This window comes from Vidua chalybeata, chromosome 12 (genome assembly GCF_026979565.1).
Source record: "Vidua chalybeata isolate OUT-0048 chromosome 12, bVidCha1 merged haplotype, whole genome shotgun sequence".
Classification (NCBI taxonomy): domain Eukaryota; kingdom Metazoa; phylum Chordata; class Aves; order Passeriformes; family Viduidae; genus Vidua; species Vidua chalybeata.
Genome location: NC_071541.1, coordinates 19747818 through 19890597, shown reverse-complemented (window position 1 = coordinate 19890597; position 142780 = coordinate 19747818). Strand labels below are relative to the sequence as shown.

At 44.6% G+C, this 142780-nt stretch overlaps 3 protein-coding genes across 11 annotated transcripts in view; 2 read left to right on the top strand and 1 right to left on the bottom strand.

Moving 5' to 3' along the window:
* LOC128793906 (uncharacterized) overlaps positions 1–16978 on the top strand; it is a 61858-nt gene extending 44880 nt beyond the window's left edge. For 6 of the 7 annotated variants that reach the window (XM_053953359.1, XM_053953360.1, XM_053953361.1 and 3 more), the window contains 9 exons: positions 9393–9464; positions 9551–9652; positions 11871–11942; positions 12145–12216; positions 12303–12404; positions 14628–14699; positions 15008–15121; positions 15761–15926; positions 16456–16978. In XM_053953359.1, coding sequence (XP_053809334.1) covers positions 9393–9464; positions 9551–9652; positions 11871–11942; positions 12145–12216; positions 12303–12404; positions 14628–14699; positions 15008–15121; positions 15761–15926; positions 16456–16687 — 1004 coding nt within the window. In that variant the 3' untranslated portion in view covers positions 16688–16978. The remainder of the gene's footprint in view (positions 1–9392; positions 9465–9550; positions 9653–11870; positions 11943–12144; positions 12217–12302; positions 12405–14627; positions 14700–15007; positions 15122–15760; positions 15927–16455) is intronic. The other variant, XM_053953363.1, reaches the window with a different exon arrangement.
* Positions 16979–27863: 10885 nt separating this feature from the next.
* HDAC11 (histone deacetylase 11) lies at positions 27864–49829 on the bottom strand. Of its 3 annotated transcripts, none has more exons than XM_053954157.1 (11): positions 49750–49829; positions 48244–48392; positions 46059–46159; positions 42152–42268; positions 41996–42049; positions 40112–40154; positions 39888–39964; positions 38617–38679; positions 36650–36746; positions 33752–33930; positions 27864–29760 (listed from the first exon to the last, which is right to left on the bottom strand). In XM_053954157.1, coding segments are annotated over exons 1-11 (1125 nt in total). In that variant the 5' UTR covers positions 49752–49829; the 3' UTR covers positions 27864–29517. The 3 variants fall into 3 exon arrangements, with proteins under 3 accessions (XP_053810132.1, XP_053810131.1, XP_053810133.1); XM_053954156.1 differs by lacking the exon at positions 49750–49829 and adding an exon at positions 49470–49597; XM_053954158.1 differs by lacking the exons at positions 41996–42049; positions 49750–49829 and adding an exon at positions 49470–49596.
* Positions 49830–73269: 23440 nt separating this feature from the next.
* NUP210 (nucleoporin 210) lies at positions 73270–122203 on the top strand. The gene is made up of 40 exons (XM_053953999.1): positions 73270–73454; positions 80773–80909; positions 81664–81795; positions 82598–82694; positions 84203–84353; positions 84674–84806; positions 85518–85676; positions 86134–86202; positions 86498–86604; positions 87597–87737; positions 88898–89035; positions 92136–92291; positions 93603–93801; positions 94354–94499; positions 95406–95627; positions 96848–97021; positions 97997–98189; positions 98461–98567; positions 100747–100851; positions 100979–101080; positions 103768–103896; positions 104554–104681; positions 105238–105373; positions 105674–105736; positions 106664–106843; positions 108171–108251; positions 108478–108609; positions 108795–108953; positions 109479–109570; positions 110212–110386; positions 112998–113173; positions 114136–114353; positions 114884–115017; positions 115729–115852; positions 116742–116888; positions 118837–119087; positions 119767–119986; positions 120122–120217; positions 120344–120427; positions 120860–122203. Exons 1-40 carry the CDS (start codon positions 73303–73305, stop codon positions 120958–120960), a joined length of 5646 nt encoding a protein of 1881 aa, XP_053809974.1. The 5' UTR covers positions 73270–73302; the 3' UTR covers positions 120961–122203.
* The last annotated feature ends 20577 nt before the right edge of the window (positions 122204–142780 follow it).

Genomic DNA, 142780 nt, shown 5'->3' with positions numbered 1-142780 from the left:
AATCCTCGTTATCATCGGCCGGGAAACGGGAGGCGGAGCGCGCTGAGGGGCCGCGCTACGACAACAAATGGCCCGTCCCAACGCCCTGCGCTGCCATCGCTCCCGGAGAACCACTGTCCCAACGGCACATTTCTCCGGACATCCGCAGCCAGGAGGACGGGCTCCGGCTCCTCAGACGGACTCAACAACTGAACAGTGCCCGCCGCCAAGTCCTCCGGAGTTCCATCCACATCATGTTTCCAGACAAGGACTTGGTCCGTGTCCCGGTAGGATTCCTGCCGCCACCATACTGCGACCACCCAGTCACAGTGCTGTTCATCAGGGACTCCATCAGCACGCCGGACGACCTCACCATCATCCCGGAGGGTCGTCTACTTCGAGCCAGGGGCAGAGCTCAACGTCTCCGTGGTGTGCCATCATCCTCCGTTCTCTCTGCCGAGAAGGTCTCCTTTAGCTCTGTGCTACATCTTACATATGCACTTCAGGGACACTGGTTGCAACATTCTATCGGACTTTCCTACCGATCATATGCACTTCAATGACACTGGCTGCAACATTCTATCAGACTTTCCTACGGATCAAGACCCTTCTGCTTTCTTCATTCAGAACGTTAGCAGACAAAGACCAATCATTAAAACTACTTTTATCTTTCAGGGGAAAAACATTTCGTTGGACCTGATGGCAGACACCGGTGCGGACGTTACCATCGTCCCTCAGGCAGAGTGGCCGTGTGACTGGGAGTTAGTGTCCCCTTGTGGCACAATCTCCGGCGTGGGAGGAGTCGTCAATTCCCGACGCAGTAAGCACCTCGTGTGTGTAGAGGGGCCGGAGGGCCAGATTGCCACAATTCGGCCTTTTGTAGTTGCATCCAACATCAAATTATTAGGCAGGGACGTATTGTCCCAATGGGGTGCCCATCTCGACATCCCTAGCCCTGCGTGGGATTTTTAGTCTGGGCCACTGCGGAGCGCACCTCCCCACCGCTTAATTGGAAAACTGATACACCGGTGTGGGTGGACCAGTGGCCCTTGCCAATCGAAAAACTTAATGCGCTCAACGAACTAGTAGAGGAGCAGGTGCGCCTGGGGCATTTAATACCTTCCACCAGCCCCTGGAACACACCTGTCTTTGTTATTAAAAAACCCGGCAAAGACAGGTGGCGCCTGCTCCAAGACCTACGCAGGGTTAATGATGTTATTGAAGATATGGGACCTTTGCAACCGGGCCTTCCCTCTCCCTCTATGCTGCCCCGGGATTGGCAGCTCGCAATCCTTGATATCAAGGATTGTTTCTTCAACATCCCATTATACCCCGGAGATGCTCCCAGGTTCGCGTTTTCGGTTCCGTCTATCAACCGAGGTGAGCCGTACAAACGGTATCAATGGACCACTCTGCCACAGGGAATGAAGAATTCTCCGGTGCTCTGCCAAACCTTTGTGGCACAGGTCCTTTCCCCAATTCGTCGCCTTTTTCCAGAGGCCATCATCCTTCACTATATGGATGATATTTTGATTTGTGCTGCTAGCTCAACATATCTACAAGCAGCCTTAGACAGGACAGTTAAAACCATTAAAGACGCGGGGTTTCAAATCGCAGAAGACAAGATCCAGCTGTCGTCCCCCTGGAAATACCTGGGCTTCCTGATTACGGGAAGGACCGTCGCGCCCCAGTCTCTTGTCATCAAGGACGACCCACGGACCCTGCGGGATTTGCAGCAGCTTTGCGGTACCATCACCTGGATTCGACCTCTCCTGGGACTCACCACAGAAGAGCTGTCGCCACTTTTCCACCTGCTGAAAGGCGACGGCGACCTGGCATCCCCACGACATCTCACACCGGATGCCCGTGAGGCCTTGGAGAGAGTCGCAGCTGCTATCAAGTCCCGCCAGGCGCATCGGGTCGCGCGCGGTCCCTCCCAATCCAGTGTGCCATCCTGGGTAAGTCTCCCAACTTACACGCCCTGCTATTCCAGTGGGACGACAGCCAGAGAGACCCACTCCTTATCATCGAGTGGCTGTTCCTCCCCCACCAACCCACCAAAACAGTAACAACATATCCTGAACTCATGGCTAAACTAATCATTAAGGCCCGCCAGCGCCTCTGGACCCTCGCAGGGTGTGACCCAGCATGCATCTATTTACCATTAAATTTGGACCAATTGGATTTCCTCTTACAAACAAATGAAAATTTGCAGGTTTCAGTAGATAGCTATCCTGGTCAAATTCGGATACACTATCCCAAGCACAAATTATTTAAAGACACTTTATATCTGGCCCCAAAATTTTTTAAAAGCAAAATACCATTAAAAAATGGGTCAGGAAGATCCCACAAATCAGTGATCACTTGGAAGGACCCGGACAGTCAGAAGTGGGAATCTGACGTCCAAATAGTTCAGGGATCCCCCCAAATCGCTGAACTTGCAGCGGTTGTGAGAGCCTTCAGAAAATTCCAACAACCTTTCAATTTGGTCACTGATTCGGCATATGTAGCCGGGATAGCAGAGCGGGCCGAACATGCCCTGCTCAAAGAAATTCAAAACAAAACGCTCTATAGCTTGCTCTCAGAACTAATTTGGCTGATCTCCCACCGAGAGCAACCTTATCATATTCTGCATGTTAGGTCACACACAGACCTGCCAGGAGACATCACCGAGGGCAACCGGAGAGTGGACACTCTGGCTATGTTAGTGAACACTGCAAACTCAGCAGCTTTGGCACCCACCCTGCCAGATGTTCATATGCAGGCTAAGATGAGCCACGCCTTTTACCATCAGAATGCTCCAGCTCTATGCCGCCAATTTAAGATCTCTAAGGAGCAGGCGCGAGCCATCTTAGCCACCTGCCCCAACTGCCAGTCCCACGCATTACCATCAGTAGCGACGGGGGTTAACCCCCGGGGACTGGGGGCATTAGACATCTGGCAGACAGACATTACTCATTTTCCTTCCTTTGGGCGGCTCAAATATCTCCACGTGTCGGTGGACACATTCTCGGGGGCAGTGTTCGCCTCCACACATACGGGGGAAAAAACCAAAGACATTATAAAACATCTATATATGGCTTTCTCCACTCTGGGTGTCCAAAAAACTATAAAGACTGATAACGGACCAGGGTTTGTGTCCAAACAGTTCATGGAATTTGTGCAACTATGGGGCATTGACCATGTTACTGGAATTCCACACAACCCTACAGGGCAGTCAATCGTGGAACGGAAACACCAAGAGATTAAGAAATTATTAGAACAACAAAACGATTCGGCCATCACCACGAGCCCTGTAGAGAGGTTGTGCAAGGCCCTGTACGTTCTCAATTTCATGAACTGTTCAGACCGCGAGCCAAACCCCCCGATCCTGCGCCATTTCCATAATAACACCAGGGCGCAGTTGAAGGAGAGGCCTCCTGTGCTCGTAAAAGACCCTGAGTCCAAAGTTATCAAAGGTCCATACCCTCTAATAACGTGGGGGAGAGGGTATGGATGTGTTTCAACAGAACAGGGCCCCAGGTGGATCCCCGGAAAATTCATCAAACCATACCGGGAAGACATCTCTACAGAAAGCCAACCCCCGGAACACTCCCCCGAGACGCCAGCTCCATCAGAAACCGCCGTCGCGTGGAGTCGAAGGAAAAGGAAGAAGACTAGACCAGCCAGTATTGCCGTCAGGACTTTAATAACTAACCGGCATTTCCCGCCCGCTTGGACTGTTTACCCTCTGACCCCATCCCCTACCATCCCTCACCCTTTTCCGTCCTACCACTTTCCTCACCCTTTCTTCCCTCATACCTGACCTGATTTTGTTTTCTGTTTTGTTACTATTTCGATTTACACGGGGGAGGATGGGGATTCAAAGGGGTCACTATTCTTATTTCCGTTATATGTCTATTTATTAGACTTTGGTCCACCCAGAATGGCAGTCGCAGCAGCCAGAACACCCTGCAGTGACCGGCTTCCTGCAGCAGTCACCTAGCAGGAAGCTGGATCGTACCACAGCCCAAAGAGAACGTCTGGGTCACGCTGGCAAAGTCCATCGGACAGGAACAACTCTGCATGGCCATGGGAGGTGTAGACACAAAATAGAGCGGCCATCGACTTTCTGCTGCTCGCCCATGGCCACAGTTGCGAGGACTTTGAGGGGATGTGCTGCTTCAATTTGTCATCAAAGAGCACATCCATCCAAGCCAGCATCCAGCGGATCCAGGCGTTGGTAAAGGACTTAAAGACTGAAACTGGGGCTGTGGACGCTGTGAACAAGATCTTTTCTCAATGGGGTGTTCCTGGGTGGGCCATTCCAATTGTTAAAGGTTTAGTTTGGGTTTTAATCATAATTTTATTAATTTCTGTTGCTTTAACTATCTTTAAGAAATTGTTAACCAGAACAATGGGGAATGTTTTTTTTTAATAAACCAAAAAGGGGGAGTTGTGGGAGGGGTCCCCGCCCTCCCTTGGGAGGCAACTTCAATATAGCAAAAAGTTGTCAATCACATGCTGTTTCCCTCCCCAGTTGAGGCTGTCTGTCAAAGCTTAACACACTCCCCGGTTCTAGAAAGTTCTTCTGTTCTGTTAATCCCATTGGACCCTGTTAGAATGCCACTCCTCTCCTGTATCCCGATTGGTTCATTACATGTCACCCCATCCCGTCTCCTCCCCTCTACCCTTTACCCATTGGTTGGTTTGTGCCCTAGCCACTCCTATCCCTCTGCCCTTATATTCTCGGTCCCGCGCTTGTACTGGGCTCCTGGAGTCAGCCTTTCCTTCGAGAGGTTGCTGTTCCTTGCAATAAACCTCTCGGATCCTGCTGCACGGGAGACGTCTCGTCTTTATTTGGTGGAGCTTTCCGGGTTACATCTACCCCTCCCTGCGGACCGGTCAGCCGAGGATCACTCCCCGGACTGGCTGGGAACCCAGGGAACCCCCGGAGGACCTAATTTTATACAAGAGCCAGCCCTGGCTCCTGACTGGGCAGGGGCTGCACTGGCTCCTGACAGGGCCTGACTCTGTCCCCTGGGGCTGGGGGAGCTGTCCCAGGGCAGCGAGGCCCAGGGCTGCCAGGGGCTGCTCAGGGAAGGGTTTGGCCCGTGTCCCTCAAAGCAGCGACTGCCCAAGCAGCTGCGCTGGCCCCGGGCTCTCCTCCCGGCCTGCTGGGCTTTGTTGGGTGGCACAGCCTGTGCCAAGGGGCGGCAAGGTGCCTGCAGGCCCCAGCTCTGGGGGAAACAGAGAACGTCCTGGCCGTATGCACCCTGCTGCCAGCTCAGCAGTGCAGCACAGCGCGGGCTCACGCTCCCCGTTGCTCCCACAGATGCAGCCAGCACCACAGCACCTGTTCCAGATTCCCAGAAGGGCATCGGAAGGGGTTGCCGTTGGGAAGCACGCTGTTTGCTGCAGTTAATGGCAGATGTGCTTTTTTTTAATACTTTCTTCATATTGTGCTGAGTTGGAATCTGGTGCTTCTGGAAGATAATACAGTGAGTGTTTTTATCCTCTTTCCCTCAAACAGCTTCTTTTACAAGTCTAATATAGATGGGAAACATTCCCCGAGAGGCTGCAGTGGAGTTGTGGCCAGTCTGTGGTTGCCCCAAGAACTCTGCTGAGGGTTCTGCTGCTGCCCAGTGCTTTCATTGGCCTCTTAATTGCTGGGCCTTGTCCTGGGGGGCCCGCTGGGGCTGCAGCCAGTGCTGGCTCCCACTGAGGCTGCCTGGCCAAGAGCAGCCCTGGGGGCACAGGGCAGAAGCCAGGCAAGGTGGAGAGGAGAAAGAGCAGGGACGAGATTGCCCTTGAAAGGCACTCGTGCTCTGGGGCCCGCTCCTGGCCAGGGAGCCTGCCCAGAGCCGTCCCCTGCTCGCCGGGGCCTTGAGGGGCAGCTGTCCAGCTGGGCCAAGGTGTGCCAGCAGCTCCAGCCGGGCTGGGGAGCCTTGCCAGCTCTGGGCCCTGCTGTGCAGGAGGGTCCCAGTGTGCCACTGGCAGCTGGGGCCTCAGCCACTCCTCTCTCCACAGGAACGCCTCTGCAGCTTCACAAGACCGGCCAAACAGCTCAGTCAGGGAGAACAGGACCTGTCATCTTGCATGTCCGTGCCAGTGTCCATTGTCCCTTCCACAGCTGCATTACCCACTGATTGGGGGGGACATGCTGCCACCACCCAGAACAGGACCCTCTGTCTCCGAGAGTGCTGACCCTGATGTCTGGCCAGGACTGAAGGTGGGCCCCTCCTGCCAGGGAAGGGCTTGAGCAACACCTTGGTGCTTCAGCTCTGGTCCCTGGCTGCTACCACCAGCACTGGCAAAGCTGCTTGTCTGGGCACAGCCAGTGCTGGGCAGGCAGCAGCTGGGCATCAGGCTGCTGAGACCAGCAGCCACTATGTTTATTTTTCATTTTTGCAAAATTTAGAATATTTTTCATAGAAAATTCTCCAAATATTTCGTCCCTTTCCCACAACAGTTCTATATTTTCAAAGTAGTTTTAGAATTCAGAAAAACTTAGAACATTTTTACACTTCTAGAATAAAAAATAAATTGCATTTCATTGGTAATCTCTACTCTACTAAGAACTAAGACACACCCTAAGACTCACAGCCTGCTTCAGAGGCTCTTTTCCCACTGGAGACTTGTGCCTAATCACAACTACTAACATAAAACCTTTTCCCTGATGTGTTCTGGGATTTCTGACAAGCTCGCCTCTCAGTCTTCAGAGGCAAACTTTGAGCACAGTGGGAATCTCTGCTGTGCAGGTAGGTCTCCTGTTTTTTTTCTTGGTTTAGGGTAAATTGGGAGATCACCTCCAAAGGGGGTTCCCTAGAAAACAGATTCAAGCGGGCCCCTCCCCCAGCTAGTTTGAGAAAAAGATTTTTTTGGAGAAAAGTGAAAAAACCTCTTTATTTAACAGGCAAAGCATTCACCATCACAAAAAAAAACATGAACAATATTAAACAATAAAACCTCTCGCCGCTTAGAAGAAATGGCAAACTCAGAAAGTCCCCTTTGTGGGCTGTGGCTCTGCTCAGTCATTCTTTTGTCAGTCCCTCTGGGCCTGGAAATGCCGCAGCCCAGGCCCAGCCTGCTGGGCCACAGGTGTGAGCTGCTGGTGCTCTTCTGGGTGTTCAGTCCAGAGCAGGTTTAAACAGTTCCATGAAAAAAGAAAAACCACAGTCCAGCAAAATTTCTGCCTCAGCTAGCTAAATACTAACTAAAAAGCAAAGGAGAGCTCTATCCCGCTGTCTGTCCCTGCTGCAGACAACACAGTCCAGGAGAAGGATGCAGGGGAGCAAGTGCAGTTTCTGATAACAAATTCCTTCTCGTCCCCCTCCTTCACTCTTGAACCAGTCAGTCCTAAAGGTGCAAAACTTATTTCTGGGCTAAACTGACAATTGGGGATACAAGCATCAGAAAGTCACCCAGGACAGTGTCCCAGCTGCAACTGGGGCCTCAGCTACCTCCTCTCTCAACAGCTTCCTCTCTGAATGGGCCAAAGAACTCAAAGAACGGCCAAACTACTCAGTCTGGGACACATCTGCCTGACATTTCCCATCTCCATGCCCATGCCAGATGTCCCTGTCACAGCTGCATGACCAGCTTGTTGCTCTACAGATGCTGCCACCAGCGAAACAAGACCCTGTGTCCCTGAAGGTTTTGCTGAGCAATGGCCCTTGAATAAAGCAAACATTTCCAATCAGGGCAGTCCATTTGTACAGATGGGGGTACACTCTGGGGCACAGCCAAGGCAATGAGGTCACAGCAGGCTCTGGGGTCACAGCAGGCTCTGGGGTCAGAGCAGGCTGAGGTCACATCAGGCTCTGAGGTCACAGAGGTGCCAGAGCCCGTGGCTGCACAGCACACAAAGGACCGAGCAGTCAGTCCTTGAGCACAACTGTTGCGGCAGCAGCGGCGGCGGTGGCAGCAGTGGTGCTGACATTGGGACAGTCGGTGTCAGGACAGCGGGTGGCAGCAAGAGCTGCGGGACTGGCAGAGGGCAAGGCACCATGGCCCTTGCTCTACGCCTCTTCCTCCTGCTCCTCCTGGCCGTGGCCCTGCCTGCCAGGGCTGCCCAGGCTGCTCCGTTGCAAGTGCAGGGGAGCAGGTGACCGGCAGCCTGGCTCCCCTTTCCCGGGAAGCGTCCCAGGAGGGAAGGAATGGTTCTGGCATTCGTGCTGCAGTTTTCCCTAGGGCTTTAGGGACGTTTCCCTCTGTGGGAGGGAGAGGGCCCCAGGGCCCTTGGGCTACTCCAGCCACCCCTCCAGGGATGTTGCACAGGGCCTGCAAAAAGGATGGAGAGTGAGCAGGAGCCAGCCCTGAGCTGCCCAGGCCCCTGTGCATCTTTGGCCATGCCCATTGACATCAGGCTCCCACGGCCTTAGCCGACCCCCTTGCTGTGCCCAGTTCCCTGAGGCAAAAGGGGATCCCAGCACACCATGGAAGCAGTTCTGTTTTATGCTCCCTTCTAGACTGGGATCATGACATGGATTCCCTGCTCGTCCTTCTGGGTCACAGTTTGAAGACCTTGGCACAAGCTGTAGCCAAGTTCTCAAAGTCCATTTTTACTTAGAGTATAATCAGTCAATGTGGCACGAGCTCACACTTGTGCCACTTTGCTTAAGAACAGGCAGGTTGTTGAATTCCGGAAGCCTTGCCCTGGAGCCCTGAGCGATCCCACAGAATCACTGTCAGTGGGAGGAAGGAGCATTTGGCTGTCCATCTTCCTCCCATGTGCAATGCCAGTGTGTCCTGCCATGTGCTCTGTGCAGCCACGGAGAAGAGCAGAGAGGGAAGGGGCCGGGCCCAGGGCTGTGCCCCGGGGCTGAGCCTTTCACAGCTCCTTTGCCGGCCCGGGAGCCTGAGCTGCTCCTGCTGCTGCTGCTGCTGCCAAGGCCTGGCCCTGGCTGGGGCTGGGTTTAGAGCTGCTGGCAGCTCCAGGGAGTCCCTTCTGCCCCGACTGCCCAGCAAGGGGCTCCTTCCATCCCAGTGTGGGGCCGCCGCAGGCACGTGCTCCCCCTGCCCCTGCTCCTGAGTGGGAGGCAGAGCTGAGCGAGTGCCTTGGAGGCCACCAATCACCCAGGGGCACTCACTGCCACTCTGGCCTGAAGGAGAATCTTCAGCAGAGACACAGGAGCTGTTCTGTGCTGCCTTTCTTTGCAGATAATCCTGTTGCTGAAAGTGATCTGGCTTCCCAGCCCATTCAGGATTGAGCCTCTGGGAGATGCTGAGGGTAGGTCAAGGCCTTTCCCCCTGGGAGAGCTGCCAGCTCAGAGCCCAAAGCTCGGCCAGGGGGGCATCGCTGCAGGTGCCAGGGCAGAACCACGTATGTGTGTGCCCTCGCCCTGCACCATCCCCTCAGCGCTCCTGCGGCTCAGTGCTGCCCGTGCAGAACTGCAGAGATGACAGAAGCTTCTGTGGCTGTTGGGTTACAGGTGTGTCTGCAGGGAGGACTTTTCCTGCTCCTTTGGTGGATGTTGCACGCAAGCCCAGCTCCCATCGCAGGGGTGAGTAGTGTGTCCTGCTGAGCCCACAGGCTGAGCCCTGGTTTTGTGGGATCCATTCCTGGGAAATGGAACTCTGTTGCTCTAAGGTCCTCCAGCGGGAAAGAACAAAGCTAAAGGACACAAGAAAGCCCAGGAACCATCCAAACGCATGGGGCAGCTGTTGAGGGAAATGGAACAGGCAGGACAAGGTGGGTGCATTTCCCCAGGCTTCCCCTGGGACTCAGCAGCCGGGGGCGTTCCCTGCACATCTGGACACACCGTGCCCGGCACAGCGGGAAGGGATCCATGGCAGCCTGGCTGCCCCGCTGCTGCTTTCACGGCCTGCAGGGCTGTTTCCCAGCCTGGCCTAGCTGCAGCTTCTCCCCAGCCACTGCAGGAAGGCATTTGGCAGCAGCTGACAGGGAGCCCAAACTGCACCATGGGCCATGCACACCCTGAGATCCCCTGCAATTTCCTGGTCCCCAGGCGGCTAAGGAGGGGTGGTGGTTTGGAGAAGGGAGGGCCCTGGCCTGCCCAAAAAGTTCATACGAGTTCCTTGCAGCTTTGGTCCGCTACGGCCTCAGGCAGCCAAGATGCCCAGCTAGCACTGCCTTTTGGTGAGGCCGTAGCCGCCGTGTGCACGGGCGCTCCAGGGCTATGGCGTTCGCCTCCCTACTAGTGCTGAGCGCTCCGGCGTGGGTACGCAGCTTTAGTAGCTTCACGCTGAGAGGAAGCAAAGGGACGAGAGAGGCACACTTTGCTTGCGAGCCTGAGAATGTTTTATTTCCCGCGTGGTCACAGCGATGGGCAGGGCGACCGTCCCCAGGTCGGTGCCAGGCAAAATGGCGACAGGACAATAGAGGGCATTAGGTTAAATAGGGGGCGGGAGAACAGGGGTGGGAAACCCCCTCGCCCGATAGGGACAGACAACAGGGGAGTGACATAGAGCATAACAACTTAGGGGAACATAACAGAGGTGGGTACGGTGTTCTGGGACAAATAGCATTGCAAAGGTGGGGTGACTGATACAGAACTTTCAAGAAGAATCAGGGAGTGGCTACGAGATTGACATGTAAGAGCTCCTGTGGTAGCCAACTTGGATTGCTAAGCCTCTGGGCCTGAGCCCTGCTGAGGTTTGAGCTGCCATCTCTGCTCCTTCGCATTGCGGGCACAGCCCAGACAAGATCGGCACAGCCCAGAGGAATTATCCCGAGCAGGCTCAGGGCACTCGGGTACTGAGCAGTCCTGCTGGGGTCCCTCTGTGGGAGACACATCCCGAAACCTGGGAGAGACTGCACAGGGAGCCCATGGTGGGGAAAGGGCAGAGGGCAGGAGCAAGGCTCCAGTGTGTCCTGAGAGGGACTGGCTATGTCCCCTTGGGCTGAGGAAGCTGTCCCAAGAGAGGGAGCGCAGGAGGGAAGGAATGGTTCTGGCATTCGTGCTGCAGTTATTCCTAGGGCTTTAGGGACGTTTCCCTCTGTGGGAGGGAGAGGGCCGCAGGGCCCTTGGGCTACTCCAGCCACCCCTCCAGGGATGTTGCACAGGGCCTGCAAAAAGGATGGAGAGTGAGCAGGAGCCAGCCCTGAGCTGCCCAGGCCCCTGTGCATCTTTGGCCATGCCCATTGACATCAGGCTCCCACGGCCTTAGCCGACCCCCTTGCAGTGCCCAGTTCCCTGAGGCAAAAGGGGATCCCAGCACACCATGGAAGCAGTTCTGTTTTATGCTCCCTTCTAGACTGGGATCATGACATGGATTCCCTGCTCGTCCTTCTGGGTCACAGTTTGAAGACCTTGGCACAAGCTGTAGCCAAGTTCTCAAAGTCCATTTTTACTTAGAGTATAATCAGTCAATGTGGCACGAGCTCACACTTGTGCCACTTTGCTTAAGAACAGGCAGGTTGTTGAATTCCGGAAGCCTTGCCCTGGAGCCCTGAGCGATCCCACAGAATCACTGTCAGTGGGAGGAAGGAGCATTTGGCTGTCCATCTTCCTCCCATGTGCAATGCCAGTGTGTCCTGCCATGTGCTCTGTGCAGCCAGGGAGAAGAGCGGAGAGGGAAGGGGCCGGGCCCAGGGCTGTGCCCCGGGGCTGAGCCTTTCACAGCTCCTTTGCCGGCCCGGGGAGCCTGAGCTGCTCCTGCTGCTGCTGCTGCTGCCAAGGCCTGGCCCTGGCTGGGGCTGGGTTTAGAGCTGCTGGCAGCTCCAGGGAGTCCCTTCTGCCCCGACTGCCCAGCAAGGGGCTCCTTCCATCCCAGTGTGGGGCCGCCGCAGGCACGTGCTCCCCCTGCCCCTGCTCCTGAGTGGGAGGCAGAGCTGAGCGAGTGCCTTGGAGGCCACCAATCACCCAGGGGCACTCACTGCCACTCTGGCCTGAAGGAGAATCTTCAGCAGAGACACAGGAGCTGTTCTGTGCTGCCTTTCTTTGCAGATAACCCTGTTGCTGAAAGTGATCTGGCTTCCCAGCCCACGTTCAGGATTGAGCCTCTGGGAGATGCTGAGGGTAGGTCAAGGCCTTTCCCCCTGGGAGAGCTGCCAGCTCAGAGCCCAAAGCTCGGCCAGGGGGGCATCGCTGCAGGTGCCAGGACAGAACCATGCACGTGTGTGCCCTCGCCCTGCACCATCCCCTCAGCGCTCCTGCGGCTCAGTGCTGCCCGTGCAGAACTGCAGAGATGACAGAAGCTTCTGTGGCTGTTGGGTTACAGGTGTGTCTGCAGGGAGGACTTTTCCTGCTCCTTTGGTGGATGTTGCACGCAAGCCCAGCTCCCATCGCAGGGGTGAGTAGTGTGTCCTGCTGAGCCCACAGGCTGAGCCCTGGTTTTGTGGGATCCATTCCTGGGAAATGGAACTCTGTTGCTCTAAGGTCCTCCAGCGGGAAAGAACAAAGCTAAAGGACACAAGAAAGCCCAGGAACCATCCAAACGCATGGGGCAGCTGTTGAGGGAAATGGAACAGGCAGGACAAGGTGGGTGCATTTCCCCCAGGCTTCCCCTGGGACTCAGCAGCCGGGGGCGTTCCCTGCACATCTGGACGCACCGTGCCCGGCACAGCGGGAAGGGATCCATGGCAGCCTGGCTGCCCCGCTGCTGCTTTCACGGCCTGCAGGGCTGTTTCCCAGCCTGGCCTGGCTGCAGCTTCTCCCCAGCCACTGCAGGAAGGCATTTGGCAGCAGCTGACAGGGAGCCCAAACTGCACCATGGGCCATGCACACCCTGAGATCCCCTGCAATTTCCTGGTCCCCAGGCGGCTAAGGAGGGGTGGTGGTTTGGAGAAGGGAGGGCCCTGGCCTGCCCAAAAAGTTCATACGAGTTCCTTGCAGCTTTGGTCCGCTACGGCCTCAGGCAGCCAAGATGCCCAGCTAGCACTGCCTTTTGGTGAGGCCGTAGCCGCCGTGTGCACGGGCGCTCCAGGGCTATGGCGTTCGCCTCCCTACTAGTGCTGAGCGCTCCGGCGTGGGTACGCAGCTTTAGTAGCTTCACGCTGAGAGGAAGCAAAGGGACGAGAGAGGCACACTTTGCTTGCGAGCCTGAGAATGTTTTATTTCCCGCGTGGTCACAGCGATGGGCAGGGCGACCGTCCCCAGGTCGGTGCCAGGCAAAATGGCGACAGGACAATAGAGGGCATTAGGTTAAATAGGGGGCGGGAGAACAGGGGTGGGAAACCCCCTCGCCCGATAGGGACAGACAACAGGGGAGTGACATAGAGCATAACAACTTAGGGGAACATAACAGAGGTGGGTACGGTGTTCTGGGACAAATAGCATTGCAAAGGTGGGGTGACTGATACAGAACTTTCAAGAAGAATCAGGGAGTGGCTACGAGATTGACATGTAAGAGCTCCTGTGGTAGCCAACTTGGATTGCTAAGCCTCTGGGCCTGAGCCCTGCTGAGATTTGAGCTGCCATCTCTGCTCCTTCGCATTGCGGGCACAGCCCAGACAAGATCGGCACAGCCCAGAGGAATTATCCCGAGCAGGCTCAGGGCACTCGGGTACTGAGCAGTCCTGCTGGGGTCCCTCTGTGGGAGACACATCCCGAAACCTGGGAGAGACTGCACAGGGAGCCCATGGTGGGGAAAGGGCAGAGGGCAGGAGCAAGGCTCCAGTGTGTCCTGAGAGGGACTGGCTATGTCCCCTTGGGCTGAGGAAGCTGTCCCAAGAGAGGGAGCGCAGGAGGGAAGGAATGGTTCTGGCATTCGTGCTGCAGTTATTCCTAGGGCTTTAGGGACGTTTCCCTCTGTGGGAGGGAGAGGGCCCCAGGGCCCTTGGGCTACTCCAGCCACCCCTCCAGGGATGTTGCACAGGGCCTGCAAAAAGGATGGAGAGTGAGCAGGAGCCAGCCCTGAGCTGCCCAGGCCCCTGTGCATCTTTGGCCATGCCCATTGACATCAGGCTCCCACGGCCTTAGCCGACCCCCTTGCAGTGCCCAGTTCCCTGAGGCAAAAGGGGATCCCAGCACACCATGGAAGCAGTTCTGTTTTATGCTCCCTTCTAGACTGGGATCATGACATGGATTCCCTGCTCGTCCTTCTGGGTCACAGTTTGAAGACCTTGGCACAAGCTGTAGCCAAGTTCTCAAAGTCCATTTTTACTGAGAGTATAATCAGTCAATGTGGCACGAGCTCACACTTGTGCCACTTTGCTTAAGAACAGGCAGGTTGTTGAATTCCGGAAGCCTTGCCCTGGAGCCCTGAGCGATCCCACAGGATCACTGTCAGTGGGAGGAAGGAGCATTTGGCTTTCCATCTTCCTCCCATGTGCAATGCCAGTGTGTCCTTCCATGCGCTCTGTGCAGCCAGGGAGAAGAGCAGAGAGGGAAGGGGCCGGGCCCAGGGCTGTGCCCCGGGGCTGAGCCTTTCACAGCTCCTTTGCCGGCCCCAGGGAGCCTGAGCTGCTCCTGCTGCTGCTGCTGCTGCTGCCAAGGCCTGGCCCTGGCTGGGGCTGGGTTTAGAGCTGCTGGCAGCTCCAGGGAGTCCTTTCTGCCCCGACTGCCCAGCAAGGGGCTCCTTCCATCCCAGTGTGGGGCCGCCGCAGGCACGTGCTCCCCCTGCCCCTGCTCCTGAGTGGGAGGCAGAGCTGAGCGAGTGCCTTGGAGGCCACCAATCACCCAGGGGCACTCACTGCCACTCTGGCCTGAAGGAGAATCTTCAGCAGAGACACAGGAGCTGTTCTGTGCTGCCTTTCTTTGCAGATAACCCTGTTGCTGAAAGTGATCTGGCTTCCCAACCCACATTCAGGATTGAGCCTCTGGGAGATGCTGAGGGTAGGTCAAGGCCTTTCCCCCTGGGAGAGCTGCCAGCTCAGGGCCCAAAGCTCGGCCAGGGGGGCATGGCTGCAGGTGCCAGGGCAGAACCATGCACATGTGTGCCCTCGCCCTGCGCCATCCCCTCACGACTTCTGCACAGGCCTGGCAGCTGTTTGGAGGTGGGAGGGCACTGGGCCAGTCCCAAAAACCCATATGTTTTTCTGATCCTTAACCAAGACTTTGAAAAGCATTGTCTCTTGAAAATGCCACCTCCCTGAATGGTAGATAGTTCCATCTGATCCAGCTGTCCCTCTTCCTTTGTCAAGTGATGGACGAAACATCTCAGCAGAAGGAGGCACATCCCGGAGGAAGCAGTGGCTCAGTGCCAACATCTGCTGCAGGGAGGAAGGCGATGCCAGGCACGGGCACAGGCACAGGAGGTAACTGCTGTGCCGGGCTCAGCCGGGCTCAGCCCTCGGCGGGGCTGTGTGGCAGCAGCTCTTCCCCCAGGCCCTGCCCTTGCACGGCCCGGCAGCAGCCAAAGCTGGAGGCGCCTCGGCTTCCAGGCCTCTGGAGCTCGTTCAGAGCCCCGGGGAATCGGGACTCGCGCACCAACGCCCCTCCCGCTGCAGCTGCTCCCGGAGCTGGCCCTGAGTGCCCAGAGGCCCAAGGCACGGGAGCAGCCCCGAGAGGGAGCCCTGCTGCGAGCCCAGGGCCAGAGCCAGCCCTGGCTCCTGACTGGGCAGGGGCTGCACTGGCTCCTGACAGGGCCTGACTCTGTCCCCTGGGGCTGGGGGAGCTGTCCCAGGGCAGCGAGGCCCAGGGCTGCCAGGGGCTGCTCAGGGAAGGGTTTGGCCCGTGTCCCTCAAAGCAGCGACTGCCCAAGCAGCTGCGCTGGCCCCGGGCTCTCCTCCCGGCCTGCTGGGCTTTGTTGGGTGGCACAGCCTGTGCCAAGGGGCGGCAAGGTGCCTGCAGGCCCCAGCTCTGGGGGAAACAGAGAACGTCCTGGCCGTATGCACCCTGCTGCCAGCTCAGCAGTGCAGCACAGCGCGGGCTCACGCTCCCCGTTGCTCCCACAGATGCAGCCAGCACCACAGCACCTGTTCCAGATTCCCAGAAGGGCATCGGAAGGGGTTGCCGTTGGGAAGCACGCTGTTTGCTGCAGTTAATGGCAGATGTGCTTTTTTTTAATATTTTCTTCATGTTGTTCTGTGTTGGAATCTGGTGCTTCTGGAAGATAATACAGTGAGTGTTTTTATCCTCTTTCCCTCAAACAGCTTCTTTTACAAGTCTAATATAGATGGGAAACATTCCCCGAGAGGCTGCAGTGGAGTTGTGGCCAGTCTGTGGTTGCCCCAAGAACTCTGCTGAGGGTTCTGCTGCTGCCCAGTGCTTTCATTGGCCTCTTAATTGCTGGGCCTTGTCCTGGGGGGCCCGCTGGGGCTGCAGCCAGTGCTGGCTCCCACTGAGGCTGCCTGGCCAAGAGCAGCCCTGGGGGCACAGGGCAGAGGCCAGGCAAGGTGGGGAGGAGAAAGAGCAGGGACGAGATTGCCCTTGAAAGGCACTCGTGCTCTGGGGCCCGCTCCTGGCCAGGGAGCCTGCCCAGAGCCGTCCCCTGCTCGCCGGGGCCTTGAGGGGCAGCTGTCCAGCTGGGCCAAGGTGTGCCAGCAGCTCCAGCCGGGCTGGGGAGCCTTGCCAGCTCTGGGCCCTGCTGTGCAGGAGGGTCCCAGTGTGCCACTGGCAGCTGGGGCCTCAGCCACTCCTCTCTCCACAGGAACGCCTCTGCAGCTTCACAAGACCGGCCAAACAGCTCAGTCAGGGAGAACAGGACCTGTCATCTTGCATGTCCGTGCCAGTGTCCATTGTCCCTTCCACAGCTGCATTACCCACTGATTGGGGGGGACATGCTGCCACCACCCAGAACAGGACCCTCTGTCTCCGAGAGTGCTGACCCTGATGTCTGGCCAGGACTGAAGGTGGGCCCCTCCTGCCAGGGAAGGGCTTGAGCAAAACCTTGGTGCTTCAGCTCTGGTCCCTGGCTGCTACCACCAGCACTGGCAAAGCTGCTTGTCTGGGCACAGCCAGTGCTAGGCAGGCAGCAGCTGGGCATCAGGCTGCTGAGACCAGCAGCCACTATGTTTATTTTTCATTTTGCAAGATTTAGGAATATTTTTCATAGAAAATTCTCCAAATATTTCGTCCCTTTCCCACAACAGTTCTATATTTTTCAAAGTAGTTTTAGAATTCAGAAAAACTTAGAACATTTTTACACTTCTAGAATAAAAAATAAAATTGCATTTCATTGGTAATCTCTACTCTACTAAGAACTAAGACACACCCTAAGACTCACAGCCTGCTTCAGAGGCTCTTTTCCCACTGGAGACTTGTGCCTAATCACAACTACTAACATAAAACCTTTTCCCTGATGTGTTCTGGGATTTCTGACAAGCTCACCTCTCAGTCTTCAGAGGCAAACTTTGAGCACAGTGGGAATCTCTTCAAGTCACCATCTTGGTTTTCCTCTGCACAAACTGCCTCAGTTCTAGAGCAGGGGCTTCTCTCAGCTTCCTGCCGCCCCGCTCCCCCCAAGCCTGTCCTGAGCCCTCTCCTGTGGCTGCTGCGCTGCCATGGAGCTGCTGCAGAGCACAACAGCTCTGCCACAGCCGCTCAGCAGGCCTGGAGAAGCTTTCTGGCCTTGCTTACTGGAGGCTGGTGGCTTCCCTAAGCACAAGTTGAGCTTTGGAATGCTGTGTCTCACCTTGCACAGGAACTGATGCTGCCTTTCTCATGGAGGCTAAACTCCCATGGGCTCTAAAAGCTTTCTTGCCAGCATAAGGCCTGGAAAACCATTTAATGCAGCCATTTAGTATTGAAAATGGCCCAGTCCCTGTATCAAAGTAGCTTGTTTAAATGCTGGAGCCCACCAGAGCATCCCTCCAGGGCATACCTTTCTCTCCCCCACCTCTGCCTCCATGACTGTCAAAACAGCACCTTTGACAGTTCTTTTCTCCAGAAGCTGAATGGCACCATTTGTCGTGGGGACAGGACATTTTCATGCTCATTATCCCAATCGTGGTTTCTGTTCCCTGTCCTCAGTTTGTTTTGTCTTCCTTCCCCCCCCCACCCCGGCTGGCTGCTGGCTTGCTGCTTAGCTTGCTTGCTGCTTTTGCTTGCTGCTGGCTGCATGCTTTGCTGGCTCTGCTTTCCTCTCTTTTTTCTCTGCTTTTCGCTGGCTTGCTTTTTTGCAAATTTTTTCCCTTTTTCCCCGTTTCCGTTGTTCCCCCCCCCCCCCCCCCGAAGACATCGGACCTACTCCGGGCAGGAGCTCCCCGGGGTCTGCGAAAGAAGCTGCGTACCCTCTGCGGCGAAGAGAGATACAGCTTGGACTGGTGAAAACATCTGTGGTCATCTTGGGCTATTTCTCTTGTGCTGGGGAGTGTTTTTTGTTGTGCCTTAATAAACAAGTTTTTTCCACTTCCCCTCTGAAGGAATTCCTCCCGAATCCAGTGGTGGGGGGGAGGTTGCGGAGGGTTTGGTTTCCTATAAGGGGCTCCTTTGGAGGTGTTTTCCCCTAATTTGTCCTAAACCAGGACACCATTTTACTTGGGGGAGGAAAAAAAAGGGAAATGTTCTATGATACCAGCAGCAGCAGCAGCAGCAGCAGCAGCAGAATGAGCCGCAAATTAGTGAAATGACATCAACAACTCAGACTGTGGACTTATTTCTCTCTGAGAGCGCAGCACTGGCTTTACTATGCCTTGAAAGTGCAGATGTGCTACGGTCTTCAAAATCAGTTTGATGCAGACCTAATTTGGAGTCAAGCATAACAAAAATCAAAAATAGGTGTGTGGATCATTTTCCCTGGTGTGTAAATACAGATGGTGTTGCAAGAATTACGTGAGAGTCAGAGCAGGACTGGTTCCCACTGCCCTTACAACACTGCCCCTTTACAGCATCCTGCTCCCAGAAAGGTGCCCCAGCCCTGTGCTGCTGTTCCAGAAACACAAATACAGGGAACACAGTCTGGCATGAAAGGGGAAACAGACGTCATCTTTTTGGTGCTCCATCACTCTGCCTTAACATCCTTACATATTACTTTTGATTTAAAACCCTACAACGTTTACTTTTTTTTTTTTTTTTTTTGACTTGGATGTAAAAGAAGAAAACTCCGTGTGATCCCTGGGATGGGAAAGTGAAAAGCAGCGATGTTGTCCCTACAAAGAAAAAACAAGATCCTTCTGCTGATGATGTTGGGATGTGAGCAGTTGTGAGGTTCAGATTTCCTCCCAGAGTTTTATGTCCTTGATTCAGAAAGAGTCACACTATTTCTTTAATAAAAACCAAACCCTGGCTCTCTGATAAAAACCTGTTTTCACTTGTCACCAAGGTAAATGCAGACATGGAACAGAAAACAGTGTTGGAGTTTGACTCAGCTGTATGGCCAAATCACCTGAAAGCAAAGCCCTCACAGTTACTGTAGGCCCTTGGAAATGTGTCTGTTAACTTAGAAATGAATAATGAAAAACATCTCTTTTCCTAAAAGGACAGTTATATTGTTGTGTAATAAAGAGCAGATGTCAAAAAGGATTTCAAAGACTTGGTAAAAAAAAACCTTAGGAAAACTGCACTGCTCTCCCTGACTTCACCAGAGCTGCTCCAGCCCCCCTAGTAAACATGACATACATGTGTTGTCACTTTGCTTTCATTTGGGAGCACAGTCCCTGGGAGCTCTGGCATGTCCTGAGCAGGGAATCTCTTCCCAGCAGCAGGGAATTTCCTGGAGTGCAACTGGCAGCAAAGGGCCAGCTCTTCTGAGAGGGAATGTCAGGCCAGATGTGAAGGGAAGCTCATCCCAAGGAGTAAAGCATGAGGCACAGCCAAGTACATGGGGCAGCACCAGACATGCGTGGGCTCTGGGCAGCCCCAGCTCTGCTCATCCTCATCCTGCAGGGACACCAGCCAGGACAGTCCCATGGAGAGCCAAGAGTGGGATCCTCAGCAGATGTGGCACAGCAGCCTTGCTTGGGCTTCAAGGAGTGTCCAGTTTACACTGCTGAGCAGCCAGCTCATTTCTTAAAGTGTTTAAACCACAGTACTGAGTTCAAGGTTCACGTGCAATTTTCTTAGACCACAGACTTGCAGCCAACTGTTTATCTGGTGTCTGGCCTAAGTGCTGATAAAGACTTGGCTGAAGTTTATACAATCTGCCATTAATAAATGCAATTTATTACAGTCTCAGGCAGACACGACCACTGCTAGCTCCATTAATGGTGCACTCAGCACAAGCCAGGAATTTGGTCTGAACAGAGACAAGACAAATTCATTTCTTGTCCCTAAATGCCTGGGATTTAGGTCAGGCCCAAGGCAAAAGATGGTGCAAATCTAAAGGCTCCATGTTAGAACTGTCAGGCTTTGCTAATATGAGCTCAGTTACTTTAATACAACCCAAAAGTGCACTTTATAATGCCAGCACTGTGTCTAAAACAAATTGCTTTAGACAGCAACCACACTCCAGCCTAGTCACAAGCCCTGAACCTGACAAGATGTATGTCTGAGCTTCACTCTGCTCACCAGGAGTAGCTCTGAGGTGCAGCGGAACAGAGCACAGCTCATAAACACGTTCTCAGGACTGGAGTCATTGAGATCAGACACACACAAAAACTTTCACACCGGGCAGTCCAGGACCCTGTCTGCTCCCCCCTCACCCTCGTCTTTGTGCTTCCCTTTTGCCCAAAGCCCAGCTCAGGGCCAGCCCCAGCCGGGGGGGGGGGGAGGGTCTGTGGTGAGTACCCCGCTGCGAACTCTGCAAGGACAAACATCTGCCAGGAATAACTTTGGTTTCAATTCATGCCTGATCAGAACAGAATTAATTCGAGGAAATCAGTTTATTTCGCAAATTCTGGCATATTTAAAATCCACATAATATAAAGGTGAGGCCCTGGCATAGGTTGTCCAGAGCAGCTGTGGCTGCCCCTGGATCCCTGGAAGTGTCCAAGCCCGGGTTGGACAGGCTTGGAGCACCCTGGGACAGTGGAAGGTGTCCCTGCCCATGGCAGGGCAGGGGTGGGAGTGGATGGGCTTTAAGGTCCCTTTCCAAACCCAAACCATTCTGAGATTCTGTTATTCTATAATGCATTGCCTGTAATAGATTTTAAATTTACATTTACAATTAATGCAATGTGTACAAACCTGATCCTTATGGAAGCTCTGCATATTTAAAAGAACTTATATTTAAATGTTATAGATCCAGTTCCTCCTTTGAAAAATTCCATGGCCCTATCTGAAAGCCAAGGGACATTTCTTTTCAAGAGCTGTGATGAATGAAATACAGACCTGGGACTGTTTCATAAAGTATCATCCATGCCAAAATCCTCATCCAAATAAAAATTCCAAGAACAATTATGAGGATTCCAAATATAAAACACCTAGTTCTGCTTTATTTAAAGCAAAAGAGAAATTTATAAATGCATGGATAAATCACTTTAAAAGTACACCTCAGAAGATATTAAAAGGCAGACACCTAAAAGAATTTCTAAAATATTACTAAATTAGTGATTTTTGGTTTATCTTTTCAGCATCTAAACAATGCCACTGTGACTTACTGCTAAAGGATCCCAATGCATTTACTCATCTTAACCTGGAATTTAATCATTAGAATTTAAATCCTCTGGAACCTGACCTCCCCTGGCCCAGCTCCAGCTGTTCCCCAGGTGCTGTCCCTGTCTCAGAGAGCAGAGATTGGAGATGCCCCTCCACAGGAGCTGCAGCCCCTGGTCTGACCTCAATCTTCCCTTCTCCAGCTGAGCAAACCAAGTGCCCTCAGCTGTTCCTTGTGTAGTTTCCCATCCAGACTCTCCGCCAGCCGACACTCAGCTCTAAATTTTGCAGGGTCTTCCAGGGTTGCTCTGCTGCCCTCGAGGCACTGAGCAAGGAGCTCAGGTGTTCACTGTCACCTGGGGCAGGGCAGCACAGCTGCCTTTGGGCACCAATTCAGCTCAAAGCAGAACCTGAGCATATGGCAGCACTGTCACAGTGACAGTGCAAAATACAAAAATCCATCTTATCCAAGAAGCAATTCAGGCAACCCCCATCATCTGCATTTCACACTTGCAGTGATTCATTTCCTCAGCAATAATGAAGCACTGTCCTCCAGTGGTTACAGCTCTGGGCATGGAGTGAGGAGCCCCCCAGGCACCTCCTGCACAGCCCTTGGCCACTCAGGCCAGGTGTGCTCCAGGAAGCCACCAAGGTGCTTAACATGCACTAAAATAAACCTAGAGTGCCCAAATATTTTCAGAAATTTGGGTCCCAGCCAGCACATTCTGATGTCCCATTTGCAAGGTTAGGACCTTTTCTTTCTTTAAGAAGCCACGAGGACACAGAGATACCTCCCAGTGTAAACACAGCGCTGCTGTGGGAACAGGACAGGCATGGACAAGTCTTCACCACATGGAGAAGCTGCTGGGAGGCCCACAATATGGAATGTTTATCTAACTCTGGCCCCCAAGAGTGTCTTGAAATAAAAGAATATCAAGCCACTCATTGTGAAGACTGCAGAAATCAGCTCAAATTGAACACATCTAGAATAAGTGGGGTATAGGGGATCCAGCACATCATAAACTTTGCCCTCAGCTTCTTTTGACAGGGGTTGAGAGGGAATTTGTTTCCCTGGTCATCATAAATACTGAGTACAGGGAGACTCCATGGAACATTAGTGCCCTTTTTTAGTATAAAACTACTGTATTATCAATGCCTTTGGGCAGGTAAACAAAGAAAGAGGTTTTTGGCTCCACATGCAAATCACACTGTTCTTTTCTAAAATGAGTCATTAAAGAATTTATTGGACTATCTCTGAAAAATTTAATCAAAAGTGCCAAAGCCAGGAAAGGTGTGGGTGAGACTTCAGCCCTGCTGTCAGCCAGTTTCAGACCAGAGCACAGGGACCCTGCAGGTCTAACTTTGGGTAAAGTGAACCTTTCTGTATTTTCCTCAGGAAAGTGACAGTCCATAGTAAGACCAGCTTGGCACAATTCTCCCGAAGCTGTGCTGAACTGAACTGAGACATCGAGTCCCAGTCAGCATGGTCACCACAACATGACTAGCTCATGGGTTTTTAGGGATCTCCTGTCCTGTCCACAATGTTTTGATTTATGCCAAGTACACTTCTGAAAGTATAGCTCATTTCTGCTTCAGCCCAGATTTAAGTGACTGGATCCTGGACATACTATCCCAGGTTAAGTTGATTAAAAATACTGTAATTAATAGAATTAGACTAAACATTCAATGTAACTAAATTAATCTCACCCAAAGCATGTAACACAGAGTAAAACAGGAGCATCTAACACAAATGCTGTCTGAAACCAGAAGGGATGGAAATTGGTTTAATCAGACCTCTCTACCTAGAGAATGTCATCCAGGACATGTAACAAAAACTCTTCAGTTCATTGCAAAGTTGGTGGCTTTACAAGCAATAAGGCTTGTGATACATGGAGACATGTTACTAGGAAACTTGATTAAATGCTAGAGCTGAGAGAAAATTTTTTGACCTAGTGGGAGTCCTGGAATTTCTCAGAGCATTGCGTATTTGGAGCTGCATTTCAGCCAGAAGCAGCAGGCCAGCCTTCAACATTAAACAGTTCTCCAGAGCACTTACAGCTCTACAGTGGAGACAGAAAACCTAATCACATTTTAATTGAGCCACATCAGACTTCCAAATTCAACACACATTCAGGAGACACGTACTCCAATTACAATATAAACCCACTAGGCCCTTCTGCATAAGCAAGGAACTCAGCAAGGACAGACTGGAGGGTTTAAATGTGACCATGCACACAATGTCAACACTTCATCTGACAGCATTCCCATGGAGAGGCTTGCTGGCATCGCCTTCTCCTCGGGGCACTGCATTTCCCACTCCAAGGTTATGCAACCCCACCAAAGCAGCTGGAATTCCAATCAGCTGCTTGTAAACACTGGTCACCTTTCCCACTGCCATGTTTTTTCACTCTTCCTTACAGGGAGAGCCTGATGATGGTGAGATTGCCACAGCACCAGAGAGGACATTTCCTGGAAACAAGCCTGGCCACACAATTATGTTGCATAATGAAATGGACCAAGAAAGGGCTCAGGATTTACACAGTAGCTCACCACTTGTTAAACTAAGCACTTACGGGTTGTTCATTGCAGAGCACTTAATCTGTTGTAAATGCAATAAAATTTTAAACAACTTCATTTTAATACCACATCTCTTACAACCTTACCGTACCTGTTCAATAAACCTGAAGTCTTATGAGGTGATGCTAATCCAGGACTGCACATTCCTAAGAGGATCATCCATAGAAACTTCTGCCTGCTCCTGCTGTAGCCCACAGAAAGACATTTCTGACTCTCAGCATACAGATCACCCCACAGAGCTGAGGAAGAAGGAACACTTTAGTGGGATCAGGTTTTAAGTGGGTCACTGGAAATTGAACATCTGCTTCAACACAATGTAACTGAGTCTCCCTAATTCAAAATCAAACTGGACTGAAGCATTCCTCATACAAACCAGGAGGAAACCTGTCTGAAACCAGTCCTGCTGACTCCTGGCAGTCACTGTCAGCAGGACTCTTCCCTGTGGGCTCTAGCTGCTTGCAGTGCTGCAGATGGTGATCCTGAGCAGAGCCCAGACTGCTCCACAAGCTCCAACACGGAGCACCTACCTGGCCACAAATTCCCTTTGCATCCCCCTCACACTTTTAACACTCTAAACAGCACCCAAAGATCTTTTTTTTTTGCCCCAGGCTTAAGAGATATAAAGGCAACAGTAATAATTATTGCTTTAGCTGTATTTATTCCAAGCCCTGATTGCACCCAGGGATGATTCTGCACTATTCTCCTTGTCCTATCAAAGGCTCTTCCCAGGTACTTCCCTATTTAGTGCTACACAGAGAGCTCAAGATGCATTTCATGGTCACAGAAGAACCAAAATGGCCTTTTCCTGACACGTTTCTGTATGACATGAGTTTGGAAAGATGTATTTATTACATGTTGAACCTCATGCACTTCAAGGCCAGGCTGGACGTATCTTGGAGCACTATGGGACAGTGGAAGGTGTCCCTGCCCATGGCAGGGGATGGCACTGGATGAGCTTTGAGGTCCTTCCAACCCAAAGTGTTCTGGGATTCTGCAATTTCAAAGAGAGTCAAACAGCTCAAAAGCAGAAACACTGATTGAAATGAACAGGGCTAATGTGTTTATTAATGTTCAGCTCTTTATTAAAAAGATCAGCTGGGCAGGGGGCTCGACGCGGAGCTCACCCCCGCAGTCGTAGCTTTCCCAGGCAGCCAGAAGGAAGGCAGCGTGCAGAGTCGGTCACTGGAGTCCAGAGCAGCAGCTCTCCTTTCTCCTTTCCTTGTGGCACACCAGTGGCCCGAGGATGAGGAAGCGTGGTGTGCAAAGTCTGTTGCTGAAGTCCAGAACAACAGCTGTCCCCGCTCCTTCCGTGGTGGCAGCACCAGGACTTTCCATCCCTCTATTGCCCTGCTTCTCAGAGCCTAATATAGTCTGTTCCTTCTTAGGTGATGGCGACGGTTAAAAGCCAGTCAGGGGATGTGTTTCCCTCTTCCTCAGCTAGGGCATTTGCCTAGACTCCTGTACTGTGTTCAGTTTTTGATTTATATTCCTCTTTATCTCCTAAAAATACTCCCATGATCCTAGGGGGTTTTTATTTGCATGTTAGTCCCAGAGTGGCAGCGTGGAGGGGTGGGAGGCCGGTTGTCCCCAAGTAGTTTAGAGAAAACAAACAGAGCAATTAGCTAATTAGCATTTCAATATGGGTACTTAGCTAGAGTTAGTAGTTTCTGTTAGTGTTGCCATGGGAACTAGGAAGGCCCTGCCCGCATCTCTGGGGAACACCTGGAAACTGCTCATAACACTGATGATACTGCCCCTCACTTCTCTGTTGAAGGAAAAGCTGCATGTTTGTCTAAGACTGAGCCATGCTTACAATTGGTCTGACAGCGCAGCAACCACAAACCCAATCCAGAGTCTGATTATTTTTTATGAATTTGACATTTTATCTCTTATTTTAGGCCTGTTAAAAAAAGCCTTTCTAAAGAAGAAAAGTGCAACCCTCCTCTCAATGAATAATGGAACCATGTCCTGTAGGTAGCAGGTGGCTTTAAGACACCCAACTTTGCCTTCAGCTTCTTTGACAGAGGTTGAGAGGGAATTTGTTTCCCTGATCATCATATGACTAAGTTTAAAGGAAATTTATCATTTGGTTCAAGCAGAGCATTGCTATTTCCTCTATGGAAATAGAAACACTAAATCATACATTTTTCTCACATACCATATTTTAAAGGTCTGCATTCTTTCATGTCTCAGGCTCAAACATTCCCACAGCTAAAGCTGAATATGAAAGTATTCAATCCTTAAAGCACTCCCACCTCCAGCAACCCAAAAGATACCCCAGTTCTACTTGCAGCCTTGTTCATCCAATATAAATAACTCAGGCTGCTCACTGGAGATTTATTAAGATGCTCATTTCACTGTTGGCCTTGGCAGACGTGTCCAGGTTTAGAGTGAAAGACAGCAAAACTTGACAAACCTTAAATCCCAGTGTTGCAGAATTCTATTAGGTAACAGATGGAAAAGATAATTAGCTGACAACTCAACCATCACATGCTTCATTAGGAGCCTCATTCCTCTCAGACACACTCTCTCCCAGATTTTATCTTCAGGACAATGAAGGCTATTGTTTGCCTTGAACTGGCAAAAAACAAGACAAGCTCATGAAACCTGAAGAAGGAACAAGCCTGTATTCCTCTCTAAATTCGGTGCTGTGCTTACACATTAGCGACTTCCAGTTGTAAACTGGCCTGGGAATGCTGGGTTCGGGATATTTGGTGGTAAAAAGCTCCAGAAGTTACCAGCCTCTCTCTGCAAGGAGAAGAAGTTAATCCAATCCTTGGTGGCAGGAGAAACCTGTTAAATCATCACCATGCAGTGCAGAATAAAGAGATTTACACATACACATATCAACAGTACTTTCCTCTTTAACTCCCACACAGTCGAACCCAGACTTTAACTGCCTCTGCTTGTGTCTGTAAAGAAATACTGAGAGATTGTGCATCTTGGTCGTCTGCAGCACAGCTCTGCACTTCATGAGAAAATACTCAAAGCAAATGTAAACAGATGAAATGGCTTTTAACACTAAAATGGTTTGGTGAAATGTAGATCTATCTTTTTTATAAAGGTCAAACCAATTTTCCTCCGGAAACCTCTTGCCAAAAAAAAAAATATTTTCTAGGATTTGCAGCCTCTCCCTCTCCCTCCATGAGTTATTTATTGGTAGTTCAAACACTCTTCAGCTGTCAGACTCCAGCTCCTCAGCCCCTGACATGTCTCTAGCTCCTGTATAATTTTTGTGATAGCCTACATGACCAGCCATATTTACAGTCCATTTATAAACAGCTCATGATTAATAATTGCATCTTTTGAAAGCATTGTGCACCGATTTATTCAGCTACCAGAGATGACGGCAGCAGAGGAACCCAATTAAAGCACAGATTACCATATATATATCTGGTAAGATAAGGAACTTTTAAAGATAAAATTCCACACACAGTGTTCTTCCTTTTCTGTATTAAGGCACCAAATTTTTGAAAATATGAAGGAGTGGTGTGTTTTCCAATTGTAACTTTACAATGAACACTGAAATGCAGTCAATGTGTCTGCTGCTTATCAGAAATTTCACAGGTGAGCCTGAGAGCCAGCAGGCTCTACTGCAAACATTCAGCTCTCTGAAAAGATACTGATTTATAAAAAGCCACTAAAACTACTGCAGCCTTCTCAGAAGCTCAGTTACCAGCTTAACACCTCTAATACTAAAATACTTTGATTAGGACTAACAAGGTAGGTAATGAATTAGAACTTGGGATTTAGAAAGTGACTTTAACCTCTTATAATGACACCTTTAAAAGTATTTGGACACAAAACTTGCAAGCTCTTTTCAAGGAGTCACCACTGAACTCTCAGAGAAGTTGTTGACAAACCTTGTACAACTCATCCTTGAGACTCACTGTAGTTTCAGACACATTTTAAGTATGAAAAATACATCTTCTTGTCTTTTCAATAAACTGCTCCAGTCAAACTTTTTGACAGCTAAGATCCATGTGAAGTGACAAGAAGTCAGTCATAATTTTCCAACATAATTTTAATCTCCACTGAGGGGAAATTATAGAAACATGTTAACACAGACAGCAAATGTTTGGGGAAAGACCATATGGTGCTATGATGGGGGTTTAGTTCATAGAAATGTAATCTAGAATTTTATAAAAATTATATGAAAGAATAACAACATCTTTCAGTAATGTCAAACAGTATAGAAAAAATAAATCTCAACCTTAGTCATACTCTGATGGTCCTTCTAGTAAGAAATTTAAAAGTGCTCTTTAATCCCAGTGTAGCAACTCAAGCTTAGTGCAATAGGTCAGATCTGGCTTAAAGCAGGTATTTACAGCAGTTGTGCAATTCATACAATGGACAAACCCCATGATCTAAACATGAATACTAAATGAGGTAAGTATTAGAAATAGAATTAAACATTCCTTAAACAGTTTACACAACAACTCTACTACAAGGAAAATCCTGGTGCTCCCTCACAGGACAGCACCAACCTAAACACAACATAAAACTTGTAGTACAAATCAGTGAAAGTTATAAAAGCTCTTGCAAAATATACAGTTTAGTACATTTACAACCCACTGCTACAAATAGTACCTAATGCAAAATATACCAACTTGAACAAAGCCAAACTTCCCAGGTAGTGCAACTGAATTTGCTTTGAATACACTATTTTGTTCCAAATTCCTCCTAAAAGCTCCATATAAAGTTAGCACATTATCTTTATGTAGAAATGTCACTGCATTCCTCGATGAACAAGAAAAATGAAGGACTTGCTTACCAACTATGACTGCAACTAGAAGTACCATTGATCTCTGAGCCAGTGAAAAACAGCAGTAGCTGGGGAAAAATAATTTAAATCTACTCCTCACTGTTTAATACATGGCAAGCTGGCAATAATAAGACAGCCTATATTTCTGCATAGTTTTTTCTGCAGGGTTGCTGAGAACTGTAAGATCAGCTTTCACTGGACTGTAGTTTCTCTATCTGTGAGTTACAGTGCACAGGAACTACTGCCTGTCACATGCAGAGCTCATTTGGAACACCAGACTGGTAATGGTGAGCCCTTATGGCTCATTTGCATATGGAGCCAAAGGTGTTTCATATTCTATTTCACAAGGTGTTTATGAGCAACATTTAAGTCACTATCAACAACAGGAATAAACTATGAATTTACTAAACATTCCTTCTCACTGCTTTGGCTTCAAAGCCTAAACAAACTGCCCTGGCTTTTACAGTATTGCACTTCCCTTTAGTGTTAAACTGACAGCTGAAGTCTGCACAGAACTCGTTTTATAACAGTATTTCAATTTAAAAAGCAATAAATAAACTGCAGTATTTTAAAAACCCCACAAAACAGTAGCTTTAGTCCATATTCCTCCCACCTCAGACCATGCTGCACCATCTGAAACAGGTCTGGGATAGTCTTTGGATACCAACTGCATAGTTCTTCCAACATAAGACACCCCCCCACCCCATATCTATACTTCTTTAATCAGAGAAGCAAATTAAGCTTTCTACAGCAATATTAGAAACAAAGACAGTATCCTTCAGTGCATATTTCAATTAGTTTAAAAGGATGTGTTGCCTTAGCTCAAGATAAATTCATGAGACAGACAGAGTTACTCTGTATTGCCTCTGGGTTATGTGACCAACATTCAGTGACCTGTCACTGCAGTGACAAGTTGCTGAAGTCCCTGGCAGAGTCTCTGACCATGTGAGCCAGGCTGGGACTCCCAAGAGCACAGGCTGGGCGCTCCCTGCCCAGGAGCCCCAGGCTGTGCAGGTTGAGGATGGAGTCGGCGATGATCCGCGCCGTCCTCTTCTGGTACCCCCCGGATGTCACCATCAGCACGGGGACCCCGCGGCTCCTGGCAGCCCTGAACACCACCTCGTCCCTCTTCACAATGCCCTGCAAGGTCACCACAGGAAAAAACAAGTGATAGCAACATGATGCTTCAGTTCTAACCTGTGGTTTATGGATTTAGGGTATTGGATGCTTGCTAAGTGTTTAAGCCTTACAGCTTACAGTAGCAATTAAAAATTCATTTAGAAGTCCTTTTAGTTGCTTTGCATGCCTAATCATTAAAAGAAAACCCCAATCACAAAAACCCTCAGCAAATCAAACATCCTTGGCTTGTTTTAGAGGACACAGCAGATAAAAGTCTTTAGTACAAATTCCTACAATTCCAAATCAAAAGCCATGAACTCTAAACTGATTGCAAATTTGACACCTATTTCCCAAGTGAGGAATTAAGACTAGGAAAGACTCTCTGAATTCACAATGCTTTAATTTGTGCTCAACTTGCACAGCACCGTCTGTCAAAAGTTCAGTAACTTGATCAAAATTTCACAATCCTACAGAAAAGCCCAAAATTCAAATGTAGTTTTACACATTCACAATCACTGGCTGAATCTTAAGTCCCAGTTTCTGCAATAAGAGCCTGTGGTTAGTACAACAAGAATCTATAGCTGAAGGGTATATGTAAGCATGTAAGCAATGGCAAATCCATAAAATGTAAGCAATGGCAAACCCATAGAAAGAAAATAGATTCTAAGTAATTTCTAATACTAATAGAAGGGTATGGAATTGAAAAAATAACAAAGACTGCTGACCAAGAGGTGCTGGACTGTCATTGAATCCAGGCAAGAGCAGAGCGTGAGTCTTCTGGGTTGGAAATAAGCACATGAGAGTGAAAAATACTTCAGGAATGAGTGAGAACAGAATTAAACTCTACTTTTGTAGAAGCAGAATTCCAGATACATGCAACTCATTAGAACTCCTCAAAAAAAAAAAAAAAAAAAAAAAAAAAACAAACAAAAAAAAAAAAAAAAACAAAAAAAAAAAAACAAAAACAAAAAACCAAAAAACTTGCAACACAACTTGTTGGGGAAGATGAAACAGGAAAGCCTTATAAATATGATTGCCTGGCAAAAGATTTTGAGAACATGGAAACTATAAGCGAGATTGAAATGAAAGCAAGCTTTGAGATACCAAGCCTTGGTTACTCAACAACTGGAAAACAATGGCATGGCTGGCTGAAGGCAATCCCCTTTTGATGAAACAACACCCTCTTCTTGCAGACAGGTCCAAGGGTCAGTCAGAGCAGACCCTACTAGCTTGGCAGAAGGGGTCCAAAGAGTAGTTTTTAAGGTTTAAAATGTAACACAGTATGGTAATGTAATCATTCTTACAGGCTGTATGTAAATGCTATAGGATTTGTATCTTGTACTAGATTGGTTAGTGAAAATTAGAATACTCAGCACAGAAGAACGTTTATGGTATTGTAACAGGAACTTCCCTCCCTTGCTCTTTCAGCTCTCTTTTGGCCTGCCCCGAGCTGTGGCTGGCAGCTCCCAGCAGGGCCCTGCACCCAACCCCTTTGCAATGAACCCCAAGCCCTGGCTGCAGAGACCTCTCGTCTCCATCCGTCCTGACCGTCCCACCCACCTCTCCTACAGCAACCGACAACAGCTTACAAGGGACAGCTCCACACTTCAGTAACTGCAAAGCTGCTGAAGGGAAAAGGCATCACAATGCAATCAAATACAAAACCAAAAAATTCAATGAGAAGCAGCAGCAGAAGTGTTTCAAAATGAACATGCACTGCTCAGACTGGTTACAGGAAGAGTGGAAGAGCATCAGGAAATAACACCCTGCCATTAATTAGACCACAAACAGATGGTAAAGGGAAAGAATAAAACACAAATGTAGCAGAAAAAAAGTATCACATAAAACCATCCAAGAACATTGTTCACTGCATATAAAACCATCCAAGAACATTGTTCACTGCACAGTCTGACACAGCCCTGGGAAAGCACAAGGAATAACAAATGAACAGTAAGACAAAGGAAACTGAAGAATTCTATTAGAAACAGATCCTTAAAGGAAGCAACAGAATCACAGGATGAGCTGCAGGGCCCTGGGGACCCAGCAGTGGATGCAGCACTATTATCCCACACCAGAACTGGAAGCAACCCCTGCTCTCAGGAGCCTCACTGCTCCAGCAGCTCCAGGGGGAGCCTGCAGGAGCTGAGGGGAAAACATGGGCTTTTTCCCACATTTCTGTGGAAAACAAGAGCCTGGCACAGCTCCCACTTCCAAACAAAGGGAAGAGGGACTCAGCTGATGCACCACAGGCTTTTTTACAGCCTCATGAACCAGGAAACCATCACTCAGAGCACTCTTAGGAGCCCCATTCTGGGAACAACTAACACTGCAGCAGGAGCTTAAAATACAAATGACATCTTCAGGAGCAGAACTAAAGTCTGGACTGAGGACCTTTGAAGGGAGGGACTGTGTAGGCACGATGCCTTTCCAGCACTGGGATTTCAAGCCTGCACACCAGAGACAAGAACCTCTTCAGAGGTGTCTGCCCTCAGAGCAGACACTAAAGGCCTGAGCTCCCTCCAGCTGTGCAGAGAATGCCTTTCACCTCTTCTCGTGGCCAGGGAAGTTGCTTCACCTTTCTTCCCCCATCCTCACATTCTGTGTCTGCACAGAACCCAGCAAACTATAGCAACTCATTTTTCTTGGCAGTTAACACTGCTCCTTATCAAAGTGCAGAAATTTGGAGTTTTTTGGAGGCAAATCCAAGGTATCTCCCTATGACCAAGCTGCCACTTCACCTCCCTTGGTTGCCACTGCTCTCCAGAGAGCTCTGATTCACCAAACACCTCACACCTCAGGCCATTTCCTCTCCAAGGTCCCAACCAAGTCCAGGCCCCTTAGCTCTTTCTTCATGCAAGAGAACTGAAGAGAATTAAAACTGAACAGATCAAGTGGGGGCTCAAAGAGCGGAATCTGAGAGCTCACAGATCAAACAACCACTCTTCTGTACTGATCTGGTGGCCATTAAAGAGACCTAAATGTGAAACAGGAGAGAGATAGCACAGAGGAACTGTCAGAGAAGGAATCACAAAAACCCATGAAGGAAATAAGAGGACTGTAAATTTTTGCTTATTTTAAGAAAAGCAGAAAGGTGAAGACTTCTATGAAACTTTTCAGAATAAACCAAAATTTGAGTCTGGTAGCAAACTGGGGAAAGTAAATGGTATCTAAAGAAAAAGATCAAGAAAAGGAAAATAACTGTTCATTTGTTGAGAATACACAGCCAGGCTGCACAAAATTGTTATAACCATTATAACCATGAGGGTAGTTTAAAACAGCTGGGAGTGCTACAGAAGAAATTAAGTGTAAGATACACATGGGGGGCAGGTGACAAAAGAAATACATTGCAAAATGGGTCATGTGAGGGGGAAAAAAGAACCACAGAAAGAACAAACCAAGCAGGGAAAATAGAAGTCAGGTGAAGTGTGAAAATATATATATCTCTCTGGTTACACTGGTTACTCTCTGGGTGTTGGCAATCAGTGTATTTTAGAGAGAAGATGAATGATACTGAAACAGGCACCAGAAGAACAAAAATATTCAGAGTCAGGAGAGACAAGAAGGAAGAGATGTTGCCGCAAGCCCCCAGCCAAGTAATAATTAGCATTGACTCCATGACTGCAGAAGGCTGATCAATCACTTCATTATACTATACCATCACCCTTACAGCCAGCCTGATACACTCAGACCAGATTGGTCAATCAATCCAAACACCATCCCCAGTGACCAGTCAAGAAATCACCCTTTGGTAAACAAATCTCCATGACACATTCCACATGTGCACAACACCAGGTACAGCAAGTGAAGATAAGAATTGTTTCTCATTCCTTTCTCTGATCTTCTCACAGCCTTCCCCAGGAAAATGCCTGGGAAAGTTGTGTTTTCTCTCTGTGGAGAGAGCTGCTGCCACAAAAAGAAGGGAGAAAAGGCCAGGGAGATGTGTGTCTGTGCCAGGACAGCACTGTGCCCTCCCTGCAGCCCTGGGGAGGCTATGCTGCTGCAGCTCACCTACCTGGGGGGAAATGGCCAGGCCTCCCAGGGGATCCCCGTCCAGAATGTCAGTGCCAGCATTGTAAACAACGATGTCAGGCTTGAATTCATTCAGGGCTCCCTCCACGTGGGTGTGCACCTTCTGCAGGTACTCGGTGTCCTCTGTGCCCCACTCCAGTTCCACTTTGCGTTTTATGGCACCTGAGGGATGACAAAGTAAGCACTGCTCAAACAAAGCATTGCTCTGAAAGAAAATGCACAATTTAGGTAAGCAAGCAAAAAAAAATTACATTTCTGGAAGCTCTCTCAATACACTGCATTTTCACAGAAACATTAATTAAAGGAAACTATTCAACTGCTTGTTTTCTCAGCAAATGTAAAGCACAATGACCTTGAAAAAAATCCATTGAAGAGAAAATTAGATGCAGGACAAAAAAAATAATCTGAGATGCAAATGGAAAAGGTTATTGAAAAACAGCTGATCTGCAAGTCCAGTTACCAATCAGCAGAGAAATCATAAAGAAAATTATTAACTTAAAAGTAACCTAAATAAAGCATAAGGCAAAGAAAACACTGAACTGCTACTGCAGAGAAAACAGCTGGGGGAAAAGCAAGATAAATATTACTGAGGAATTATGAAGATGTTTTATTTTTATCACAACACTCAAAACTTCACAGTAAGGGATCATGAATTTATGTGAACTGTTTTATGAATATATAACAAGATTCAGCTTTGCCCCAAGCATTTTCAATTTAATGTTCTTACCCTGTAATCCTACCAGCAGAGCAAGTATCAATTCTTAATTTAAATCAAATTATTTCTAATGCTTCTAATAAAGCAATAGAAGTAGAAACTGAAGGCTGAGAAGGTAAAGGAAAGAAACCCAAGGTTATGCAGCTGAGATTTGGGTGCTTTTACGGAGGGATGTGTGACTCCACCTCTGAATTAAGCAAAGCCATGCCAGAGCTGTTCCAAGGCATGACTTCTTCCTCACACTAAATGATGTGGAGTCTCACATCTTAAATATGGATCCAGCCCCCACCAAGTGTGCAAGAATACCCTCAATACAGAATGACAATTCCTCTTGTGATTACTGCCTTTTGTTCTGCTTTTCATCTTTGTTCAGCATCAGTGAAGCTTTTCTTTTTCATCGTGTTATTTTATATTGCATTAACATTAGTTTCAAATGTTTTTGCTTCTTTATGGTTTCTCAGGTTTCTCAGTTTCTTTCCTACTTACCCTTTAGTGAACCAGTCCTATTCCTCAGCCCTCCTTTTTCCTCCCGTGTAATTCCACACTGCTTTGCCCAGAGACTCAATATGCTTATGGCTTAGCATTGGCAAGGCGAGCTGCTCCCTTTTCTCCCCTCCCTAATGAAGCCCATGGGGCAAAAAATGTGTTGAAGAGGTTCCTGCAATAAAACCTGGAAAAAATGGGCAGGAAGTCCAAGGAGACAGTGATCAACTGGAGTTTACCCTAAGGATCCAAAATCTCATGTTCAAGCCTCTGCCCCTCTGCAAGGAGATTCCCCCTGTGATCCCATCTCTTCCTGGTCACCTATTGGAAAGGGTTTAAGGGACTTAGCCACAAAAATCCTATTTAGACATTCTTATGCAAAGTGCAAGGAACTACATATTCACATGGCTCTGGCCCAACTCTGTGCACCTCATCCTTCATCTGCAGAAAGGGAATGCTGGAATTCAGTGTGGTACTGCAGCTCAGTGCTTCAGACTTGCTAACAAGGATTGACTCTGTTTTGGTCTTAATCCATCTGTTCAAATGCTGCCATGTGATATATGAATAAAAGGATGCTTTTCTTGGGGGAAATTCCCCCATATTTGCTTGCAATTTCTCTGCTTCCAGACATGGTGTGCTTTAAATGGTCATTTTTTAGCTTAAAACCTTGAAGTACTACAATTCTTAGTATTTTTATTAGTCAAAAGACAGCAGTGAAATGCACTGCACATAACTCTTGTCAAGAATCCAAATGAAGTAGGTTTTTCAGAACAACAGCATCACTGAAGGAATCCAACAGCAGAACCACTCCCCCAGCACCCCCTGCCTCAGTGAACAAATTAAGCGTGTAATAAATGACATTGTAACAGAATCAAAGACCAAATGAACTTGGGGCTTTTGCATTCCAATTTAACCATTATCAAAGTCACACTAATTAATTGTGGCAGGTCACAAGACAAAACAGACACATCACAGCAGGGATAAACAAATCACAACCAAACCAAATCAAGCACCAACTCTTAACGTGGGGATGACAGGGAAGGGGGAAATCCCCATCCCTGCAGGGATTTAACAGTGTGGATGTGGCACTTAGGGACACTGGTCACTGGTGGCAGTGCTGGAGAAATGGTTGGACTCAACCTCAGAGGGACTTCCCAACTTTAAGTTCTATGGTTCTGTTCCAGGACTTGCTCTGCTTCCTACCTTGTGACACATTCAGATGCAGATTGTTTCCTTCATGCTTATCAAACAAGTTCTACTGGCAAGGCAACACCTGAATATGTTATAACTTCACTCTCAAAAGAACATGAAAGCTTTTTACTCAGTATCAGCTAATCCTCTCATAAACGTCATGCAAGCCAAAGATGATAATAACTCTCTTCAAATCAAAGGATTATTCAACTTGCTGCTCCAAGCTCTGAAGTGGACTGCCAACAACATCCACTGACACCTCCCCACACCCTGCACTCCAAAATGTCATTCCTGAAGTGAGGGAAAACACTGCAGCATGAACACTATTATGATATATCACAGTGAGCAGTGAAAATGATGTGAAATTAAAAATCATTAAAAAAAGAAACCTAGGTAACAGTGTTGCAAGGAAGTTTAGTAGTAAATAAAGAAGTTAGGTAACAACACAGTAGGTCTGGTACATTTGGGAAGATGAATTTCAATAATACTCACGTTTAGCAAAACCATCACCAGGGTAAATATATCTATTGTATGCATCCATAATATAAACCCGAGGATCATCCATAAAGTCCCTCTCATGGCCATTTCCCTGAAGGAAATTTACAATTAGCCATTCCTAGCATGCCAAAACAAAATTAAATACATTGCAAATTCTAGAGTCATTAACACTACAGAAGTTCTAATATTCAGAACTCCTGTGTCATTTTCTTATTTATAGTCCTGGAGATTATTTTGAGGTGTGCAGTTTTGAGGGGCTTGACAGGATCAGTCTGAAGACTGCAGGTATTACCACAAATAAAATCCTTGTCTCTCTGAAGGTAATTTGCATGGATCTCATTACACATGTAAGAAAAATAAGCTAAAATCAGAAGCTAATTGTCCTCAAGAGCATCACAAAAACTGTGACCACCAAACAGATCTATCATCTTCCAACTGTGCAAGAAAAAGTCACTTTCAATTGCTGCAGGAATACTGAGTATTCTTATGTAAGAATTAATGAATAAATAAAGCAGATTACAGCTCTCCTGGTAACTCAAGCCTTAGTGAGGCAACTATTCCCTGGAAAAATTACAAACATTAACAACCCAACAGCTTAGCACCAGAAATTCCCCACAAAAAATTGTACTGAGTGTGAAGAGGGATGCTCGAGAGAAAACTCAGGTTTGGAATGGCTCCCCCTCCCCATTTCTGAACTTAAATACTATTCTATTGCCTCTCACTTATTTTCACTAATATAAACATCATTTTACCACAGCAATCACTAAGATAATTTTGTTCAAATCAGTGTATCATAAAGGACCACAGCCCCTCTCCCTTGAATTCCACTTGAGGTACAGAAACAGACATTTCCATAGATACATCTGCTGTAATTCCATTTTTATGATGACAAGTGGCAACTATTTATTTCTTCAGCATCTTTGGTCCACAAAGAAACGATTCATGCACACAAGCCTATGAATATGAAAGCCTCTGGGGGAACCATTTCCTTATGAGAGGTGCAACTCACCATTGCACTAAGAACTGGAACAGTCACAAGATGAGAGTATCTGCATCCTTAAACAGGATCTGCTGAGTTACTTCAGACACCTCTCATCCCCCAAAGAAAGGAAACAACAGGTGTTTTAATGTGCACACTGAGACTACCAGCACATCTGAAAACCAAAATACATTCCAAGAACTTTTCAAAACCAAACTACCCCCATATAGCACAAAACAAATCCACTGCCTGACAGAGAGGCTGAAGAGAACCATGAACACAAAACATCTTTCTACTGCATAATCTGTGTCCTGATATCATGGTGATTTTAGGACACATAAGAGAAATGAGACAAGATTAAAAGCTTGCAGCCATTAGGCTTCCTCAGTGCCTTAGAACTGTGTAAGAATGGTTTCTTTACACATAATAAATCACCTGAAATGCCTCAGGTTGGACATCACTTTGGTGCATTAACTGCCTTGCTAAAAATACCATTTCTGTCCTTTCAGGATTTATTTTGCAAATCCCACCAAAGCTGAGATTTGATCTCAGTACCACGGTAAATCACTCCACCAGGTGAAGAGGGATGGATCCTGTACTTCATTAGCCTGAAGCTAAGCTTAAAATTAAACCAATGAAGGTCAAATCCCTCCCCTGCAGAGGCTGCTGCTGCAGTGACCAAGCATTGGGAATCAGCTGGGATTGTGTCTGGAGAGATCCTTGTTTCTCACAGGAGTGCAGCGCAGCAAGGTTTTTACATGCAGCCACATGATGGAGCTGCAACTCAGGTTAATTTTATTAAACTGGCTTAAGAACCTTTTGGGCCATAAAATCATTGAAGAATCAACTCTTCACAGTTTTTCATCATCTCTGATTAACTTTCTATTCTGTGATTTCATATTTGTATTAAAAAGAGGTGTTTATAATACACTTTTATTCCAAGCAAAACATCTGCAGCACTGAATACAGGTACACTACTCACCTGATGGGCATCCAGATCAATAATTGTGGCTCTAGACACTCCTTGTACTCTCTCAAATAAGAACTGGATATATAAGCAAGGAGAAACATGGAAAAATTTATGAAGTTAGGTGACAGATTGAACTGGAGGCTCGAAGATTGCACAGTGCATGAGTGTTGGAATTTGAATGTAGGGCACATCTATTTGTTTCAGTCACCAAATAAACTGAGACATGATTCTCATACATTTAATATTACATCTCTTTATTTGACATAAAAAGATGATTTTTATTAAAATAAAACCCCTATATCTTTCCACCAGATAAAAGAAAGAGGCCAGGCCCAGCCAGGGATCACACAGCTGATGGTGACAGCATCCAACTGCAACAGCCTAAAATTCAGTGTTTAGGAAAAGCTGCCGTAAGGACTGCATGCCTTAGAGCCACTTTTAGTGACAGAATTAATTTCTTATTCTATCTGGGAAGAAAAGAATGGCTTTTACTTCTTTGAGTCTTAACTTTGCTGCTAAGTTACCATCTTTAATATAGACATAGTAAAACCCAAAGAGTTTGTACGAACTGTCACCCACTATAATTTCTCAATCTGTATTTAATGGTAGGTGAAAAAAGAGCACTGTGGATTACTTTTCTGCAAATTACCATGTACAGAAATTAGGATGTTATGTCACATGGTGTGCTGCAATCATTAGAGCTCTTTAGTGTTTGATTATTACTGATACTTTATAAATACTCTAGTATACAAATATACCATAGCCCATATGATAAAAATAAGCCCTAATTGCAGAAGGCTCTTACTCCAGCCATTCAACAGCTAAGTACTAAATGTATTCATTCCCATTTGGTGACTGTTTTGGAGTCACTCACATTTTCATTCATGAATCTGAACCAGTCTGAGCCCTGTACGCTGCAGTTTGATTCAGAGAGGGGATTTTTATCTCTGCATTTGTCATGAATGTCACCACTGAAATCAATGTGGAATGTCCAGGTTCACCTGCAAGACCACGAGAATTATCTCTGAGGATATCAGAAATCCATCTGGTTTGATTTGGAGTGTTTTTTGCAAGGTAAGATTATCAATGCAATTACACTGATGGCTATTTACCTTGATAATTCTGACCTCTGCAACTCATCAATCCCACTTTACAACTCTCCAAATCCCCACTCCTGTCCATCTGGAAATGGCTTCATTTTTCTCCTATTAGGACGTAAATTAGTGGATTTCTCCTCCATTTGCACAAACAGCAGAAAACAGTGGTTTACGAGCAGTTCTTACCTTGATGGCCAGTGTGATGTCAGCATATGCACAAAATCCTCCCCCTTTGTCACTGGAGCAGTGATGGAAACCACCCCCTGAACAGGAAAATATTGAAGGGGTGAAAAGCTACATACTAAACAAAACCCAGATACTAAAAACATTGATGGGCTTTGCAAAGAGATGTAAATGAAAATCAGATGCTTTTAACATATTATTTAAGGTACCACTGAATTTGTACTCACCCACATTGATGGCCCAGCCTCTATCCACAGCAAGCTTTCCTGCCTTAAAAAAAATTACAGTTGGAATTCCATAAATGAATGAGGCAACACTTAATTTCTGCTCCCACCCCAAATCACTCCTGGCATTCTGACATGCCCGTGCAATTTTCAGATCTTTTGCCACTGAACCAGATCCCTGAGTTCAATCCCTAACTAAACTACCCTCAGCATAAGGAGCTGAAAGAGTATTTGCTATTCATCTGTATTTCCTTCTCTGGCAGCTGGAAAAGGGAAAGAGCAGTGCTGGGAAGTGTAAAAAATAATGAAGAAGCTCCTGATGTCCTTCCTGTTCATGAACTAATAGAGGAATGTAAGCTCAAAATCCTGGAACACAGACATAAAAAAGCATCGTTCCAGCTGGGGATGGGACTAGACAAGTGCTCCATTGTGAAGTGTCCTGGTATTTCTTCTAACTTTTATATGACAGAACATGCAAGGTATAGATTATTATTGATCTTTTCCCCTCCAGTACAGGAAAACCATGCCTGTATCTCTCCTTTGAACTCAACTGACATTCAGGGAACAAAAAGTATTGACAGAAAAGAGACACACAAGGCTTTTAACTGAAAATCCTGATGATTTTGGCCAGGAAGAGTCAAACAAGCATTTAAGTGCAGCATTCCTTAACTGGTCTGTTAAAGTAATATTACTTTAACATATATAATATATTACTCGTTACAAGTGAAAAAAAAAAAGGGGGGAGATAAAACATTTAAAAATTTATTAATTTTTGTCCGTAGTCATGGAAAGAAAAAATTACACATCATATCCAAAAAGAAGTTTGCACAGTTATGAAATCTTTATAACCAATATTTACATTTGAGCAGTTTTAATTCAGTACTAGGACAACTATTGGCATGGTAAACATGATCCTGCTATGACCATGCCAACTTATACAAATTAGATCTTGGGGAAAGATTGCAGTTTCTGAACTATAAAACCCATTAAGTCCCAGGGAGAACACATTATCTGTGATTTATCACACTTCCTAGGGACTCCTCACCAAAACTCAATCTTCCCATATTGCTAAAATATCATTAAAAACTAGAGAAACTCAACAGGAATTTTTGTAATAAACAGGCCCATCAAGAACACCAGAAAATTACACCTCTGACTTGTACTGTATAAATTTTATTGTCTGATGAATCAAAATTGCTTTTAAAGTACATTCCTGTTTCCTCATAATGAAAAAAAAAAAGGTAAAAATAACAGCACATAAGCTCAAGATGAATTCCAAAGTGCAAGATGAATCCCAGGAGTGGCATCTGTGTTTCAGGAGCCGTAAGAAAAACCAGACCATTGGTAGGTGCCTCCTCTACCTCAGCACATTCCTAACTGGGAGTTAAAGGTAACACAAGCACAGCGAAAAATATCACCAACGTTGAGAAAAGTATTGCCTAGCTGGAACCAAGCTGAAAGAGGCTTCACACACACTGAGCTCCTGTCAAGAATATCCAAGGCAGAGCATCAAGAAGCTCAAAACTCTTCCCAAGTTCCTCTCTCAGACCATTGCCTTCATTCCTGTGACAATCTTTCAGTGACAGCATGGCTGTAATGAGAGGAAACTCTACAGGTCCCTGCTCAGCAGGACCTGCTCTGAGTGACAACCAAATACTTTTAAGCACCTTGAACTACATGAAATTCTTTCTCCCTCCTCCTCCCCATCTCTGCTTTTGCCAGTTCATGCCTACTGAAGGAGGCAGCACTTTTGTTACCTGGCCTATCACCACAATCCAATACACATAAAGACTTATCCAGAACCCAGCAGGTTCTTTCAGAATTCAAATCCTTGAACAGTCCTTAAAAAAAGTTGGTTTAATTTTTGTATTTCCCAGCCTAACTCACCTTTGACATCGAGGATCTGCAATAAACCCTGTTCCTGTATCTGGCATGGCAGCACTGTCCAAGGTTGACAATCTCAGTTATATAAACACCACAACAGATTTACAGTGTTTGAGGAGCAAATTTATACATGATAAGAGTGGATCAAGAGCACCTTACCATTATTGTTCCTCCTGTCTGGGTTCGTAGAGGTTTCAGAACTTTTCTCTGAACAATGAAATTGGGAAGAAAGGCAACTGGTGGAATTTCTGTGATTGTAGCCACAACAAATGACCACTGCAAAGGGGAAAAAGAGAATTCCAATTAATTTATTGTGGTTTGATGATGACACTTAGCTCTCTCATTAGTTGTTATTTACTGAAAAGGTGCTCACAGGTCCTTAGGAAGAGTTTTAGTATTTTTAAATGGAAGTGACCACACCAGCTCTTATTAGTGACCTCTAAACAGGTTCATCCTCAAGTTTTTAACTATGAGAATAATCACTTTCCAGATTTTAGTATCAAACTGTATTAAATCAGCAATTTTTTAGGAAGGTAGTATTTCAGAAAATATAATATCCCTCAGATTAGGAGGAAGAATTATAAAATGCCCTTCAGCTACACTTGGTATATTGTTCAAACCTAAAATATCCATTCCTGTGTGGAATCAAAAGGATGTATCAAGGAGAAAGCAAACACAAACAAACAGACAATTGAACTAAGAAGTTCAAACACTTAAGTGAACACACAGTACAAACTTTAGCATAGAGAATTGATTAAAATTCATTTAGCATATTAAACACTTCTGAAAAATGTTTCAAGGAAACATTTTGTTCAAAAGTCTTCCAAGGTTAGAACACAAAATATTTGCAATATGCAAACGCTTTTTTTTGCAAACACATTGATTACTTCAAAGAACTTCCACTAACACTGCTACCAGTGATAACACTGCTGAATATATTTCAAAGCCTCAGTCACAAGCAAGAATATACCTGTCCAACCAGTACTGAAACACTGAGGGACTGAGGAATATGACTTGCCACAATGTACAAAGAGTCTGAACAGATCCTATTTTCTGTAACGTTAGGTACTGTAATGAGACTGAGAGCATTGGCTGCCCCATTCCTCAGCTGTTCACAGCTGGCAGCATGTACAGGTGGGCAATTTGAACCAAAGGCAATCACATCCCCATCTCAGGGTCCTCTGATGCTCAAAATAACTTTCCAGTTAGCAATGCTTCAATTACCAGGCACTACTGGGTGGGTGAAGGGGTGGCATTGTTCATGAAGTGCCTAAGACCTAACTATATTCTCCCAACAGTTAATTTCAAAATCTCTCTTTTATATTTGCAAGACTTTATTCTGTTACCATCTTATCAGCTGTCCATCACAAGGTGCTTTAATTATTTTTTAGTACAGTCAATCTTGATAAAGCCCCTTTGCAAGACATTTTAGCTTTTGAACAAACACATTATTAAAAACTATATTCAATCCTGTTGTTCTAAAATGGAAATGAAAAGGTCACATTTGGATAAAAAATGAATTTGACCTCAAATGTGAACAATAATCACACAAAGTTTTAACAAAGTTTAAAATAAGATTAATGTCAACAGGGAGAAGTGGTAGCAATCATGACTCAAATCACCAATTATGCAGCTGCAGGTTTTTAAGTGAAGGTGAGAAGTCCAGGTGTGGTGGGAATTTTGGCTCCCAGGCTCACTGGTCACAGCTGGGGCCATTCCTATTGCCACCCCCTGTCCACACCTGGGCCTGAACTGGGATTAGTAATTCCCAACAGATGGGGAAGTCACCAACTGGGAGCGAAGTCTGGGGCTTCAAGAAGGCAGCTACAGGTGAAGGGAAATGCTTCTCCACTTAGTAACTGAAAATCTGTGGATTGTTTTATGCTTTTTTTCTTCAGTGTGCTGGTTTTGTTTTCCAGCATTCCCCATAACAGATTCCCAGACCAGCTTTATCCTCAGCATTTGCATTTCAGTGTTTGCTCACATTTGTTACCATAGAACTTCTCATAAATAAAAAGGGAAAAGCACAGTCAGAAACTGGCTCTAACCTCATTGCCTACCTCCTTCCCAAAGGTCAGAATGCTGACACACAAGAAATGCATTATTTTACATAACACTAGAAAAAGACAGCAAGTGGAAAAACACTGCAAGCAAACTACCCACAGTCCAGTCATTACCTTGGAGATCTAAATTCTTCAGAGGAATAACTGAGGGGGAATCACCTCAATTCAAAAGGCCAGACTTTGTTGTGAGGACTGAGCAGGGAAACAGGGAGACCCTTCCTGCCAATACAGACCTAATTTCTAGCAACAGAAGTAGCTTGTGCCCACCTTTTTGTTTCTCTTCTGCCAAGGCTCAGCTGGCCTTTCAGCTGCTGCTAAGACACCAATCACCACCTACTCTTGCAAGTGTAGGCAATTTCCTACCAAATTCATGTTCAGATTTTAAATGAACACTCAAGTGATCCATTATCTTAGGAGACCTGGGCATTCTGAAAAAGGCAAGCAACTTTGTAGTCTTTCCAGCTGATCTAATACAAAACTATACCATTTATACCTATTTGTCTGGATTTAAAAGAAAAATAGCACAGTAGACTTTGGGTAAGGCAATAAAGAGCTTTCACAGGGCTTTTTCATGTCCAGGACATTATTTTGCTTTTGCAACTAAGCACTTTTATCTTTGCTGCTTGGCAGGAATCTGCTGGGGTGACCAACACAACATCTTCCAGTTCCTACACTTGCAGGGAATACTCTCTCAAGAAAAGGGGGAGAGGAGACACCCAGTTAATCCCATCTGGATAGACACAACAGCGCTGGTCTTCACCACAAGACACAAGTTATACAAGTGAAGCCATCCCACAGGTACTAAAAATATTATTATGGCATTCCAATCTGAGCTATGCACATTAAACCCCGCTTCAAAGAAGTGATTCAGTAAGAAGAGGTGGGTGTTCTATGGAATTAAAAGTTCAATATCAAGAATAGCTGCAATAATATCAAATCTAATGATGCACGAAATTGCATGTAACTTCATAGCACAGAATGAAGAAGCATAAGAGAACTCAGAAAAGCAGTTAAGAGTGAAAAAGTTCACAGAAATAACAGATCATTTATACAGAAAAATAAAGCATTCCAGAAATAGCAATCCAAGGACTCTTCCACTGTGGAAGGGCATGGGTGACTCCAAATAACTTCTTTTGAATTATGAAATGGAACATTCTTTTTTCTTACAAATTCATTCTCTGCCCTCCAAGCAGAGTTGCCAAGTAAAAGTAATGTCACCTGCACTCATCTACTACCCAATTCCACCCACAGATGACTGGATAGATTCAGAACCAGAAATCTCACATGTTTATGCTTTACAGCTACACCAAAGTTAAACAAACAGATGTTTCCTTTAGAAATATACAAGGAATGTTCTTCATCCCCCCTGCAGTGCTGTGTGAGCTGGCTCTGGAAACCTTCACGACAGATAATGTGCTTGGTTATGCCCTTACACTGATCTTTCAAATCTCTCCATATTCCACTGATCCAGCCAGTCTGACTATGAAGCCAGTACTTCCCCTCAACAGACTGACCACAGAACCCCTACACACATGCTCTGTCAAGATTACATAACCCCATACAGCAATCTCTGCATTGGAAAACATCCAACAAAGTACCCCCATGTTAGTGGTTTCTATTGTATTTTCAATTGCAGAACTGTATTTTATCAGAGTACAACAAAACTTACACTGCTCAACACTAAAATCCTAGCACTAACAAGAATATCACTGACATCTCAGACATTCTAATTTTGCCTATGTTTAATTTCCCTGAAATATCCTTTCAGGTCACCTATTTAATATGGTTGACCCTCTTTCCCCTCTTTTACCCCTCTGTAGTGTGACATGCCCAATATTTCTGTGGTTTTCTTTCAATAGTCTCAATAACAGTGTAGTCAATGTGATCAACAGATACCATTCTGTATCTGTAAGGCTGATTTAAAACAACTGTACAAGACATCCACTGCCTTTGACACTCACTCTGGACAGTTTGCAGGAAAAACATATGAACAGGTACAGCACCTTTAATTTATTAAGGTAGCGCCTGGTGTGAACAACCAAGAGATCTTCATCAGTCGCCTCCCGTGCCTGCACAATCAAGTCATCTGCAATTAGTTTTTCTTCTGCAACAGGAGAGAAATAAAAATTGGTGTTGTACAGCACTGCTTAGCTCCCCATGTCCCCCCCTCCAAACACTGCTCTGACCTCGGTGTGGTAACTTCCTCTCTCATGTTTATTGCTGGAATGACTTTAGTTTGCTCAGAGTTTGCAAGTTTTCCAAATACACCCCCTGTGTCACAGGCAAGCTGTTCAGGTAGTGTGTATTTGAGAAATACTGTGTACAGAAGTTTTCAGAGTGTGCTAAGATCATGGGAAGTTCTTCTCTGAACTGAAAGGACAGACAGGCAATGACAGAGGATGAACATACACTGGAATTACACAACTCCTCACAGTTTAGGGCTTGGTGTACTGGTGAAATCTTGGTGCTTGTACCATCAAATAGCCACCTTTATTTTATTTATTTTTTTATTTATTATTTATTTATTTATTTTTATTTATTTATTTTATTTTATTTTATTTTGCTTTAAGAAATCCCACAGTTTATACTAGGATTTAATCCACTAAATCATAGAAGAATAAAGTAATAAATCTAAATTCCAAACAAAGTAATGGCTTGGATGTTCACAGAAGCAAGTAAGCTTAATTAGGATATTTCTATTACCTCCTACCTCAGTCTAATGTCAAGAAAAAACAAAGAGCAGCTATTAATTCTTTTCCTTAGAAACTGAAAGATTATTTTAAAACTTAGTTTTATAAGAGCAAGTTCCTCCAAGAATTCAGAATGAGCGCATGTGATCACTACAAACAACAATTACAAGGAATCTTCCCAGGCAAATTTTGATCTTTAATTGCTGCACAGCTGTAGCCTCCTAAGCCTGTACCTCTTCTTTAATTTTATACTTGGAGGAGAAAGAAAACAACTCTGAAAAGTGAGAGATTTTGCTCTGAATTGCTATACAAGAACAGCACCTGCAACAACATTTGTTTTGGCAAGCTTCTGTTTCTCCTGACTGAGGATTGAGGAACAATTCATTCATGCACTGGTGTCAAACAGAGCCAAACTGCTGCCAGCTTCCTTCTCCAGGAGGAAGGGGCTCTGGAAAGATGCTCACTGCTGATCTGCTCAGCGATAAGGCACAGGGGAGGGTCAGCTGTTGCCAGGAATTGCTACACAGCCACACCAAACCAAGTGCTCTGGGGCATCCTGGGGCTTCTTCCTCCTTTCAAAGGACAGTAAAACAATTGGGAAAACTAATTTTCTGTGAAAGCCTGAGACACTTGAGAATAGACATGTCACAGAAAAAGAGCTGGAGGAAAAGGCTTTACACAGACGAAACAGAAAGGCAAAAGTTCTGCTTAATTAAGAAAACTGGAGTGGAACGCAACACTAAATTATTTAAGGTTGGTAGAGGAAAAAGCCAAAACTTGGCTACTAAGTTATTAGAGTGTTAAAATTATTTGACCTCAGTTAGAAGAATACAAGTCAGCTTGCAGTGGGAAGGGCAATCCTGAACTGCAAAGGATCATCAGCTGAACGAGTCATTAGGACCACATAAAAAGAGGCCTGGCTTTGGGACAACCAACAGCCTTTGTCCTGGAAAGAGAAAAAGCCTTTTTTTTTTTTTTTTACCCTTGATGAGCAAGTTCTTGCTTTAATTGAAGAGATGCCAAGATTTCACAGGCCCTGATCCTGCCCCTGGTTCTTACATTTCCATCTCCTTAATGTATTTCCTACAAATGGTTTAAACAGCAATAATTAGAAGCATCATAAAAAGCTCTGCCTATACCAGAAGGGCCTCAAAGCTCTTACCAAACATTATCAGAGCAATAGGATGAGGCTGCTAAAGAAAGGACTGAAGTGCTACAGCTGCACTTCTCCCTCAGCCTGAGGAGCTCTGTGTGCAGTCCAACTTGAGTAAGTAAGTTACACCTGCAGCAAACCATCATTAACACCTGGTGTTTCACCAGCCACAGGAATGCCCCAGCTTCTGCTACACCAGGTATAAAGGCAGGGAAGCACAAGTCTATAGGAAGCCACATACTGCAATTCAGGTCTGGTAAGCCCAACACAAGTCTGTACTAACCATGTAACTTTCTTTAGATTTTGTGCAAATATTGGTTTAAGAGGCTTCTGTTATGTTTTTACCTTTCAAGAAATTGATGACTTTCCCCCATTTCCCTGCATCAAAGGGGTGCAGCTTCTCAAGTCCCATGAAGGTGATGTTGTAGTCTGGGGAATACACAATGGGCCAGCATCCCAACGGGGGGTCCTCGTACAGCTCCGTCCTGTGAGGCCTTAGCAAGCAAACACAAACCAGTCACCACTTCAAACCCATTTACCAGTTTGACACTGAAGGCTCAAGTTACAAATTAGCCCTAATATCGATTTTGTAATTCTTAAAGATGGTATTTCCAACAGAAAAATGGCAACGTTTGGTTCTCCTTGTCTTTCCAGGTGTGTCAATCAGCACCTCTACCTTCAAAGGTGCACCCAGTTTGTAGACAACATAACCTTCATTACCTGCATGACTAGACTCCTATTTTAAATTCTGTACCAAAACACAAACCACAATGCTTCTAACAACAGAAGCTTGGAAAGATTTCTATGCTCCTTTCCTAGAAAGCAACAAACCATTTTGTGACTGCCTGAGCAAACCAGTAAGCCTTAGGTTTTTATTTGCAGAGCACAGAACCGAAGGACATACTCTTAACTCCAGATGTCACACCTGTAACCCTTAACCAATACTTTCCTTAGCCTCCCCCTCCAAATCATTTTATTTTCCCAATACCAGGAAACACAGCAGAGCCAGCTCACAGGCCTCCTTCACAAGCCATTCACAAACCCAGGAATGTTTATTAAATGCTCTGTGTTTACAAACACAAACACCAATTGTCTGTGGACACCTGTGTGCACACGTGAGTCAGCAGGACAAACCAAGGCTCAGATGGGATTCTGTGTTCACACTTAGCCTATTCCACCACCTGCTGGTTGCCTTCTGTGCCCCAAACTCCACGTCACTGGAGAGACGAGATGCCGAGACCTCTCCTGCTCCCCGAAATTTAAAGTATGGAAAAGGCTATGCAACATACTGTGCAAGACACAAGGGTCTTTTATCAGGTGAACAATACAAACAGAAACACCCTTATTTCCAGCCCGAACATGTTCAAAAATGCCCTTTCATAACCCTGTTAGAAGCAACCCAAAGGAAACACGAGGACAATGGAGGTTTCTCACCAGAACCCGCAGCCCAGTGCCTACACACCACCCACACTGCGAGCCAGGGCCCCCCAGACCCTTCCCTCGGCCCTCCCCGCGATACAAGGCGGGCCCTGGGGAAGGTGCCGCGACACCCCTGGCTGTGACAGCGGGACCTGGAGCCTCGGCTGAAAAACAGGGGCATTTCTCCGGAGCCCGGGGTGCCCGCGGCGGGACACCGCCTTCCCAGCGGGACACCCCGTTCCCAGCGGGACTCCTCCCGCCGGGGCGGGGCCGCGCCCGCGGGGGCTTCGGGCGCTGCCGCAGCCCCAGCCCGGCCCTGCGGCCCCGAGGCCGGGCAATGCAGGCCGGGCCCTCCCGCCGCTGTCCCCAGAGCCGCCGCTGTCCCCGGTGCCGCTGCCCGGGTCCCGCTGCCGTCCCCCTGCCCATACTCACATCCCCGCCTCCGCCGGGCCACGCAGGGAAGGGGCGGCCCCGGCGCGGCCTCGGCTCCGGCTCCGCCCGCGCGGGGCGGGCGCACGGCAACACGGGCGGGGCCGGCTGCGGAGCGCGGGCCTGGCCGCGCTGAAGGGGGCGAGCGCCGGCTCGTAGGGGGATCGGCGGGCTGTGCGCCATGGGCCGCGCAAGGCAGCCTCGGACGGCGCTTGTAAAGGGAGCTGGGAGGTTGCAGGACAAGCCGCTGGGCTAATGTTGGGAGGGCTAGAGAAACGCAACGTCAAGGGCCTCATGGCCTTCTGCACTAACGGTATCTTTGGGTAGGAAAAGACCATCCTCGCTGTGAAATAAAAGTAACAGTTCACACCATTTGGTCCTACTAGTCTACAGCAAAATGGGGAAAGCAAAGGTGAAATAGTGATCCTACCTAACAGCAGCGGAACTGTTGGTGATCTTGACAGGTCAGGGGCAACATCACTGAATTCAGGCACACAAGAGTGTCGAGTCAAAACCCCATTTCTAAGCATAGTTAACTAATCCTGCTTGAATATATACAAGTGTTTCTTACACAGTTGTACAGCTAAATGAATAATATGAAAAACAGTCCATCAATAGGAGCAGTATCTATGAATCCCAGGATAAATGCCCAGAAGCACTCTTTTCACTGGAGGAGTAATATCTCTTTATGAGAATCCTTGATAAATGCCTTTTTTCTTAAAATATGCTGGCTTTGGCTTGGCATTCAGTTTTGATGGATGCCTGGGTTTCACCTTGGTATTTATTTAGCAGCAGGAAACTGTTACACCATGAAAACATTCTATTGCTTAGACATTATCTTTTAATTAACGTTTATTTTGTTCTACTCCTTTGTGTGCTCACCTCAGTATTCCTCCAGCATATTTACCTTTTCTTCCTTGTTCCTGACTACTTGGGACTTAATTAGAGTTTGAGTATTTGGTTAACAAGCTACAAACATAGCTCGTTCATGTTTTAAGCCCTTCAGGGGGCTTAATTTCTACTATGTTCTTATTTCGTTCTTATTTACGCTTTTGCTTAAATTAAAAATCCACTGACAGACTAGTTTCCAGGTTTCTTGGATGTCTTAAATTGTTTTGGAGCACTTCCAGGGATGGGGACTCCACCACTGCTCTGGGCAGCCCAGTGCTTGATGATTTTTTCCATGAGGAAATTCTTCCTAATATCCATCCTGGACTTTCCCCTGCACAGCCTGAGGCCGTTCCCTCTCCTCCTGTCCCTGTTCCCTGGAGCACAGCCCGACCCCCCCGGCTGTCCCCTCCTGTCAGGAGCTGTGCAGAGCCACAAGGTCCCTCCTGAGCCTCCTTTTCTTCAGGCTGAGCCCCTTCCCAGCTCCCTCAGCCGCTCCTGGTGCCTCAAAACCCATCCACAGCTCTGTTCCCTTCTCTGGACACACTCCAGCCCCTTGAGGTCTTTCTTGTCCTGAGGGTTCACTGCAAGAAGCTGTGAAGTTCTGTGATGGTTAAATCACTTGAACATGATGAATGGTGAAAGAGGATAAGGGATTTTTCCCTATCAAGAAACAGTGAAATTATGGGCTAAAGTCAGTGCTAGCAAATTGATACCACAAAGAAAGTTGGGACTCTGGATCACTGACATAACCTCTGGGTTACCTCCTACAGATGAAGCAGTGTGATGCCAAACTGAGAGTATTACCTCTCACAGTATTACATCTTTGAAAATTCCCACTTAGTGCCTGGAGCTGGAATCCTGCAGGAGTTGGGATAACCCCGGTGGATTTGATCAGGCCTGACATGTGCAGCTCTCCTCCACTGCACGGAGGCAGCTGAGCTACTTCCAAAGTAGCTCTCATCTCTTGTCACGACAGCCTGTGCTCCCTAGAGGAAAAAGAGCCGTGCGTGAATCAGCTCCCTTCGGTTCGCCTGTGAGACGCTAATTACGTATCATTAAAGGGCAAGGCACCTTCAAGACTGACATAAAAGCCGTGTCACTAATGGTTTGCTTTCAAACCTCTTTGAGTTGAGGCTTTTGAAACAGGTAACATCAAGAAATCTGTCGATAAAATCAGGAATGAAACACTTGTAAAGAAACATAAATAAAAGGGAATTTTTAAATTCACACTGAGACTTGATTTTCCTATAAAAAAAATGAATAGTAACTTATTACATGAATTTCTACAGTAATATAATTGGTGTTTTTCAAACAGGAAATAATATTTTGAGAGACCACGCTACTTTAATCTCTTTGATCCTGGGGCCTTTGATCTGCCATGGGGTGACATGCCTGAGATCAGGCATTTTCTTCGGTGATGTGTTGAAAATGTGAAATTACTGATTCCTGTAATCCAGCAGAGCAGAAAAAGGTCTGTGCTTTTTATAGCTCAGAAACTGATACGGCTTTCTTCCCTTGCTCAGAGCCACTGGAAATGTAAGGCCTGAATATTCCTTAAAGATAAGATTCTTTTCCTTACAGTGTTATCTTCACTCTAATTAGCCTGAGACCATCTCCCTCTCTGAATTGCACCTAACTGAAATCCTCACTTCTTAACGATTTGGTATGATCCACAAACCACTGCTCTGTGCCTTCAGTGCCGTGCAATTTTCAAGATGAGAGATGTGGGCTATTGCAACAGAATTCAGATGACACAAACCCCAGCAAGGGTTTCTCAAAAATAGTCTTTAAATGTCCATTTCAGATTCACTGGAGGGATTCAGCTCAGTGCCTTGAGCTGATGGCCAGTGCAGGAAGCCATAAGACTTGATTTACTCTTATACACTGTAAACATCTGCTCTTTGACATATCTAACCTGTTCTGATCTTTAAGTGCTTTGACAATCTGAGTGATATTTAGTCTGTTTATAATATGCAAGTGGTGAAGTGCAACACACATTTCTACCCCACCTTTTCCAAGTATATTCAAAAGAAACACATTCACTCAGCTGATGGGAAAAGTGTAATAAACACTGGGAAAACGGTTAAAAGTATACTTAGACTACCAAGAAAACATTAAATCTCAGATTTCAGGACAGTTTTTGTTTCTGATGGCCTCCTGCACTTTTCCCATTTACCATTGGTACATAGGTATTGCTCTTGATGGAAGTAGGGCTGGGGAGGGAAAAGCAGTTTTATGTTCTAAAGATGTCACAGAATCCCAGACTGGTTTGGGTTGGAAGGGATCTTAAAGATCACATCATTCCAACCCCCTGCCATGGACTGGGATGTCAGTCACTAGATCAGCTTGCTCAGGGCCTCATGCAGCCTGGTATTGACCACTTATAACCAGGAGCAGGGACTTTCTGCTACCAGCAGCACGATCAGCACTTGCAATGACTTGGAACACCTCTGCTGCCCAAGAGAGGCCCAGGGCACAGGAAATGAAGTGTGGCCCGTGGGAAGAACCAACATGACACATAACATACTCAACATGTTTCCAAATCCTTTACTGCTTTTCACTATTTTCTTATTTCTGTGCTAGTTTCAGATTCATAAATTGCACTCTAACAATGTCCTGGAGGAATTTCAGTCTCGGTGTTCACCTGAGCACAGCTGTGAAAGCAATGTGAACCAGTACTAAAGAACCTGGAGTTATTCCAAGCTTTGGAGTTTCCTAAGCTCAGAACTATTTAGAAACTCCTTCAAAGGCCTTCAGCTAAAATTCCTCACTGGCGCCATGAGGTGTTCACAGGTTTAGATAGGGATGTCTTGTGATAAACAGATGGGACTTTTTACTTATTCTTAACTATCACGGCACAATTCATGCACAAATTATCAGATAACTGGCTTTATTTATTGACTTTATTACTATTGGTCCAGAACTGGATGTAAAAGTCACAGAAATTAGAGGGAAGAGACAAGATTCTGCCACAGTGCTTGCTCTGCTTTGTGCCCAGGACACTCTTTAGGAAGCCAGGGATCTATGAAGCGAAGGTAATCCCCGGCAGCAAGAAAAGGAAGTGCCAAGGAGCCCGCAGCTCTGAGTAGCTACAGCAGGACTCTGGGGTGTTCTGGTGTGTGGCCAAAGGACCTGTCAGAAACCACCCACAATCTGGATGCGACACGTATTTTTGCATCACTCTCCCACATGTGATTTGTGTTTATTTTCCTGAGAACAAGATAACATTTCATAGTTGTATTGCAATAAAAATTCCTACTGGTGAAGAACCATCAGATAGATAGAAATATGCATATATTTATATATAAAATAGTAGAGGTGGTATCAAGAAATACTTGCTTTTTAGAAAGCTTGACAGCCAGGGATCCTTCATAAATTTCAGATAAAGCTGATCCCTTCTGTTTTCCTCACCATCTTCCATATGACTAATAAATGTAATCAAAACAAAAGAAAAACATGTTTTTCAAGCATCTCAGCAAAACTCCTCTTAATGTATAAGGAGCAGCTCATTTGTTGTTTTTATTCCACAGGCAGATATTTTGACGAAGAGGTTGTGATCACACAGCAGTACAAAACCTCTCTCATTTCTCAGGCTAGTAGGCTGCTTATCAGCTGAAGGATGCCAATGACCAGCAATTACCATCCTTCTCATTTAGGAACCCTGATTACACCTTCTAACACCTTCTTGTGTTAGTGCTGCATTAAAGTTAGTTTATAGCATCTTGATTCAGGGTGTGAGGTGATTTAAAGCAGCAGCAGGGAGCAGAGACTTTTCTTACTTCTCTCAGTACCTCTCAGTCACCAAAATAACAGGTGCAAGCAATTCATCTCCCCGCCTGCTCACCTGCTGAGTGTTCCAGGCTTCCATTTTTGCTTTCCCAATCAGTCTTCCATTCTAATCAGTAAAATTTAGGAGAGTATTTTGTTGCATTCTCCAGTTTAATTATTTTTTTTTCTTATGAAGAGATTAATGTCAAAGTGAGTTAAGTTCTGCTGTGATTACCTGGTCTTTCCTACTGCTCCAGTTAAAATTATTCACCTGTATAAAATCCACACTGCAATGCCACAGCCTGCTCCGTGGGTTTAAGGGCAGCTTGTTTAATTCACTCTCTCCTGATGGGTTAGGGAAATAGAAGCAGCTCCATGGAGCTTAATTTCTACCTGGTTTTAAATCACAACGATGATGCATTCAGGGAAAGGGTAATTCTTAACAAAAATAAAAATAATTAAAAGTAAAAATAGAGGAGGTGGCTGAAATATAAAAAGTATGGACTGAAAATTATGAAAGTGAATTCAGATGCTTTGCATTTCCAAAGATGCAAAGTGCCTTTTCGTATGACAGTGTCTGTCATACAATATACCTGGTTAGTTTTTAAAGTGACAGAGAGGCAAAACCAGATGGCCAATTAAATGCTGTGCAGTCACTAACTGAAGGAGTTTATGGGCGTTTATTGTCTGTGGGTAAAAGCCATTAATTTCTCTGGGACAGGAGAGCACTGTAGCAACTCTGCATAAGCACTCCCAGACAACACCTGCACCTGTCAGTGTAGATGGAAATCAGAGTTTCTGCAGATTTATTCTGCAGTTCAGTGAGGAAAGGAACTGTTTTTCTTGCTTTCTGAGCCACCGTTTGACCACGAGTTTCTTCACATAGGTCACGACCAAGTTTCAGTTCCTTCAGTGTCTTGTGTCACTGGCTAAACTTGAGGTGCATCTTGACTAATCATTGTTCTTGATGAGCACATCCAGTGTTGTGCTTTCTTGTGCTCTTTCTGATGTCTCTTCAAGTGACTGGACAAGTGCTTCGCTGTGATGCCATCGTTGATTTAATTCATGGCATCTAAATGATATCCACTGACAAGGAAAGCAGAACAAAACAGCATTTCACTCTGAAAAGGACAGTAGAACAGAACGGCATAGCTTTAGAGAAATAGAGGAAGGTGTAACTGAGTCAAACAGAAGTCATGCAAAACACAAGCAAGGACGCGAGCTCAGCTCTGCAAGGCTGACCAAGCAGAAGTATATGCAAAACCATGATGCTCTGCTTATTCAAAAGTGGGAGTCGAGGAACAGCCCCCTAAAAAGGGTGTTGAAGATGGATCCCAAAGAACCACATGAGAACTTCCAGTAAGGGGTACGACTATGTAAAATACAGTAATACATATACATCAAACAAGCAGGTACTGCTAATGAATATGTGTTCCGTGTGTGGGAGCTGAGGTTGTTCAGCCTGGAGAAAAGGAGACTCAGGGGTGATCTTATCACTCTCTACAATTTCCTGAAAGGTGGCTGTAGTCAGGTGGGGTTGGTCTCTTTCTCCAGGCAGCACTGACAAAATGAGAGGACGCAGTCTCAAGCTGCACCAAGGGAAATACAGGTTGGATGTTAGGAAAAAGGTTTTTCATGGAAAGAGTGATAAAATACTGGCATGGCCTGCCCGGGAAGGTGGTGGATGTGTATAAAAAAATCTGGATGTGGCACTCGATGCCATGGTCTAGTTGAGGTGTTTGGGGCATGGGTTGGACTCAATTATCTTGAAGGTCTCTTCCAACCTTGTGATTCTGTGATTTCTGTGAATTCTGTGTGTGATAAAAACTCTACCCAATGCTCAGGGCAGTTGATTAGAGGGGGAGTCCTCTGAGTGACCAGCACTGCAATAAACAGTGCCTACTTTCCAACACTCAGACTGTGTTGGAAAGGTTCTATGTAAGTCGCCCTGGACCTTGGTCCTGCAGGGAAGCCCACTGCTGGCCAGTCGACAGGAGCCCAGATAGCACAGTGGTCTAATCCACCAAAGGACAGGAGGACACTCAGAGAGCTGTTGTTCTTGAAGGTTTATTGAAGGTTCAGTGAGGGCAGGAGAAGGCAGAAGGAAGCGGGGAAGGTGCCAGGAGACAACCTCACAAGAGGGAAGCTGACTCTGAGAACCCCCTGCAGAGGAGCGGTCGGGGATTCTAACCGGGGAAGGAGAGGCGAGGTCAAGGTACAAAGGGACCAGTAGGGAAGAGGCTCATGGGAGGAGCAGGGATGAGGTAACATTAAACACAACCAATGAGGGAGAAGGGAAGGAGTGGTTTCAGTGAAAGAACCAATAACATTACATAGAACAAGGAACTCTCTAGAACTAGGGAGGGCACAACTAGTTGATGGACATTGACAGGGGAGGGTGCAACTAATGATAGACATGGGGGAAGGTGGGAACTCTAGGGTAATGCTTCCCTTACACCACTGTAGTTTCCCTGGTTGATCCTCCCCAGGACCACCTCCCACAGTTCTATCTGGTCCCTTTCAGTATCACCACAAGGAGAGACCTCTATCATGAGGGTTCATCACTGCATCTCAAGATTCACACTTTGTATTCTGAAGATAAGAGATGTAGTAGTAGAAGATTAAATATGTATTGAAAGTTCTAATTGTCCAATGTGTGTGCACTGGCTTTATTTGCAACACAGTTGATTGTTTGAAGCCAAGTGGAGTCACTCTGCCATTTTGGGGCAGGCCATGGGTCAGTCACTGTCCCCCCTCTAAATCCATGTCCCACAAAAATTGTTTGGGTGGTTTTTAAGGCAGACCTTTGATTTCTGTGCAGCAGTAACAGCAATCCTGTTGACACAACCCGACAAGCCCACAGGTCCTCCACACAGCTGCAGGTTGTGAGCACAGAGTTGTTGGGGCAGGAGGAATGCCCCCAAAGCAGCGGAGGGGGAAAGCAGGTGAACTTCAAGGTCCTTTCAATCCAATCTTTTTGTGATTCTCTGATACTAAATCAGAATTTAAAACAAGTTTACTATCTGTACCAGATTTCTGGAGATTCAAGCCCTACTGAAGCAGCATCCTTCAGTCTGGAGAAGGGTTCTCTCATCTTCTTTGTTTGCAGTGGAGGCTTCCGTCCTTTGTATGCTGACAATCTCTAGCATGTCTGTTCTATCCAGAAAAACAGATATTGCCATTGCTGAAATCTCTCTCTCTAATCATTAAAGTCAGCCCCAGGCCTGCTGTGAGTCTCTGAGGCAGAACTATGGAAGGACAATCTCTGCCCATCTCTGCTTTTTGGTCAAGTGGCACAGATGTCTCTCCTGGTTCCTGTACCTGATCACAGTTACCAGGAGGATGCTCACTGGTGGCAGCAGACAGAGTGCTGAGGAAAATGGGACCAGTTACAAGTGTACATTCCCTCATGGTTGTGAGCTGATGGAGGGGGCAGGGATTTCAGCTCATTGATCCCAGGTGAATGAGTTGCTTTGAAGATTAAAAATAAAAGCATTAAAATCCTTGTGTTGGGTGTTTCTAGAGCATGTACCAAATCAGAAGGAATCACAATTGACTTTTGACAAGTTGGGGGTTGACTTCTGTGCGATGCATCCTTGTAGCATAAGAAGCAGCCAAAAAGTTTTCTTCATAAGAGACCCCCTCCCTTGATCAGACTTAAATTTTAAGTTTAATTCTCTTTGCTGTGGGCAGGTGTTTGGTTTGCATGCTGGCATTACCTAAGCAGGCTGGTTTCTCTCTTTCCAGATGCCAGTTTATGTCATGGGCATCACCAGCACTCAGACTCCTTTCTCCTTCGGCAGTGCTGTGCCAGGCTTAACGTTCCACTGGTCTGTCACCAAGAGGGACACTCTGGATGTCAGGACAAAGCACAGTGAGGTAAAGTGTGTGTGTGTGTGTAGTGCATGTGTGTGCAGCTTGGGAAAAGGAAACGGCCACATCAGGGCAATGCAGGGAATATTGCTGCCTCCACTGCCTCAAAACCCAGGATCAGTTGTCAGCAGCTCGGTGCCAATGTCTGCGCTTTCCACGAGTCAAACTTTAATGCCTTTCTCCTGTCCAAGGCTGCTTTTCAGCTTCCTGCAAACTACAACTTTGCGGTGGATGTTTATGGCAGAGTAAAGGGAAGAACAGGCCTCAAAGTTGTAGTGAAGGTCCTTGATGCTGCAGCCAACCAGTTCTACAACATGGCAAGAGAACTGTCCGACGAAATCCAGATTCAGGTAGGATGATTTTCTACACAGTTGTTCATGTTGAAGTATCTCCTTCAGAACTGGACTGAAGTCTGTATTTGAAATCAGGAATTTGAAATGCAGGAGTAGCTCCAGCTTTGATTTATCTTTGAGCCCTTACTCTTGTTTGTATAATGTTCCTCACTGGGGCTCATTCAGTTCATGGGCTCGTGGGGGCAGGGCTCATGGGAAATTGAATTTTTCTGAGCATGTTTCTGCCAATGTAAAGGTCATTTCCCCCCCCCCCCCCCCTTAATTGATTGAGAAGAGATTTGGGGATTTTGCATTTAATGATGAATTTTCCCCATGTTCACTTACTGCTTGTTCATGACTGTTTTCTCCCCTGAGAGGGAGAAGGGCTGCTGGGAATGTCTGTTCCAAGGTCCAGGTCTTATGTGAGTTGAAATGTTTGAGATTTTCAGGTAACTAAGCAGTGCCAGCTCAGGCCCAAGCCCCGGTCCTTTCTTATCCAGCAGGAGATTTGGCATGTGCCAGCAACAGCAGTTTCGGCACCTCATGCTGGTACAGAGACAAGAGGTTTTTGTTTTACAAAATAAAACAAGGAAACCCAAGCAGTGAGTAGTGAAATCACTGAGCATATGCCCTGGGCTGTCCTCGCAGCCCTGAGCCCCCGGCCTGGAGGGCTCCACGGTAAATCCCATGTTCCTGGAAGTGCCCATGTTGGACACTGCGGGATATGCTCAGGCAGAGACTTCCCCTTCGGAGCTGCAAAGAACAGAGAACGCCCTTGCAAGTTTTTCCCTCAGGAGCTGGAAGCGACCCCAGCCACGAGGCACTGGCTCGGCACAGCCGCTGCTCGGGGTGGGCGCGGAGCTCTTCCCTCAGAGCTGCACTGCTTCGCCTCAGCTCGTGGAACAATCACCGCTGCAGTTCCTTGCAGGAACCCCTGGGCAGGTGCTGTTGGGGTGACCACCTTCCTGAGAGCGATCCCCTCCCAGCCTGGACAGCCAGCTCCCCCAGCCCACCTTACACCCAGGCCCAGATGTAGTAAAGGCGTGCTTGACCAGTGAATGAAGGAGGGCTCGACTCGAGGCATCCAACTGGGTTTTATTGTAGGAACGGCAGAGGGTCTGGGGAAGGCGGGATACAAATGAGGTGGAGGGTGGGACAGGCAGGAAGGTCCACAACCGCAGTTGAAGGGTCTCAGTATCAAGGATCCAGAGAGAGAGAGAGTGGGTGCTGATCTCTCTCACAGAAGCACAAGGCATTCAGGCACCAAGCCCCAAGCAGGCGAGGGCACAAGGTATATAACCGGGGAAGGGTAGGAGAGGTTAAGGTATGAACAAACCAATGGGGTTAGGGGAGAAGGGAGGAGCTGGGATGGGGTGCCACAGCCACAACCAATGGGGAGTGGAGAGGGGAGTGGTTCTAGACAGAGACCAATGGGTAGACAGAGGATACAGAGTTTTCCAGAACAGGAGAGTGAGCACTATTTAAGTGACAAAACCCGATTTACATGAGAGAATGGGGAACCCTGGGAAAATGCTTTGGTTTCTCACCCTGAACTAAAAGGGAGTTTCCTCTTAGGGCATTCCCACTCCAATGTCCGACCCATGGCCTCCCACAGTTTCTATCAAAGTCCAGTCGTTATCTCTGATGTCCTTGGGCACGAGTGTGTGTTCTGTCATGGAACAGTTGTGTGTTGTAAATCGCCGGTGGTCGGGGCAGCACCATCAGAGCCGCCAAGGGGAGGCGGCCGGGGCAGCAGCTTGGCCAGGACCGAACAGTGGGGGCTCTACAGAGCTTTCCCCCACCTCCTTCTTACTTCTCATTTCTCATTAAAATGTTCTAGTGTAGAACGGGGAAACCCAAAAATGTCCTACTGTGTACTTTCGGGATTTTTTAATCTATCAGACTTGGAGCGTGGCAAATGGGAATGAGGAGTCATTTAAAAGGCTCAGCTGTGATCAGCAATTGGTGTCCATGAGAGTTATGAATGAAGAGAAAACTTAATCTCTACATGAAAATGCTTGGAATTCTGGGCAAGTTGTGTTATTCCTGTTGAGGGAGGGGAGTGATTCCTGAGGGGGCAGGAGATGTCACCTCTCAAAAAGGCACTGCCAAGGGAAAAAAAACTCAGAAACTGAGTACTATTTAGAATTGGAGAGTGCTATTGCCATTGCTGAAATGCCTCTCTGTAATCATTAAAGTCAGCCCGAGGTGTGCTGTGAGTCTCTGAGGCAGAACTATGGAAGGATAATCTCTGCCCATCTCTGCCTTTGGGTCTAGGGCCTCAGTTTTCTCTCCTGGTTCCTGTACCTGATCACAGTTACCAGGTGGATGCTCACCGATAACAGCAGACAGAGTGCTGAGGAAAATGGGATAATTAGTTAGAACTAGAACTGTGCATTCCTTCATGTTTTCCCTGTGAGCTGATGCAGGGGGTAAGGGGGGAAAGTGGTGTCCTTCCCTGAGCACCAAACGCAGTTTTGTTGCCAGAGGCTGCAGGCAGAGCTGGGAGTGCATAGTCTTATTATTTTTTCCTCCTACTGTTGAAAGGGTATGGCTTGAATAGCCTTACTTTCCCTCCTCACTGAGTTCTAAAATCAGCACAGGCTTCATTGTCCACTGGTGCATTTAGAAGTATTAACATCATTACTCCTACAACTATGACCGCTACCCAGGGTGAAACCCTGCAGGCAAGAGTTTGGAAAGCTGTGTTTACACTGAACCATCTTACTATTCCTCCCTCGTGTACAATACCTCTTATTCTAACACAATTTTTGTTGTTACAGTCACCAAGTGACAGTACCTGTGGCCCTGCTCCAGTCTGGGTTTGCAATTTGCAAACATGGGATCTTGTTACCTGAGGACGTGGATATTCTTGTGTCTCCACAAATGCGAGGAGTTCAGTGAGTGCCTGCTCGTTGTGCTTGGCCTGTGTTGGATAACACCCCTCGGAGCAACAGACTTTGCTGTGGCTCACCTGGCTCCCTGGAATAGTGAGAATGTTTGGGTGACCTTATTGCACACACTAAACCAAACAAAGTGGCACCAGAAACTGAAATATTACACCTGGCAGTTCGATTTATCAAAATCACACTGCTTGGTGTCATCAGTTAGGTAGAGATCAAAGCAAGCCAGCATATGGCTTGGCAAAATCCAGAGCACTGCATAAAGATCTAGTTTTGCTTTTTAGAGACAGTGCATGGCCAAGCATCCCCCGTAGAACAGCAGGGGGGGCCTTGCACCATTAGTTAGGTGTGGTAATGCCCAATACACCGCTCATTGTAAACTGCACTGCACACCACACATTGCAGAGAGCACTGAACACACCATCAGTAGATTGTTGCCATGACATACATTTATGGAATGTAAGGGAACATGCAGCCACTACCTTCTTTCTGCACTGGCTGCTAATGTAGATAGCATTTGCCACACTGCTTCATGAAACCATGCAGCTATTGATTTTTGTTATTATCCCATGGGCATATGTGCGAAGATTTCAGTGGTTTGTGCTGTATGAATTTAAAAGATGCATCAAAATCAATTTGTAAACGCATTCAGGAATTAATGGAAACTACACAGGAGATGCTTGTACCTTGTTTGCTATCTTGTCTGCAAAGGGCCCTGCAGAAGATGGGAAACGTGCCATTTGTGGTTGAAAAGCAAAAAAAGGGAATTGTAGGAGAATAGGAATGGAGCTGCAGGCAGCCTTGGCCTTGATGATTTACAGCTGTGTCCTTGAACAAGACAGGTAAACAGCTTTGAGGGAGAAGAAGCGTGGAATGCCGATGTGTGTTGACATTTACACCAAGAAACAGAGAAATTTATGACCAATTACAGAAGCATAGAAGGCACACGCACGTAGTTCGTTAGCCAATTATAATGCAAAAACGAGCATGTGTTATGTGTGTGATATAGAGAAAAAGTATAAAAAGTTGTACTGTGGGATAATGAACTGCTGATGCTTGCCACCATCTTCAGTGTCAGTCTTTTGTCCACTTTCACACTACAACTTTTCTGGTTTGCAGAAATGTTGAGATCTGTTCACTAGTGGAGGGTCTTGGATGGGTGGATGTGACAGAAAAAGAAGTTAATTATTCTTCAACAGACCATGGTTTGAATTACATGCAGTAGATAATGTTTCAGGGCACACTCCTGAATAATGAGGAGAAGACAAACTGTGTGTTTCCTAGCAGCCTGTCTTCTAGCAAGCTGTTATTGGTTTATTTGAATATTTGCATGACTGAACAGTGGCATTTGGAAAAAGAAAACAACTTGAATAGTGTTCTGGGTTTTTTTGTTCTGAACAGATTTATAAGGAGATAAAATCCAGTATTTCCCTCTTCACAGAGCCAAATTAACCCAAATTGGAAGCCACCTTCACATAATCCCATCTGAACACTTGCAGTATGCTTCATTTGTTTAAATTGCCAAGACAACCAAGCCTTTGGGGAGGCACCTTCTTCACAGTTTCAAGGGTGTTTCAGCTGAAGGCCAGAGGCACGACATCAGTCATCACAGATTACTTTTATTCCACTGTAAATGCTCCATTCATTTGGTGTGATGCCAGCATCCTCCCAAGAGTTGCACAAAACCTCCCTGCATGCTTTGGATTTGAGATGAACCTGGAGTTACAGATCATTAGGAACAAACTCCCTAGCATATAGGTCGCTCCAGAAATGGAGGACTGTGAGTTACCCTGGCTGGGTTTGAAAGCAGCTGCAGGTAACATTTACAGGGATTGATGCTGTCTCCTGGCAGTGCAATACACTTTGGGTTTCACTGCCCTTGCTCTTTGCCTCTTCCTGGAGCTTTTGGGCAGAGCTGACTGCTGCCAGTGATGCAGGGATAGGGACTCTGTGGCCCTGGCAGCACACACACTGATTTGACCTCTCCAGAGGCAGGATTCATTCAGGACAGTATTTCCAAAATGCCAAGCTTTTACTGTTTAAAATACAAGCTTAGGCAGGCTGATGTGAACTCCATGCCATGCATCTACTTCAGATACACTCATCTTACAAATCTGGATGAATTTACAGCAAAAGATGCAATTTTGCTATGAGGATTTGAAGGGCATGCAGTATCCAAGGATAAGGACATGCATAAATGTGCTGAGGAGCAGAGCACCTGTAATTGGAAAGATGCATTTTGAAAAGAATTTAGAAAGTTAATAAAATTTTTAGATCCTTACAACTGCTCTTTGCACTGGAGGAGTATCTTATGGTCCAAATTGGTTTTTAATTAAAATATGTCCTTTATAAGAAGATCTAGGATTTTAAAAAGTGCATAGTTAAGTGACTGAGATACTGCTTCACGTTTGAATTCCGAATCAAATACAGTTTCTTGCAAATATTGCTCTTGCACACAGTCCTGCAGTATAAGTCATCCGTTTTGTTCACAGCATGAAGAAAATCAGGCGTAAGCTGGAAGGAAAAACCCTTTATGGAGTTTTCAGCATATTTTTTTTTGGTGGAATGGAATGACAGTCCCTAAAGCCAAGCAGGTGCAACATCAGATCTGAAAGAGAACTCCAGAAAGGTCAAACAGAATGTGTTCTGAGCTCACAAAAACCTACTACATCTTATTGCAAATCTCTAGAATGGATAGTGTAGGGTGGGTTTTTTTCCTAGTTTGGTTTCCTTGTTTGTTTGGTTTTTATGTGGTGTTTAAATTTAAAAAATGGGGCTATTCATTATTTATACAGAAAAATCTCATTTGTCTTCTGCTTTTCACGAAGTGCTTTCCAATTTAGAAAGGGTCACTTGATTGTAATTAAACCAAATGTTAGTGAATAATTCAGTACCTTTTTCCTTCGCCCCATCCTATTCATTAGTTAGAACCAAAAGGCTGCAACTTTCAAACAATAACAAATCTTTAGGCAATAATTAGTAATAATTAAAGACTCAAAGTTGTTATAGCAGATAGTTAGGACCAAAGAAGATTCTGTTTGTGAAATGAGAACTAATAAGGAAAAAATTAATTTCTCATCAACTTAAATATTTCTAAAAATGTAAGCTTTCATACGGTGTACTCCTGGGAATCTCTTTGTAATTTCATTTGATAAAGACAGAGCTAAAATTGGCATCCTTGTAATTAATTTACAGTATTACATAAAAATATGGGGAGAATAATTCACAGAGAGAAACTGCATGGTGCAGAGTTGATTTAAAGCTTTTTTCCTCTTTCTATGAATTATATCAGATATGTAGTTACATAAATCAGAATGGCACTTTGGGGGCTCTTACAGTCTGAGGTGTTTAAAAGATTTACAAATTTTAAGTAGAACTCAGTGATTGTAAAATTAGCCAATATTGGGCTTTATGGAGAATCTTCTATTTTTTTCCTGTGTTTCACACAACTTTTCACAAACCTCTAGCATGAGGAAAAAAAAACCCCAACATTCTAAACTAAAAGAGAACTGAAATGAGCAAAACAATTTACAAATTGCATGAAAATCTGTTGACAAACACTGTTCTGCCGTTTTGGGTCTGGGTCACTACCAGAACTGTTTGGCACTTCCACTGGAGGAAAAGTTCAAATTGCAGTTTTCTGCTGGAATAGAGTTCATCTGACAAAAATCTTTAGTCCTGTAGAATTCCTGTGCTTCCAGTGTAACTGAGCCTGGCTCCAGGTGCAGCATAGGAGATGCTCATGAAGTTCTAAGGAGATCCTCCTGTCTCTTCATCACCTCCTTAGCAGTGCTATGCAGAGGAGTGATCTGAGAGAGTGACAACTTACTCAGAAGGACCCACAACCAACGAGAAAGGCCAGTGGGGGAGAAAGGAGAACACAAATATGTTCCCAGGATCCCAAGAGGAAACATTTCTAAATAACATAAAACCCAGTGGGGCCAAGCTGTCGGCTGGTGAGGAGAAATAAAATGGCAGATGGATGTCGATGTGCTCAGGGAGATCACATGGGAGTAAAAGCACCAGTGATGACACCTTGTGGGGAGCAGCTCTTTTCTAGGTGAGAACAGTCACCCCAATTTCATTGTGTGCATTGATCTCCAGAATGGAAAGCAAAGGGAGGCAAACGACCTTCACAGGTTCCACACAAGCCAGCATGAGTTCTGATAATGGGCTTCCAGCTTCCTGCCTCAGCAACAAAATACACTTGAGAATGGATTTAGGAGCTGTTAGAGACGTGGCCCTCTCCTACAATAGATCCCAGGTGAGCAGGAATGACCCCAGCTTATTGTGAACTTCAAAGGAAAACAGGAACAAATGTTTTCCCACTGTACTTTGGGTATTTTCTAGGATATTTATTTTTGTATTTCACCACCTTATTTAGCTTTTGAGTGCTGCTGGGCATTGAGAAGAGTCTATAATTGTGCTGGGTGTTCTTTTTCCCTGAGCAGTTAGTGAGAAGTTAGAACAGGGCCCTGGGTACAGGCAGTTCAGATTTGCCAATCTCCCGTGCTCTCCCCTGCATTTGTCAATGTCTGTGTTTCACCAACTATTACACTGCCAATTTGCCTAGTTCTGTTCCCATGAAGTTCATCACAGCCTTCTCTTAGGAAGATAAATAATTTTGTTATCTACAAATCCTGCTGACCTCATTTTTCTGTTCTATACCTCATTTCTGCCTTTCTGGATAATGAATGAGTGTATTAAATGCTAACTACAGTCCAGATCCTTGGGACATACTAATATTAACCTCCTGCTGAATTGAAAACTGACAGCCTAATGAATTAAAACTCTTTGCATGAAAACAACAGTGTTGACACGGGGAAGATCAGGATGACTTGTGATTTACTCCTAAGCTGAAGAAAAAAACAATCCAAAACCCATCCCAAAACTTTGCAAGTGCAAGTACCTGCGATTTTCACTGAATTTAATTATGGGTCTTGGGAAAAAAACAGGGTATATGAGGAAAAACCAAATCTAATTTAAAAAGGGGGGGGGGGGGAACTACCTCTGTATTCCTGTTCCCTTTGCTGTTTATGGAATCACTGAACTATAAAACAGTACCTTAAGCATTTTCCCCCCATGAAACTGCTAAAAGTGCCTTGGCTAGAATATCCTTGGAACATCAAAGTTTGTTTAGGTATTTGATCCAGAGAGGACAAGGTAAGCATTTATAGCTAATCAAGCCTGAAGTCAAAGATGAACAAGATGAACCAAACTGATGACTACTGTAGCTTTAATCATGCTGGCAGGACATACTGCCTTGTCAAAGTCATTTAGATTTTTCTGGATATCAGAAAAATTCCTGCATTTCTCTGATACTTTGGTATAGTATCTGTAGTGGATATTTCTGAAAGCAAAAAATATATTTGGAACAAACATCACTAAACCACATTAAAAAGGGGCAGTTTCTTAGTGTTCTGTCACTGTTATAAAAACTAATATATTAAAACTTAGATGTGTTATAAATTTCAGCAGAAAGTCTAGAGTTATTCCTGGAACTACAATACTTCAGCATCTAAAAAGTGTGTAATTTATACAGCAGCTTTAAAAACTCTAATTAGTGTCTTCCAAGTACAAATCATCTTGTTTGAACTTTGTCTCAAAGAAGAGGTAGAAGAATACAAAAAAATTTAATGAATATTCATATGCTCTTGAAGTGAACCTCCTTCATGCATGAACATTTTGAGGGACCAAATTTTCTTAGCACAAAAAAGTGTGCTACTTCACAGAAAGTGTGCAGGTGTAATAATGCATTTAATTAAAAATTTACTGAACTAAACCTGTGTTACTAAACTAATAGGCCTTTCCATGGGGAAGTTCTCTGGGAAATCTGCTATGCTTTACTAAAGTTTTCAGTAAGTTCTATCAAAGCAGATTCCTTTACTCAGGTTAGAAGAGCTTACAAAATGCTTGACCTTTAAAATCACTGTCCTGTGCCTCATTATCTACAATGAATTTGTCTCAGGGACATTGTATTTAACCTTTTTATTTGCTACAAATCTGCAGTTGCAAATTCACATCAGACAACTTTTTTGCTCCATAAATTAATCCAATTTTTCAATGTTGAATATTCCATTCCTCACAGTAACTTGATTGGTAGATGGCTTACCTGGAAAAGTGACCCTGAAGGGATTTTAGGAGACAAAACAGAAATCAGGGCACCTGAGTGCAGTGTGTATATGTTATAGTCTGTGGTGTATTGCAGCACCTCCTGCTTTTCCACTGACATTCTACTGCAGGAAGTGATGCCTCCTTTGAAGGACTCACTGTGCATGTAACAGAATTTAGGTTTCTTCAAGGTGGGCAGGAGGAGTTGAATTTTTAGTACTTATGTATATATTAGAATGCAAAGAAATATTTTACATTAAGAAATGCAATTTTACAGTTGAAATGCACACTTTCCAGTGTCTCTGTAGATGGAGAAGTCTGAGATCCTTGTTGTTTAGGTACAGAACCCTCTAGATCACTGCCAGTGCTAAGATAAATCAGATCAGAAGACTTCTACATGAAGAGAAGGGGAAAATATAAAAGATTATGGGATTTTATACGCTGTCCCATGTTGGTGTTTAATGCATAAAAAATATCAAACCAATTCAGAAGAATGTTAATGTTTAAAACAGACTCAAAATTATTGTACTGGAGTGCCTATTTAAGATTTGTGAGGTGTACATAGCGTAATTTGCAACCAAGTAACCTTGAAAAGACCAAATTCACTTTTGTTAGTACTATTAACTGTCATGAAACATATTCACATGCCCGCTCATAAACAGTATTCATTATTTTCAAGATGTAAGATTTCTGTGTTCTGCTAAATTTCCCTGGTGTATTTAAAGCAGAAACAAAGGTTGGGATTTTTGTTTGTTACTTGTCTCATCTTGTGAATTCTCCTCACTCCTGCATTCATTGAGTTGTTGGGTGAATAGCTCATTAATGTGATTTCTATCTGTGTACAAAGGCACAGGGCAGAAGCACTGTTATGTAACAGCTTGAAAAATACCTATAAATAACCTCCTTTAATAACCATAAATTTACATTAGAAAGGTAGATAAACTCTGAAGTGAAAACCATTTATTTTTATCTGATGCAGCTATTTCATAATCTCAATGTTATCAGACTCATCCTGCATAAATTAGTGAGGTCTTGGGGTTTTTTACCATCTGGGAAAGTCTTGCATATCGAATGGATTTATCCGATAGGAACAGGGATCTAAAGAGCTGCATTTCTCTGTGGGGACTCAGTTGTACCTGGTACACATTGGAAAACTCCCGGCAGCATCCCTGGCAGATGAGGCTGTGCAAAGAAAGGCAGGCTTGGCTCCTATTTTACCCATTTTCTAAACACAAGTGCTCTTGTCTCAATAACCTGAACGAACTGAACCTCGATCAATTTTAAACATTCTTTCCTTGACACCAGTAACTGCCTGCCTTAATTTTGGACATTTTCTGAATTTATGCCTTCCTTTGGCCTAACACCTTGGAAGGAAGAAAAATCCTGGCAGGATAACCAAAATGATCAGTTTTATATTGCTGTCAGTCCATCATTACCCCTGTAGAAAGCAGTAGTAAGGCTGAGAGGATGTTCTCATAAAACATTCCATAGGTGTATGAGGATACAAAAGTCTAATACAGTAAATTGAATGTGATTACTGGTGGAGAAAGTGATAAAGAAATAACTGGAAAAGGGCTCTTTTTGTACTCTGGAAGTCTCAAATACCCCTTGGGAGGTAATGCAGTGTAATGCCTCCTCTTAGAGCTCAATTTCTGCAGGCAGCAGGAGCAGCTGAGCAGAGACGTGGCCTGAACGGCTCCGTGTGCACCCGGTGGCAGGAGCGACGCCAGGCTGGACGGGGCTTGGGGCAGCCTGGGGTGTCCCAGCCCGTGGCAGGGGTGCGATGGGGTGGACTTGAAGGTCCCGCCCAACCCAAACCACTCCGGGATTCTCTGAGTGTTTTTGCTGGCGCTACGGGACACCAGCTGAAGTGCTGTTCCTCTGTTGTTGGTTCTTAGGTACCTTTTAATATATTGGATGCTTTACATACTTCTTTGACTGAAGTTCCTTTAGTGGAGATACTTTTCAAGGCTCTGCAGCTATGGGGGTGGAACCAGCAAGCAAATTAAGCAGAAAAAAGCCCAGGAATGAAAGCCAGTGAGCTGGTCAGTCGGGAAATATATGTACTATGAGGTCAGTGATGGGTAAGACAGGCAAGGGGAGCAGCAGCCTGCCAGGGAGGAAAGAAGCTGACCATCTTTCCCAGTGATTTTTGCAGGATACTGTTTCGCTCTACAGCATCAGTCAAAAAAAGAGACCCATCACTGTTACTCTGCTCTAAAGTTACTATTCCCAGACCACCTTCTTTGTCAACTCTATCGACTTGCCCTTTTCATCTCCTCCTCAGCATAGTGTAGGCAACTCCCCATTCTCTTCCCAACCAGAGCTGCATCCCTACAGGACAGGCATTTCATTAAATGTATTACTAGTGCTTGTCAGTCATTCTTCAGCCTTTAAATCAAATATTATTTTATTTGAGAGGTTTGGGAGTGTGATAATGGAGAATGTTTTTCATCATTCTACTGGGTGAGCCCCGATTATTTCAGCTTAATGAAACTGCTCTTACAAGTAAATTGTACCTAATGCATTCAGCTGCTGAGGCTTCACAGAGCTGGCCCTACACTGTTAACACACAAGTACAGACATACCTGCAAGGGTTAGGATTGCAGCTGGTGTGAGTCAGCCTCACCCAGTATACTAAAATAACCCTCCACACCTCATTGCCTTACCATTTTGCTGAAGTTTCACCTTCTAAGTTGCATTTATTCAGAGTTGGTTTTGTTGTTTGGGTTCTCTTGGGGGGGGGTGGTGGTGTGTTCTTTTGCTTTGAAGGTAAGTGTTTAAAATATTTTAAATTACTCAGACATTTAAAAATATGAAATGCCTGAAAATTAAGCCAGGTGTTTCTTGTCCAGATGGTCCTTTATCACTGTGCCATTCAAATACTTCCTTTTCTTGAACAAGGATTTAACAGTATTTCACTGTCAACCGATCACCTAATAATATATTGATATACATTTTTTTCTAGCTTTATGAAAAATATATTTCCCTCAGAAATTGATAGATTTAAAAGATTTGATCAGAGTACATGTCTGTCTGGTTCTTTGGCAGTGTTTTCAGATCTTCAGACCAACCAAGTGAGTTTGTAAAATCTTTCAGCAATTCTCTCCCTTTTAGTTTCATATTCCAGTAGAAACATGATCAGCACCTGGTGTTTTGTTATTTATTGCATGTATTTTGATTGACTCTAAAATCTCTTGAAATTCTTCCACAAAAGGCTCAGCTTCTTAGGGAACAACCATTTATTGTTTGCCTATTTCCCTTCTTAAGCAGCTCATTAAAGCACTCCCTCTTATCGCTCTGTAATCGCATTCTTTGTGACCAAGACATTTCCATTTGTGTTCTTTATCAGACTTACTCGGGTGTACATTGATATGTCTGTAAAATTACCTCAGATTCATGGTGTGTGTATCCTGCTCCCATTCTCCAGCACAGCAGGTAACCCTGGGAGGAGGGGTGTGCTGACTCCTATGGATCTCACAGCAGCCTGGGAAGGGAAAGTGGAGCAGTGCAGCAACGCTGCTAAGTCAGCCCCTGATGTTTTAGTGACTCCTTCTAACCCTGAGTCAGGGACTCCTCACAGAGCCCACACTGCACTGGCTGCCTCCCAGCTCACCCTTCTCTGGCCAAAAGAAATGCTAACATGTTGCTGCAATGCATGACTTACAATTCAAGGGAGCACAAAATTCACTTGGTAATTTTACCATGTAATGGAAACTGCAGACTTGCTCATCAATGTCTCCTGCCTTACTGTGCTCTTAAAATTGCTCGGTGTGCACTGAAAGATGTGTTAGATGTTTACTTGCAGTACTCATGTTTTATCAATAAGCTTTAAGGTCCCAACTGCACCTTGCTGGTCCTTATGAAAATAACTCAAGTCTAAGAAGTATTTGTTACTGGAAAATTATTGTTCTCACATTGAATACTCATCACCACTACTGCTGATGAGAGAAAGGAAATAAATTCTGAGATTGCACACTCTGCTTTTAAAGCTAGGAAGTACTGGGATACAGACATTTCCTCACCTCATTCACAACACAGGATGCAAAATACTCACTATCTACCTCTTATTTACTCAGTTGTAATTGTACTAACTGTAAACACATTGTACTCTTTAGTGATGGGCAATTTTATCACATTCTTCCCTAATATCCGTCTTTACTGAACTTATCTTCCTAACATGCCTACAAAGAAAGCTTCCAACTTCATTGAGAGAAATAGTAAAGAAGATAAACAACCCTCAGTATTTTGGGGAGCAATTTAAAGTGCAAGAGCTTGATTTGCCAACACCTTTAATATCGCATATTTTTTTAGGCCCAGCTCCTATTAACTCAGATTGCAACTGCAAAGTTCAGCTCTTCTCTAAATCAGACCATACAATTTCATGATAGTTAATCAGAAAATGTGTAATCACACACAGAAGCTGCAGGGAGAAGTGAACTGTCCAGCAGCACACATTCCTCTGGGATAGAAAGTGGAACAGCATTGCTGAGGTACTGATAAATAAAACACGAGCTGAATAAATAGTGCAAAAAGTGCTCCTATGTAAAGAGAACATCCTGTATAAGTTTACTTGCTTAGAATAAATGAGAACTGATTAACTTTGGTAATACCACCTAAATTAAAGCTGGGTAAACGCTTAGCTGGTGTCCCTGGACAGCAGGCTGATCTTCTGGGCAGGATTTAAGGATCTTTTAAGCATCTCCAACATGCTTGTGCCCTTCCTGAAATCTATTTTTCTGATGAATACGTGTACTATGCCTCTATCATAGGTAAGGACAAGCAGATCCTCCACACATGGAGCATCACTCATACAAGGAAAGGCTGGGACAATTGGGTTTGTTCAGCCTGGAGAAGCTTTGGGGTGACTTAATTGTGGCCATCCAGTACCTTAAGGAGTTGACAAAAAAGATGGGGAGAGGCTATTTGCAATGGCCTGGGGTGACAAGAAAAGAGAGAATGGCTTCAAACTGAAAGAGAGGGGCTTGAGATAAGATGTTAAGAAGAAATTCCTCCCTGTGAGGGTGGAGAGGCCCTGGCACAGGGTGCCCAGAGCAGCTGTGGCTGCCCCTGGATCCCTGGCAGTGTCCAAAGCCAGGATGGACAGGGCTTGGAGCAGCCTGGGACAGTGGGAGGTGCCCAAGGCAGGGGTAGAGGTAGGTGCTTTAAGGTCCCTTCTAACCGAAACCGTTCTGAGAGGCCATGACAATGAATGAACATAGCATAGCTGTTAGCACCAGTGTGCCCGGGGAACATGAAGGGGGCCAGGAAGGCTAGTGGCACCTGGCTTGTTCCAGCCCTGCTGTGGCAGCAGGACCAGGGCAGTAACCGTCCCTCTGTGCTGGGCTCGGGTGAAGCCACGCTTCGAATCCTCTGTTCAGCTTTGGTACCCCAAGACATACCAGACATTGAGGTGCTGGAGCCTGTGCGGGAAAGGGTCTGGAGCACGACTCCTATGAGATACTTGGGGTTAGGCCCGGAGAAAAGGAGGTTTTTCAAACAACCAGCGCCTCGCCGTTGGCACCGCTGGAGTTCCCCCGAGGGAAGGCGGCGCAGCCCCAGGGGGCGGAGGGCGGAGGGAGGCCCTGCCCCCGGGCCGCCCGGCCCGGCCCGGCCCGGCCCCGCCGCGCCGCTCCCGCCGCACTTTCGCGCCCCGCACGGTCCCGCCGGCGCGCAGCATGGCTCCCCCCGCGCCCGGGGCGCTGCCTCTCCTCCTCCTGCTGCACCTCGCCGCCTCCTCCAAGCTCAACACCCCCAAGGTGCTGCTCCCTTTCACGCGCGGCACCCGCGTCAACTTCACGCTAGAGGCCAGCGAGGGTTGCTACCGATGGTGAGTGCAGGTGCCGCCGCCCTTTGTCCGTTTCTCCCCCCGCCGGCACCTGCGGCGGCTCCTCGGCCCGCGGCGGGGCCTGACGGCTCCCGAGGCAGCCGGGCCCTTTCCCACCGCTTTTACCTCGCTGCGGGTGGGTTTGGGCGGCCCAGCAGTGCGGGAGCAGACATGGAGATTATCCCGAAGGGGAAAGCTTGGTTGTTTTCTGCAGTGGGGGTTCAACCCGCTGCAGGGGGGGCAGTGTCTGCAGGCCGGGCCCTGAGCAGAAACTCCCTGCTTGTAAAGGAAGCTTCCCGCCATGGCTCCGTGCCCGACATGTGCCTCACAGCCCTGTGCCCCCACCCACACACCCCACACACGTTCACCTGCTTCTCCTCGTACCCCACAGCTCCCAGCTGCTTCTCTCACACACACACACTCCACTTGCTTCTCCACGTACCGTGCCCACTCTGCCTCCACACCCCCCCATGTGCTCACCCTGCTGCCCCGCGCTCCCGCAGTGCCACCCCGCACACACATGGCTACTGTCCCACATGTCCAGGGACAGCACCCAGAAGTCGTGCTGCTGGTGTGGAAATACCCCTTCTCTTGCTGTAGTCCCTAATGAAGGTCCTGACAGCTTTGAGGTCAGGTTGTGGACTTAAAGGAGTCGTAGCTAAGTCGGGAGCCTCTCACTGCTGCTCTAAGTGTAAGTAACAGCACCCTTAATACTTCACCTGGGAACAGTGAAGCCGAGTTTTAAAAGTGAAAGCTTTCCCGGTTTTCTCAGTGTTGAGCACATGGGATGTACTCCAGGAACTTCTGCCTTGCACAGAGGGGAGGACTGGGTAGTGTTGAGCACAGAGGCTGAAGGCAAATCCCACAGCATGGGCAAATTTAGAAAGCTCACAGTAGTCTTCATGTTAAACAAATGTTGCCAACTCCTTGTCCTTTCTGTCGAGCTCCAGAATGGTAAGTTAATCAGTAATGAGCAGGAGGCACCCACTTGAAAAAGAAGCAGCAGTTGAGGTATGTTTAGGATAATACTTCCATATGTGCCAGATGGACGCATGTAGCAGTTTTCAGTTGTTTTGTATGTGGCAGTTACTGAAATACATCTTAAAGGGCTATATTTTCATTCTCTTAGTTTCTTTGCTTGGTTGTTGTAGTTTCTCATCTCTGGGCTGGGTACAACCCTTTGGTCTGTTACAATTTATATATTTGAGGATGCTTATGCAGAAGAGCAGTAATTAACTTTATCCAGAAGTCAACTAAATGAAAGTTATTAGATGAGCTGCTTGTGGTCATGTAATTTAATTTTTAGTGGACCACTTTAGTGAAAATTTCATAACTGTGGGTTTTTTCTCTTTTCTTACTTGAATTTTTGAAGGCTGCTGATTCTTTAAAAGGGTTTGGTTTGTGAGGTAAAGTACATTGCATAAAGCTGAACCCCAAAACTCATCAAAGCACTAGTAAAATCTGGAAGTATAGACTCCCTTTCCTGTTTGCCAGTGAGCTGTGAGATGATGCTGGACTGGCTGCAGCCACTCCTGCACATGCCAGGTGCTATCCTGCTGTCAGAAGCATGGAGATCTTTGCTAATCTCACTGAAGTCTGCGTATGAAAAGATGCAAGATTGTTCTCCAGAGAAATGCCATATTTGATCCACATCCATATCTAATAGAGGTGATTTTTGTGCACTTCAGAGCATGTTCTATTGGTGCTGTTTGCCAGTATGCAGTGACTCATCCCTCATGCAGACAGGCCTCAACATCCTTTTCCATCTTCTCCCTCTGCCCTTCAGAGATGAATTTTGGTTGAGAATTAAGGAAATTACACCTAATTCACCTTCTGTGTGCCGTCATCTTCTGTGGCTTGTAAATGGGCATTTATTCACTTGTGCTTTGCAAGGCCTGGCAGGATGTGGGTTGTGAAACTCCACAAAGGTGTCGAGGGTGTGCTCAGCAAACCCTCCTGAGGAAGCAGGAGCCGTGTGTGTGCCTGGGCAGATGCAGCAGTTGCATCTGGGGCTCTCTCCCTCTGCATCCTTGTCCCCGCAGGCCTGGAGCTGTGGGGGGATAGAAGGAAATGCGTCTGGAGGAGCAGCTGCACAGCCACTTGCTGACAGAGTTCTGTGCTTCCTGTCTGAAGGAGCTGTCACTGGAGAGGGGCTGTCGAACTGAACAAGTTAGGAAGTACCAAATGCAATGGCTTGGAATGGAGTGACTCTTTCTCACCTTTGGGAAATGATAGGTGTGTTTGCATGCATGAAAGCAGGGATTTGAATGGAAATGGTCAGATTCAGGCCCTCTGTGTCTGGAGAAGGGACTGGGGGTTTGTAATAGGGGAGATTGTGGGGTTAGAGGTGGTCTATGAGAGCTGTTCTGGTTGTACAGCAGCATCTGATAGCTGCTTGACACCTTTTGAAGGTCTGCGTTACTCATCTCAGGCATTCAGAATTCAAAGGTAAGTGTCCAATTTCCTGAAAGATCAGTGTACAGCATGTTGTGACCTTACTTTTCCCAGTTTCCCTTTCACCCTTCAAGTTTACCTCTGAAAGTAGGATATTTTCAGTGATTGTAGTGGTGTCTGAGAGTTGCACTGATTGAGGGGGAAAGGTTCAAGTTCATCCCAGCAGACTGGGAGTAATGGTAAAGTTACAAGCATGGCTCTAAAGTATTTTCTGATTTTCAAGATGCTCATGCCTTCTAGAGTTTGGGTTGCCTTTATATTAAAATTATTTTTTGGGAAAAGCTTTGTTTTCAAAGCACACGGTGTTTCCATCTGTTAATATTGTACATGGTACTATTTTCAGGCATAAAATACAGTCTGTGCAGATATATTTAGCATTTATATTGCATCTGTATTTGTCTTTTAACTACCTTAATCCATAAATTACACCTGAAAGAATGAAAGCGTTCAGAAGCAGAATTTTCTCCTTGAAACCTGCCATACCATAATAACATTTTCGGGAGGAGGATGGGAAGACACACACACACAAAACCCATTTCCCCTTAAGGTACACTCCATGGCTGGGTATTTGTAGCAGAAATTATCTGCAGTGTACAAATATGTTTACATATTTCATTATTTCATGGAGTGTAGAATTGAGGTACATGGTGAGGGCTGGTGGAAATGAAGAGGAGTTTATTTCCACCTTAATGAGAGGTTTGTGTGTGCTACTGAAGCCCTCACTGAGGGGGTTGTATTGAGGTACTTGCCATGGGAGAGGAGCTGGTGGCACAGTGGTAAAGGGAGAGGTGCAGTGGCCGAGTGGTGTTGGAGCTGTGGGATGCACAGGTACTTCCAGAGAGCCCAAACCCACTGCACAGTGCTGCTGTCACAGTAGTTGGCTGGCAAAGCTCATTTTCCAGCTCCTTACCTTGCCGTGCTTTTGTTGTAGATTGATCTTACTTCTCCATGTGCTGGCTTGTGTGCTTTTAAAAATCTGTATCAGAAGTGTTGTTCATTGAGATCTGTTGCTTTGCTCTAAGACCAATAGTCTCATCCCTGGTAATGTGGGAGTTGTGTTGCTTCCTGGATCATCTGTTTCACCACAGGTCTAAAAAAACCTGTCTGACTGTCACTGAAAAATGTTTTGTGTGAGATACTGTTAACTTCCATATTGTGAAGTGACATCTTAAATAATGTTTGCTATCCCCCTCTCTGCTTCTCACCTGCTCTGCATTTCCCACTTGTAAGGCACTGCAGTGGGCAGCAGGATGTTCTCCCTCTCCCTGAGTCACCTGGCTGTGCTTTCCCAGCAGGGCTTCAAGCTCTTGCAATTGCCAGCAGGAGCTCAGAGTTGGTTTGAAGTGTGCTAGGTGGTAAAGTGAGAGGGGCTGTGCTGCTGTGGCTCAGGTGTGTGTGTTACCTGAGAGTGTTGGCTCAGAACCAGAGCAGGGGGTGCGAGTCTGTAGCAGAAGTGTTCTGACAGAGCCCAGGAGGCATAAGAAATAATGTTGTTTCTCTTAGCTGATGTGTGAATATCAGTGCAAGTTTACTGTTGAAAAAAGCTTCTTCTCAGTCTGAGCATCACCTGCCTGCTAAGGCAGACAGAAGGTTTAGGGACTTGTTGATTTGGGGCAACATTTCATTGCTGAACACCCATGAAATAAATGTTTTAGACTTTTGCTCATTTTTCAGTCCCAAGAGTGACTATATGATGTCCCAGTGTATTGGTCAGTCCAATCTTCCCAAACTCTTGGAGACTTCTACTGCCCAGTTTCCCTCTGACCGCACACCTGCCTAAATGCCTGATAAAATTCTAAAAGATCAGATCAACTGACAGTCGTGGTGCAGCTCCACAGAGGTGGATTTTTGCTGACTCAGTCAGCTGAGTTCAGTCTGAAGAGCTGACAGAACAGTATAAAACACTGGAGCAATAAGAATCAACAGAGAATTGCCAGGGAGAGAAACAGGAATAAGTGCCTGATCTTTGAACCAACTGATAAATAAATGAAGTATAATCCAGTGGGGTATTGACTGACATGTGGTGTTACAGAACAGTCAATGAAGAGCACAGGCCTGGGTTTGGGTAGATGTGTGGATACAGTCTTGGCACATGGCTCTGTGTCTGGGGCCCTAGAGGGGGATGGAAATGGTGAATGAAGCAGAAATTGACAAGAGGACTGGCAGCCTCTTTGCCGGTGCCATTCATTCCTCAACAAGTAGGATTTTTCTCTGAGGGAAATACAAACTGGGAACTTTTGTGAGCTTTTTTCCCCTTCCCTCCTCAGTCTTCTTTCAAGTCCTTCCTCCCTGCCTTGCTGTTTCTTACAGGCGCTGGCTTGGGATCCAGAGCGAGTGCCAGAAATGCTTCCCATTGCTGGCTTCTCAGGATCTAATTTTGCCTTCTGACAAGCCCAGCTCTCAATGTCACGCACACTGACACGCTGCTGAAGAAGTGCTGTAGTTGGCAGAGGATATAAATTGTGGGTTTTGTCACTTAAAGCTGAAGTTTCTTTTTCTTGGCCATCTAGGATCCAGTAGTGATCCCAGCGTAGTGCTGCTGTAATCCCCAGTCTGGCTGATTAATGCCTTTGCCTCTCTGTGCTTGGCCCTGCATCCAGGTAGCTGTAAACAGAATGTACTTCTGATATTGCTGAATGATAGAGGGGTCACCAGATACTTCCTGTGTTCTGCTGGAAAAAACACTACTTGTGCAGATTGTTTTTAAATATAAATCCATATGAAACCAAGCCTCAGGAAGGCCCGCTTGAGTAAAATTTGTATTAAAAAAAAGACATTCAGCTGATATTCTACCTCTTAAACTATTGCTAGAAGCCAAATAGTGTCTAATCTCAGTTTTTCTACTGCAATGACTGGCTTTTAGCTGTAAAAGCTTGAAAGTTCCTTTAAAATTGGGGAGTGTATGTATGTTTACAGTTAAGATTTAATTTTTGTTGATCTTTGTTCCTCCCTTTTCCTAGTCTGAAAAGTATCCTGTAATTAGATTCCATTTTACAAAACTGCTATTAGTGCAAACCACAGTGGTTTTGTATTACAATTCATAGCCAGATATTAAAAGAACAAATACAAACCTCAGTGAAACCCCTGTTGTGTTGTAAACACAATCAATACCAGACTGCAAGAATGCAAAATCCTCAAATTAATAACAAAAAATCTAATGGCAGAGAGTATTAAGCAGTGTAAAGAGCTAAATAAAAGTCAATTTCCTACATATAATACTTATTTAAAAATACCTGCGTGCAGACTAAGTTAAATGCACATGCCCAGCTTCAAAAGCCAACCAGGCAAGTATAGGAAAAGCCTTACTTGTTGTGAATGCTTATATTGTTTAAAGAAACTTGCTAAATGTTGGAAAACCGTTTCATGGTTGCCTGGGAACAACAGAACAGCAGGAAAATAACTGAATTGCTCACTTTTAATCTCTAAAACATTTTAATTTTTTAGAATAAAGCTGTGTGCTATTAATACAGAAAATCATATTATTTTAGAAACAGTGTAATCCCTATAAAAGATATGCACATATTTGTGTACATTGTTTAGGTATATAGACTAGATATAAACAAACAGTTTTCAGGTTTAAGCTTTTAACTGGTGTTTAAATTGCCCATTGCATACTGCTGTGGGCTGTTTTTTCCTTGATCAGATGAAGTACTTTGAAATTCTGGGTCAGCAGTTGATACTGTCGTTTCAAAATCCTCTAAAACTGCTCCTTATGTAAGCAAAATACTGTCGGGAGCTTAAGGTTCGAAACGGGATTTGCAGTTTTATTGCAGTGGCTACAAGCAGAGTCCCCTGCTCACCTGGGCTGCAGCTGTTAACTCTCAGATAATTCAGTGCAGTGTGATGTGTTGTTTTTCAATAGATACAATTTTAGTTAAGGAGAAATTAAATTTTTTTTCTGGTGTGGATTTGTTGGTTGTGCCAGTAAGAGAAGGAGGTGAAACTGAGTCTGGGGACTCAGTCATACATGACATTGTTGTTTGTTTGGAACTCCCAATCTGCTCCTTGCTGGGTTAGAGAATTTTCCCCACACATCCCAGGTAGGCATTTCTGTACATCTTTGAGAAAAAAAGTCCAAACCATCCAGCTTCCCCAAATTACCAGGGGGTAATCCAGTGCCCAGTTTAGATTGCATTTACCAGATAATGCAGCTGTCTGCACTAAGTTTTCATCAGATCTGCTGTTATCATCCGGAGAAGCAATTCCCAAGCAGCTTTGTCACCCATCAGTGCTTGCTTTCATTGTTTTAATCCTTCAAAGGGCCCTTGTGAGCGGATCCCGGGCACACAGCAGGGCTGGGTTCCCGAGCAGCTCCCGGCGCTGCCTCTCTCCCTCCCTGCCCGGCTCCGGGCCATGAACGCAGCTGGGGAGCAGCAGCTGGGACCGGCCCTGGCACAGCCTGGGCATGGGGCTGAAGGTCTGGAGTGACTAGCAAGGGCTTTGGCTGCTGCAACATTTCACTGGCTCTGCAGTTACCCCTCAGATGTGTAGTGCTGCTAGCTCAGATTTACTTTCAAGAGGCTTGGTTTTTAATAACTCTTCAACTTTTGTTGTTTTATCTTGACGGTTTTGGTACACTGGAAGGGAGAGCTGGGCTCCACTAAGTAATGCCCTGGCCTGCTCCATGGGTTTAGGGGAAGGTTGATTGATTCCGTGGTGGGAGAATGCTGAGCTTGCCTGCCCTGCTTCTAGTCTGGGCTTTATCCGTCCTCAGCCCACGTTTGCCTTGGCTGGTGTCCTTGAAGAGCTGCTGCCATCTACTCTTCCCAAAGCCAGCTGCTGACCACGCAGCACGTCCCAGGTGAATTGCTGGGGCGGCTTTGAAGGCAGAGCTGTGATCCGTGTGCTGACAGCTCCCCACCTGCAGGTCATCCACGCGGCCGGAGGTGGCGAGCATCGAGCCGCTGGGGCCCGACGGCTGCCGCTGCTCACAGAGAGCGCTGGTCCAGGCGCGCTCCTCGCAGCCCACGCGCCTCACCACCATCATCTCTGCCGAGGACACACGTGAGTCTGAGCAAACTGCTGCTTCTTGTGGGCGTCCTGCCGTGCTCCGGGAACAAAGCTGAGACCTAGAGGTGCACAGGCACATTTCACTTCCTATGTACAGTCATTTTAGACTTTGCATTGCTGTGGGTTTTAACTTCTGTTTGCCGCAGATAAGTGTTAATGATTTTAATGATACACCCAGGAAAAAGGTAATTCTTAAAACTCCCATCCCCCAAAATCCACAAATAGAGGGAGTGACTGAATCAATAAAAATGACTAGTGCAAATCCAGCTTTTCAAATGCAAATTATCTGAAAGTTGCTTTTGTGTCTGTCATACAATATACCTGGTTAGTTTTTAAAGTGACAGAGAGGCAAAACCAGATGGCCAATTAAATGCTGTGCAGTCACTAACTGAAGGAGTTTATGGGCGTTTATTGTCTGTGGGTAAAAGCCATTAATTTCTCTGGGACAGGAGAGCACTGTAGCAACTCTGCATAAGCACTCCCAGACAACACCTGCACCTGTCAGTGTAGATGGAAGTCAGAGTTTCTGCAGATTTATTCTGCAGTTCAGTGAGGAAGGGAACTGTTTTTCTTGCTTTCTGAGCCACCGTTTGACCACGAGTTTCTTCATGGAAGTCACGACCAAGTTTCAGTTCCTTCAGTGTCTTGTGTCACTGGTTAAATTTGAGGTGCATCTTGACTAATTATTGTTCTTGATGAGCACATCCAGTGTTGTGCTTTCTTGTGCTCTTTCTGATGTCTCTTCAAGTGACTGGACAAGTGCTTCGCTGTGATGCCATCGTTGATTTAATTCATGGCATTCAAGTTGTGTCCACAACGAGAGAGCTCTACCTTGAGGATTCACCACTGGAGCTCAAAATTCATGCTTTGGATTCAGAAGGTAAGAGATCTGCTTGTAGGAAATTAAATATATATTGAAAGTTCTAACTGTCTGATACATGTACTAGCTTTATTTGTCACACTGTTGATTGTTTGAAGCCAAGTGGAGAATTTTAAGGAGTTTCTCTGGATAATACGTTGTGTTCTTTTTTTTCTTTTGAGCTGAGGTAGTCTAAAGAATTTTGCAAAAAGATGTTTTTGTGAACAGTCAGGTATCTGACAGGAGGTTCAGAGGTGATGTTTGAGATCAACCACCTATTGCTCAATTTGTTTAATTACTATACAAACACTCACTTTTGGGACACTATTTAGGCTCATAGGAGTCACTGCCTTTGTGAATGTATTGTTATTTAATAGGAGCAGAAAACTTCTGCTTTTGTAGCATCAGAAAAAGAGCCATGATCTGGTAAGAATTCTATGCTTACAGCAATCAAGTTTTGTGCACACATAGCACTCAAAGCAAGGGATTTTTAGGACAACTACTGAAGGGAAATAATGTGTCAAGCTGCTATAAAAGGTGGAATTAATTGTTTTGATTACTGTGCCCATCCCACCTGTGTTTGTAAACCATGAATGTCAGGTGAAGTATGGTAATATATTAATAATGAAAAGTAAATTTGTTTTTATCCTATGTGTAGTGCTGGATTCGTGGCTTGGTGTTGTGCAAACTCAAGGGTACTTCATGGTTCTTCTTGTAGGGATAAAATAGAGACATTTCCCAGGGAAATAAGTCATGGTTTATGTTCAGGAAGACTCTATGCTCGTTCTCTATTTTTGTTTTAATCTGGTTGTTTGATTTGTAGGAAACACTTTCAGCACTTTGGCAGGGTTGGTGTTTGACTGGACAGTGGTGAAGGACCCAGAGGCCGATGGCTTCTCAGACTCCCACAACGCTCTACGGTAAAGCCATTTCCTTTGGTCTCAAAAGTTTGTTCAGTCTGATGCATGAAAAATACTTCCCCACATCTAGGCAGTTTACTGAACTGGTGCCTAAAACCATAATGTTAAGGGTCAATTGTTTCAGGTTGGGTTTTTTGAACCTACTTGACAGCCTGGGCACTTCATTCTCTGTTTAGTTTAACTGATAGTATTCGTGAGCAGCTCTGGTAGCTCTGATGCAATAATCAGAAATAAACAGATGTAGTTGTTGATCTTGCTGAAACATCTCATGCAAAAGGAAGATTTACCAGTAATATTGTTATCTCAGGATTTCAGCAGAGTTTTATTTTAGGCTTTTTAAGGAAAAAAAAGTCATCTGCCATTTCAGAAAGGAGCTCTCTTAACCTTAAGAGTTTCGGGTGTCAGTGGACACTTAGTTCTGGTGTTGAGATAGGAGGATTCCTTGTGGGGAAACCAGTTCTCCTACAGAGCAGAATGGTTAACAGCCAACTTCCATCCTCAAACTGACACTCCAAATACACTGCAAGTGGAGTGGGGGGAGCCAGCAAGACGTTGCTCCTGGGCAAACACAAACTGAGTTTGCAGCCTTAGAGAAGCAGCGTTGGCTGGGGAAAGCCTGCTAAGCCCATAATACACCTGAAGCTGCAAGTAAGGTACTAGTGAGAGCCAAAATGAATGGCTTAGTGGGACTGGATATCCCAAGTCCTGGTACATATGGAGCTTTTTTTTTCAGTATAACTATTTGCTGATGTGATTTTAACCAAATTAATATTGATATATACTCTACTGTTAGCATAACTATGAAACCATAAAAATGTTCTACAGGTGGTACAGCTTTGCGAAATAAATCATAAATTGTCATGAATATGTTAATATCCATAACTGTTCTCCATATGGCTCTACTGGTTTTTCTCTGAAAGTGCACATGAAGCCAAGCAGGTCATGTGCATACAGAAGGTGACATCCTGTAAAACATGCTCTTCTTTCCAAAATTTCCTGTCATTTGCCCATTCATGGCAAATTCCTTCCCTCTCTTTTGCCACTGTTCACTGAAATTCCTAACAGTTACTACAAGTTTTCTGCTTGTAGATGATTTTCATAGTCATTTGTTAAATACATCCTGGCTTCTTGAGGGAGGTCAGAGTTACGTTCTGGGTTTGTTGAGCTGTTGCTTTTATAAACATAAGCTTTGGGTCTTGCACATTAGTTCTTCTACAATATAGGGAGTTTTTGCAGTCTCACCTACTGAACAAACTGGAGGGGTCATTGTAGACAACATGTGCAGTCTTGTGATAGCTCACAAGCGAGCTTCAGACAGACTTATCTGTCACAGAAATTAGCTGCAGATACCTCAAAGAATGAATAAAATTTGGATATCTGGTCCCAGGCAAATATCTTAAATTGGCTTAAAAATGGAAGTGGCTGAGAGTAGATGCTGGTGGTGTTTCTCTGTGGGTTTACAAAGGTTGGTTAACAATTTTCTGTTCACTTTGTGATTCACCTTTCAGTATACTCAAGTTCTTAGAATCCAGTTACATCCCACCTTCCTATATAGTGGAAATGGAAAAAGTTGCCAAGCAAGGAGATACCATTCTGGTGTCTGGAATGAAAACAGGGAGTTCTAAATTAAAGGCAAGACTTCAGGAAAGCATCTATAAGGTAAGATTTCTGAATGTCAAAGGAGAAGATGGATTTCTGAATGTGTGAATGAGCATCTGTTTTTCTGTAGTCTTCAAAATGATCTTCATATTGACATGAATTTCTTCTTTATTCTTGCACTGTGTGCACAGAGCAGATCTCTGTACCATTCACTGTCCCTTGCATTGCCCTGTTGTGACAAAAGTCAAGATGAAACTAAAGAGCCAATTGCAGCAAATAATGTTTTTCACTTCCAGAGTCTAAGTTCCTGCTGCATGGTCTGTTTCAAACAAATGAGCTGCTTTTAATGTGGTTACTTTTCTTTCCCCCTCTATTAACAGGATGTACACCCTGCAGAAGTCAGATTGCTTATTTTGGAAAACATACTTTTAAATCCAGCATATGACATTTATCTTCTGGTAGGAACATCAGTTCAGTACAGAGTTCAGAAACTGAGGCAAGGGAAGATCACAGGTTTGTTCTATTCTCATTTATTTTTATTTTTTAATGCTTTGTGTGAATTTTTAATTGTGTTTAAACTACTTTGTTAATGTTTAATACTGTTTTCCTAAGGCACACAGTGATACAGCTGTTTAGTTCTTTCCGTCAAAAAAATTGTGACTGTTAAGAATATACTCTTGCAGATTGGTCAAGGATGTAGAGACAAGGGTAACTTAAAGTGGGAGCTAACACTGTCATTTTAGATGTTGACAGTCACTAAGGAATTGGCTGACTTTCTTACTTAAATCAAATTTAGATTAGTAACTTTTCTAACAGAAAATGTTTTATTGGCAAATGGATTTACTCCACAAAATGAAGCCTTTATAAATGTGGGTTAGCTGGCCTTATGCCCATTTCAAAATGCAGTGCCTTGAGTTTTCTCTCCTTTTTTCTTTTTTTCCCTTTTGTCTTTTTTTTCTTTTGAAGCTGGAAATGAGTTGAATGTTAGGTCTAAATACTGAGATGATATTAGTTGGGAATTGCAGTTTCACAGGCATTAAATTTGCCAAGAAGCTCGTTCTGTGTGTGTGCTATGAGGACAGAAGTGCTATTTTTACAAGACACTAGAAATATTGATTTAATATGTGCACTAGGCATCAATAAAAAATAATCAGCAATAATTAGCAGCAGCTAAACGTTGCCACACCTGCTTTTAATGTTTCCTATGTTTTGTTTCATGTCCAGAAATAGCAATGCCATCAGACCAGTATGGGCTGCAGCTCCAGAACAACATCCTCCATCCCAAGGGAGATCCCTCCCGGCCAGTTGCCAAGCTGGACCAGGCAACATCCACTGTGACTGCGTTGCAGCAGGGCCAAACCAACCTCATCCTGGTGCACAAGAGTATCCTTCCTTGGGAATGCTTCTCCAGCCACCACTGTGGCAGAAGACAAGCTTTCCACCCTTGGCAACACAGAAAGATCAAGTTATCCTCATTTGTATCGAGAGTCTGGAAATCAGGAGCTGTGGAAAGCAGCACTGCTGTGAATTCAGTCTCAGCAGAGCTGTCTGATGCCATGGAATGCTTTAACAAATTAGGTTGGCAAAAGATCAGTTAAATCATGTCTGTTCCCCTCAGTCACTGTAGAAATATATGGGGCTTTATTTAATTTTTATATTTCCATCATTATATTCTCTAGTGAGATCTCTCCAAAGTGCTCACTGTCTTGCAGTGAAGTGGGGATAATGTTTATTTGCAGTGTACACTTATCTTTAATATAGCCAAAGAGGCATGAGGAGTCCCAGGAGAATGCTGATCCTGACTTGTGCTGAACCGTGTGTTCCTTGACTGAGCCCTCAGGTATCCACATGCAGGGGGTGTCCAGGCTGCCCAACAGCACTGTCTATGTGGTAGCTCCTGCATACTTGGGTTGGTATTGCTGCAATCTTCCCGATTGCATAATGCAATTTCTGGCCTTGTTTCTGTGATTTTCATGCTGTATCTCCACGCTTCAGTTCAGTGTTAGTTTTCACGGAAAAGCAATTTTATTCATAAAAGTAGCTCAATGTGAAATAGGTTTTATGTACTTTCTTTTATCTCTGTAGTCAGCAGTTTAAAATAATGAATGTTCATCTGCAGAGTGTGGGCACCAGAAGCAAAATGCTTTTCTCCATTAGATAAAGAGGCTGCTGGTTTGTGCTGTTCAATATTTCCTGTTTTGCAGGATTTACAGTTCATCCAGGTGACAGATGGGTCCTGGAAACGGGCAGACTTTATGAAATTACAGTTGACGTGTATGATAAATCAAGCAATAAGGTGTATTTATCTGATGTAAGTTGAAATGTGTAGATACTTTGCAGTGACTGTCTCCTAAATCCTGACTTGCTTGGGAATTATTTGAGTGATTTCTTATTTACATTGAGACAGGACAGTGCAAAGCTAGTTGTTTCTTGCCTCTTCTTTTTTACCATTTGTTTTGTTGTTGTTACTTTTTAAAAATAAAGCACTCTGGGTGATTCATGTGAAATTATTGGAGTCTGAAGTGCTGTAGAAAAAAAAAATGGAAGTTGGACAATGTCTTTTAGGTTGGATGGGGCTTGGAGCAACCTTAAATCATCCAGTGCCACCCCTGCCATGGCAGGGACACCTTCCACTGTCCCAGGCTGCTCCAAGCCCTGTCCAGCCTGGCCTTGGGCACTGCCAGGGATCCAGGGGCAGCCACAGCAGCTCTGGGCACCTGTCCACCCTCCCAGGGAAGAGCTGCTTCCTTAATTCTAGATACTAGGTGGCAAATACACATAGTTCTTAAAAACTGCAAAGAAAATGAAATTTAAATAATTCAGTTGCAACAAGAAAAATTTTATTAAATTATTGCTTTTGATAGTATTGGAGCTAGGGGAATATTATTTGCCCATAATTGCTTTTTGGGATACAGATCTGAGTTTGAGCTAGAGCTCAGTAGTGTGCCTTTGAGACAGTATATTCATGTGTTCTTTGTGTTGAAGAAGGAAAAAAATCAGAAAAATACTGTAAAATATGAATTATTTAGTGGTATAAATATGGGTACTTTCATGTTAAATTACATGTTGCTGATAATTTAAAAAGAAACTTTCTGTGGAGTTAATGTTGTCTCTAAATGTAAAATCTTACTGAAAGACTGAAACTTCCATAGGGAGAGTTCTAATCATTTTCAGCAGCAGGTCTTTGAACTCTGTTATTAAACAGTGGTTTGATCACTGACTTGTTGTTGTATATTTAGGGCTTTCTGTCCTCCATTGATGTCAGTCACCTGTGGCAATTTCTATTTCATGTTTTGGTTTTAGAATATCCGAATTACTACAGAGCTGTCCGAAGAACACTTTGAGGTGCTGCAGTCCTCTCTGAATGGGTCCTATCATTATGTGATGGCTCTAAAGGCAGGTCAGACCACGATTGATGCTGCACTGACATCAGTGGTTGATCAGGTGTGTCTTTGTGAAAACTCTGCTTCACTGGTAGGCCTAAAAATAATTGAGCTGTGCAGTAGTGACTTCCTAGCAAAAGGAAGCCTAAGAATTACATGGGTCTGAGCTGTCTTTGTTTGAACAGATTAAGAACCAAATTCTAAAATCCTTTCTTCATGAAAACTGTCAATTGAGTCAACAGAGGATTTGCTTAAATTAAAGACTGTGGGATTTTGCTCCCAAGCATGTGGCAAACTCCTGTTCAGGCAGTGGTGCACAGCACTGATTTCTTTTCTCGTGGCAGATCCTTGTACTGGGCAAGGGGCCTCTCACAGGCTGAGGGAATTTTACACTTTATTGTGGTAGGATCATCACTCATACCCTGACCTTGTTCTGCAGTCAGTTACATTGGGGAAGTTTGCTATCAATTGGTAAGTGACCTTAAACTCTGGAATGACAATTTGCCAAATGTATCAGCCTGCACATTTCTCCAAATTAATATTCATTAACTTTCTGCTGGTTGGGCAGGCTGCTGAATGTATGGCTAACTAGGGCACGTGGTGTGGAAGTGAGTTGCTTTTGCTTGAAAATTCAACACTTCAACCCATTTGCTGTGAAATCATTTTAGTGATTCCTTGAGCAGGATTTAGTAGCTCCTTCAATGTGATAAGCCTCAGTCATTTTCTGTGTCAGAGATATTCTCTTCAGTGGAAGAGCATCCCCTGAGAGTTGTTTTTCCTTCAGAACTGCAGTAACAGTGTGTTGTGCCAGAGGGTTGTGGCACTGCAGTGACAGCAGAGCTGTGAAGACCAGTGTTTGGGGGGGCTGAGCAATGGCTCTTTCAGGCTGAATTTTGTACACAGTGGGATGAGCAAAGAGTAAATACAGGTGTTGAGCCTCCAGATTGGTTCTCCAAGTGAGGTCTCAAAATAGGAGCAGTGAAAGAGTGTATTTCTTCTTGCCTTTTAAATTAGTGTGGGCACCTGGATCTTCATAGCAATAGCACTCATTTAATACAGTGGCACACCTTGCTCACTAGGAGCTCTGTTCATAAGTGCTCCTAAATAGTTTTCCTTCCTCTCTGAGGTATTTTCAAGAACTTGTCTGTACCTAAGGACTAGACATTAATTCTGGGAAGCTCTGTGGTGCCATTTATAACACTGTGCTTTTGCACTTTGCAGGATGGAGGTGTTCATACCTTACCAGTTCCAGTGCGAAACCAGCAGGATGTGGAGATCTATGTTCCAATATTTCTTGTACCCAGCATTCTGATGTTTCCTTGGCAGCCAAAAGCAGGAGTCTACCAGTACACCATCCAGGTATGCCAAAGAAGTACCCAGCTGCAGGGAGTGTAACTCAGGCAGGCACACAGAGGCCTGACACCACCGAGCTAGGGTTGACTTTGGATACTTCAGGCACAGTGGCATCCAAAATGTAACTTGGAGGAACTTCATGGGACGTTAGTTACAGGAGTTAATACACAGTTTTAAAAAAGCACCAAGAAACCAACAAACATAAAAACCCCACTTGACTTCTACCTCTTGTCTTCCTCTCTCCCTCACGCATGCACCACGCACCTATGCCTGGGATGGTTTGGAATTCCAGGAGCATCCTATATGCAAAAATCCACAGCAATCATTAGAGGCTGCCCTTTGCTGGCAGGGATGGGAAATATGAATGGGAGTGTGAAGTGACTGCAAAAAAGGGCATGGCAAGATTAATTAGCAGCACTCTGCCAGCCTTGGACATCAGTATTCCTCACTGGCCAAACACCTCGTGCTCCTAATACACAGTTCCAGGGAAGCAAAGGCCACAGCTCATTTACAGAAGGGATGATTTCCATGTTTACTAGGTGTGTCTTTGCTCCCAAGCTGTCAGTTAGTTATTCCTTATGCTTCATGAAGCAAATGGTTTGTGTTCCAGTATCCAGTATCTCCAGTCTAAGTAGGGAAAAGAAAGTTGTGCTTTCTCAGCCCAGACTCTTATCCCAGGCCAGTGATACCCAGACCCTGCACTCAGGTGTTGGATGCACAACTCCCACCTCTCCCTTTTAGCACAAAGTAATGCTCAGTTTTGGATCTGTGTTAAGTAAACTATATCCAAATAGGCAGCAGGACACTTGGTTCCAGGATCTTCTCCCAGGTAACAAGGGATAGGATGAGAGAAAACATCCTCACATTTACATTGGATATTAGACAAAATTTTTTCACAGGAAGAGTTGTCAAGCACTGGCACAGGTTGCCCAGGGCAGTGGTGGAGTCACCATCCCTGGAAGGGCTCAAAAATCGTGGGGTGTGGCACCTGAGGACGTGGTTCAGTGGTGGACTTGATAATCTCAGAGGTCTTTTACAGCCTTAGTGATTCAGTGACTCCATGGAGAGAGTCAATCTCACAGGATTAAACTGCATTCTCCAGTGTAAATGTAAGGGCAGCTACATTGAGTTAAGCCCTGCATCTCTACTTGTCTGTTCTGTGGGATTAGTTTGGTTTACTTCATGCTATTCCTGACCACACCAGCAGAGTGTGGTAAAAATTTTTTAGTACTAAATCTGCATTTTCAGTACTTCATAATTCTGCTGGAGTTTTTCCAGTAAGGGAAAGGAAATGTGGTTTTGTTTCCTACCTCTTTCACAGTTCTGGTCTTACCTTATCTTGCATATATAATGAAGTATTTCACTAGAGAACATTCCTTCATGGTACTGCAATAATTGTGTCGCTGTCCTTACTTTACTCTGATTTTTTCCTATAAAAATATAGACACTTTTTTCTCCCAAGATTTAAATTTTGCTGAAACTGAGACCTTTCTTCTGGTCTCTAGATCCCACAATACTACTGGTGAACAGCATACACACAGCTCAGCTGTTCCTGCCTCTCCATCAGAGTTTGCCTCCCACTCCATAGCTTCAGTCAGGCTATTTCAAACGGGTTAATAAAGTTTTTCTGAAAATAAATTGAAAGGGATTTTTGGATCTAGCCAAATTTTGTTTATAGCTGAAGTAACTCCCTCCAGATGGTATCAGAATGCCTGGCTAGTTTTCCTTTGGCAGCTGTCTGGTTTGTTGGGGGTTGCTTTGTTCATATTTGTGCTAATGAGATGGTTTCTGTTGCCTTCCTTCGGTGCACGCAGGAGAGGTGCAGTGCCAGCTGTGTGAGGCTGAGCACGTGGAGGTTCCTGGGGAGGGCATTGCTCCCAGGTAGCAGTGTGGAGCTCCCTGCCAGGCTCTGGGTAATGATGAAGCTGCATGGGAAGCTGCTTTACCGTTCCTCTCCTCAGTGCAGACTGACTGCCAGAGAGAGAAAATGTAGTGAGGTGTCTGGGGTTTATGGTTTGTATCTGAGACTTCATACAGTTATTAAGACTTGGGTATTTCTGTTTTATGTTTTCTGCTCATCTCCCTGTTTCAACTGAAACACCTTTACAAATATGTTGAGCTCTTGGATTCTTTTAGCCTTTCTCACCACATCCCATGCATCTCCTGTAACACACCACTGTAGCATTCATGTTCTCTAGAGAGAGAGGCATAATTCTGTCTCTCAGGAGAAGCACAGAGAAAAGAAGAGAAAACAATCTTTATTTCTACTCCTTTGTTTTCCCTGTATAGAATTTAATATATAAATTGTTTACCTAAAGTGATTACTTGATTAGATTCTAGTAAAAGTTAAGTTCAATAACCAATCAAATCCAGCTGTATCTCAAACTCTCAAGAAACAGTCACAAGTTTATTAGTTAATAAGTAAGTAAAAAGTGTATATATATAAAATAAGATAATCTCTCTTTAAATAGTATATTAATGTAATATAGTATAGTTTTAATAAAACTATCCTTCAACTTTCTAATCTAAAACCAAACATCATCGTTTCTTCCCAGTTGGGGTTGCCCTTTTTTACTATACACCACTACTTATTTATTTGTCTGTGTCCTTCTGTAATCAGGTTGTGCACGTGCTCAGAGAAAGGAAGAAGGGAAATGACCGTCCTCTTAATTTTCTTTTTTTTCTCTTTCCCTGGTAAAAATTAAATTTTAAGCTCCTGCATAATTTAGATTTGTGTGTTTTCCACACGGTCCCTCTAGACAAGATTTATCACTTTGTTCGTTTTTAATTATGAAATAGGTTAAAGGAAATGCTGAGGAAGTTAAAGAAATTAAAACAATATACGTTTTAAAATAGCTCCAGTGTTCACCAGTGTTTTACTCTGATGGAATTTTTGACATTTGTTTTGGTGTGTGAAAGAAGCTGAAATTAAAATGAAGGGTAGAAATCTCATCTCTCGCTTGCTTATTAAGTTCTGAGGTGTTATTTTATTTGTATGTCCCATTCTCAGTGCATTCCTGGTTTTCATGCAAGATATCCAAGCTGTGGAATGTGAGAACCATGTACTTGATTAAATGTTTAAAAGATTTTTCCCTCTGTATTTCAGGCTCAGGGTGGAAGTGGCAATTTCAGCTGGTCCTCTTCTAACCAGGCAGTAGCCACAGTGACAGTCAAAGGAGTAATGACCACGGGGAGTGATGCTGGGGTCAGCATTATTCAGGCATTTGACGTGCGGAATCCACTGCATTATGGAGAAATGAAGGCAAGAGATTCATTGTTCAGTGATTGTTCTTAAATGTGGCTTTTGGAAACAGCAAAGGCACTGAGAATGCCATAGGCTTTCCCCTTCCACTTCCTGCCCTGTGGCAGGTTAAGTGATTAGTTTCAGTTTGTGCTTTAGGGAATCAAACACTGTCCAGTGCATTAACTTTACTCCCATTTTTGCCCCTTCCTGATTTCTTTGGCAAGTCTTTTTCCCTGATGGAAATTTTAAGTGCAAGAAGGAAATGGTAATTGACTCCTGGCCTGGCCATCCAAACAGACAAGCCAAACTAAAAATTCATTCTGTAGGGTAATAGGTGGGTGTTCTCCCTTGATATCAAAGGGTGACAGTTGTTATCAGGATGTACAAGGAAATTTCTGTCTGGAGAAGTAACTGAAGTGAGCACAGTGCTGCAGACTGACTGCAGATACTCAAGTTGGCCAAGAAAAAAAAAATTAGGAGAAAATGGCAATGAAAAATTTAGCTCCCAAGAGGGATTTTGTGGTGTCTCTGCAGACCAACCCCTATTCTTAGGTCATGGTGGTCAGTGTGTGTGGTTTGGAGTGAGGAGACTGCAGGAACAGTACATCTGGTGGCCTCAAAGGGAGGGGTGTGACATTAATTAAAATCTGTTCAGAATTTAGCTTACACACTCACTCTGAAATAATTCTCTGAACAACCTAGGATGCTGCTTTTTAGCAGTGCAGCAGTTACCAGCTGGAGACACAGGCAGGAAGATTTTTTCAGCTAAAACTTCTTATCTTCAAACATAAGTCAAAGCCTGAAGACAGAAAGAAACCTTCTGACCATGTGAGCTTTCAGAGCAGTGTATTGCACAATCTGAATAGGTTATTTTTGAATGCCTTTTTTCCTGTGTTAGGAGCTGCTTTCTGTGTGGAACAACTTTTCAGAGTTCTGTTTACTGACCTCAGTGAGCAAGTTTTTAGTAGTAGTAGTGTTAGGAGTAGTTAATCCACACAAATTACAGCTTCAGTTCTGTCCCATATGGTTTAGTATCCTGAAGCCAGTTGCAGAAGATGAAGTAGTTAAGGTACTGCAAATAAAAGCTGTGATTGCTCTGACATCTGTGGTCTGAGGTGGATTTTTTAATGGATGTTAAACCTCTCCCAGCTGGTGATGGTACCTCCTGGAGATAGCACACAACTTAGTCCACACTTCAAAGTCTGTAAAGCAGAAGAGAGAATTACAGGAGCAGCAGTAAAAGGGAGGCTCACCAAGCTGCTGTGGGCTTGGGCTGGCGTGGGAGCAGAGCACTGACCCAGGCCTGTCCTTGTTCCTTCCCTCGGGCAGGTGTACGTGAGCGAGCCCAGCGCCATGGAGTTCACTTCCTGCCAGGTGGAAGCACACGTGGGGCAGGTGCTGGAGCTGCCCCTGAGGATCAGTGGCTGGACCAGTGTGGACAGGGGCGAGCTGGTCCCCCTGAGCGACTGCTCACAGCTGGAGCTGGGGGTGGAGCTGGAGAACCCTGGCGTGTTCAGCCTACTTGAAGGTGCTTCAACTCCCTCCCTGGTTTGGAAGTTAAATTGGTGGCAGGTCACACCTCTCCCAAGTCACCAAGTCACACTTCTCCCTTAAATCACTGATTCATAGCTCTCTACAGTATCCCCACAGAAGTGCCAAACTTCAGAGGGGAGGGGGTCCAAGTAGTTGAATGGTTTGAGTTGGAGAGACCTTAAAAGTTCTTCCAGTCCCACCCCCTGCCATGGGCAAGGACACCTCCCACTGTCCCAGGCTGCTCCAAGTCTTGTCCAGCCTGGCCTTGGGCACTTTCAGGGATCCAGGGGCCACCACAGCTTCTCTGGGCACCCTGTGCCAGAGCCCTACCACTCTCTCAGCCAAGAATTCTTTCCCAGTATCCCATCTGAACCTTCTCTCTTTCAGTTTGATACCATTCTCCCTTGTCCTGTCCCTACATGTCCTTGTAAAAACTTCTTTCCATCTTTCTGGTAGGCTTCCTTCAAAAAGCTGTGTTGAATTTGATGAACATGCATGGGCATTTCTTTCCAAATAAGCTCTTATATATTTTTAATTTATCTGACAGGAAGACTTAAGCCAACTGCTGATTTTTGCAGTGGAGTGAGACTGAAGGCTGAATTTCAGGGGTACACCAGGCTGGTGGTTGTGTACACCCAGGGGCATGTGCGCCTCAGTGCCAGCATCGCCGTCGCCGCTTACCTCCCACTGAGAGTGAGTCTGCTTCCTCTGCTCCTGGAGAGATCCAGGATCCAGCACTGAAACACCTTTACATGACAGGGAGCAGGTTATGCAAGGAATAGGTTTGAAAAACCGAGGTGGGTGGGTTTACATTCCACCACTGGCTGGTTCAGTGAAAAAAATAAGAAAGAAGCTGAGTCCAGGGTCAATAGATGGAAATACAGAAGAGGCTGCTTTGTTGCTTCATCTGCAGAGGCCTAGCACTGACTGCAGGCTGAAGTCTGAGTATTTCACCATAGCTTTCCCTCAATATGGAAAAAATCTTAGTGCAAATCCTGCAGATTTGTGTTTATAATGATGTAATATGATGTTGTGAAACACAAACTGGAAATTATTTTTGTGTACTAAATGTCAGGTTAATTGCTGTGGTGGTGAACAGCACAGGCTGTCCCAGGGATGCACATCAGTGCAGAATTTGTTAGATAGGTTTGAAGTAAAACTTATGTAGGAGAATAACTACATACACAGAACTATTCTGGAGAGAACATTGTCAAGTGAAAGTACAATTTGATGTAATTTCATTCATTTTGAATACTTCTTTAAAAGTGTAGCAGAATACTATCTCTCTGTGCTCAGAAGAATATATTAAGGGTCTCCCTTTTGCTGTAATTCTTCATAAGAGACATGTGATTAAAATGCAGCTAAAACTTGTATTTGGATCTATGGTTTCCTTTGAATCTAATCCAGCTGGACAGAATCCTTGTGGATTTTGGTGCAGCTCTGTTTTTCACTAAGTGTGCTGACAGACCACTGCATGGGAGAAATCACAGCCTTATCCAAGTATAGTTGTTCCATTCAGAAGGAGGTTTATTTTGCAGAGCATAACCAAACAGTGCAAATAGATGATTAATTTTCAATTAATTAATGAATTGATTACAGGCTATCGATCCACCATCTGTCACTTTAGTGACTTTGGGTTCCTCTAAGGATATGTTGTTTGAAGGAGGACCGAGGCCATGGGTCCAAGAACCTTCCAAGTTCTTCCGGAATGTTGCTGCTGAGGATGCAGAAAGCATTGCCCTGTCTTTACTTGAACCTCCCACACCTCGAAACAGCAACCAGCACTGGGTTAGGGTGCTGTGCAGGAGCCTGGGAGAGCAGGTGAGTGCCAGAAGGGCTTGCTGTTGCCCTCCGTCAGGCACTGAGAACTGGCTCCAGACAGATTTATGGTGCCATATGCCTGTTATGTAGCTAGATGCTTTTATAATGAGCCAGTAAAGAACTTGGGTAAGTACATTGTTTATGCATTTTGATGCAGATTTTAGAGTGAGCATTTCACAACAGTACGTTAAAAAGTGGTTTATGATGGGTTTATTGCAGTATAAACTCAAGTTGTGGAAGCCTTATGTTGTGGGATGCATTGAACATCCTAATGAGTGCAGGTTCAGGTTGCATGAACAGGATGAGAGCAGAACGTTACTGAGCAGGCTGACTTCTCTGTCTAACCTGCTCCTCTTAACTGTGTTACCTTCCAGTGTAATTCTGTTTATTCTAACAAATGGCAGCCCCAGGAATTGACTGCTCTGCTCTCTGTGCAGCCTTGGTGAGCGTGGCTGTGCTCATTCTCCACCTGGTTTTGTTCTCTCCAACATACAGAAATGATTTCTCCTGCTTTACTCACCCTCCTCAGCCCATGAAGCTTTTAGCTTCAATATAGTGTTCTCCTCCTGCAATTCTGCAAGGCCTAAGCATTGGTTGGGCTGCCAAGTTCCACTGATTTCCTCAGTGGACACTTTGCAAAGTGGAGCTGTTTCTGTAAGTGCAGATTGCAAAGGAACAGGCCTTGGTGTTGGTGTGCAGGTCTGTGCAAGGCTGGCTGTCCCCAGCACATCACACCTGCGTGGCTCTGCCCAGCACCAGTGCATGGGGGGATGGGGCAGGTGACCAGAGCTGCCTCAGCCTTCTCTGGTTTTATATCCACTTCACTTTGCTGAAGGCTAAAAAAGGAGTGTAAAATAAGAGATGAGATGTTTTTAAACACACTGAAGTGACTATAAATGTTGCCTTTGGGCTGTTCTGTTCTCACTCTGCAGGAACACCTGCTGTTTTCTTTCTCAGTTACATGAGATTTGTTATTTGAATCAAGTTTGATAGTAATGAACATGAACACCGAGGAAAGAGTTCCTAGGAACAGTACTTTCATAGTGATAAAGAATTGTTCTTGAAATATGCTCTCTCTTTTACATCTTCCTGTGTCTTAATAGTGCTGTAAATCCCCAAGAACTGTACTTTTGCTTTTCATTCTGATACCACAGTGTAACTGAGACCTGTGGAAATACAGCATGCCTGAACTAAACTCTTTCCTCATTTGCTGTTTTCAGGTTATTACCTTAAGAGTTGGGAACAGCCCCACAGTCACCAACCCTTTCCCAGCGGTTGAGCCTGCTGTCGTGAAGCTAGTCTGTGCCATCCCTTCCCGGCTGACTTTGATTCCTGTTTATGGCAGCCCTCAGCTTGATCTCTCCTGCCCTTTGCTCCAGCAGAGCAAGCAAGTGGTAAGCCTGGGAAGTGGCAGGAGAAGGTGTTCTTAGAGCTGAAAAATCAGCGTTTGGAGCTCCATGTGTGAAACAAAGCATCTGAGCTGCTGCAAGAGGAACAGTAACTGGTGCTGTGGCCACACTGGTGTCCTTGGGAGCTCCTGCACAGAGCAGGCTGGGGGGGTCCTGCAGTAAATGGACAAGAGATATGTGTACATCATCAGGCATAAAGAATTTTGCTATTCTGTTTTCCTTCCTAATGGGTGTTGTCGCATGTTGGCTGCTGAGTAAACCACGTTTTGTTGTGTTAATATTCCCAGGTAAATGTAAAAGTCATCCTCCTTCCCTAAAATGAATAATTTTAAAGAGCTTCTATGTAATAACAAGAGGAGATGGAGACTTTTGTGTATTATTAGCCACCTCAGAGCTCACCTGCTTTTCTGGCTCCATTATGTGTCAGCCTACCTTGGTGCACTGCTGTTGCTAATGCATTTCACCAGAGCAACACCGGAATTTTGAGCTTTAGCAAACAGCAGTGTTTGTCATAATTTATTTGAATTTAAAAACAATTTCGTTGAGCTGTGGTTCAATTTTGTTGTTGTTGGTTTGGGGATTTTTTTGTTTGTTTGTTTGAAGGTAATTCACTGGCTAAAAAAACCCCAAACCCATGCTCCAGTAAAAGCCCCTTAGAGTTCAGAGATTCACGGAATGCTCTGAGTTGGAAGGGACCCACAGGGATCCTGGAATCCAGCTCCAAGTGGCCCATACAGGACTTGAACCTACCTGGTGTAAGCAGCACTATGCTCTGACCAGCTGAGATAATCTCAGGGCTGTTGGAGCACAGCTTAATGCCTTGCACTGATGGCTCCTTTTAATGAACATTCCTTATGCATTGATGTTGTAACAAACCTCATGGAACTCAGCATACGTTTTCTTTAATGATTAAAAAATCCTGTTGTATCTGTTCAGTTCAAAATATTTCTTCTTTTTCAGGTTCCTGTTTCCAATTACCGCAATCCAGTACTGGATTTGGCTGCCTATGACCAGCAAGGCAGGAAATTTGATAACTTCAGCTCTCTTAGTGTTGTGTGGGAATCCACAAATAAGGCCATTGCTCGTATTGAGCCGGAGCTGCCAATGGAGCTGACTCTGAAGGAAGAGGGCAATGGTCAGAAGAAAATGCACGGTATGAGTGGGCTGAAATGAGCATTTAATTGTTTGAAGGTCTGGATTAAATCTGCTTGGCAATGTCTCATCTTGATTAAAGAAATTACTGTAATCTGCAGTCATACTTCAGCTTAACATCAATGTGCATTTTTTAGTGTGTGCTATCAAAGAGAGGAGAAAAAAGGAACCAAGTCCAAAGTCTAGAACCTGTCTTGAGAAAGGAAGTTCTTGTCTGATGAGAACGATCCTAGAGGAACTGAGTGTATTTTTCATCTTATGTTACATTCTAGGCTTACAAACTGTGGTAGTTGACCGTGAATTTGGAACTGCTGCCATCTCTGCCACTGCCACTGGATTCCAGCAGCCCCACCTGAAGGCAGCCAGGGCCAAAATACCGGTAACAGTACCTGGGGGGATTTGCCATTTCCCTGTGGTTAATACCCAGTGTTCAGCTGGCTTTATTTCCTCCCCACACAGTACTGTACAAATGAGGCAGCTCCCTGGTGGAGTCCGGTTCATTCTGCAGAGGTTTGATACTGGTTCATGGTTTTCCTGCTTTCCTCTGCACTGGGTGCTGCTATCCAAATCAAATCTGTCCAAGTCCTTGGGAGGTTTTTAACCATCTGAGCAAGGGTGTTACAGAGAAGTGTTTCAGTTGGTTTTGTTTCAGTTTAGGGTTTTTTAATGAATTGGTGAATCTCTGCTGCTTGTCCTTCACTAAAGCAGCCATGTGCTTCATGCAGCTGTCACTGGGGAAAGCAAATGGATTATTGCCCCTGCAGAGCTGGGTGGGAAAGTTCTGCATGAGCAAAGCAAAAGCTGACTGATTCCTCATATGGACCATATGTTAGTCTGGGCTCTGACTAATGCTCTGTTTTTTTTTTTTTTTCTGAGAGACTCCTCCATTGTACAATGCCAGCCGTAAGCCCAGGCTCTCATTTCACAAGTCATTAGCCACTCCCTGAAATACTTAGTGTGTAGCTACTCAACCTAGGGAAGAAAAACAGCAAAAGGTAGTGATGATGAACAAAGAGGGCAGGTGTAAACAGCTGGCAGTTTTCTGTTTATGTCACTTTTGTAAGCTGAATATATAAGGGCAGGTTTCAGCCTGTGGTATAACCTGACATATGCAATAACTGACTCTTAAAATATTCTGCTTCCTAACTGCAATTTCTATTTAATCTTGTTAAGCAAGATTTTAAGTGGATTTGAACTATATGCAGTACCTTGAAAACATACTTGAGGCAAAAAGTAAAATATGCAATGAGAGGTTACAGGATTTAACTCAAAGCAGGTAGCAGATGGGCACCAGTAATGTGAAATACTCTGCAGGCCAGGTTCTTCTCAGCATGGCCTAGATGTGGCATTTGCTTAGTAAATTCTTTGAGAGGTGATCTTTTTTGGCACTTGGTTCTTGACTTTTCTGTGATGTTTCCACTCTTCTCATGTTGGAAAAGCATGGTGCAGATGCATTTCCCCTGAAGAATTTGACTACAGCTTAGTGAGAATTACTGCAGAGACACAGTTACTTTGCTGCTGAAGTTATTTGAGATATTTAGTTGTGTTTCTTTTTTTTTTCTCTTAAAAATTGAGTTGTAATATGGATACTTGATGTTCTGCAATCATTTTGTAGTTCACTGTGCTCTGCTTTGTTAAACCAGTATTACATATTCTTTCTTACTTTCAGAAATAATTGGTAAAACAAATGCTCTGAACTTTGCCTTGAATTCAGAGAACACTGGAATATTCTTAAGTTCTGTTCTCTGTGTTTAAATTTGGGAGGACTCTGGTAGCTGTAGATGCCAGTCCCGCTGCACTTTGTAGGCTCATGAGTTGTTTTTTTTTTTTTTAAATGAGGTGACCTGGGTGCATTTTTCAAGTACATCAGCAATGGGCTTCTCTGTTCTGCTTTCAAACCTGCCCATTCTCCTTCCTTGCAGCCAAAAACACAAACAAGAATCTAGTAGATGGGATATTAAGATGTCTTGACTGTTGGTCCATGTTTAAGTGGAACACCCTATTATGTCATTAGGGAAAGATGGCATCCTTTCTACATCAAGGAAATAATTCTACTAATGAGGTGAAATGGGTACAGAGTAGCGACTTCCTCTAGAAATCTTTTTCCTTTTCTGAGCTAATGTTGTTATGAGTGAGTGATTAAACCTGCATTTGGTCCAGTGTTCATGTACTTATATTTAAGGAAGAATTTCTCTTGGTAGCCTGCTAAGAAGAATCATGAAAAGATGAGTTAGAGCTAAAAAACTTTGTGTAGTTTGCCTTATCATTCTGTATGAACTTAGGCCATGGCTCAGAGTCTGTGCTTGTCAGACATCATTCACTGATCCTGCAGTCCTGGGCCCTTGTCCTCTACCTTGGCCAGGGGTGCAGAACAGACCAGCCCTGAGGATCCCCTTCCCTGTGCAGGATGACTGACGGAGCCCTCTGGATCTTGTAGCATCTCTTCCCTCAGCCTGTGCTCTGAGCTTTGGTTGCCTGCTTTAAACATCCTTCCTGCACACACAGGACTCTGGCAGTGTTGTGCCTCTTGGCTCTAACTGCTAACATTGTTCTTGCAGCATGAAGCTGTGCTCCCAGGGCCTGCCACCATTGAACTGATGCTCGTGGAAGATGTGAAAGTGAGCCCCACTGGGCTCTCCATCTTCAACCACCCTGACATCCAGGTGAGGAGTTACTCTGCTGCTTTCCACCATCAGGGAGGAAAACATCACACATTACGGAAGGTGTGTGAGGAGACAGCTCTACTAGAAAGATACAATCTTAATTCTGGATGCTTTTCTGGTTTTGCAGGCAGAACTTCTCATCCAGCAAGGTTCTGGATATTTTTTCATTAATACCAGTGTGCCAAATATTGTAAGAGTGACACATGAGGAGACTCAAGGCATTGCTTTGGTGAGTGCAGTATTTTATAGTTTTACACCTTTTTGGCAAGCAGGTTATTGTTCTGCAGCTTCAGCACTCATGGGTGTTTTGCAGCAGGTGTGGATAGAGAGGCAGTAGCTGCATTTTGGATGTGTTTGCCTGTCACAGTTGTGCTTCAGGCAGGGGATCTTTGCACTGACATTTTCAGGTATAGTCTCAGGTACAGGAAATTGTTTCATTACAGCTGTGATGCACTTGTGTTCTCTGTATAAGATAAAAGCCAGGTCCAAGTACTTCACCCATTACAACTTTGTAGTAAAATGTTCCTGATTCCACAAATACACCACAAAGAATAACTTGACAGAATTATTCAGAAGCTACACATAACATTAATTGGTCTCCAAAGTAATACTGGAGTATTTGCTGTGGGCCAGTAGTTCTGAAGGCTTCAAATTCTTCTGTCTTGTAGTGCTGTTTCAGGGTACTTTTAAATCACAGCATTGCATCCTGATTTTGTGAATGAATCTCTATTAAAGAGTTTATTCTGATCTCCATATAAAGTTTCTAATACACTTTTCCACTAGAAGATGCCACTAAAGTTCAAGTGTGCTTGACTTCATCAGGCCTGGGATATGAAATGCATTCTGCAGTGAACACCAATAAAACTGTGTGTTTGCATTGCTGCTTTCATTAGGCAAGAACTTGAAATGAAGCAAGTTGCTCTAAAGGGTGGTTTTTATAAATGTATAATTTACAGGTTTGTCTTTTAAGAAGTAATGCTGATAAAGTTGTGAAATAGTGATAACTAAGGTGGAAATTAGAATATCAAAAGAATTTGTGAAACATTTTCATTGTCTCTAACTAGTGTAAGTGGGAGGGGGGAGTATTTTTTTCAACTAGGCACAGAAGTGAGAAAAAAGTAGAAGAGATGAGGAGTTTTTTGTACATAGTACACTGTTCAAACTCTCAATAGTTTTTTAGCTAAGTCTCCCTGATGGGTTTAACTGATGTACATGAGATAGCTTCAGTGCTCTCGTCTGGAATTCAGGAGTGCATCAGTGACAGCAAGATAGACTTTGTGAAGTGTAGGAAGAGATTTAACTGCCTGTCAGATTAAAGGAGAGAAAAGTCCACTTTAAACACATTTTTTAAAAAACGCAACCCCACACACATTTGGCAGGCTTGTTAGCCCTGTGTGCTGTGCTTGGGTTACATCCCAGTGCAAGTCCTGGGTTTTTCCATGGAAGCAGCCGAATGGCCTGGGAAATCAGCAGGCTCTGTCAGGCTGCTGCCATGGCAGGTACCAGTGCAGCCAAGTTGACAGAGGATGAGTTGGCAGTAAACTCTTCTGAGAAACTAAATTCAAGTTATCTGGAGCAGTGATTCCTAGACTTTTCGGTGGGACTGCCAAGGAGAAATTCTGTAGCTCTCCCTCTGGTTTTGACACAGCAGCTTCTCTGGGCATAGGTGGGTGGTAGCAGGGGAGGAGTGAAGAGTGGTTTCCAGTGCAATATCCCTGGATACTGGGAGGCACTGGGCACATAATGGGAGAGGAGAACAGCAGAGTTTGCTGAGACACGGAGAGTTTTAAAAGTTGCAGTAGCCCTGCTTGCCCTTTTCCCTGTTTGCTTTCTCTGGTCTCCCAGCCCAGCTGAGCTCTGTTCCAGCTCCCTCCCCTGGCCACTTCCCCCTGCCCTGCTGTCCAGCCCCTGTATTAGCCGCCCTCTCTGGGAACTGCTGCTGTTCTGGAAGTGACCTTTATTAAAACTTCACATCCCTTTCTATTTTGAGGCAGAAAAATGGAGTAGTGCCCTCACAGAACAAAATGTCAGCTTTCCCCACTGCTCTGCTGCTGACTCCTGTGGTGCTGCTGGGCAGTGCTGAGAGTTCACTGAACTCCTGTGTGCTGGGGGGCCTGGCCATGTCCCCTTGTTCAGAGTTCAGAGCACACAACAGGACACCCAGCTTCACTGCTGTCCCTGGCCAAAGGGAGGAGAACAGCTGGGATTGTCCTGAGGTCTGTGACAAGGTCAGGGAGTTGCAGGAGAACTGCAGAGCTGATGTGAGCAAGGTGTGGGTGCATGGCCTTGGGAGAGGGGACTTTGGGATGGGTGCTTAGTTCTTAGGGCTTGTGTTTGGGACCAGAGGCCTCTCTCTTCATTGTTTTATTCTCTTTATCCATTAAGTGTAACATTCTCTTTCTTTAAAATTAATGTAATAACAGTTTTATTAAAGAAACACCTGATCTGTCAATTGTCGTCTTCTTTGCCAGGATCTACCACCAGGTGTTGGCTGCTCAAATGAAAAGCAGTGACAGTAGAGTACAAATCTTACTGGAAGCAATACCAATGCTTTTTGTCCTCTATTTTTTTTTTCCTTATCACTTTGGTTTTCACTCTACTAAGAAAAGTTTTGTTGCTCTAAATTATTTGTGTGTTTTTTCTCCTGATGGTGGGAAAGTAACAGGATGCCAGACTGATCCAGATGAAGAGCTGTTAATTCACTTGGTGTTTGGGGGCTGTTTGCACTAGCTCAGTAGCATGGTACTTTTTACAGATGTTTTACAGCTTGATTTTTATTTTGGTGGAAGAATTCTCCTTGTCTAAGCTTGGAGATTTCTGCATCCAACTTCTTCTGCCCTGAAAGTGATACAAATTTTATCCTGTGAACAGCAGACAAAAGAAGTGCTATAATGCAGTTTTCTTTTGGCATTGCAGGTGCAGCCTCTGCTCCCAGGATCAGTGACTGTAATGATTCATGACCTGTGTCTGGCTTTCCCTGCCCCAGCTGAAGCTGAAATTCATGTATCTGATATCCAGGAATTGTACGTGCGAGTTGTTGACAAGGTCAGTGCCTTGGAAGCAGCATTAGGAGCTGATCCAGCCTGCCCTGACTCCCTGTGCTGCTCCTGAACACAGAGATCAGACATGGACAAGATGCTACAACAGAGAAACAACTACAACCTCCCTGTGTCTCTCCCTCCCAAATTTATCCCTTTAGGTTATAAGTGTCTCAGAGTATCAGGTATCTGTTCATGTTCTGTGTGGCAGCAATCTCAGCTTTTGCATTTACACAGCAGTATTATTCCATAATTTATATGGACATACTCATTTACATTTCCTCCCGTTTAAAGTGCATGTGAGCAATTCTTTTAGGAGTAGGTTTTGCCCCAAGGTCATTTTCCATATGTCAGGTTTTAAAACTGAACAGAAAAAAGTCCAGCTCATTGCTCTTGCCAGCTTGGGTGCACCTTAAACAAAAGAAGTGTTGGTATTTCTGTATGTTTTAATTATGCCCTTGCCAGCTGAAGGACCTGAGTTCATTCATTTCATCTGACACTAACTCTAGCTGGCAGGGATTAGTCTTTAAAATCAGTGCTAGTCTAACCTTGGGGCTCTATCTCCACTACCCTACTACAAGTGTAACATAAAATAAAATGAAAATGTTTATGCTAATAAATAAGAGTGGTTTGAATGCAGAATGACTGGATATATCTGTTTCAGGTGGAGATTGGAAAATCAGTTAAGGCTTATGTCAGAGTTCTGGATGACTCAAAGAAACCTTTTCTGGCAAAATACTTCCCTGTCATGGATCTCAGTCTCAGAGCAGCATCTCAGCTTGTCTCACTTGTGTAAGTTAATGGATTTTTGAAATTAATCTGTGAATAAGAATTGGCAAAAAATGAATAAAGGTATTAGCTTAGAGGCATGATAATACACAATGGCTGAGATTCTATTTGTTTTATTTTTGTGAAGCTTTAATTACTTGTTAAAAGGTAAAAAAATATTATTTGTGAGGGAAATTGCCTGAACTAACAGCCTGAATGTTGCTGGCTGACGAATGAGACTGCATTCCTCCAGTGTGATGACTGATGAAGCTTTGTGCATTTTGGAAGCAATGACTTGGCAAAGAATGTCAGGTGAAGAGTGCTGTGTGAAGGCACATCTGAGTGTGAAGACACTCACTGTGTCTGTTACTTGTTTCATTTTCACTTTGAGTATTTAATGTTTCAGTAAAGCACTGTTTGCAAAGAGCTGTCATGTGTAAAAATGTGATAATTTCCTTAACTTTGCTTCAGACAGTCACTTAGCCTTGTGATAAAACTGCTGGTCACTAAATGAGTCCTTTGCTTTGCTATTTGTAATTTACACAGTAATTTATTATCTCTTTAATGGATTTCTTTGCAGCCCCCTGAGGGAGGCTCTGGATGACCACACTGCTGCTTTCCTGGTGCGTGGGGTGACCATTGGGCAGACGAGTCTGATGGCAACTGTGGCTGACAGAAGAGGACAGAGAATCAACTCTGCTCCACAGCAGATTGAAGTAAATAATTTCAGATAAGATACATGCATAAAGAAATCTGTGCTACAGTGGAACAGGAATACATAAATTATGGTTACAGTATAATAATCAATTTGCCATAAAATTCATTCTGTCTGGAAGCTGACCTAATGCCAGTCAGATTTCAGTGTTGTTTAACTGCAGATGATGAGTTAAATTTCTGCATGCTCAGTTTACTGTGATTAAGCAACTAAAGACTCAGTTGTGCACTTGTATTGTTTTGTGGTATAATTTATCTGACTGAAGGATCCTGAACACAGGTATTCATATTTCTGTTTTTAGGTCTTTCCCCCATTTAGACTACTGCCAAGGAAAGTGACCCTAATTATTGGGGCCATGATTCAGGTGAGGCATCTTCTTATATATTTTCTTTACTTTGTAATTTCTGTTGTAAAATAAATCTTCATAACTGGATTTTCAGCAGTAGATACTCAACTTGACATTTATCTGCATTCACACTGAATGGACTGACAGGATTGGTAGAGAGGGACTTTGGGCAAGGGCCTGGAGTGACAGGACACAGGGAGTGGCTTCAACCCAACACAGGGCGGGGTCACATGGGATATTGGGAAGGAATTGTTCCCTGTGAGAGTGGGGAGGCCCTGGCACCTGGTGCCCAGAGCTGCTGTGGCTGCCCCTGGATCCCTGGCAGTGCCCAAGGCCAGGCTGGACAGGGCTTGGAGCACCCTGGGATAGTGGAAGGTGTCCCTGCCCATGGAACAAGATGAGTTTTGAGGTCCTTCCCAACCCAGCCCATTATGTTTCTGTGATGAATACTCCTACGAGCAAGAACAGTGTCATTCTTGAGCCAGCTTCTGTTTTGCTCTATTTCTGGATCAAAGGATTTGTATTTGCTTTTGTCAATTGAGTGTCAGCTTTTCTGGTGTTAAATACCAGCACAGCATGAGTAAATCTGTCAGCTCCATGAAATTAGGCATAGTGGGCTTGTTGTTCACACTGAAACACAGAGCAGAGCTCTACACCAGGGGGCTGAGGAGAAGGGGAGGAAAAGTTTGCTGAAACTTTCTGGAGTGGAGGTGGCATCTGCCTGTGACACTCTGTGAGGCACAGAGTCCACTTCTGTGCTCATCTCACACGTTTCCCAGGCTGACATCCTGCTAGGACCTGGGGGAATAGTCCTGGAGCTGTCCTGGGAAGGTGCAGGCAGCACTGAAGTCACTGTGGTGCTGAGCAGGGAGGGTGTGCCCTGTAGTGGTGACCAGAAGAACTATCTGAAGGGTTCATTAGCTGTTCTGTGTGCTGTTCTGACAGATCAGTGCTGAAGGAGGTCCCCAGCCTCTCTCCAACGTCATTTTCTCTATTGACAACGAGCACATTGCAGCAGTGAACAGCTCTGGGCTGGTCAGAGGAGTGGCCATTGGCAGCGGGGTGGTGACAGGAGTGCTGCAGGCTCTTGATGCAGAGACAGAGAAGCTTGTGGCAGTGTCCCAGGTAATGTTTGTGGTGCTGTTGGGGGCTGACAGGGACTCTCTGACTCATGGCTTTGGCTCTGAAAGGGGGGACAGAGTCTTTCTGCATGAGCAGTGTTACCTCATGCACTTCTCTGGCTTCCTGAAGAAGAAAACTCAGTGTTCCTTCTCCCTGGCATGTGAACTTACACAGGTACTGGCACAGGTAGTACTTTGAACAGGCAGGTAAATCTTGCTGTGCCTTAAATCAGAGTCTCTCAGATAACCAGGGAGGCTTTATGGATTGGAGTCTTCAGGATTGGTTAGTGCATCTAGAAAAGCCCATCTAAAGAAGCCTTTCCAGCACAGCAGAAGGTTATCTTGGTCTGCATTCCCTCTTAGGTCAGGATGATCCAGAAGGTAGCTGTTGCTGAAAAAACCACACATTGTCTCCTAAGCTGCAGCAGTCTGTATAGAACACTGTCGTCCCTTTTTGTGTCCTGAACCCATCTCTGTGAGGTGCAAGCAGTGAATCCCTGACGTTCCCTCAGAATCTGTGTCCTTAGATTTTCCTGCAGCTGAGTGTGAGGGAGGTGGGCAGGCCTGCAAGGGAGCCCAAGTCCCTGGGACTTGCATGAGACTCAGATAAACAGAACTTGGGCCAGATCTTATGACCTCTTCTTTTGAGCTCAGGGCAGCACAGCTGCTGTGAACCACAAAGATCTGCTGCTTGACAGGTGTCAGCACAGTCCAAGAAGACACAAAATAAATAAATCAAGAAATCTCTGCTTTTTCATGTATGGGCAGCAGGGCAGCAGTCTGGCCTAATGGTGTGACAGGAGGCAAAGTGAACTTGAAAGGTCAGTCTGCTGCCCAGTGAGGTCCAGATCTGACCTTTCCTCCCCGGTATATAGCAGGAATAAAATCTGTCGGGAATGCCTGGATATATGAAGAGGAGATACCAGAGTAAAACATCATCCTTTTATTCTCAGTTGTCCCATTTGGTGCTCTACAATCCTCATTTCATTCTAACTCCTTCTCTATGTCTTCCTTTACCCCTGGGTTTCTTCATCCCTCTTCTGCTGGGGCCCCCTGTGATCTTGTCTGCTGCTGTCTCTCACCTCTCAGCTCCATCATTCATGTCATCAGTAATTTAGGGGGCATTTTAAATGCTTATAAATCAAAATTTAATCCTTTTCAGTTTTTTACAGTCCTGCTGAATTTGTCCATCTGTATTTCCTCTGTCAAGTCATGCAAATGACAGAGCAACAGTGATTAGATAATGGCAAAATACTGGCTGTAGAGCCTGAAAGTGAAGTCTGGTTTCTGTTTGACAAGTGCTTACACTGTCTTCCCTTCCTCCTTCCCAGGACAAGGTGGAAGTTGAGGTGGTACAGCTGACAGCTGTGAGAATTCGGGCACCCATCACACGAATGAAAGCTGGTACTCAGGTGAGTTGGTTTGGGATTGGCTTTTGTCACCTTCACATGTTGGAACTGCAGCTTGTGCTCATTGCTGTCACATCATCTGGTGACAGCACTGCAGCTCTGGGAGGAACCATTTTCTTCATGAGAGACCCGTCTCTTAATCAGAGAGAATTTTCATTCTCTTTGCTGTGGGCAGGTGTTTGGTTTGCATGCTGGCATTACCTAAGCAGGCTGGTTTCTCTCTTTCCAGATGCCAGTTTATGTCATGGGCATCACCAGCACTCAGACTCCTTTCTCCTTCGGCAGTGCTGTGCCAGGCTTAACGTTCCACTGGTCTGTCACCAAGAGGGACACTCTGGATGTCAGGACAAGGCACAGTGAGGTAAAGTGTGTGTGTGTGTGTAGTGCATGTGTGTGCAGCTTGGGAAAAGGAAACGGCCACATCAGGGCAATGCAGGGAATATTGCTGCCTCCACTGCCTCAAAACCCAGGATCAGTTGTCAGCAGCTCGGTGCCAATGTCTGCGCTTTCCATGAGTCAAACTTTAATGCCTTTCTCCTGTCCAAGGCTGCTTTTCAGCTTCCTGCAAACTACAACTTTGCGGTGGATGTTTATGGCAGAGTAAAGGGAAGAACAGGCCTCAAAGTTGTAGTGAAGGTCCTTGATGCTGCAGCCAACCAGTTCTACAACATGGCAAGAGAACTGTCCGACGAAATCCAGATTCAGGTAGGATGATTTTCTACACAGTTGTTCATGTTGAAGTATCTCCTTCAGAACTGGACTGAAGTCTGTATTTGAAATCAGGAATTTGAAATGCAGGAGTAGCTCCAGCTTTGATTTATCTTTGAGCCCTTACTCTTGTTTGTATAATGTTCCTCACTGGGGCTCATTCAGTTCATGGGCTCATGGGGATAGGGGGAGTCTAAAGTAACTCAGGTGAATATGGGGTTCCCAACACCTTTTCCCTTGAGAAGTCTTCTGTTTTCATGCTAAAGAAAATTCCTGAACTTACTACAAGCCAGTTTAGCCATAGCCCTGGAAATAAATACTCTCAGAATAACTTGTAGAAGATACTGGCTCTCCCATTCTCAAATATTCATGTTCAGTTGTCTTTTTTACCATATATATTATACAAGAGAAGAAAGAAAGTTACAGCTCTGTTTAGTTTGTTTGTTTATTTTGAAGATTAAACAAATAAAGTAAATTACTGTCTGCACACAACAGTGGGCCAAAATGCCTCTTACTTTCCAGGTGTTTGAAAAACTTCATCTAGTCACTCCAGAGGCAGAAGCAGAGCAGATCCTCATGTCACCAAATTCCTTTATTAAACTTCGGACCAACAGGTCAGTGCTCAGTTTCCATACTGTGGCTTGTGTCACCCCTGTATCCAAACTGTAGGACAACTGTGTTTAAGGGAGTTGTTTCAGTCTCTCAGTAGCACTGTTCCTCCATTTAATACACAGTTTACCTGCTGGTTCATGGTATCTTACTGTTCTCTCAGGCTTTGTCAAATCTTTTATTAGATTGTAGCTGTAAAATTTATTCAATACTGGGAACTTTCAGATCCTTTCTTTAAAAGCAGCTGAGCCAGTTAAAGCAGTACCCTGCTGCCTGCTTCCTGTGGAGGTTTTGATGGGTGATTGAGGCTTTGTGGAATATAATTCTGTGTATTTCGCACACAGAGGTTATGGTTGGATTTTCAGATTAAAATGTCATTTCCAAATGAGAAATTCTTTTTACATAATCTGTTTTCAAAGATGTGACATTTTAGACTCATACCAGGCTTGAAATGTAGTTTTCCCAGCATAATAGTGGTCAGATAGAGACAGTAGGACACACACTGAGGGCAAAGCTTTAGAGGCATTTGCATTTTAGGGGGAGGGAACCCTAAGTTTCATGGAATCACAGAATGGTTTGTATTGAAAGAGACCCTAAATATGGTTTTACACATTTAAGGGGTTCTTTACTTTCTGTTTTGCTTCAGGGACCGAGTGGCCTCCCTAAGTTACCGTGTCCTGGATGGCCCAGACAAAGTTCCTGTAGTGAAAATTGATGAGAGAGGATTCCTTGTCTCTGGGTCTGTGATCGGATCCTCAACCATTGAAGTGATTTCACAAGAATTGTTTGGCATCAACCAGACCATCATAGCTGCTGTTAAGGTACTGTCAGCTCCCTTCCTTTGCACTTTGCTCAAGTACATCTTCACTACTCCAACAGGGATTGTTGGCTACACTTCTTGAACTTCACTTCTGAAAAATGAGCAGTGTAGGAATTAACAGTTCTGAGCTCTGAACCATAGGACACCAGGGAGTGTAAGCTCATCATCTCTGTTCAAAAAACCCTTGAGCCAAGAACTTCCTGCATCTGGCAGCATGAGCCTTGAGATACCCATTGCTCCCCTTCCTCCTATCCCTTTTTACTGTCAGCATCTTCCCTCTGTCCCAGCTAAAGGAGAAAAATGTACAATTGAGTGCTTTAAGTTATTTCTAAGTTTAATTCCTGTAATCACTGTGAAGTGGCTTGGTGGATTTTTTTAATTTGAATTTTGGAATTTCCCAAATTCATCTCCAGCTCTGTTACTGATGACCTTTTTTCTTCCCATTGGCAAGTGAAAGATGTCTGATGAGTTTGGGGTGGCTCAAATGCCATTTAGTCAGCACGCAGTGGGACTGAAGTCAGATCCCCCCGTGTGAGTTTGTCCTGTACCCAGGATGGTGATACAGAGCTCTCTGTAGCAGGACCCATCTCAGTTCAGCACCTTGTACAGCTCATTTGTTTTCCTGTACTTACTACAACTGTAGTGCCTTTATGGAAATTATATTTTTAACCCCATGAGGTAACACAATTCATTTTATGGCTGAAGAGCTGAGAGAGCTTGAGAGGTTTTGCCGAAGGTCGTGTCAGAAAACTTGTGACAGAGCTGGAGATGAGCTTGAATCTACTGTGTCATTCTAAGGCAAAGCTCTCTCCTTCACTTTGTCCTTCTTTCATAAGGTTTGGTGTTGTCTGTTTACAAAGTGTACACAATTAAGAATCAAACTGCTGCAGCAGCATCACCTAACACTTAGACCTTGAACTTGTTCAAAGAAGGGTTCTTACATAAGCCAGGGAGGGTGGGGGAAGAAGAAGTGACAGTGAGCTTAGTGTGGGACCAAGCTCAGCACTTGCCTGGACCTGCTGCACTCGGTATTTTATTTTATTTTATTTTATTTTTTATTTAATTAAAAAAAATACATCAAAACCCAAGATACTTTAACAGTAAAAGGCTATTTTCATCAATATTAAATATAGCAGTTGTCCCTTGTGGGACAGTTGCTGAGATTTTAAAGTAAAGCAAGCTTGATAATCTGTCAGGGAAATGGGTTATTGTTGGCTTGTAATCACAGCTTGTTGGGCAGAGATCTGTGTGCATGGAGATTTTAACTGATGAAACCAGCCTGTGGAGCAGACAGTGGGATATACTGATGTTATAGCTGCTTTTTTTTTTTTTTTTTTTTTTTTCCGGATTCACCAAAGATGTATTTTGCTTGAGGCCAAATTTGTCCTTTCCTTTTTAAGTTCTGACATGTACATTTTCAGATTGCAGAGTTTTACGTTTTAGCTGAGCCTCTTAGGTCAGGAAAATAAAGGGATTTTTCTACGAGATAAGCTTGAGGCCTTCTTTTAAAATAGTTTTCTCAATATATTTGAGGAGTTTTGCTTCCTTTGTCCATTATTTGTTTTTCAACAGCTGTAACAAAAAGAGCAGATATAGTTATTTTTGTTGGGTAATTTTGCTCGTTAACCTAGGTAAGTTAATCAAGAATAGTAATATGCAATTTAAACACCAAAAGAATAGGTTGTCAAGTCTTTGTCTTCAGAAAACCTTTCTTGACTGGAGCGTTACTGCAGAAATGTGGGGCTGTGCACATATGGTTAATGGAGCAGACTCTCCTGAGGAGTTCAGAGCAGTTCCCAACTTCTGTCTTGGCTGAGGAGAGGCACTGAGGGAACCAAGCTCAGCCTGCTGAGCCCTCAGGGCTTGTCAGCTTGCAGCTCTGCCTGGAACAGCTTGGCTTTCTCACCTGCTGCAGGGGAGCTGGGCAGCAGTGACCATTCCATCCCCTTACTCACACCTACATTGTGAGTTACCCTTCTAATACCTGCGCAAGGAATTGCACCTTTTATTTCAGGAATTATTAGGAGAGAGGTCATGGGGCCACTTCTTCTCTTGCATATCCAGGGAATCTTAACAGTTTGAATTGATAGGATAGTAATGTGTTCTCTGTGTGTGAGATGTATGTTTCTACGTGATTATTTCTTGTTTCAGTTCCCAGTGGTACTAGAAAAAAAGGGCTAAGAAATATCAGCTGTGAGGGTACAAAGCAGACAGAGCCATGACAGGGCATGGGGAACACACAGGAAACACTGTCTGAACGTGGGACAGCACTCTTTACTGGGGTAGCTGTTCAACACAGAGTTCGGGAGGCTGTGGAGTCTCCATCCGAGGAGATGCCCGAGAGCTGCCTGCACATGGTCCTGGCCAGCTGGCCCTGGGTGCCCCAGCTTGAGAGGGGGGCTGGACAAGACAGTGTCAGAGGCCCCTTTTAACCTGAAAGGGAGATACTGATAACAGCAGCTTCATGTGTTAGTCCTGGCATATGGCAAAATGCAAATGGCTCATAAAGACAGCTCTGGATATTTACATAAAAAGAACTCTTTTCGATTATTTTTATAGGGGCATCGTAAAAAGCAATTTAACTTTCCTTCTCACTGCTGCTGTTTTTCCAGGTCTGCCCCATCTCCTACCTCAGGATCTCCATGAGGCCCGTTCTGCTGACCCAGAACGAAGAGGCACTGCAGGCCCTGCCCCTGGGTGTGACACTGACATTTACGGTCCACTTCCACGATCACTCCGGAGATACTTTCCATTCACACAATGCTGTGCTCAACTTTGCCACCAACAGGTGGGTATCTGTCACAGGTGGTAATTACACAGAGCAAGAAAAGGCCAGACACACATAAAACAAAGATGGTTCCAGAGATACCAAGTGATCATACAGCTTGGGCTGGGATTAGCAAAGCAATGGTTTTGTCTCTGCGGCCTTCAGAGGCAGTGGCAGGAAGTAGAGTTGCAGTCGGCAATCGATATTCCCTAGCCATGGAAAGCTGCCCAGAAAAGCACGGTCCCAGCGGGGCCTGCAGGAGTTGTGCTCTGCTCTAAGTGACTCTGAATCATCCCCCGCATGCAGCAGTGGCCCAGAGAAACAGCTGATCCCTCAGCATCTGCCTCTCCCAGTGCTGTGTTCCACTGACTCACTGAGGGCTTATGTAAGTGGGGAACGTTCTGGATCAGGGGCTGTCTCCTCAGATAGGCTTGTGCAACCTTCCCACAGCAGAGACAAGCCTCAAAAGGCTTTGGTCTCTGCCTCACAGAATAAATGTTGTGAAGCAGCCTCCTGTGGTCTTCAGTAAAATACCACTAGTGCTGTTACTGAAACATGGTTTGTTTTCTGCAGAGCACCTTGCTGAATGTGGGTAAATACCAGAACTGGCCATCCAATGGCATTATGTCTGGGAAGCTGCATATTGATGTTCAAATTTCTTGGCTTCCTAACTCCCTTGAGAAAAGGAAAAAGAGGCAAATGATGTCATTCTAAAGCTCTACAATTCTCACAATTAAGAAGTAGTTTTCATGCATAATTGCGATCTTGGTATTTCCTCAGCATAGTGGTGAACTGAGAACTGTCATTTGCCTCAGTGGCACCTCAATAATTTTTACAATTTCCTTACTTTGCTGGACTTCATCAGATGACTGTTCCTGAAAACAAGCAGTCAGCCAGCTGAAGAGTTTGATACCTCTCCTGTTGGAGAGACAGTGCCATTCCCAGGCCTTCCCTCATGCAACAGCACTTGTGTTTGTGTGCAGAGACGACTTCGTGCAGATCGCCAAGGGAGCCGCCAACAACACCTTTGTGATCAGGACTGTGAACGTGGGGCTGACCCTGCTCAGGGTGTGGGATGCAGAGCACAGTGGCACTGCAGACTACATCCCACTGCCTGTGCAGCATGCCATCTTCCCAGAGCTCCCAGACGTGGTGGTGGGGGATGTCCTGTGCCTGAGGACCTTGCTGACAGCCCAGGAAGGTGAGTGGCCTCCAGCTGTGTGGGTTAGCAGCTATTCCGTGGGACACCAGTCTCAGCAAAACTAAATGCATAATTTACCATATTTGTTCAGAACCAATTGTCACTCTTCTTGTTAATAATAAAAATAGGTTTGATCAACTCCTCTAATTTTAATTGCGCTGTGCAGTATGTCTCTTGTATTGAATTCCTGAGCATCACACTTCAGACATTTCTATTCCATTAGCTGGGAAGGCTGGTTCTGAGGGACTCCTGCAGAGTCAGACCTGCCTTCACTCACTGTGTTTGATTGTTGGTCTTAATGGGCTTGTGTCAGAATAACTGCTGGGCAGTGGCACTCCCAGACACCAGAGTGGTTCCTGGGCACTGGGGGATGTGTGCCCTGCCTGGCAGTGGCACTCCCAGACACCAGAGTGGTTCCTGGGCACTGGGGGATGTGTGCCCTGCCTGGCAGTGGCACTCCCAGACAGCAGTGCCCAGGAAATGCTGCAGTTGGCAGCAGGGTGTGAGCAGTGCCCTGTGGTGTTTTCCAGGCCTGCCAGGCGTGTGGAGCTCCTCCTCAAGTGCTCTTCTCGTGGATTCCAAGACTGGCGTGGCCCTGGCAAGGGACTCTGGGGTAGTCACTGTCTACTATGAGATGCCTGGGTTACTGAAAACCTACAGAGAGGTGAGGCACTGTTCTGTGTACTGCTGAGATTAGTTTGGACCTCACCAAACTGTATTCTGTGGAATTTTTTTGTTGTTGTTAAAAATATTTAGAAATGTTCTTCTAGAAATGCAGATGGTTGGGAAGTATTTGGTATGTGGCCAAAAACATCATGTTTTTTTAAAACAACTTTTCTAAGGAGGAAAATGTAGCATAGCTATTTTGATTTTTCACCTTTACTGTTCTTATATTGTACATTTTGATTCCTTTGTTGGCTTAAGTTGCTTTCAGGTGCTAACCAATTTTTGAGTATGGCTGCTATTATGAATGAAACTTCACTGCAGGATTAGATGTCAGCAAGAAGTTGTTCAAGTGTTGTGCCATGCATCACTGATCAGAAGTACTCCATTAAATTATTTTGTTTATCTCTATGCAGTCGTACTGTTGACACAATTCACTGCATCAGCCAGCATAAGCACTAGACATTCTTTTTAAATTAAATTTAGACATAAAGCTTTATGCATATTAACTTCTGGGGGTTGGGTAGGAAGACAAAATGTTTTTGCTAGCTTAAATTGCTTGGAAAGGCAGTTTCTAATATTAGAGAAATGTGGGATTTCAAAGAAAAACATCACCTCGTGGAGTCTTTCACAACCAATCCAGTCTGGGTTTGCCTTCATTTTTATTTGTTGAAACAGTTTTTGGTAACAATGTGCCTCATCCTTTTTTCAGATCCTGATTAATGCACCTCAGAGGACCACAGCAATGCATGTCAGTGGCATGCAGGCAAGCTTACAGGGAGTGGCAGCTTCAAAAGTCATAGTTTTAATTGGGGAAACAAACAAAAATTTGAAAGGTATGATGAAAAAAATATTTATGCTAATGGTTTATTGGATTCATGATGCTTTAGTTTGTGTTACAGGGTTTTTGTTTGTTGTTTAAGGGTAATTTACAAGATCCCCAGGAACCTCAAATGCCTTTCTAGAGTCCTGGGAGCTCTGGGAGCCATGGGACAGAATTTGGAAAGTGTTCTGGAGCACTATTAATATTTCACAAGTAACAAAATCAGTAGATTTTAATAGAGGTACCATTTTTGATCATATGAACAACAGTTAATGGGCAATCACCTAATTGCTTGTATGTTTAATTGCAATTGCCTTCTTGGAGTTGTTACATTTTCTTACTTAGTTACCATGCTTAAATCTTTTGCAGAACTTACCACCAGTTAGAATCAATACAAACATTAAGCATCATATTGTGTCCTCTATTTAATGTGCTGTATTTTGTGTGGTTATAGATCCTTTTAGCTTCTAGCTTAACAATCAGCACTTCTTCCAATAGTATTTTATTTTGCCATATGTAAGTTATTAATGTACCAAAAAATCATCTCACCAGATAGTAAAATCTAACTCGAGGCTCCCAGGATCATGTAAGTTATTCAAGAGACATCTGAGCAGAAGATTCTCTGCAGCTTATTCTTTCCTGTAAATAAATTATTCCTGTCAAGAAAACCCCACAACACATGAAGTTTTCATTGCTGTCTCTTTGGGATTAGACCCTGAGCAAAGGCAGCTGTCTGTGATTTCCAGTGATCTTAAGATCCTCATAACCTTGTGGAACTTTTTCAGAAGGTGGTAGAATAACTCAATGCTACAAGCCATGCTTTTGCTTTTAATTAATTCAACTAAATTAGCTACAATTTTATTTTGTATTTAATTAGAGATTAATTGTTTCCTTCCCCCTAGGGGAGTGTTCACCTGCTCAGATTGAAGCCATTGCTGAGTTACAACCCCAGTCCATTATCAGTTGCCATCTTGATTTCAACAGTGATGCCTTTGACTTCCCAGCACAGGATATTTTTGTGGCAGAACCTGGATTTGATGCAGTTTCAGGTAAGATATGACAAGATGCCATGCTGCAGACAAACACAAGCTCTTTGGTCCAGCAGACTCCATAGAATCCCAGCATCATGGGTTGGGTTGGAGGGATCTTTAAGCCCATCCAGTGCCACCCCTGCCATGGCAAGGACACCCTCCACTGTCCCAGGCTGCTCCAAGCCCACTCAGCCTGGCCTTGGGCACTGCCAGGGATCCAGGGGCAGCCACAGCTGCTCTGGGCACCTGTGCCAGGGCCTCTCCACCCTCCCAGGGAAGGATTTCTTCTTAACATCCAATATAAACCTCCTCTCTTTCCTTCTGAAGTCTCTGGGCTTTGCTGTGTAGGAGCTCAGGCCTCAGTGAGTTGCTGACATGGACACTTCTTGTTTCAGTGGGTTTTCTGCCTCTGTGACAAAATCTTGTGTTGGTTTTCAAAGAAAGCCAGATATCAGAAGTGGTAGCCCACTTCATGTTTTGCAGAGTTTTTGTAGGAAGTAAAAGAAGCAAAGGAGCACTCAGTTGACAAGTATTCCAAAAGTGGAATGTACCCCCAAAACATCATGAACTGGGCCTTAAAAGGGGGGGAAATTGCCAGACACTGTGGAGGTGGAAATAAATTTGTCAAGTCTACAAAATGTGTTAATGTTTTGAAAGTGTAACTTAATTTAGAACAGCATGAAACCACCATGGTCTTTACTTAAAGAACATAAATTATCTGTTAGATAATTAATCTGCAAGCTCATCCCTGCACCCATTGTGTAAACTCATATTCTGCCCTGCATATGCCTCTGTTACTTAGGTAGGGGAAGAAAATAAGGGGAAAGCATGCACCTGGCAAGTTCTCCTTGTTACTGATGCTTTTTATCTTCAATTCTCTGGGAAGTTTTTACTACCTTTACTGCTAATAACAGATTAATTGGTCCCATATGAGACTAGAAACATGTTGAATATATAACTTTTAAAGGAGCTTTTATAAATAAACTACATCTTCACAGACTCAGTGATGGTAGGTGGCTTAAATTTTAACGCTAGTTGAAAAGAATATGAAATAGGATTTTCAGTCTTGTTTTCAGTAAAGCTTTTCAGTATTAGTGTGTTATGTTCAAAGTGGAACTGAGTCTCAATGGCATATTAGAATAAAATGTGACTAGAAGTTACCAGCATAGTGGTTTTTTTCATGATGTTCAGTTTGGGACAAGGAATAATTCTATAGTTGTAGTGCTGGGATTGTGATGTTTGACTCCACAGACACACTGTCCCTGTCCATCTGTGCACTCCTCATCACTGCTGGTTGAGCTTTACCGCCTTTTTTAGCTTTTCTCTGAAGATGTCCCAGCAATCTTGCGTGGAGAAAAACCCTTTGTTGGGGAAGATGAAATAGGAAAGCCTTATAAATATGATTGCCTGGCAAAAGATTTAGAAAATACAGATATTGAGATGAGAACAAGGTTTGAGATACCAAACCTTAATTACTGAACTAGAAAACAATAGCATAGCCAGATTGAAAGCAATTCCCCCTTCTGATTAAACAATGCCCTTTACCTACAGATAGGTCCAAAGGTCACATGGAATGTTGTGTCTCACCCCCCAATGTATGGTTCATCCCACACCTGTAACCCTCCCCTAAAGTATCAGGTATCTGTAACCCCCTTGGTCCAAGTCCTGTTCCAGCCCACCTTGAAGCCCCCTGATAAGGTGTGGCCGAGGGACCGGACACTCTCTTGGATCTTCCTCTTGGGACCCTCACCTGGAACCCTTTCTTAGCCTCATTGCCTCTCTCCCTCTCTCTCCCAGGGCCTGCCAAGAGTTGCAGCTAGCAACTCCAAGCAGGGCTCTTCACCCTTTATAATAAACCACATCTTCTAAGACCTGACTTCAGAGATCTCTCGTCTCCATCCATCCAAGCCAACCCTACACCCTTAAAGGTGTGCAGCTAACAGCCCAAGCTGTCTTGTTCCTGCAGGACACTACACGTGCTCCATCAGGATGCTCAGCCTCACTGACAAGCAGCTGAAGCACCTGAGCAGGAGCAAGGCCACGCTGCGGGTGGCGGCGGCGGTGCGGGGCAGCGCCGCGGCCGGGCAGCAGCAGGGCGCTGAGGTGCCCTTCAACCGCTGGTTCTACGCTGACCAGGCTGAGATGCTGCTCAGCAACCAGGATGTGAGCTCCGTGCTGAAAATCTTCGGTGCCAGTGAAATCCTGGATAGCCTGGAGGTGAGTGCATTCCCAGGGAGTATCTCAGCACAGCTGAAAGCATTCTGAGCTGTCACATGCAGCTTTCTAATGCAGGGCACTCCCTGCCATCTTTATCCTGTCAAGATTTGTTCCTGAGAACAAATGATGATTGATTCTTCCTCAGTTTTCACTTTCCACAGGATCCCAGAATGCTTTGGGTTGGCAGGGACCCTGAAGCTCATCCTGCTCCAATGCATTGCCATGGCATGCCACTCACTCACTGGGTTGCTCAGGGGCCCATCCAGGCTGGCCCTTGGGTTTTGGGGTCGTACAGGTGTGTCAGGCTCACCTGGGCATGCAGCCTGGCATGTGTGAACCAGCTCATGGGTCAGGAAGCAAAAACCTGCTTTACCCCTGTGGCAGGGGAAGTCTTGCCCAAGTGTGACTGACTGCCCACAGCTCACACAGCCCATAGAGGGTCTGTGGGCTTTGGCTGTGTGGGGTTAGCCCAGACCTGTGGAAGGGGCAGGTGAGAGGGGGCACCCTTGGCAATAGGCAGGGGGAAATGCTGCAGGTGTCACTGTAAGTGTACACCTGGCCCTCTGGAGGGGTGAATTGCTGAGTGTTTCTGTGGAATCACCCATTGCTGGCACGTGGCCTGGAAGAGGGAGCTGTGCTGTCCCAGCAGTCTGTTGCAGGTTGGATGTTCCCTGTGCAGGTGAAATGCGAGTCCCCAGCAGTGAAGGTGCTGGAGAAGGAGAAGTCCTATGGGCTGCCAAGTTACGTGGTGTACACTGTGAGCCTGGCTGATCCCAGAGTTCCCAGCCAGGGCTCCCTGTCCACCACTCTGACTGTCTCCAGTCCCATGACAGACCAGTCCATCACCATCCCAGTGACAGTGATCTACTTGGCTGACAGAACCACTGCACCCATGAGATGTAAGTTTAGCTCTGTACTCTGTATGCCAGCAGAAACATTTAGCTTCTCTGATGTTTATGAGGTTAACTCTTAAAGCAGATTGGAGAAGATGCTCCTTTTAACTCAGTATTGCCTCCTCTTAATCAATTCTGCAGATGAAGCCAGTCTCTTCCAGCAGTTTGTTGAGTCTTACCAGGTGATGATCTTCATGCTTTTTGCACTCTTAGCAGGGACAGCTGTTATGATCATAGGTAAGAGAAGGAAAGATTGCACAAGAATATTTTTTTCCATAGCTTCTTATGGTGTCTTAGCTGTAAGGTAAAAAGGAATGATTGCCATGTGAAATTATTTTGGTTTGTTTTTCAATTGTCTTGCAGCCTACCATGCATTTTTCTCACCGAATGAACAGCACAATCAGCCAGTATTCCACCCAAGGACAAGTCTTCAGCACACCCCTAACAGTAAGCAGCTGTCACCCAGTTAGAAGTGAATTAATTGATTCATCTGGCCATTGCACTGGAATTGAATGTAGGAAGGTCTGTAATCAAGAGTGGCAATGAAAAATAATTCACATTCTTACTGATGTGTTTAAGTTACAGTGAGCTGCAGGCCTGGTTGTAAACACAAGTGCCTGATGCTTCAGATGAAATAAGGCAAATTCAAGTGAACATCACTCGCTGAGCAGAAATTTACTGTGCCCCCCTCAGACTTAAGTCCTGAACAGGAAGAGCCACAAACTTCTGATAATTGCAGGATGCCTTTTCAAGAGGCACTGAGCTAAAGGGATGATTTCATCAGGTTCATTGCCAGCGTTCAGCAGATAATCAAGAGCAGTTGTTTGTTCTTCTCCCACCATTCCGGAGCCTGATTGTCTTCTCCTTCCCATGTTTCAGGTTCCATTGTGTCACCTGCACATTCCTTCAGCTCCCAGGCCTCGAGCAGGCAGACCAGCCCCTCGGCCACGCTCTGGAGCACGGGTTACGCCTCTCAGTAGAGGCAGCACGGCTTCTCCTCGTGGCAAATAAAAATAAATGTACAACTCAGTGCCTTAGCAAGCTCAGCAACTTCAGCAGTCGGGATGTAATTCAGGTTTGCTATGGAATATAACTAGGTCCTTAATTTATTTATTTTTCTTGCTATTTAGGGCTCTTTGAGTTTATTTTTTTAATGTCAGTGCTTCAGTTCTCAAAAGCTTGTTTTATCTGTTGTTTTTTGCTGCCTGCACAAAAAGCAGTGTTTATGCTAGATTGGCTTCCTTGCATTCTCCAAGCAACTAGAAGTTATAGCTAAGTTAGAACGATAACAGTTTTTTATTTACTTTTTATAAAATTAGATTTCTTTCTAATTAACTTTTTTAAAAAAGGGGTGAAATATGAGGTGAAACAGGTGAAATATGAGCCAAAAGTTTGAAGGATTGTATATTTCGAAGAACTGTTTTTATTTGGTGTTCCAAAAACTCAGGAATGTATTGCACTGATAAGTGTTCTTATGTTTAGCCTTACACTGGAATTCACCAGCACAATATGCTGGTTTAGCATGAGGAATGCTGGAACAACTGTGAATAATTTAGAAGTTTTTTTACAACAATGATTAGAAAAGATAAAAAAAAAGAACCCCAGAACTTAGTGTGAGTTCCTTTGGGTACAACTGCAGTATTCCTTGGTACTGTAAGCACTTTTCTGAACTGGGAATGTGAAAGCATGTGCCCTCTAAGTGCACCTTTCTTCTGGTAGGAATCCTTTATTTTGAGGATATAATCACAACCCAGTCAGGGTTTTGCAGCTATCAGATAAGGGTTTTGTTTACATATAACAAGCATCCCAGTTTTAACTGTGAATAATATTCTGGCTGTCTGAACTTTCCTAAGGACCACTAGGAAAGTGAAATAACAAAATACTTTGGGTGCAGAACTATGCAGGCAAATAGATGAATGGAATGCAAACCCAGTGCATGGCATAGTGTTTTGGTTTCACACAGTGTTAAAAACAAAAGGATTGTTACACGTAGTTGTATTGAGTCTTGTTTAACTTACTGGCTAGTTTTGGAGAAATTGTGCCTTAAGTGCTAGTACTACTGAAAAAGGTCAGTTTGGATGTAGATAATCATTTGAATCTGTGTTAAAGCTTTTTAAGACTCCTTTATTTTGAATTATCTTGTGGTATGGCTGTTCAGAGTCTAGCACTGGACTATATTATTTAAATCTGTATTATTTAATAAAGCTTTTAAAGATTCCTTTATGTTGCTGTTGATGAATTTTTTGCGGTTTGGCTGTTTAGAATTTAGCATTGGGCTGTTGTTTGAACTTCACTTCCTACAGCCCCTCAGTGTTTGCAATCACGATTTTCCAATCTTAATTTTCTCTCTGTTGGCAATGTAATGTTTTTAAATATTTTGACAATTCTTCCACTAGTATTTGTTGTCAGAGATTTCTTCCAGTTTTCACTAAGCATCTCCAATTCCTGCTGAAATCAGTGATGACTGTAGAAGCAGCTGTTCATTTTCTAGGTTTGTTCAAACTTCCCATTTTGTTCATTTGGGTTTTAAAAGAAAGATGTGATCTTTTTTCCAGTTGCATTCAACAAGAAATCAGTGGGCTGTGAATATCTCTGTGCTCCTGTGATAAACTCTTCAGAAATGATTAAAGGAGAGATTTTGCTCTCCTGTTGTTTCTCTTTCCCATTCAGCAATCTGGCACTGAATGTTCTGAAAAACAAACTGCTCCAAGTGGTGGGAGTACTTTGGCAAATGCTCGCTGTTTATTTCATTTCTTTAGGCAAGTAGTTGCAGTCTCCTGTTAAGGAAAAAAAAAAAAGTATGAAGTAGGGTGCTGGTATGGCTCAGGAGCCAACCTCCTGCGAGCAACAACCAGGCTTTTGCCTCGAGGAGCTCACCTGACCTGTGGGGCCATTCCTGGAGCTGGGGGGATTTGGGGATATAAATTTTTCTGTGCAGGTTGCTGCCAATGTAAAGATTTTTTTTTTTTTTTTAACTTTAATAAACTGAGATTTGCATTTAATGCTGATTTTCCCCCCTGTTCACTTACTGGTTGTTCCTGACTGTTTTCTCCCCTGAGAGGAGAAGGGCTGCTGGGAATGTGTCAGTTCCAAGCTCCAGGCCTTATGTGAGTTGAAATGTCTGAGCTGTGCCAGGCTGACTCCTGCATCCAGAAAATCCCTGCCTGCCAACAGCTGATCAACAGGTGTGTCCCAAGGAATTACTCAATCAGGTTAAGGTTAGCAAGGCTAGGTTAATACTGGTCTTCAAGCCAATCTGCTCCCCAATAAAACATCCCAAACACAGCCCAATCTTTATTTCTGCATCTACCCCCTTTAAAAAGCAAGGCAGATGATGAATGAAACATGGCACACATTTTCAGCAAAGAGCTCTTTCGGATGGGTAACCAAGATTATTCAGGGGAAGGTTTTCCTGGCAGCATGTCAGCTGCCTTTTGTAGTTTGTATGAAGGATTAAAGTTCTCCAGGTGGGAGTCCAGCCTTGGCCTGCAGGTAACAGCATCCTTACCTTCCGTGTTTGGTTGTTGATCTGGCATTCATGAGCACATGTCAGTCATTCATGAGCATCTTCTGGTGATTTTTTAGTACAGGGCTCCCCAAGAAGCTTGAGGAGTTTCCCCATCCCAGTTTCTCCAGTTAGAGACACAGCTGTATTAGGCTGTGTCTTGTTGTGTCTCAGGGATTGCAGCAATCCTCCCTAAGGAACTCTCCTTGGAGCAGCCCTGGAGACAGATGGTGTTTGGTTAACAGGCAAGGGACATGCTCTCCAGTTAATTCCTCTTTTTTTATTTTTTATTTTTTCTGGTAAGGCAACTAGAGGTATTGTTGTGTATTTAGCTTTATGATTCTGTGTTAAGTCTGTGTAGTATTGGTGATTTGATTAAAACCATTCCTTTTCAGCTGTATCTTCTTTGTATCAATTTCAAGTTCAAGGTTATAGCTGCCCTTAAACTCCAGCCTGTGTTCTCCACAGCACAGCCCCTGTGCTCTCTTAGGAAATGCATCAATTTCTAAGCTGTAAAAATAGGCATTTAGCAAGTGATAACTATCTGACATAAGGTCTTTGGGTGATACTAAATATTCTAATTTTTATTTATTTTATTTGCAAAATTCAAGAACATCTGCTTTATTTTCAGTTTGAATAAAGCTGGGTTCACTTTTCATCTGTTAACTTCAGTGAGACAACTTCTCTGTGCAAATTTGGCACAGTTTCCCAGGACCTTCTCTTGAAGCTTGCAAAATTAAAACAAGAATGGGAAACTAATTTTTCTCCTTGATTCATATTTCTCACCGTTGCACTGAGCTGTAGCTGTACCACCAGTAAGCTGCTTTCCACATCTTTCCTCACACCTCTTGCCCTCTCCATCTCCAGAGCAGTTTTTATCCTATGCGCTGTGTTCACCTCTGCAGGTGGTCTTCTCCTGAGCTCTGTGTGTTAATAAATGATTTCCTGCCATTTCTACCATCTTCACCCCTCAGCACAGGGGCGGTGCTGTGCTGTGTGTGCTGCCTCCCTCTCAGTGCTTTGCCATAATCCCTAAACAGACTGGGAGCTGCAGTTGCTGTTTTCCATGGAGCAGACGTTGTGTACATGTTTGTTACTCACCCAGTCATTCATTCTTCCCTTCTCACTTCTTACTTGCCACATTGTGTTTTAAAGCGCTGTTCCCATTCTCCTCAGTTCAAAGCTTACTTTTGCATTTATCCCAAATAAATTTATTTAAAGCTGTTGTGCTTATGGATATGCCAAGGTCTCTTTTGTGACCTTTTGTTCATTTTAAAATTTCATTTCCAAGTAAGCCAGTTCCCACCTAGGGACATCCTTTCACGCTTTGGGTGGGAAAGCACCACAAAACTTCACTGGAGAGTCAGACCAGAAATCCCTGCAATGGAGAACCTCAGGCTGCCTGTGCCAAGGGCAGCCCTAGTAAATAATTCTAGGCCAGCATGTGCTTATGGCTTAGAGTGACCATCTTTAAATCAAACAAAAGCAGTATTGTCTAGATAAAATCTGGTGATTGACATTCAGTTTACTGATCAACAAGCTTGGAAGTTCTGGAACTAGGTTTAAATAATTGTTCTATTTCAGGTGTATTTATCTGTGAGAGAGACAAGAGGTGGGAGATGATTTTGTCTTTTGTGGCATATGCTTTATTTAGAAAATAAAGTTCTGAGACTCTCTTAAGTAGTAGGAAGCTGCCCTTAGTAACAAAATAGTGAAAATTGTCATATTTTATCCAAAAGGAAGGGGAAAAAATAATTTTCCAAAGTAATAGCTTGTAATTTGACAGCATGAATCACTGGTGTTATTATGACTGAGTCATAAATAGAAGAGGCACCAAAAGAATTCTTTTTCAGAGTATTTTTCACCAAAATAATTATTTTTCAGTACAAAGATAACAAAGAAACTATGTCTCCTAAAATGTTGTTAAGAAGGCACCAGACCATTGAACAGGGTAAGCTTATTTGAAATACTAACTCACCAAAAGTGCTTTTTAAAATATTTTTTTTTGTAAAAATAATAGAAGAGGCTGCTGTCAATTATCTTCTTCTATAACAGCTAATTAGCCTGTCTTTAGTGGAAGCTGGGTCAAAGCCGTCCTTAGAAGAATATTAAGAATCCTGGAGATTCAGTATTGTGATCCAGCCTTTACCAGCTCCTGAACTCTCCTGCCACACACAGTTGGTCAAGTCACCAAACACAGCCAATAAAGCTGATTTGGCCACAGTACTTTGTCATTGCTCCTCTGCATTTTTATCTTTCCGAACTTCCTTTCCTCATGCCTCACTAGTCATCTTTGGATCTGAAGTTGTGCCCATGTCCTGGTGGATATTTGGGGGTTTGTTCATTTGCTAGATTAATATTTCATTTCATGCTGGGTTAAGACTGGCCAATAGAAATAAATAGCCTTTGATTATAGCACAATTAAGGATCTCTTGTGAAGAAAAAAGAACTGTTGTCCTGAGCATCTGACCCCAGCTGGTGCATTCTCTCTGCCAGCTGGTTCTTGCATGGAAGGAAAATTAATAAAATTGCCAAACAAAGAAGTATTTTCAGCAAGTACGCAAACATTGAAGGCTAAACATCCTCCTTGCAATGCCAGAAGTGGATTCCAAATAAGCAGCTGAACTGAAGGATTATTTTGATAGTGTTGTAGAAATATTGGTCTACTGGAGATGTTTAAAGGTCAGCTGGAGTGTTTTGTGGGGGTTTTGTTGCTGTTACTGAGTTTTTTTGGTGCCTGACTCCTTAGTTCTGGGCATGCTGCTTTCATAAGACATCACTGACAGGCTGGGCTCTAAGAATCTGTGTTACACAGATTATCATCACCATTGCTGCAGTTTCCATATTCCTCCCCTACTACAAAAAATGTGACCTTTGTGTGATTTTTTTTTTTTTATCTCTGGTGTGAGATTCCACCTCCTTCAGCAGGAAGAGATCAATGAATTGAGGTAATTGAAGAAGTAGACAGTAGTTGCTACCACTCTCAAATGATTTCATTAAATTATTAACAATTCGCTCAGGGCTGTCTTGGGGGTGCTGGGAGAGCAGAATGTAGTTCAGGCAGAATGTAATTTAGGCATAAAACATGATACAGCAATTTCATTTTAGTTCCAGCTTTGCTGAATGTGCTTCTGAAAGCAGACAGGTCTAGATCACACTTCTGTCTGATTTTTAGATTTAGGGCTACAGTGACAGTGCAAAATGTCAGAATTATGAGTAAGTTAAAAAGCAGTGCTGAGCTGTAAGGTCACAGAACCCTGTTAGTGCTCACTCCATGATCTGACTTAGCAAATCACAGTTTCATGTTCTCAGCAGTGATGGCAGAAATCTCTCCCTCTGCTTCGTAATATTCTCTCCTTTTATCCTGACTTTCAGTTGCTGTTCAGGAAAGGTCTGAAGTGTTTTGTGTCCTTGACCCAGGTGACTGACCAGCCTGCAGGGCTGGGACAGCTGGGTACAAGTGTAAATACACCTTCAATGCAGTGACTTACCAAGCAGTAGAATTGACATAAGAGAAACTATTGTTCCATTAAACACAGTAAAAGCAGGGTGGAAATACACCAGGTGTTTTCAAAGTAGTATTTCCCAAGGGGAATCCTGCTCCAGCAGTGCATCACAGAAGTAGGTGCTGTAGAAAGCACTGGACAGTGAAGTTTCCCTCCTAAACAGAGGAGGGCAGGGAAAGGCAGCCTGTTTGTACATTCGGAAAATTACCCTAGGCCCCAGTTCTGGGTTTAACTGTGGAATGTTTGATATTGGTGAACTTTAGATATGTGACTTAGATAAAAATTATATTCACAGAATCCCAGAACATCCTGAGCTGAAGGGACCCCCAAGGATCACCCAGTCCAACCTGGCCCTGCACAGACACCCCAACAATCCCACCCTGGGCATCCCTGGCAGTGTTGTTCCTGGCAGCCTCGGGCTGTGCCCATTCCCTGGGCAGCCTGAGCAGTGCCCAGCACCCTCTGGGGAAGAAGGGAAGGACTTTTTCCTGCTCTCCAGCCTGAGCCTACCCTGGCACAGCTCCAGCCCTTCCCTGGGTCCTGTCCCTGTCCCAGAGCAGAGATCAGTGCTTGCCCCAGTCTGTTATTTCAGGAAGCCCTTGGAGCTGCTTTCCTTCCAAACCGAGCAGGATTTTGGTCTCTGTTCTGCCTGTGTCTGGCCTCCTGCCCAAACTCAGCATCTCTGTGTACACAAATACACATCCTCTGGGCATTGCTCCTCGTGCACCTGCCAGCAGCACTCCTCCCTCTGCCTTAGCAGGTGAGCTGATGTAATGATACAGGAGCACCTGGTTCCCAACCCTGTAAATTCAGGGCTTTCTGGCAAATAGCACTTCATTTAGGTAATAACACTCTCACATGATGGTTTCATGTCCTTCAGACTTATTCAAATATCTCTGCAACCTCATTCAATGACTACACCTTGTCATTCAGCCCCCAATAAAGGAGTTTAACATTTTGCTAAAGGAAGCTTTCTCTGTGCTTTGGTTCATTTGCCCAGGAGGTGTAAGTGCAGCTATTTTGATAGAGCTGGACTGTGTACTGGGATGAACACATTTTCATTAAATCTGTCAAATGTCATTTTAAAAGTCATTGAGTGTGCTCTACAACAAAGCAGGCAGAATTACAGAGCAGAATGCCTTTTGTGAATGCTATTGTAAATGTGTCACAGCTCATTCTGGCTTTTGCATGTGGGCTTATCTTCAAATAGCATCCTGCTGTTATGATTAGTGATTGCTATCGTGAATAAAATCTCTTTGGTTTCAGCAACAAAATAAACACTTTATATATAGAACCCACTGTTGAATAGGACCCTAAATATTTATTTTCCCATTCTTCTTGCCAGATAATCTTCAAGGTGAAGCCTCTTGTCTAATGAAACAATGTCAGCAGTAAAACCAGGACTTGAGGCAGTCATGGTTCTAGAAAGGGCAGGCAGCAGCAGAAAGCAAGCTCTTAATATTACCTGTCTAAATGAAACATCCTTGGAACCCTGTGAGCTCGGAATTAGGCCATTGTCTTTTACTGGGATGAGCTTTGTGGTGTTCCAGTGTCCACCAGCATCACCTTCTGCTCCAGGTAATTGGTAACCCCATGGGAAATGCCTTGACTTCAGGTGTCACCTGCTGTGCCTCCACAGAACTTTCAGTCTTGCAGCTTTTAAAATTATTAGTGTCAACTTTGAGATTTTTGAATTGGTAGGGCACTCACAAAAATGTTTCTTCGTATGATTTGGCAAGCCATTACATGATACAAGCTATTATATTATATTATATTATATTATATTATATTATATTATATTATATTATATTAGCTATATGGCAGAGATTTGGATTAGATGACATTTAAAGGTCCTTTCCAACCCAAACTCTTCTCTGGTTCTATGACTCCGTAAAATATGAATAATCTACAGTTCACATATTTCCAAATTAAATTCTGCAAGAGAAAGCAAAGCTTTTTGCCTCTTAGGCTCGCTAGATGAAGACTTTTAGGCTTGTGAAGGATTGGAATAGTTCCAGTTAATACTAACAAGCCAAAATTTAGAAATAGTTGGAGCTAACCTTTGATGAGAGAGGAAAGAAAGAGTCTCTTAAAGCGAGTTCCTAAAGAATTCTCATTTAGGTAAAAGTACATAAGAAGGCAAAAATATCTGAAAGCGAAATAAATCCATGGCTTCTGAGAAGAAGCCCCAGGAGCACAGCACTGAAGGTGTTGGGCAATGCATGAAAATGAGATACAGAGAGGTAGAAGACAATTTTCACTACATCAGTAGGTTTGCATAACACAGTGAGACTGGCAAAGGGAATTATGTCTTCATTTCCCAGTTTTATGAGAGCCTGCATGTGTGGAATAAAGCTCTGGGAGAAGACAGCAAGGAGGGACAAGAAGGTTTCCTGTGAGTAATCTAACTTAAAAATTGGAAGTTGTCTTAAATTCTGCATCATCTTTCAGGTTGAATGGTGAATCTTTGTGATAACCAGTTTGTTTTGCTGCTGGAATCTGACCATAAAGTTCTTAGACACCAGGTCTCCAGTACTGTGTGTTCAGCTGTGTTTCAGGAGTTCTCTTATCATTATAAATGTCTCTCATTCCATCTGCCTGAACAGATAGGGCTGTGCTAAGTCTGTTATTAATTTTTTAGGTTGTTTCATTCCAGATGAATAAAATATTTAAAGTGGATATTTTTCCCAGCACCTGCAGCTGCTCAAAACCCCAGCACATTACGCAGCTGAATTCAAGCAATAAAGACTACTAACTTAAAATACTTTCAGTGCCAAAGAGCTTTAGGAATGTTGTCTGTGAGAACAGGTAACTGCTAAGTCACTGTTCTTTGAAGACTTCAGATCCACAGATATATTGGTGTACTTGTACCTCTTGTGAGTGACTAAAGGATCTGTTTATATGAACTTGTTTTGCATCTTGATTATCTGTTGTTCAGGCTTCTAACTGAGCAGACTTTCCATTGGTTTAGTGTCTGCACTCTCAGATAATCTCCTTTTTGCTCAGCCACTGCTGCTGTCCACAGCCAGACTGGACAGGGCTTGGAGCCACCTGGGCTGGGGGAAGGTGTCCAGGATGAGCTCCAGGGTCTCTTGCTATGATATTGTTGAGAGACAAATGGAACTAGAAACAAGTTTCAAAATACAGCCTTACAAATAAGACTAGATACTTTGGAGAAAAAGAACTATGAAAGATACATTGTAGTAAGACCCACAAAGAGTAATTTTAAATAATTGACTTTAAGGCATTTACAACATAGTGTAGCAAAGACTAATAAACAAAAAAAAACTTATAATGTATTATAATTGAATATAGTTAGTTTCTAATTGTAATAACATGAATTATAACATCTGTATTATCTCACCCTTCAGATAAGACTAAAAATAAAATAAAAGCTTTAAAAACACCTCTCAGTTACCCCATCTCTGAGCCAGAAAATACCTTAATCCAACACCTTTCAACCCAAACCATTCTGGGGTTCCGAGGTTCCATGACTCTGCTTGCTCACTGAAAACGTGAGCAGTAGGAATTCAAGTGTTACACTCCCAAGCAGGCAAAGCCCTTGTAGAGAGCTGTACTTGCTTTCCAGGGGTGGATTTATGGGAAGCTGCATCTCTAGAGCAGCTCTAGACTGGTGGCTCCAGAAGGAGGGGAGTGCCCTCCCTCAGAGCCTGGAGTCTGCAACTCTACAGCTGCTCATGTACAAATTCTCCTGAATAAAGTTTTAGTCTGGTTTTGGGTTTTGTTGGTTATTTTTTTTTTTCCCATTATATCTTGATTAGTGTGACTGTGTAAACCTGTGGGTACATTTGATGACTCAGTGCCACTACATGGATTTACATGTGCTAGGAGACAAGTTTGCTGCTGGCATCGTGGTGCCTTGATTGCCTGCAGCTGTGGAATTTGCATGTGCCTTGGATCCTGGTCACTGGTAAAAATGCAGGAGCATTTATTCAAAGTTCATAAATAGCTTCTCATTTTTAAATTAATGGGAATTTAGACATTAAATCATGAGAATTCATTTCACTAGTGTCCAAAGAGAGCTTAGAGCCTCATCTCGGGCATCAAAGCAGGTTGTTTGCTCCTGATATCCTTTCACTTGGCTTACCAAGCTTGTAACACAGTTTATCTTGCACTACTGCATTAGGTGAATTTTGCAGAAATGTATCCTCAAGAAGAACAATTAGATTTAACTCATGATCCCTCCTGGAACTGGTTCTTTCTCCCTCCTGTTTCACTATGTTTTACTTTACAGACCATCATCTCCCAACTGTTATATACTATTATTTGCCCTCCCCATAAAGTAAACATTAACATTTTCATATTCTGTAAGTTACATTTTATGAAATATCAAAACCTGTAAAGCTCACCAGCTGAGGACCTACTTTTTTGGATTTTTGTGTGGAGCAGAAAGGAGAAGAAAGGAGAGGTTGTTTTGGAGCTCACAGCACTATTTCAGTGCTTGATATAGAACAGTAAAGTATTTTGAACTCTATTGTTGAGAATCCATGTGTGATATAAATCAGAATTATTATCCTTATCTCATCACTGGGAAGGCTGCAGCACACAGAGAGATGATTTGTCCAAGGCCTCTGTCAGGGCAGAGGCAGGGCTGAAAATAGAACCTGTGTTTGAGCAGAGCTCAGGGCTGGGTCTGTGACACCATCACACCAAGGAGAGGGAATGCAAATGGGAAATGCTGGCAGAGGTGGGACTCACACAGGGATACACTGGGATCAGCTCTGAGCAGCTCCCTGAGGTACCCTGCTGGCTTCCCACAGAAAATAATTCACCTGCAGTGCTGAAATATGGCCAGAGCCACTGAGGAAACTCCTTACCAGTCAGTGGTCAATAAACCACTTTCAAGCTTTATCATAATAATAATAATGATAATGATAATGAAGAAGAAGAAGATCACGATGATGATGATGATGATGATAATAATAATAATAATAATAATAATACTTTTTTATTATTATGACTATTATGATAAGAACAGATAAAACACCAACTTCTACATGGAACTGTTGAAGTTCAGCTCCAGGAGCAGCACAGGAGCTCTGGCACTGCCCTGCCTGCTGTTCCTGGCTACAGAATAATAATAATAATAATAATAATAATAATAATAATAATAATAATAATAATAATAATAATAATTTCTTTTTTTATTTTCAATTTTATTTTCTAGCCCATCTGAACATCTGAATACACTTCCATAAGCCAGGCAAAATCCCCCTTTCCTAATGCTGAGTTGTGCAGCAGAAGAGCACTGCAGGGCCCAGGAAGAGAAGAAAGCTGCTGGGTTCTGAGCCCTGCCCTGTGCCAGCACAGCCCTGCAGAGGCCCTGGCACACTGAGGGTGCTTTATTCACTGCAGCTCAGCCAGCAGGGCAGTGCTGGAGCTCCTGTGCTGCTGCTGGAGCTGAACTTTGGTAGTTCCATGTGGAAGTTGGTGTTTTATCTATTCTTATTTGTATCACGTGTACAAGTGCGTCTCTGCTCATCCAGTGCAGCTCATTATGCGTGGAAGTGGGAATCTGATTCCTCTGGGTACACTGCAGCAGCAGCATTATGTATTTCAAGTGAAAATATGTTTCTGAATCTGATGTTTGACAGCTTTTCAAAATGATATTTAAGTATTGAGCCATTTAAGAATCACAACTTCCTATCTGGGATAAACTGGTATATGTGTTTACTTTCTGCTGGCTTCTTCCCCATTTATTTAGATTTAGAAAACAAAAATGTTGTGCTTGATTCATCCAAGAATTTAAATATATATCTAAAATTATGCCTGGTTAATTAATTCCATTTAAAGTTTTTCTGCTCAAATGCATAAGCTTTTCAGGATGCTGCTGTTATGTAGATCAGGGCTTTGGGAAGAGAAGGAGATCCATAAAAAAATTATTTAATTGCCTAAAATTTTAGTCTGCAATTCAAAAGCCTCCTGCTATGTTTAAAGCCTGAACAACACATCTTTTTTCCTAATAATTAGTTGATGTGTACATATTCCTGAAGGATATTGAGATGTTTAATCCAGCAGAAAATTGCTATCTGGTGGACTACAGGGAAAAAGTGGGACAAAATTTTGTTATTATTATTTTTAAAAAATGTAGGCAATTATAGTTAGGCAAGAATAAAGCAATATAGTTAAATAATGAGAGAAGCAGAGCTACACAAAGCTCAGTGTGTAGCTAGTACTAAAGTCACCACTGAAAACAAGGCATTTCTCCTGTTGCCAGTAAAAGAATTCATTGAAATGGCAGTTTTTATGACTGAAGCAGTGAAAAGAGGCATTGCTTGGTCATGGGGTGGTGGGCAGGTTCTTCAGGCTGGCACTGACCTGCAGGGGTCTGCCAGGAATGAGGTCCTGGGCAGTGGGGGTGGGATGGGAGATGAGCCCCAGGGCCCCTCGCAGCCCAAGCCGGGGGGATTCCCTGCCCTGGGCAGTGAGAGCTCCCAGCCAAGGGCTGCTCCTGCAGGATGGAGCCCAGAAGGGGAATTGCAGGGCGGGTCCCTGGCAGGAGCAGCTCCTGCTCACAGCCCTGTGCTCAGGGACAGGGGCAGCAGGAGCTGCCTACAGATGGAGATCGCTGCAGGCCCAGAAAGTCACAGCGAGCACCACTTACATAACAGCTCTGTGACCTGGCATCGCTTCACTGCTGCAGGCAGCCAGGAGGGAGGATGGGGGTGGAGGTGGTGTTTTGTCTGTGCACCTTTTTCCCCCATTTGGATGAGAGGACAACACTAGAACAGTAAAAAAAAAAAAAAACAGCAAAACATAGATAAATCCTGGAATGGTAGCAATGTACAGATTTCAGCAGCCTTGTCTGCAGAACAAAGTGTCTGCCCAGAGGGAAGAGAAGGAATTTAAAATGATCCCCAGTGTGTGGTGGAATAGGGTTAATGCTAGTAATAAATCTAATGAGGATGTAATTGGTGTGTTTTCCTCAGTTTGGTTCATTTTAAGAAGGAGATCCAGGTAAACTCTTTACTGCTGTTCAGGCTTTAGTGCCCAGGACCACTGTGTTTCCAGCCTGTGCCACATGCTGAGTGCACAGGCTGGTGCTGGAGGTGCCAGCTCTCCCCACAGAACCAGGGTGACAGTGGCAAAGAGGAAGAAGAGGAGGAAGTTGGGCTCTGATTTCACTGCTGAGAATGACAGTGTTTCCTACCAGGTAACAAACCCACATCAGCTGTCCTTTGGTAAAATTCTTGTGGAGGTTAATCTAACTGAGAATGTAGAATTCTGTCCAGAATTTGCATTATTCAGGGTTGGTTTCTGATGTCCCACCTGAACCTCCTGCCAAAAGGGAAGTGAGAGCTGCTGTCCCTGTCAGGCAGAGCAGTGTCACTTGTGCTGCTCTCGTGGCTGTGGTGCTGGGGGGATTCTGTGCTGGGCCATGGGAATTTTCAGCTTGGCTGCCAGCTCAGGTACCTGGGTCTCTGTGGGACACCAGGTTCTGACCCAATGTGACACAAAATCCCATCCTTGGAACTCCTGCAATTCTTGCTGACAAATCCCCAGCAGCAATGTGGGTGTCTGATTGTGCAGACACAGTGTGACCCAGCAGACTTCCTGTCAGCTTTACATATAAATCTGTGTCACACAGAGCAGTCTGCAGGCAGCAGGGGACTGGTGCAAACACAGGAGCAGCACGGGGCTCTAAAGCCTGGCTTCGCCCTGCAGACACTGCCAGCAGCTCCTTCCTGGGTTGTTATTGTCAGACTGGGAGTTGTTATCTCTGCTAACCTTGGAAATAATTCCAGCACTGGGGAGAGCTGCTGAAAAAGACCCTGACAGAAAATATTTGCTTCCCACATGGATGTTGTAAATACTGAGGCACAGATAAAGTAACCTTAAACGAAGGGTAAAAGTCTGGTTCATTGTAAGTCAGTGATAAAACCTGCAGGTTGGAATCTCACAAAATAAGTTTTAGAGCACTGCATAGAAATGATAATATGAAGAGAAAACATTTTTTTTTAAATAAATGAAATTCTGGAGCAGTTGATGAAAAGTGTTTCAAACTAAATGCTGTGACCTTGAGACACAAAATAGTTAAATATCCCATGTCCAGAAATACTCTTAGAGGTCAGTCTCAGGCTGCAGGGGTATAGGCCATGTCCTCTGCTCTAGAAGGCATGGCATAACTGTATATTGAATTTGGCAGACTGGGGAGGTGCAAAATGCCATCCCAGCAAAGAAAGATCTGAATCCATGTGGATGTAGGAGTTGCTACCCAGTCTCTGGCAGTGATGCAGAGGAAGTTGATGAGCCTGTCCTCTTCCCCTTATGGAGAGAAGGCAGCTGGGATCCTCCTTGGAAAGAGGGAAGGGCTGGTGTTACACAGCTTAATTCGCAGGCAGCACCTGAACGTCTGGAGGGAACTTTTGTTCTGCAGGCTCAGCCTTGTGTGATCCAGAGGAAATTTTCATTTGGTGCCCCCCATCCAGCTGAGACTAGCAAGACAAGACACAAGTGACTGGTTTGAAAACACAATCACCTGCAGGGTGTTGAACTCCAGTTTAACTTTGGAGGTGTTTTTTTTTTGTTTTTGTTTTTGTGGTTTTTTTTGTTTTTTTTTTTTTTTTTTTTTTTTTTTTTTTTTTTTTTTTTTTTTTTTTGGGGGGTGTTGTTGTTGTTGTGTTGTTGTTTTGCTCTGCTGGCAAATGTACAAGCCCCTGGGGACAAGATGCTTTAGCTTTCTGGTAGGTGATTTGCAGGTGATTGTCTGTAGGACATTTCCCTGTGCCACTCCAGCCCACAGTGACAGTCCCACCGTCAGGAATGCTCAGTGTTGCTGTGGTGTGCCCTGTGCCAGTACAACCTGGTGCTGTGTTAATCAGCCCTGAGCATTACAGGGGAAATATCCCCCGCCTCTCCCTGATCACTGCTCAGAGCTGCTCTGTTCCTCGCACATGCAAAGAACAAATAATCTTAATTACAAGGTATTTACAAAGCTAGTAGGATGAATTGGTATTTGTTGTTCTTTGAACTTTAGAATTATTCTGCTAATAAGTGCATTGAATCTTTTTTAAGGGTAGAGGAAGTTCAGACTGTGCAGATGCACCTGGAGTGCCAATACCCAGCCCACAGAGTGCCAGCACCCTCAGTGAGACTCTGTGCTCTGCTGAAAGCTTCCAGACCTGGGGACTGCAAAACAGCCAGGTGGTGTTCATGGCATGAGGGCCCTATTTCTATGAAAGCTTTTCTTTACAGGGGAGGAAGGACTCTGTGTCCTCTTCAGGATGTTAAAGCCAAAGGATGTGTCAGCACTCTGATCTCCATGGTGCTGCTACATCAGGTTCTGCTGTGAATGGCCCTTTCTCCACTTATTTAGGATTAATGTACTATAACCTTCATAGTTTTCCTGTTTGATTTGCATTTATCTTCCTTTTCATTAATGATGAGTTTCTGCTAGGGGTTCCATAATTGCAATTTTGGTTCATCTAGGTTGGACTATATCTGGAGCTGGAGGTACTGGCCTAATGGCTGGAGTTGATCATCTTAGAGAGCTTTTCCAACCTTAGTGGTTCTATGATTCTATAAATATTAGGACTGTAGAGGCCATGAATGATCATTTAGTTCTGCTTGCCATGCAGAGGAGGATAAGGTAAAGCTAGACTGCTCTTTAGAGATGCTTTATTTAAACTCACTCTTAAAAGCTGTGGACAAGAAGTGTTGGGTTGCCCATTTGCTGGGCATGTGTGATGGGTGTCCCAGATTTCTTGGAACCTTGAGGTGTCCCTGGCTCTGCTTAGCTCATGGTTACACAGGTGGGGAGGAGAGCTGGGTTTTGTGGTTTGGGAGGGGAAGGGCTTGGCCTTGAATCCACCTTGTATTTTCTTCTATGATATAAAACTGTCTTGTAGAACAATCAATATTGCATTTACTGAAGTTCTTGGAGAACTTGACTTTGGTGTTCTTGGCTCTTCCAGCACAGCCCAAGCCTTTCCCTGTGGCTAAGATTCCCAGCAGTGCATGTTTTCTGCCACAGCCAAACCCGAGATGTAGCACTCCAAACGACATCCTACCTCCACAAAGTAAACATGAAATAATTGCTTCCTATTTCATCTGTATGGGTCTCCTCTTAACACAGTCTGCCATCAGATGCTTTACTCTGAGCTGCCAGAAACTCCAAATTTATTTTTCCCCACAGTGTTCTGTGAATACTTACTCATAATTTGGTATTTCCCTTTTGCAATTTTTTTTTTTTTTTGTGGAGAGTTTTATTTTGGTAACATTAAAGCATCTATAATTCATGAAGTAAAATGTAGTTTTCTCATTAGTATCTCAGTGAAAAGAGCTAGAAAGGAAAGTGATGAGAGTAGCTGACTAGAAATCAAGGTGCTTCTCAGAGAGAGAATATTTATTTTGGAAACCAGTGGGGGAAATCCTCAAGAATTCCCTTTGGGAATCAAGACTGGAATTGCCAATCAGCTTTGTCCCTCTGTTCCTGTCCTCCCATTGTGCCCTCACAGCTCAGGCAGAGCCTTAAAAGATCTGGGCTTTGTTCAGTGGAACACCCTCACTCACAGGGTCACAGACTGCTTTGCGTTTGGAGGGACCTCAAAGCCCCTCCAGTGCCACCCCTGCCCTGGCAGGGACACCTCCCACTGCCCCAGGCTGCTCCCAGCCCCAGTGTCCAACCTGGCCTGGGACAGAAAAGTCCCTTCACATTTTACTTTTATTGTAGTTAACAGCACCTCACTCACATTTCCATAACAGCCATGTCTGGACTTGCCACGTTAAAAACCCAATGCTGTGAGAAGATCCTGTTTGTCTCCTTCCTTCAGGTACAATGTGCAGAAACACTGCTCATGCACTGAAACATGTCTGATAAATTATTAACCTTTCATGGCTCTTGCCTTCCTGCTCTTCGAGCAGAGTGTTTCTGAGCTTTGTAACCAAGAGCCTGGAATTTGTTTTTACAGTTGAGATTTGGGAAATGAAAGAACCACACTCTCCTGTCCACTGTGAAGGAGTGAACAGAACAGAATAAACAGATTTTCTGAGGTAGAAGTAGGTTTCATGTTCTGATCTGCACCCTGATACTAATTATATAATTATCTATAATAATCTGTATTTCACATGCATACAGTAATAATTATTATATATTTGTAACACATGATATACGTGGGTCAGCACACAACATCAGCCTCTTGGCTTCAGTTAGCTGTAGTCCTGTCCAAAGCTGCTGGAATTCTAATTAATTTCTCACTGAAATCAATGGAAATGTTTTGATTGATTCTGATTGAACTGTTTCAAATGAAAACATCATCCTGTCCACGCTCATTTGCAGATGTTTACCCAGACGTTTCCTTAACGTAGTTTTCTGGGGTCTTATATTTCCTATGTTTTGATTTTGGGTGTAAATGTTGTGTGCTTTGGTTTTGATTAATTTTTTGGTATGTGTCAGAATTGTGGAAGTTTCTTCCTAACCTCACTTTCCTAATGATAAACACTGGAAGGAGATCAAACCAGCCCTGTATCTTTAGAAATGTATGGCCTGCCTTGATAGCAGCCTATCAGAGAATGTCAAGAACATAAAAAATGACAGCACTGCTCTCCTGCACGCCAAGCAGCTTACTGGGAAATAAAGAGCCAAGAGGAATTTAAATGCAGCCCCTCAGTGCAGCAGCTGAGGTAGAGAGTGTTGGGAGGGAGGGGAATCCAGCCCGACTGGGAGAATCCTCCTCAGTGGCAATTGCTGATTCACAGGCAGGGAGCAGCCAGCTGCCAGGGTTTGAGGCACCAGATGTGCCCAGCTGTTAATCACTGCCCAGCTGGCACTGGCCTGCGGGCTGGCTGGGGCTGGCCAGATGCAGGGGCTGCCCGGGCTGCAGACACTCAGTGCTGGCACTCCCAGCACAGCCACCACTGCTGCTGCTTGGGCTGAGCATTCAGCACCACCTGAGCCTGTGAGCCTGAGTCTGTGAGTCTGTCTGCCACTCTGCTGGCAGAAATCAGCACCAGGGCCTGGGAGCTTCTGGCAGTGCTGCAGTGACAACTCATTTCTGCATCGTGGTCTTGTATTGGGCTGTTCTAGATAAATGTGGCTGCACCTGAGTTGGAATGTCAGGGGCTGCAGTCCAGGGACCAGTGGTGCCATCCCCATTTTAATGTAGCCCTACAGCATGGAAAAGCAAAAGAGACCCTTCCCAAAAGCAGGACCTCAAGCCGAAGGTCAGTTTTTTAAATGATGGATTCATACCAAAAATATCCCATCCCAAATGCATCAGTGAGTGTAGGGTCATGACAATGACATCCAGGTGACAGGCAGGATTCTTTCAGATGAAACAGAATAACAAAGAAAGGCATTAAATTGTTATGCCTTCAGATGGGAGTTTTGGCAGAAGTTTTAATAAAACACCTGTACCATGAGGCACTCAAGCTCTTTTTTAGGCATTGAGTCTTAAGGAGCAAACTGAAGAAAAGATTCCTGTTACAAAGGAGAACATCCAGAGGAGGCTGAATGCCAGGGAAACAGGGAATCCAGCCTTTGTGACCTGCTCTGCAGCCCTGCTAACATCAGAGGGGCCAGAGACACTTGGAAATGATGGTACAAGCTATAAATATTCCACCTGCTTCCCTGAGTCTTCTAAAACTGTAATTCCTGCCTTGGGCTGCTCACCTGCTTCAGAAAATAGGAGTCAGTAGTAAACACCAGCCACTGGCCAAAAAGCATCTTGACTGTGGGAGGAACAAATGAGACAGATTTTAGCAGCTATTGTCCCTGGGTTTTTGTGTCTGCCACTGTGACACTTGATTTGCGGCTTGGGAACTTTGCTGTGGTGACAAAAGTCTGTCTGTAATGAGGAGGAGTTGGGAGGTTTTCATCAGTTATTCTCTGCTGAGAGCTGGCAGCTGGTCATGCTGCTCCCTTGCTGTGCAGAGCCAAGGCAGAGCTGAAATGGTGCCAGTTCCTGGCTTTGTTTTGTGGTGCCTTTTTCCCTGAGGTACTGTGCTGAGCTCATTTGAAGCTATCTTTTGTATTATATTAAAAATAAGCTGGAGTTGTGGAGATCCTTCTAAACGTCATCTCCTGAGTGCCAGATTTCAGTATAGCTGTGTTTTATGTAGAAAAGATCCAAAGCCAACTCAGAAACAAACTAGGAGCGAACCAAATCCTCAGTCCCATGAGCATTCAGTGTGGAGCCTGCTCTCCTCCCTTCCCTGGGACCCTCAGTGGGGCTGAGGTTTTTGTTTGTCCTGAACGAGAGCAAGCACAGGTTCATGGGGGATGTGCCTGTGCCCTATGACAAAGTGATTTTGGGTTTAAGATGTGCCACCTTTGTGCTCCTGGTTTGCCTCAAAGGGAGGTTTTCAGCCATGGAATGAGGCAGCACCTTCCAATCATTGTGGGTCAAGTAGAAAACTCTAAGTTTTGAAGAGTTTGCACATGGATTTTTAAATTTTGTCTCTCTGAAAATTATTATTATTTATTTTGTCCTCTGTTTCAAAGAACTGCATGGGTGACAGCAGATCAGGAGACTGAGAGGGGCCCTCAGCCCTGGGTGTCCCAGGGAGGGCTCTGAGCAGGGCCCAGGCAGTGGAGGCAGAATTTGGAGGCAATGTTACTGTCAAATAGCAGAAGAGCAGCTGTCTGGGTGAGACAAAGTTTGAGGATATATTCTCAGAATTATGCATTTAAATTAAGCCTCAGTTCTCCTTCTTTTTTGGTCTAGACCAGAGGCTTTTTGGTCTAGGACCAAAGTTAATTCCAGAAGCTGTGATCCCCTTGGACTTCCCCAGGGATGGGAAAAAGAGGAAATTTAAAAAGAGATCAGGGAGAGGCACCTGGACGTGCAGGAGCTGTGGAATTGCAGTCAGGCGTGTGGAGCCACAGAAGGGAAAGATGTATAAAGAGAAAACAGGCAGAAACTCTGTTGTCCTTTGTTTTGACTCATTATGGGAAAAGAAAAATGGCAGGATGGAAGTGAGAGACCACAAAAATCTTTATTTTCATATGAGTATAGTAATCTGTGTTCAGGATGTATAAGGATAAATTCATTTAGTGCCAGTGATTATATAGGAAATGGAGGATCACTTAACTATTTTAAAGTTCAGGATGTTGTTAAAGAGAGGAAAAGGAAAGTTCTCTTCTCTCACTGGAGTTTTTATTTTACGAAGCGGGAGGACAATAGTGTAAATGCAGATTTTCTTGGAGACAGACTCTTTACTCAGGTGCTTTATGTTAAACTGAATAGCATTTAGTAACTTCAGGTATATAAAGAAATATAAAATTTAAATGAAACATTAATATAACAGGCTTTTGCCACCAGAGGCTTTGCACCATAAAAAGTGCAAAGGTTAATGGCATGAGAAACAAAGGGCTTCACATCCTGATGAAACCAAACCCTCTCCAGTCTGTTTCCTGCTCTCCATGGGGCACCAGCACTTGTGATCTGCCAAGGTTATGGCCTTTGTTCGTTATTACCCCTTGTGATAAAAATATTCCACCGTTCTTGGGGATGCCAAGCTCCAGGTGAAGGCTCTGGGGCTGTTTGGCACACAAGGAATGGAGAAATATCAGGTTTTGGCCTTTAGGCTGCAGGGATTGCAGCTGGGGTTTGCAGCAGAGCAGTGGCTGGATGTGCTGCAGGATGGGTCACCCACTTTGGAAAGAGAGATGGATTCAACACTTTACATCCCAAAACATGGGGCCTGGCTCTGCTCTTCCCAGTCCCAGTGTGAGTGGGAGGATTTTCTTTTGATGACAAACTATAACCAGTGTAAAATAACAGCAGGTTCTGCCCCACACTCTCCTCAATCCATTGCTGTGCATTGATTAATTTGCTTCTTCCACTGTTGCTTTTTTTCAAGTCCTAATGTCATTGTTTGCTCTATTACACTGGAATTAAAATCCAAAATAACTGAAGCAAACTGTAGTGGACTCCTAACACAAGTGGTCAGGAACCATGAACAAAAAAATAATACAAATGGTAATGGTAAACTGAGCACTTTGGCTGATTTATTTTAAAAAATCAGGTTCTGCTTGACTGCCAAAGCAGGAATATTAATCTACATGATACAACAAGGGTTTAGTTAACTATATGAATTTCTTTTGCAATTCTACCTGGATAACATAAGTCACTGGCCGTAAAAATATATTCTGAGCCAGCTCCTTTTTTATTTTCTACTATAATTCATTAAATAATGCCATAAATCAGTGTGAAAAATCTGAAGGCATCAGATTTATGTTTAAAGAAAGAAAAGTTTCCAAAGTCTATTCAGAAAGTAGGGGAAGCTAAAGGTACTTGTGTGAAGTAATAGTTAGCTTCTGTCAAAAGATTTACAATTTCCCAGAAGAAATGGAGTCAGGGAAATGAAGTGTGCCAGATGTCTCAGTCATTGAGTGACAAAATCAAAGCCACTCCTAGCATGTAATACCTGAATGTAGGATTGCAGATGATTATAAATACATGGATAATTTGTCAAAATGATCTTTTGACTACTACACTTGACTATTCAAGCATATCCTCTTATGAATTCTCTATAAGCCAGTACTTAAATTGATTCTTCTTTACTACTCCTTCAAGGTATTCCAGTTCTTTAAAGCACCCTTGGCTTCCTAAGGTGCCTGTGGATAACCCTTTGATCTGCCCAGCAGAAATCTGAATGCTGATAAGGGTTCATGTTTTAGGAGGTAGCTCCAGCCACCACGGTGTGCACTGAAAACCTTTCCAGATGAGTTTGGTGTAGTGAGGAATAAACACATTCCCAGAGTTTGTCTGCATGACAGCAGCCAGTTGTCAGTTTTTCCTGATTTTTTGTGTGAAGCACAGAGAG

Coding starts and splice junctions, on each gene's coding strand:
- HDAC11 (XM_053954156.1), bottom strand. CDS start 49,498: ATGCCCCTGTTTTTCAGCCGAGGCTCCAG. Junction 48,393..49,469: donor TTTTTCAGCCGAGGCTCCAG/GTCCCGCTGTCA, acceptor TTGCTTGCTAAG/GCCTCACAGGACGGAGCTGT. Junction 42,269..46,058: donor GCTACCTTAATAAATTAAAG/GTGCTGTACCTG, acceptor TCCCCTTTGCAG/TGGTCATTTGTTGTGGCTAC.
- NUP210 (XM_053953999.1), top strand. CDS start 73,303: ATGGCTCCCCCCGCGCCCGGGGCGCTGCCTCTCCTCCTCCTGCTGCAC. Junction 114,354..114,883: donor CTTGCTGACAGCCCAGGAAG/GTGAGTGGCCTC, acceptor GGTGTTTTCCAG/GCCTGCCAGGCGTGTGGAGC. Junction 120,218..120,343: donor GACAGCTGTTATGATCATAG/GTAAGAGAAGGA, acceptor ATTGTCTTGCAG/CCTACCATGCATTTTTCTCA.